The 144,179-nt window shown below is 41.5% G+C and overlaps 1 protein-coding gene, 1 long non-coding RNA gene and 1 pseudogene across 2 annotated transcripts; 2 read left to right on the top strand and 1 right to left on the bottom strand.

Moving 5' to 3' along the window:
- The window catches only part of LOC115202571 (mitogen-activated protein kinase kinase kinase 1-like), a 58,869-nt pseudogene extending 5,445 nt beyond the window's left edge, over positions 1-53,424 (bottom strand).
- Positions 53,425-62,311: 8,887 nt separating this feature from the next.
- Positions 62,312-143,733, top strand: LOC115203782 (interleukin-6 receptor subunit beta). The gene is made up of 16 exons (XM_029768766.1): positions 62,312-62,526; positions 72,439-72,513; positions 72,817-73,116; positions 87,574-87,715; positions 87,901-88,055; positions 88,149-88,303; positions 88,726-88,885; positions 89,104-89,186; positions 104,707-104,944; positions 125,227-125,427; positions 125,703-125,804; positions 127,144-127,287; positions 127,540-127,680; positions 128,486-128,582; positions 130,292-130,373; positions 142,276-143,733. Exons 1-16 carry the CDS (start codon positions 62,499-62,501, stop codon positions 142,912-142,914), a joined length of 2,742 nt encoding a protein of 913 aa, XP_029624626.1. The 5' UTR covers positions 62,312-62,498; the 3' UTR covers positions 142,915-143,733.
- Positions 89,193-93,097, top strand: LOC115203783 (uncharacterized). Its single transcript, XR_003880252.1, has 2 exons — positions 89,193-90,006; positions 92,281-93,097. It is a non-coding gene; the product is annotated as an uncharacterized LOC115203783 (long non-coding RNA).
- Positions 143,734-144,179: the final 446 nt, after the last annotated feature.

The following is a 144,179-nucleotide window of genomic DNA, read 5'->3' as shown; positions in this document are numbered from 1 at the left end:
TCGCATCCGCTACAAGTCCATAGTGCTTGCCTACGGAGCTGTGAGGGGAACGGCACCTCCGTACCTTCAGGCTCTGATCAGGCCCTACACCCAAACAAGGGCACTGCGTTCATCCACCTCTGGCCTGCTCGCCTCCCTACCTCTGAGGAAGCACAGCTCCCGCTCAGCCCAGTCAAAACTGTTCGCTGCTCTGGCACCCCAATGGTGGAACAAGCTCCCTCACGACGCCAGGACAGCGGAGTCAATCACCACCTTCCGGAGACACCTGAAACCCCACCTCTTTAAGGAATACCTGGGATAGGATAAAGTAATCCTTCTACCCCCCCCCCAAAAGATTTAGATGCACTATTGTAAAGTGGTTGTTCCACTGGATATCTTAAGGTGAATGCACCAATTTGTAAGTCACTCTGGATAAGAGCGTCTGCTAAATGACTTAAATGTAAATGTAAACTACACACAAGACAACAAAGACTCCTGTTTCTCCGGCCACAATGTGGGACGCTGCCAAAGCCACACTAAGAGGTCATATAATTGCATATGCTCCCTCTAATAAAAAAGCAATGGAAGCACACAGGTTAGATCTTGAGAGGGGAGCTGGAACGATGTGAAAAAGTACATAAACAATCCCCAGACAGAGCCTCCTGGAGTCAACTTAAAGCAGCCAAAGCCAAACTGAACTTGGACTATACTCGGGAGATAAAAAAATATGTTTTCTTTACTAAACAGAAATACCATGAGTATAGCAATAGGCCTAGTAAATTGCTTGCTTACCAATTTAAAAAAGAGCAGTCAGTGCGTACAATCATGGCCATCCGAACAGCAGATGACGAGGTCACATTTTATTTATTTATTTGTTTAACCTTTATTTAACCAGGAAAAGCCCATTGAGAACCAGAGTCTCTTTTTCAACGGAGACCTGGCCAAGAAGGCAGCAACAATCAATACATTACAGAATTAAATATACAACATGATCCAGCCTAAAAAAAGCATTTACACTCCTCCATAACAGTCTCCCATCAATATTTTAAATTAATTCAATGGCACTAACATCTAGATGAAGCATGGATTGTAGATTATTCTATGCATCTGGTGAGCAAGTAGAGAAGGCAGTCTTGCCTAATACTGTGAATGTCCTGGGGACTTTAAGTAGCAACCACCTAGCACACCAGGTATGGTAACTGCTGGTGGTGAAGGAGACCAGACTACAGAGGTGAAGAGGGAGTTTACCCAAAAGGCCTTTGTAGATGAACACATACAAATCTATCTTTCTGTGCATAAAAAATGAGGTCCAACCTACCATTTGGTACAATGTGCAATGGTGGGCGAGTGACTTGGCATTTGTAATAAAGCGCAAGGCTGCATGATAAACAGAGTCCAGTCTCTGTAAGACGGAGGAGGTTGCATGCATATACAACAAGTCACCATAATCAATTACAGAGAGAAAAGTGGCCTGAACAAGTTTCTTTCTAGCCATAAGCGGGAAGCAAGCCTTATTATGAAAAGAAAAACCCAATTTAAATTTAAGCTTTGTCACAAGATTATCCACATGAACTTTAAAGGACATCTTGTCATCCAACCAAATACCTAGGTATTTGTAGGATGACACTTTTTCAATGGATAAGCCACCAGATGTGACAATGCTAACGTTCTCTGGCAGAGTTCTAGCTCTGGTAAAGGTCATGAATTTAGTTTGTTGTACATTCAAGACCAGTTTGAGACCATAAAGGGAGGCCTGCAGTGACTGAAAAGCAGTCTGGAGCTCTTCAACAGCCGGAACCAGAGAAGGAGCACATGAGTATATAACTGCATCATCTGCATACAGATGTAGCTTTGCTGGTTGCATCCCATTTCTCAAATCGTTAATACAAATTGTGAACAACACAGGAGCTAAAATGGAACACTGGGGCACACCTATATTAATCTAAAGAAAGCTAGACTTGTGATTGTCAGTATATACGCATTGTGTTCTGTCAGAAATGTAGTTCCTAAACCAATTTACTGCCCCTTCACTGAGATAAATCCACAAACAGAGCAGCACAATGTTGCTTTTTATATCAAGTGCATTTCTGATGTCTTTTCCCACTGCCATAGCTGCAGTTGTGGTGCTGTGCCCCGATCTAAAGCCAGACTGAACCCCGCTCAGTATGTTCTTTTCATTGAAGAAGTTTTTTTAACTGTGAGTTCACTAGGGATTCATAGACCTTGGACAGGATAGGGAGTTAGAGAGAGGACGATAGTTATTAGCATCTGAGGGATCTCCACCCTTTAGCAGTGGGAGGATGTAAGCTGATTTCCAAATGCTGGGTATGGAATTGGTCAAGAGACTCAAGTTGAAATTGTGAGCCACAGGTTCAGTAATAATACCAGCTGCTATCTTTAAGAGGTAGGGGTCCAGGTTGTCTGGACCTGAAGACTTTTTAGTGTCTATTGCCTTTAGTGATTTATAGACCTCAGTATAAGAAACGGGATCAAAATGAAATGGTTCACATGAGGGCCTATATCATAGTTTACTGTAATAGAGCTTACATTAGAGGCCTGGGCCCCACCATTATCAAAATCTGAATCAGCAGATATGAAGTGCTTGTTAAAACCCCCTACAATATTGGCTTTATCCTTCACACATATGATCCAAATAAGATACATTTAACTTTTCATGATTTTTAGAGCAAACTATAGCACCCCTTCTGAAAAAACCTACACTCGATCCCTCCGATGTCAACAACTACAGACCAGTATCCCTTCTTTCTTTTCTCTCCAAAACTCTTGAACGTGCCGTCCTTGGCCAGCTCTCCTGCTATCTCTCTCAGAACGACCTTCTTGATCCTAATCAGTCAGGTTTCAAGACTGGGCATTCAACTGAGACTGCTCTTCTCTGTGTCACGGAGGCTCTCCGCACTGCTAAAGCTAACTCTCTCTCCTCTGCTCTCATCCTTCTAGACCTATCTGCTGCCTTTGATACTGTGAACCATCAGATCCTCCTCTCCACCCTCTCCGAGCTGGGCATCTCCGGCGCGGCCCACGCTTGGATTGCGTCCTACCTGACAGGTCGCTCCTACCAGGTGGCGTGGCGAGAAGCTGTCTCCGCACCACGTGCTCTCACCACTGGTGTCCCCCAGGGCTCTGTTCTAGGCCCTCTCCTATTCTCGCTATACACCAAGTCACTTGGCTCTGTCATATCCTCACACGGTCTCTCCTATCATTGCTATGCAGACGACACACAATTAATCTTCTCCTTTCCCCCTTCTGACAACCAGGTGGCGAATCGCATCTCTGCATGTCTGGCAGACATATCAGTGTGGATGACGGATCACCACCTCAAGCTGAACCTCGGCAAGACGGAGCTGCTCTTCCTCCCGGGGAAGGACTGCCCGTTCCATGATCTCGCCATCACGGTTGACAACTCCCTTGTGTCCTCCTCCCAGAGTGCTAAGAACCTTGGCGTGATCCTGGACAACACCCTGTCGTTCTCCACTAACATCAAGGCGGTGACCCGATCCTGTAGGTTCATGCTCTACAACATTCGCAGAGTACGACCCTGCCTCACACAGGAAGCGGCGCAGGTCCTAATCCAGGCACTTGTCATCTCCCGTCTGGATTACTGCAACTCGCTGTTGGCTGGGCTCCCTGCCTGTGCCATCAAACCCCTACAACTCATCCAGAACGCCGCAGCCCGTCTGGTGTTCAACCTTCCCAAGTTCTCTCACGTCACCCCGCTCCTCCGCTCTCTCCACTGGCTTCCAGTTGAAGCTCGCATCCGCTACAAGACCATGGTGCTTGCCTATGGAGCTGTGAGGGGAACGGCACCTCCGTACCTTCAGGCTCTGATCAGGCCCTACACCCAAACAAGGGCACTGCGTTCATCCACCTCTGGCCTGCTCGCCTCCCTACCTCTGAGGAAGCACAGTTCCCGCTCAGCCCAGTCAAAACTGTTCGCCGCTCTGGCACCCCAATGGTGGAACAATCTCCCTCACGATGCCAGGACAGCGGAGTCAATCACCACCTTCCGGAGACACCTGAAACCCCACCTCTTTAAGGAATACCTGGGATAGGATAAAGTAATCCTTCTAACCCCCCCCCCTTTAAAGGATTTAGATGCACTATTGTAAAGTGTTTGTTCTACTGGATATTATAGGTGAATGCACCAATTTGTAAGTCGCTCTGGATAAGAGCGTCTGCTAAATGACTTAAATGTAAATGTACTTCTGAGAGAAAACATACTGATGCAGAACTCCATTCCTTCCTAGAGGGAATCTTGCTACCAAAACTATCAGAGACCGACCAAGAAGATCTCAACTCCCCCTTCACTCCTGAGGAGGTCCTGGAGGCTATTATCTCCATGCCACCTAAAAAGTCACCAGGCCCAGATGGATTTCCCAGAGAGTTCTGCAAAGTTTTTTAGCACCAGTTTAGCCCTATTTTCATGCCAATGCTGGCTGATTTTTCCAAAAACCGAGCTCTCCCAGACTCAATGTAAACAACCCTCATTACAGTGTTGCTCAAAAAAGACAAGGACCCTCTATCCTGCTTGCCCTTCCGGCCCATAAGCTTGTTGGATTTTGACTGCAAAATAATTACCAAATTGCTCGCCAAAAGACTAAATACTCTTATTCCCAAAATAATAAAAGCGGACCAAACTGGATTTATTAGAGACAGGTACTCTTCTGATAACATTGCCATCTTTTTGATATTATTGATCAAGTAAACGCACAGAAGACCCCTGTCCTGCTGGCTTCACTGGATGCTGAGAAGGAGTTTGACAGGATGGAGTGGAGCTTTCTGTTCTCAGTCTTAGAAAAGTTCAATATGGGCCCAAACTTTATTAAATGGATTAAGTCCCTATACTCACATCCAAATGCCATGGTGACTATTAACGGACTGAACTCTGACAGATTCCCTTTCGGACATGGCACAAGACAAGGATGCTCGCTGTCCCCACTGCTCTATTTGTTGGGGGCGGAGCCTTTGGCAGAGTTGATAAGGAGCAAACCAAGTATTATGGGTGTTTCTGCAAGTGGCCTGCAGCACAAGATTTCGCTCTACGCGGGTGACGTCTTGCTCTACATATCCAACCCTGAGAAATCCCTCCCTTCCATTTTAGACACAATTTCTCAGTATGGCAAGTTGTCAGGATATAAGATACATTTTAACAAATCCACTGTTTGCCCTCTCAATCTTACACTCAACAGCTCTATGAAGAGTTCAATATACTGCTCCTGAAGACACTCTGTCCGTTCCAATGGAAGACACAGGGGTTTCAATACCTTGGGATCTTTGTAACCAGATCTGAATTGCCTTTTCAAGGAAAATGATCTCCCACTCCTGGATAAAATCAAGAACGATCTCCACTCTATCGAAACCTGAATCTAAAGGTGGTCTTGCCCTTCCCTCCATTCAATTGTACTACTGGTCTGCCCAAATCCACAACATGCTAACATGGATAACAAACAGACAAGACTCAATGTGGATTCAGAGAGAGGCCCAAATCCTGTGGTTCATTGCCCCTAAGCTCAATTATATTAATTAATAACTTTAGTGAAGTGGGTAACATAACCAAAACCTTTGTGATTTACAGCACCCTATAAGCATGGAGGGACTGTAAGAAATACCTTGGCATTTCCTCCCAAATATGTTCTCACTCGCCTATAGTATGCAACCCAGACTTGCCAAAAGCCCGGATTGATGCCAACTTTAATCTTTGGCATACTCTAGGGATCAGGATCTTTTCAGACCTGCTTCATCAGAAAACCACTGCTGAAATCCTTTCAAGAGCTCTGCAGTGAATTCAATGTGCCAAGATCAATTTTTTTTTTAAATCTTCAAATTAGACAGTCATTTCTTCATTTACGTTAAAGGGCAGGTTTAGAGCTCAGCTGAATGAAGTTGAGACCCTTCTTGCTACAGCACAATCCATCAAAATCTCCTATATCTATAGACTCCTTTCTGAGAAAGAGGGCTGCTACTTTACTCCTTTGAAAATAATCTGAGAAAAGGACCTTTGTCTGACTATCAGTGATGAGTTATGGGCGGATGTTTGCGACAGGGTATACTGCTCCTCTACAAATGTAAAAATGGAAGAATCTTATTACACATTTTTGTAAAGATTTTATTACACCCCAGTGAGACTCCATAGAATGAATACAGACATTTCAACCTGACTGTAAAATATGTATCTCTGAAAATGGAACCTACAGTGGGGGAAAAAAGTATTTGATCCCCTGCTGAATTTGTACGTTTGCCCACTTACAAAGAAATGATCAGTCTATAATTTTAATGGTAGGTTTATTTGAACAGTGAGAGAGAATAACAAAATACTCCAGAAAAACGCATGTCAAAAATGTTATAAAATGATTTGCATTTTTATGAGGGAAATAAGTATTTGACCCCTCTGCAAAACATGACTTAGTACTTGGTGGAAAAACCGTTGTTGGCAATCAGAGGTCAGACGTTTCTTGTAGTTGGCCACCAGGTTTGCACATATCTCAGGAGGGATTTTGTCCCACTCCTCTTTGCAGATCTTCTCCAAGTCATTAAGGTTTCGAGGCTGACGTTTGGCAACTCAAACCTTCAGCTCCCTCCACAGATTTTCTATGGGATTAAGGTCTGGAGACTGGCTAGGCCACTCCAGTACCTTAATGTGCTTCTTCTTGAGCCACTCCTTTGTTGCCTTGGCCGTGTGTTTTGGGTCATTGTCATGCTGGAATACCCATCCACGACCCATTTTCAATGCCCTGGCTGAGGGAAGGAGGTTCTCACCCAAGATTTGACGGTACATGGCCCCGTCCATCATCCCTTTGATACGGTGAAGTTGTCCTGTCCCCTTAGCAGAAAAACACCCCCAAAGCATAATGTTTCCACCTCCATGTTTGACGGTGGAGATGGTGTTCTTGGGGTCATAGGCAGCATTCCTCCTCCTCCAAACACGGCGAGTTGAGTTGATGCCAAAGAGCTCCATTTTGGTCTCATCTGACCAAAACATTTTCACCCAGTTGTCCTCTGAATCATTCAGATGTTCATTGGCAAACTTCAGACGGGCATGTATATGTATTCATGAGCAGGGGGACCTTGCGGGCGCTGCAGGATTTCAGTCCTTCACGGCGTAGTGTGTTACCAATTGTTTTCTTGGTGACTATGGTCCCAGCTGCCTTGATATCATTGACAAGATCCTGCCGTGTAGTTCTGGGCTGATTCCTCACCGTTCTCATGATCATTGCAACCCCACGAGGTGAGATCTTGCATGGAGCCCCAGGCCGAGGGATATTGACAGTTCTTTTGTGTTTCTTCCATTTGCGAATAATTGCACCAACTTTTGTCACCTTCTCACCAAGCTGCTTGGCGATGGTCTTGTAGCCCATTCCAGCCTTGTATAGGTCTACAATCTTGTCCCTGACATCCTTGGAGAGCTCTTTGGTCTTGGCCATGGTGGAGAGTTTGGAATCTGATTGATTGATTGCTTCTGTGGACAGGTGTCTTTTTTACAGGTAACAAGCTGCGGTTAGGAGCACTCCCTTTAAGAGTGTGCTCCTAATCTCAGCTCGTTACCTGTATTAAGGATACCTGGGAGCCAGAAATCTTTCTGATTGAGAGGGGGTCAAATACTTATTTCCCTCATTAAAATGCAAATCAATTCATAACATTTTTGACATACGTTTTTCTGGATATTTTTGTTGTTATTCTGTCTCTCACTGTTCAAATAAACCTACCATTAAAATTATAGACTGATCCTTTCTTTATCAGTGGGCAAACGTACAAAATCAGCAGCGGATCAAATACTTTTTCCCCCCACTGTACATGCATGTATTTTGGAGTTGTAGAAAGCTTACCAGATTTTGGCAATCTATACATACTGCTAAACAGAAAATATTAGATATACAGTTTGATATGACCCTGTGTGTCTATCTTCAATGTATGCATACTGCTGCACAGAACATACTAGATATACAGTTTGATATTAACCTGTCACGACTTCCACCGAAGGTGGCTCCTCTCCCTGTTCAGGTGGTGCTCGGCGGTCGTCGTCGCCGGCCTACTAGCTGCCACCTCTCCCATTTTCCTTTTCATTTAGTTCTGTCTGGTTTTACACACCTGTGTCTTGTTTTGTTTGATTTCGGTGGGTTTATATTTCCCCCAGCAGGTTAAGCTGTGTGCGGGATTATTTTTCTGTAGGCAACATGTAAGGGGTGCGTGCCTGCACCACGGGCGTTGTTTGTTGTTTGTACGGTATGTGTTTTACCGTGGACATTTTGCTTGTGGCATAACGGAGTTGAGATTTCTCCCCTGTATGTGTCGTTGTGTTTTTCGGATCTGCCAAAATAAACGGTGGATTTTCCTGGAACCCTTCTGCTCTCCTGCTCCTGATTCCACACACCCCCCTCCATCGAGAGGCTCTGTTACATAACCTGTGTGTCTATCTTCAATCTATACATACTGCTAAACAGAAAATATTAGATATACAATTTGATATGACCCTGTGTGTCTATCTTCAATCTATACATACTGCTACACAGAAAATATTACATACAGTTTGATATGACCCTGTGTGTCTATCTTCAATCTATACATACTGCTGCACAGAACATACTAGATATAGAGTTTGATATGACCCTGTGTGTCTATCTTCAATCTATTCATACTGCTGCACAGAACATACACAGGTTAATATCAATCTGTATATTTTGTATCTATCTTCAATCTATAATAACTGCTGTACAGAACATACTAGATATACAATTTGATATGACCCTGTGTGTCTATCTTCAATCTATACATACTGCTGCACAGAACATACTAGATATAGAGTTTGATATGACCCTGTGTGTCTATCTTCAATCTATTCATACTGCTGCACAGAACATACACAGGTTAATATCAATCTGTATATTTTGTATCTATCTTCAATCTATAATAACTGCTGTACAGAACATACTAGATATACAATTTGATATGACCCTGTGTGTCTATCTTCAATCTATACATACTGCTGTACAGAACATACTAGATATACAGTTTGATATTAACCTGTGTATCTATCTTCTTAATGCCCAGCGGGACTTTGTTCTTGATCCTGACAGAGAACATTTGTTTATGACTATCACATACTTTGCTAAGAAATGTATTCTCCTATTGTGGGCTTCTAATACTTCTCCTACATTTAAAATGTGGATTGACCAGATTGTTCACTTTCTTCCTCTTGAAAAGGTCACTTATGACCTCCGCAAGAGACATCCCAAGTTTGATAGACTCTGGTCTCCACTACTCAACTATATTTCACATTGGACAGAGTGAATGGGGTGATTAGGGAAATGTGTAAGGTGCTATAAAAACGAATGATGTGCTCGTCATCTCAGTTAGGCTGGAAATAGCTAATAGGATCACTGATAGTGCTGCTGCAAGTTTGCTTGTTTTGTTTTATATTTTATTATATTATTTATGTCTGCCACATCTGTGAATGTGGAATGTGTTTTGTTGGTTGATTGAAAAACAAGAAAACAATAAAACTTTGAATTGGAAATACTGAGCTATATTGTATGATCCACAAAGTAGGGAAATTATATTATTTTATACTAATATAATTGCTCAGAGAAAAATATTTAGTTTAACTAGTAATATTATTTTTTCTCAAAGAGCTAGGGATCAAAATTATTGATAACCCTGTTTTGAATACCTTTCAATAACTCACCTTGCGAGGAGAACAGCACTGAGGATTGGGATGGATCTTAGACCATTCCTCCATACAGAATCTTTCCAGATTCTTGATATCCTTTATCTGCGCTTATGGACTGCCCTCTTCAATTCAAACCACAGGTTTTCAATGGGGTTCAAGTCCAGAGGGAGACTGAAATATTGATTTTGTGGTCAATTAACCATTTCTTAATGGATTTTGATGTGTGCTTGGGTTTACTGTCTTGCTGGAAGATCCACTTGCAGAGTGTCAGCCTCCTTCCTGGCAGAGGCAACTAGGTTGTTGGGTAAAATGTCCTGGTACAGGGCAAAGTTCATGATGTTGTTGACCTTAACAAGGGCTCCAGGACCAGAAGAAGCAAAATAGCCCCATAACATCAAAGATCCACCACCCTGTTTTACAGAAGGTATGGGGTTCTTATCTGCTTTTGCATCTTTCTTTCGACCCAAAATCCACCACTGGTGTGCGTGGCCAAAGTGTTCTATTTTCATGTCATCTGATCATAGTACCGGTTCCAGTTTAAGTGTAACAGTAAAACGAGTTCTACACCAACATAACCTGAAAGGCCGCTCAGCAAGGAAGAAGCCACTGCTCCAAAACCGCCATAAAAATGCCAGACTATGGTTTGCAACTGCACATGGGGACAAAAATTGTAATTTTGGAGAAATGTCTTCTGGTCTGATTAAACAAAAATGTAACTGTTTGGCCATAATGACCATTATTATGTTTGGAGGAAAAAGGGTGAGGCTTGCAAGCCGAAGAACACCATCCCAATAGTGAAGCACGGGGGTGGCAGCATCATGTTGTTTGGGTGCGTTGCTGCAGGAGGGACTGGTGCACTTCACAAAATAGATGGCATCATGAGGTAGGAAAATTATGTGGATATCTTGAAGTAACATCTCAAGACATCAGTCAGGAAGTTAAAGCTTGGTTTGAAATGGGTCTTCCAAATGGAAAATGACCCCAAGCATACTTCCAAAGTTGTGGCAAAATGGCTTAAGGACAACAAAGTCAAGGTATTGGAGTGGCCATCACAAAGCCCTGATCTCAATCCTATAGAAAATTTGTGGGCAGAACTGAAAGAGCGTGTGCGCGCAAGGAGGCCTACAAACCTGACTCAGTTACACCAGCTCTGTCAGGAGGAATGGGCCAAAATTCACCCAACTTATTGTGGGAAGCTTGTGGAAGGCAACCCAAAATATTTGACCCAAGTTAAACAATTTGAAGGCAATGCTCCGAAATACTAATTGAGTGTATGAAACTTCTGACCCACTGGGAATGTGATGAAAGAAATAAAATCTGAAATAAATAATTCCCTCTACTATTACATTCTCTCGACATTTCACATTCTTAAAATAAAGTGGTGATCCTAATTGACCTAAGACAAGGGATTTTTACTAGGATTAAATGTCAGGAATTGTGAAAAACTGAGTTTAAATGTATTTGGCTAAGGTGTATGTAAACTTCCAACTTCAACTGTACATGATGAGATTATTATGGACAGCCAAGCATCGATCATCATGTCACCAGAATAAGATATTTATTGGAAAGGAGTGTGAAGCTCATTACCCTGTGAAGTTCATCATAATTTATTTAATCTGCAGACTAATAAACTGCATGCTTTCCAAAGTCATAGTGGGAGGACCAGACAATATCACTGTGTGGGTCGAATTTACTTCAATATGATGGTTGTTATATCAATATTTGTGCATAAAAGCGTTTTTATTTCTCGCATAAAAATATCCCACCTTTTCTAGCGTATTTTTTTGTGTCAATATGTGGAAAGTTTACTGTAAAAATTGCTGATCCCATCAAGCTTGTCATGACATGTTTTATCCGAAATGTACTTTAGGTTGGATGTACTTTAGGTTGGATGGAAACCTAGTTATTGAAAACCTGTGGGATACCTAGTCAGTGGTACAACTGAATGGATTCAACTGAAATGTGTCTTCCACATCTAACCCAACCCCTCTGAATCAGAGAGGTGCGGGGGGCTGCCATAATCGACATCTACGTCTTCGGCGGCAGGGAACAGTGGGTTAACTGCCTTGCTCAGTGGCAGAAAAACTGATTTTTACCTTGTCAGCTCAGGGATTCAATCCAGCAACCTTTCAGATACTGGCCCAATGCTCTAACCACTAGGCTACCTGCCGGGCAGTCCATCAGCGCAGATGAAGGATATCAAGGATCTGGAAAGATTCTGCATAGAGGAATGATCTAAAATCACTTACAATGTGTTCTCCAATCTCATAATATTCTGCCTGAAAATGGAATTATGTGGAATTACGTTTTTCGAAATGACCTTAACATTTATCTGTAAGGTCTCAGTCAAGCAGTACATTTTAAAACAAAGATTCAACCACAAAAATCAGGGAGGTATTCCAAAACCTCGCAAATAAGGGCACCTATCGGTAGATGGGTAAAAGGCAAAAAAGCAGACATTGAATATCTCTTTGAGCATGGTGAAGTTAATTATACTTTGGATGGTGTATCAATACACCCAGTCACTACAAAGATACAGGCGTCCTTCCTAACTAGGTTGCCGGAAAGAGGCCAATGGTGACTTTAAAACAGCTACAGAGTTAAATGGCTGTGATAGAAGAAAACTGAGGATGGATCAACAACATTGCAGTTACTCCACAATACTAACCTAATAGACAAAGTGAAAAGGAAGGAAACCTATACAGAATAAAAAATATTCCAAAACATGCATCCTGTTTGCAACAAGGCACTAAATTAATACTACAAAAAATGTGGCAAAGGAATTCACGTTTTGTCCTGAATACAAACTGTTATGTTTGGGGCAAATCCAATACAACACATTACTGAGTACCACACCCCATATTTTCAAGTATAGTTATGGGTATGCTTGTAACTCTTAAGGATTGGGTAGTTTTTCAGGATAAAAAATAAATGGAATGGAGCTAAGCACAGGTAAAATCCTAGAGTAAAACATGTCTGCTTTCCATCAGACACTGGGAGATTAATGAACTTTTCAGCAAGAGAATAACCTAAAACACAAGGCCAAATCTACACTGGAGTTGCTTAGCAAGAAGACAGTGAGTGTTCCTGAGTGGCCAAGTTGTTGTCTAGCAATGATAAACAACCAATTTGACAGAGATTGAATACTTTTTGTTTTTAGAATAGTGGGCAAATGTTGCCCAATACAGCTGTGGAAAGGTCTTAGAGACAGCTGTAATCGCTGCCAAAGGTGCTTCTATGAAGTATTGACTTAGGTGTCTGAATATAGAATATAATATATAGATTTTTCTGTATTTAATTTTCAATCAATTAGCAAACATTTTTAAAAACATGTTTTCACTTTGTCATTATGGGGTATTGGTGAGAAGAAGAAAAACATATTTAATAAATTTTGAATTCAGGCTGTAACACCAAAAAAATTTGGAACAATTCAAGGGGTATGAATGCTTTCTGAAGTCACTAGAGTACTGTATGTCTTTTACAACTATACGTGAGTCTTTACAGCTATATGTGTGCTTTTTCAGCTATATGTGTGTACATCAATCAATATAAAGTAATGTTGTGGTAGTATATCGTGTGAATTCTTTCAGTTCAAGCCTTACAAGCAGAGAGTGCCAACTCCATCTAGTTGGGGAAAACACTGATTGTGCAGTTTTTTGTGGGTCGCATATTCAATGATAATGCTAAAGACCAACAATAAAATGTCTAGGTATAGGATATTTCTGGTCCTGAAGACAAATTGATCACATATCTAAGTGACTGGACATGGTTTCCTTAAAATCCTAACTTTGTGGCTTTAATTATAATAATAATAATAATAATAATAATAATAATATATGCCCTTTAGCAGACACTTTTATTCAAAGAGACTTGTAGTCATGCGTGCACACATTTTTCACATTGGGTGGCCCCAGGAATCAAACCCACAATCCTGACATTTCAAGCGCCATGCTCTACTAACTGAGCAATACAGGACCACACTACTTGTATTGACGGTACCTTGAATATGAGGGCCAGATGGTTGGAGTGTTTTTCAGCGTTCCAGGGGGGCTTGGCACACGACATCTCGATGATGGCACAGCCCACACTCCACACATCACAGCTCCGGCCGTACTGCTGTCCACGTAGCACCTACAGAGTCAACCATACACTGAATGTATCAACATATGGACAAATACATTACGTTTATTGAATTTAAGCATTTAATGCACGCACCCACTAAACACGCACACTTAACTCTACTCCATTCATAGTCTTTAATGTGCAAATAGCGGCAGAATGGACCGAAATGGCAAGCCATTGTTTTACAGCACTTGACTGGGTGTTGTTGAGGAGTGGCATAGTTACACAACAGACTTATTTTTGGTGGATGGACACATAATGTCAAACCAAAGGATGTGACTCGGCCAACGAGTTAAATTTATCACGGAGCCTCCCATCATGTTTTGTTGGGTCTGTATTTAGTTGCCCTCTTTCTTCATTCTTTATCACGACTATGGCTTCAATTAATTCTGAGGCCAAATCTTGCTTTCTTATGTTTGGGGTAGGATATTTAAATGTCAATGGCTTCTGACAAATATTTTTTTCCGCGGCGAAACACAGCCGCCATTATGCAGGCCATTCAGAATCACGTGTCCGCTGGGGAACTGAACTAAAGTGGATTTAGATTTCTCAGTAACTCCCAAATTAAAGAAAATGATAATCCCTTTTGAGAGAGGGCCCCCACAATGGAGTCCGGACCTTTAATGCCTTGTTACTACTGTGGCTCCCAAAACCTTGTTAAATTAGGAGGGAGTTCAGCTGTGAAATCCCTATCACAGCACAGCAGCCTAGTTCATTATCAGCATCCTCAGGGACCTCTTCAAAAAAACAGCCCCCACAGAAGGCTACTGCTTTTGCCGCTGTTTCTTCTTTCTCTTTCAGATCCTCTCCACAAACAGGATACAGAGGATTGAGAGGTTTTGATCTTAGGGCATTCGTTTAAGTGGCAGAATTTTCTAGCTTTATGCTCACAAGCTTCATGCCAGCCATCACGTGTACACAGTGTGTGTGTGTGTTTGAAATGCTCTGAGGCTCTGGTTAAAAGTAGTGCACTATAAATGCCAGGAAGAGAGTGCTAATTCTGACACAGATTTAGTCTCTCTCTCTCATCCATGTTTACCTCGGGGGCCATGAAGGCGATGGTTCCCAGGAGTTGGCCTTGGAACTCCCCTGCTCCAGTGCCCTTAGAGGCCAGTCTGGCAGCAGCCCCGAAGTCGGCTATACGTAGCCTCTGACCTGTGCTGTCAATCAGCAGGTTGGCACCTGGGGGAGAGAGAGAGTGGAGTGGGTGAAGGGTAGTTATTGAAGAGATAGGATGTCCTGACCAGTTAAAATCCCAAGCTCTTATTATAGTAAGCCCCCACAGGCAAAAGCTAAAATGTGGAACACATAAATGAGTTTGTTTGTGTCCTGGGTCAAGCACATAGGGGCTTGCCATCCCCCCTCCTTCAGCTCTGTGACAGGCAGCACAATTTCAGCAGGGATTTCCTGTGTGCTGGTGGTTGGTTGTGTGTGTGTGTGTGTGTGTGTGTGTGTGTGTGTGTGTGTGTGTGTGCACTCACCTTTGATGTCTCTGTGGATGATCTGATTCTCATGGAGGTAGGCCAGGCCTCGGAGCAGCTGCTCCGTGTAGTTGATGATCACAGCCTCCTTGAAGGCCCCGTACTTGTTCAAGAGATGGGACACACTCCCACCTGGACACAAAAGAGAGAGGATAAACCATAGAGATAGAATTACTATAACCTAATCATTCTATTTCTAAGGGAGCAACAAGTGTGATTGTAATAGGAGGGAGGACAATGCTTCATGGTAGGAGGGATAGGGTCAAAAGTTACAATATCTACTATGACGTTAAACTTCTGGCATTTCTTAATTAGTTACATGAAGTTATTGCAGCTGATACATATTCATCCCGTAACTTGGTAGTTCACTCATTAGTAATACATTTTACATTACATTTTAGTAATTTAGCAGACGCTCTTATCCAGAGCGACTTACAGTAGTGAATGCATACATTTCATTAAAAAAAATTCCGTACTGGTCCCCCGTGGGAATACAAGTTCAATTAATACTATACATTTTGAAAAGTAAAAAAATAAATAATGAATGATCATGTCACAAAGATAAAAAGCAGGAAACAATAATCTATCAAATTAGATTTAAAAAAAATAGAAAATAGATTTTCTATAGGCTAAATCAAACTGGATTGATTTGAATTGAACAAAGGATGAAAGCGGGAAACATTTTTTCAAGGTTAGATCTGTCATCATCAAAGGCCCTTACCTGCCATCCACTCTACCATCAGGTTGTAGTTGCTCTTCTCGCAGGTGGCCCCCATCATGCGGATTATGTTGGGGTGGTTGAGGTGGGCCATCATCTGGATCTCCTCCCTCAGAGCCTCCACCACCTCCTCCTGCTCCGACGATGTGTTCCTCACATACGTCACCTAGATGGAGAGGACACACACACTCATGGTTATTAGGGGATGAAAGAGCTGGACATTCTCTTTACGGGCTACATCTCAGTTTGATGTCACTTGTTAAAATTGAATCAACTCTGAAATGGAATCCATAGGCCCCACCTAGAAACAACACCTAGCTACTAATCCTAGACAATCCTGCAAATCTGAAAGAATTGAATCGGTATAGAAAATATGGTAATAGGTCCCCCTTGCCCTCTGAACGGCTTGGATGAATTTTCACAATATTGCTTATACCTATCCATTTCTATCATATCAACAGGAGTACATAGGGGTTGTTTGGAATTCATCATAGGAGAATCAGCCCTAGGATAGGATCTCTGATTGCCTTGTATGTGTCTCCTCTTCTCACCTGTTTGACTGCCAGCAGGGTGCCAGTGCCCACGTCCTGGGCCTGGTAGCAGGAGGAGAAGGCCCCCAAGCCAATCTGCTGGCCCTTCAGCCACTCGTGGCCCTCCCTGTAGGGCTGCTTTGCTTTGGTAAGGCCAGGCAGAGTCTCTGGGGTCTGGGGAACCATAGAAGACATCATGTCAGTATGCCATCCCATACCAAGGCAGGATACAATGTTGTGGAACACTATGATAGATATTATGTAGAACAAATATGCATTTCTGACAGGAATCACGTCAGTTCTATTTATGACGTTTCTATCTGCAACGTTTCACGTCTGTCGACTGAACGTGGCCTAGGCCTATTGTCACAACTTGCAGACTTGTTTACGTGCTGCTGTGCGTTTTGTTGCCAATCTTATTTTGCTACCTGACTACTTCACGGTTTTTACTTTTTCATTACTGTATATTTTTAGTTTTTCCCTCACTCAACTTTATTCATTCAACTTTTTCACCCCGGAGGTTTTATCTGGACATGGTTCGTCAGGACTTCAAACAGCCGAAGCTAAGTAACATTAACATGATGCCTTCTAATTGCAGTCATTGTACTTATAATATACAGGAGAACGATCGCCTTACGGCGAGGATAGCTGTGCTGCAAGCCCAGCTTCAGACGCAATCGTTAGGCAAGGGCAATTTCAGTGTAGGAAAGGATGAAACAGCGTCTGTGCCACCAGTAAGTACAGATAGTAACGTTAGTATAAACCCCCTCGCACGGTCCCCGCAGCCGGACAACTTTCTCATGGCTTCTGGAGGGAAACGCTGTAGGAATGCTCAACCGGTGTCGCTTATTCAGCCGACAGAAACTTTCAACCGGTTCTCCCCATTAAGCGAGTCGGAGTCGGAGGCCGAGACTTCTCTGGTCTCTGCTCCTCCTGTTATGGGGTCTGAGACGCCGAAGCCTCCCACCATTAGCTCTGACAAATTGAAAACCCTAGTCATTGGCGACTCCATTACCCGCGGTATTAGACTTAAAACGAATCATCCAGCGATCATACACTGTTTACCAGGTGCAGGGCTACCGACGTTAAGGCTAATCTAAAGACGGTGCTGGCTAAAGCTAAAACTGGCGAGTGTAGAGAGTATAGAGATATTGTTATCCACGTCGGAACCAACGATGTTAGGATGAAACAGTCAGAGGTCACCAAGCGCAACATAGCTTCAGCGTGTAAATCAGCTAGAAAGATGTGTCGGCATCGATTAATTGTCTCTGGCCCCCTCCCAGTTAGGGGGAGTGATGAGCTCTACAGCAGAGTCTCACAACTCAATTGCTCGTTGAAAACTGTTTTCTGCCCCTCCCAAAAGATAGAATTTGTAGATAATTGGCCCTCTTTCTGGGACTCACCCACAAACAGGACCAAGCCTGGCTTGTTGAGGAGTGACGGACTCCATCCTAGCTGGAGGGGTGCTCTCATCTTATCTACGAACATAGACAGGGCTCTAACTCCTCTAGCTCCACAATGAAATAGGGTGCAGGCCAGGCAGCAGGCTGTTAGCCAGCCTGCCAGTTTAGTGGAGTCTGCCACTAGCACAGTCAGTGTAGTCAGCTCAGCTATCCCCATTGAGACCGTGTCTGTGCCTCGATCTAGGTTGGGCAAAATTAAAGATGGCGGTGTTCACCTCAGCAATCTCACTAGTATAAAGACCTCCTCCATCCCTGCCATTATTGAAAGAGATTGTGATACCTCACATCTCAAAATAGGGCTACTTAATGTTAGATCCCTCACTTCAAAGGAAGTTATAGTCAATGAACTAATCACTGATCATAAGCTTGATGTGATTGGCCTGACTGAAACATGGCTTAAGCCTGATGAATTTACTGTGTTAAATGAGGCCTCACTTCCTGGTTACACTAGTGACCATATCCCCCGCGCATCCCGCAAAGGCGGATCTGTTGCTAACATTTACGATAGCAAATTTAAATTTACCCCCCAAATAAACAACAACGACGTTTTCGTCTTTTGAGCTTCTAGTCAAGAAATCTATGCAGTCTACTCAATCACTTTTTATAGCTACTGTTTACAGGCCTCCTGGGCCATATGCAGCGTTCCTCACTGAGTTCCCTGAATTCCTATCGGACCTTGTAGTCATCGCAGATAATATTCAAATTTTTGGTGACTTTAATATTCACATGGAAAAGTCCACAGACCCACTCCAAAAGACTCAGTGGGTTTTGTCCAACATGTCTCTGTACCTACTCACTGCCACAGTCATACTCTGGACCTAGTTTTGTGCCAGGACCTAGGGAGACACTAAAGTGTTTTAGTACTATATCTGTTGACATAATGATGAAAATAATCATGGCCTCTAAACCTTCAAGCTGCATACTGGACCCTATTCCAACTAAACTACTGAAAGAGCTGCTTTTTGTGCTTGGCCCTCCTATGTTGAACATAATACACCTCTCTCTATCCACCGGATGTGTACCAAACTCACTAAAAGTGGCAGTAATAAAGCATCTCTTGAAAAAGCCAAATCTTGACCCAGAAATTATAAAAACTATAGGCCTATATCGAATCTTCCATTCCTCTCAAAAATTTTTGAAAAAGCTGTTGCGCTGAAGACAAACAATGTATACGAAATGCCTCAGTCTGGTTTTAGACCCCATCATAGCACTGAGACTGCACTTGTCAAGGTGGTAAATTACCTTTTAATGACGTCAGACCTAGGCTCTGCGTCTGTCCTCGTGCTCCTAGATCTTAGTGCTGCTTTTGATACCATCGATCACCACATTCTTTTGGAGAGATTTGAAACCCAAATTGGTCTACATGGACAAGTTCTGGCCTGGTTTAGGTCTTATCTGTCAGAAAGATATCAGATTGTCTCTGTGAATGGTTTGTCCTCTGACAAATCAACTGTAAATTTTGGTGTTCCTTAAGGTTCTGTTTTAGGACCACTATTGTTTTCACAATATATTTTACCTCTTGGGGATGTCATTCGAAAACATAATGTTAAATTTCACTGCTCTGTGGATGACACACAGCTGTACATTTCAATGAAACATGGTGAAGCCCCAAAATTGCCCTCGCTAGAAGCCTGTGTCTCAGACATAAGGAAGTGGATGGCTGCAAACTTTCTACTTCTAAACTCAGACAAAACAGAGATGCTTGTTCTAGGTCCCAAGAAACAAAGAGATCTTCTGTTGAATCTGACAATTAATATGGATGGTTGTACAGTCGTCTCAAATAAAACTGTGAAGGACCTCGGCGTTACTCTGGACCCTGATCTCTCTTTTGAAGAACATATCAAGACTGTTTCAAGGACAGCTTTTTTCCATCTACGCAACATTGCAAAAATCAGAAACTTTCTGTCCAAAAATGACGCAGAAAAATTAATCCATGCCTTTGTTACTTCTAGGTTGGATTACTGCAATGCTCTACTTTCCGGCTACCCGGATAAAGCACTAAATAAACTTCAGTTAGTGCTAAATACGGCTGCTAGAATCCTGACTAGAACCAAAAAATGTGATCATATTACTCCAGTGCTAGCCTCCCTACACTGGCTTCCTGTTAAGGCAAGGGCTGATTTCAAAGTTTTACTGCTAACCTACAAAGCATTACATGGGCTTGCTCCTACCTATCTTTCCGATTTGGTCCTGCCGTACATACCTACACATACGCTACGGTCACAAGACGCGGGCCTCCTAATTGTTCCTAGAATTTCTAAGCAAACAGCTGGAGGCAGGGCTTTCTCCTATAGAGCTCAATTTTTATGGAATAGTCTGCCTACCCATGTGAGAAACGCAGACTCAGTCTCAAGCTTTAAGTCTTTACTGAAGACACCTCTTCAGTAGGTCCTATGATTAAGTGTAGTCTGGCCCAGGGGTGTGAAGGTGAACGGAAAGGCTGGAGCAACGAACCGCCCTTGCTGTCTCTGCCTGGCCGGTTTCCCCTCTTTCCACTGGGATTCTCTGCCTCTACCCCTATTACGGGGCTGAGTCACTGGCTTGGAGATATCCCTCCAGTGGTGTGGAGGCTGTGCTTTGGTAAAGTGGGTGGGGTCATATCCTACCTGTTTGGCCCTGTCCGTGGGTTTCATCGGATGGGGCCACAGTGTCTCCTGACCCCTCCTGTCTCAGCCTCCAGTATTTATGCTGCAGTAGTTTGTGTGTCGGGGGGCTAGGGTCAGTCTGTCACATCTGGAGTATTTCTCTTGTCTTTTCCGGTGTCCTGTGTGAATTTAAATATGCTCTTTCTAATTCTCTCTTTCTCTTTCTTTCTTTCTTTCTTTCTTTCTTTCTCTCTCTCGGAGGACCTGAGCCCTAGGACCATGCCTCAGGACTACCTGGCTTGATGACTCCTTGCTGTCCCCAGTTCACCTGGCCGTGCTGCTGCTCCAGTTCCAACTGTTCTGCCTGCAGCTATGGAACCCTGACCTGTTCACCGGACGTGCTACCTGTCCCAGACCTGCTGTCCCAGACCTGCTGGAACCCTGACATGTTCACCGGACCTGCTACCTGTCCCAGACCTGCAGTTTTCAACTCTCTAAAGACAGCAGGAGCGGTAGAGATACTCTCAAAGATCGGCTATGAAAAAGCCAACTGACACTTACTCTTGTGTTACTGACTTGTTGCACCCTCGACAACTACTATGATTATTATTATTTGACCATGCTGGTCATTTATGAACATTTGAACATCTAGGCCATGTGCTGTTATAATCTCCACCCGGCACAGCCAGAAGAGGACTGGCCACCCCTCAAAGCCTGGTTCCTCTCTAGGTTTCTTCCTAGGTTTTGGCCTTTCTAGGGAGTTTTTCCTAGCCACCGTGCTTCTACACTTGCATTGCTTGCTGTTTGGGGTTTTAGGCTGGGTTTCTGTACAGCACTTTGAGATATCAGCTGATGTAAGAAGGGCTATATAAATATATTTGATTTGATATTGCCTATACACATACAATTAACTGCCAAAATAAAGAAACACCAACATAAACTGTCTTAATAGGACGTTGGGCCACCACAAGCCAGAACAGCTTCAATGCACCTCGACATAGATTCTACAAGTGTCTGGAACTCTATTGGAGGGATGCAACACCATTCTTCCACAAGAAATTCCATGATTTGGTGTTTTATTGATGGTGGTGGAAAACGTTGTCGGAGGCGCTGTTCCAGAATCTCCCATAAGTGTCCAATTAGGTTGAGATCTGGTGACTGAGATGGCCATTGTAAAAACAGCCAGCTTCAGTCAGCTATTTAGTGCTTTCTACATAGACAGTTCAGCCTCCTATTCACAAGACCCAAACTTCTTTAGTTCTTATTTGTCAAGGTCATGCCAGACAGCATTATGTTAGCCTATCAGCAGTTAGTATTCCTGGGACGTTCAGTATAGCACGAGCAGGGCAGATTTCAGAAAAGTGCTTCAGTCAGAAACTTACTTTCACCATACTGACAGCATTTCATGTTTTCCATCCTACTAGTCTTTCTCCTATGGTTAAAATACTTTTGCTGTCTGATATTTTATTGTGTGTGCATCTAAAAGTGCCTTAAGATGTTTATGTCTTGTTGTTTTCAGAGCTCAATATGAACTATTGTTATAACTGCCATTTGTATTGAGGGTGTTAGCTAGCTCGCGGTCTCGCTAGCGTTAGCTCTAGCATTAACAATTGAATTCAGAATGTATTAGGATTTAGCACGCTTATTAGCATTTAGCCATTTGTTAGCATTTCTCATGCATGGTGCTATGCTAGATTATTTGTGTATATCGCTCATGCTATATTTAAGCAATAAGGCATGCTGGGGTGGGTGTGGTATATGGCCAATATACCATGGCTAAGGGCTATTCTTAGGCAAGATGCAACACCTTTAGCTGTGGTATATTGGCCATATGGCACAAACCCCTGAGGTGCCTTATTGCTATTAAATACTGATTACCAATGCCAGTCAACATTCAGGGCTCGAACCACCCAGTTTATAATCTGGGTTATATTCGTAGACATTTCTACATTGCTGTACTTGCTATACAGTGCCTTGGGAAAGTATTCAGACACCTTGACTTTTTCCACCTTTTGTTACGTTGAAACCTTATTTTAAAACTGATGAGAAAAAAAATCCTCATCAATCTACACACAATACTGAATACTTACATTTATGTAAGTATTCAGACCCTTTACTCAGTACTTTGTTGAAGCATCTTTGGCAGCAATTACAGACTTGAGTCTTTTTGGGTATAACACTACAAGCTTGGCACACCTGTTTTGGGGGAGTTTCTCCCATTCTTCTCTGCAGATCCTCTCAAGCTCTGTCAGGTTGGATGGGGAGCGTAGCTGCACAGCTATTTTCAGGTCTCTCCTGAGATGCTCGATCGGGTTCAAGTCCTGGCTCTGGCTGGGCCACTCAAGGACATTGAGACTTGTCCCGAAGCCACTCCTGCGTTGTCTTGGCTGTGTGCTTAGGGTCGTTGTCTGGTTGGAAGGTGAACATTCCCACAGTGTGAGGATCTGAGCGCTCTGGAGCAAGTTTTCATCAAGGATATCTCTGTACTTTTCTCAGTTCATCTTTCCCTCAATCCTGACAAGTCTCCCAGTCCCTGCCGCTGAAAAACCTCTCAACAGCATGATGCTGCCACCACCATGCTTCACTGTAGGGATGGTGCCAGGTTTCCTCCAGACGTGAAGCTTGGCATTCAGGCCAAAGTGTTCAATCTTGGGTTCATCAGACCAGAGAATCTTGTTTCTCATGGTGTGAGTCTTTAGGTGCCTTTTGGCAAACTCCAAGTGGGCTGTCATGTGCTTTTTACTGAGGTGTGGCTTCCGTCTGGCCACTCTACCATAAAGACCTGATTGGTGGAGTGCTGCAGAGATGGTTGTCCTTTATTTTAGAATAAGGCTGTAACGTAACAAAATGTGGAAAAAGTCTAGGGGTCTGAATACATTCCAAATGCACTGTATAAAGTAAAATATTGTTGGTTGCATTGGGAATTTTGGGGGTGGTTGCCTATGGCTACAGCCCTGCATGCGCGCCTTAACGGTAGGGAACGAAGCGAGTTATATCAAAGGCACCGTATATTTGTTTATGTACAAGAGCTCTAGCTTATGGAGCCTGTTACTAGTTCATTTATGCAAGGCCTTATTACAATGTTATATGCTAGCTTGTACTTTCATGTCATGCATATCAGTGCTACAATTGAAGTTGATTTATTCTTTCTTTTCAGAACCACAATCATTGTCAGTCACAAGTCAGACTCAGAGTGGTCTTGGATGTGTGTTTGTGTGAGTGGATCATCATTAAACCTGCTTAAATTGGTCTCCTTGTTCTGGACGGACATTGCTGAAGGATTTGTATTTTGTATTTATTATGGATCCCCATTCCTGTGGTCCAGCAAAATTAAGGCAGTTACTCAGGCCCCATGTTTAAGCCTACTAGAAAGTGTGTGTCCTCAGGCCTGGAGGGAAGCTAAAGTCATTCCTCTACCCAATAATAGTAAAGCCCCCTTTACGGGCTCAAATAGCCGACCAATTAGTCTGTTACCAACCCTTAGTAAACTTCTGGAAAAAATTGTGTTTGACCAGATACAATGCTATTTCACAGTAAATAAATTGACAAGACCTTCAGCACGCATATAGGGAAAGACACTCAAAAAGCACAGCACTTACACAAATTAATGATGATTGGCTGAGAGAAATTGATGATGAAATGATTGTGGGGCTGTCTTGTTAGTCTTCAGTGAAGCTTTCGACTTTATGGATCATCATCGTCTGCCGCTGTAAAAACATATGTGTTATGGCTTTACACCCCCTGCTATAATGTGGATAAAGAGTTACTTATCTAACAGAACACAGAGGGTGATCTTTATTTATTTATTTAACCTTTATTTAACCAGGTAGGCAAGTTGAGAGCAAGTTCTCATTTACAATTGTGACCTGGCCAAGATAAAGCAAAGCAGTTCGACAACATACAAAAACACAGAGTTACACATGGAGTAAAACAACATACAATCAATGATACAGTAGAAAAAATAAGACTATATACAATGTGAGCAAATGATGTGAGATAAGCGAGGTAAAGGCAAAATGGAAGCCTCTCAAACATAATCCAGGTAGAAGCAGGAATTCCACAGGGTAGCTGTTTAGGCCCCTTGATTTTTTCAATCTTTACTAACAACATGCCACTGGTTTTGAGTAAAGCCAGGGTGTCTGTGTATGCGGATGACTCAACACTATACACGCCAGGTACTACAGCGAAATGACTGCAACACTTAAAGAGTTACAGTTAGTTTCAGAGTGGGTGGCAAGGAATAAGTTAGTTCTAAATATTACTAAAACTAAAAGCATTGTATTTGGGACAAATCATTCACTAAACCCTAAACCACAACTAAATCTCGTAATGAATAATGTGGAAATTGAGCAAGTTGAGGTGACTAAACTGCATGGAGTAAACCTGGATTGTAAACTGTCATGGTCAAAACATATTGATACAACAGTAGCTAAGATGGGGAGAAGTCTGTCCATAATAAAGCGCTGCTCTGCCTTCTTAACAACACTATTAACAAGGCAGGTCCTACAGGTCCTGGTTTTGTCACACCTGGACTACTGTTCAGTCGTGTGGTTAGGTGCCACAAAGAGTGACTTGGGAAAATTGCAGTTGGCTCAGAACAGGGCAGCATTGCTGGCCCTTAAAAGTATACAGAGAGCGCAATCTCTCATGGCTCAAAGTGGAAGAGAGATTGACTTCCTCATTACTTGTTTTTGTAAGAGGTGTTGACAAGCTGAAGGTACCGAGCTGTCTGTTTAAAATACTAGCACACAGCTCGGACAACCATGCATACCCCACAAGACATGCCACAAGAGGTCTCTTCACAGTCCCCAAGTCCAGAACAGACTATGGGAGGTGCACAGTACTACATAGAGCCATGACTACATGGAATTCTATTCCACATCAGGTAACCGATGCAAGCAGCAGAATCAGATTTAAAAAGCAGGTACAAATACACCTTATGGAACAGCTGGGACTGTGAAGTAACACAAACATAGGCACAGACACATGCATACATACACATGATAACATACGTACTATACACACACTTACACATGGATTTTGTGCTGTAGATATGTGGTAGTGGAGTATGGGCCAGAGGGCACACACTTAATGTGTTGTGAATTCTGTAATTAATGTATTGTAATGTTTTTAAAATTGTATAACTGCCTTAATTTTTCCAGACTCCAGGAAGAGTAGACGCTGCCTTGGCAGCATCTAATGGGGATCCATAATAAATACAAATATAAATCTGTTGTGAAGCCAGACTTATTTGCCATTTCTTTTGCCTCATCTCTCTCAACCATAACATTTTTCAATTTCTCATCAATCCACGGGGATTTAACAGTTTTTACAGTCATTTTCTTAATGAGTGTGTGCTTATTAGTAACTGTGATAAGCAATTTCATAAATGTGTCAAGTGCAGTGTCTGGTTGCTTCTCATTACACACCACAAATCAACAAATATTCTTTACATCATCAACATATGAATCACTACAAAACGTATTGTATGACATCCTATACACTATATTAGCCACAGCCTTCGGAACTTTGGTTTTCCTAGATATGGCAACTATATTGTGATCACTATATCCGATGGATTTGGACACTGCTTTGAAGCTAATTTCTGCAGCATTAGTAAAGATGTGAACAATGTTGATGATTTCATTCCTATGCTGTTTGTAACTACCCTGGTAGGTTGACTGAGAACCTGAACCAGGTTGCAGGCACTGGTTACAGTTTGAAGCTTTCGCTTGAATGGGCAGCCTGATGAAAGCCAGTCAATATTTAAATCCCTCAGAAAATATACCTCTCTGTTGATATCACATACATTATCAAGCATTTCACACATGTTATCCAAATACTGAGTTAGCACTTGGTGGTCTATAGCAGCTTCCCACCAGAATGAGCTTTAGGTGAGGCAGATGAACCTGTAGCCATATTACTTCAACATTATTTTAAACATGAAATCCTCTCTAATCTTTACAGGAATGTGGTTCTGAATATGAATGGCCACACCTACACCTTTTGTATTTCTTTCTTTTCTATAGATCTTATAACCATGTATTGCTACCAATGTGTCAAAGGTATTATCTACGTGAGTTTCAGAGATTGTCAGAATACAAATGTCATCTGTTACTAGCAAATTATTGATTTCATTTGACCTTGTTTCTTAAGCTACATATGTTAACATGGGTTATTTTTAGCACTTTTCTGAGATGCTTGATTGTTTTTATTGCTTTTCTGGTGTCGTGTCTTCGGCTATGCCGGATTAAGTGATATGACATGTTATTCTATAAAATCCTTTCTCTGTAATTAATATTACCTGATTGAGCTAATCATGTAAATTTAATTAACTAGAAAGTCGGGGCACCACAAAAGAGTGTTTATAGAGTTGTTATCTTCCAAATAAACTCTGAAAGACCTAGTAATATTTTACATCAATAGCAGTCAATATTAATCGTCACCTTATTTCAGTCTCATCTGAAAGTTGTACATTCTTGGTCATCTTCACGAACCCTGGCTAACAAGTTGAATCAGCAATACAAAATTGGGTTTAATTATTTATTTACTAAATACCTAACTAATCACACAGAATTACATATACACAGAATGCAAATGATGTCATACAGAAAACGACCCTGGTGGACGGAACCTGTATGATGGCTTGTTACACAAAGAGAGGGGGTTGGGCTTGAATGAAAGAGCGGAAAGACTGAGGAACAAAGGGAGAAGCTAAGCTTTCATAAATACAGTATCTTAGGCATTCTAAATTACCGGCCATTTGGAAACGGGAAATGCAATACATATTTACTCTGAGCTGCGCTTCGGTAGGTTGGTCGTAGATGCTGGTCGTGTTGGCCAACAGAGATCATGCTGTCCTCGGAAGAATGTCTCTGGTGGTAAATTGAATACGTTGTAGTATCTTCGTTGTGTGTTAGACTGGATACGTCGACCGTCCTTTCCTAGCCCACGTTTACAGCTGCTGTTGCTAACTCAAAGGCTAGGATGTCTCACTTCTTTAGTGAATAAGAGTTCAAAGTTCATACCATTCACAACCAAAGCTCACGCTGAGGTTGGCTTAGTTCTGTAGTTGACATGTTAGTCCTTTTTAACGTATGGACCGTCGTCCTTTCATCCTCGGAACAGAAAGTTATTCGCCCTTTTAACGCAGAGGCTGCAGGCCTCGTATACTCGGAACAGAAAGTTACATTTTCGTCACGGGCTTATATAGTGGAGGGAGAGAAGAGTGTGTTTCATAGTTTATAACCAATGTCTCTTCACAGGGGCGGGCCACTGATTGAACAGAGCTCTAACCTTATGAAAACCCAATTCTCTCATTTGGAAGCTAAAATTACATTTAATCTTTTCACAAATAGTTTCATTTAAATTGCATTGAAATTGCACAACAATTCCATGTGAATCTGATAACTATAATCTGTAGACTTTCCCAGATACAGTTTATGTCATCCTGTCATCCGTCATAATGTCTCAGATGACAACCGAACTGACATCATATTCATTAAGTACCAATGCATATTTACAACTGGTTCTATTACTGAAATATTGTTCCTTTCCCCCCACTTGTTTGATGTTCCCAGACTCTCTATGTTTAACAAAGGCTATTCAAGAGTCCTTCAGTAGTCAGAGAGAGAGGGAAGGGAGAAAGGTATTTATGGGGGGGGGGGTCATAAACCTTACCCACAGGCCAACATCATGACACTGGGAAGCTTAGCAGAGGTAGACATGCTCAGGTTATTTATGTTAGTGCAGGGTGAGATGCACACAGTGGACTTCCTGCTATGGCACACCACCTCAGTTCTAACAGTATAACTATGGTTCATAGGCACAGGTCGCAATTGTAAATGAGAACTTGTTCTCAACTTGCCTACCTGGTTAAATAAAGGTGAAAAAAACAAACATGATTACTGCATACAATCAGCAGAGGCATTCAGGGCAGGACAAGGGACATAAATTATGTTACTTACATTGTGTCTTCCAACGCCCCTGGGATAATGTACATTTGCTGAAGCATTATGACAACTCAGCAACACAATGGTAGGTATTGACTGAGCTGGGCTTGGGTCAATGATAAGTCATTGTCTCAATGCAGCCTTATAATGCTGTGAAAGGATCCAGGAACCTAAATAATTTGGGTGGATCCCATCCTCCTTATAATACAAGCTTTGTTTCCAATAGGTATCAACATTGTCAATAAATGTTCCAGAGCTGCAATAGTCTCGTAGCCAGTTATGGAGGGCTAAAATTCTTCTGAACCATTCCTTGCTATGATTTATGGAGGGCAGAGGGCCAGATATTATGGGACTTTTGCTGGTGTCAAGTTCTTTAAAATCAGTTCTTTAAAATCAATTTTCAGCTGTTCTGCGCTGCCCTTCATAATGTCATTGAATCCCTCATGAACATTGATAGACTCAATTTCCTGATGCTGGTTTAAAATGTTTGGGAGCAGCTTATTGATGTCCTGTACTCATGCTCCTGGATAGCACAACATTTTTGCTCCAGAGGACTGAGACATTTCTCACCATTGAACTGCCCAATACAACGGCCGGAGAAGGGAATTGAGAAATCCGCCCATTCCCACCCCTCACACAATTTCGTTGAGCCTTTCAAGGGCCCACAAGTAGCAGGATAACGTTTGACCGCTGCTCCTGGCGATATGTCCAAACCTCCCACAGCAGTGGTTACTACTGGCCTCGAAACCAGCACCTGAGTTTTCTATCTATTTTAATGGTCCTTCGATTTTGTAACCAACCACAATTTTAACTTTTTAGTGACAGGGGGCAGTATTCGGAAATTCAGATGAATGACGCGCTCAAATTAAACTGCCTGCTACTCGGGCCCAGAAGGTAGGATATGCATATTATTAGTAGATTTTGATAGAAAACACTCTGAAGTTTCTAAAACTGTTTGAATGATGTCTGTGAGTATAACAGAACTCATATGGCAGGCAAAAACCTGAGAAAAATCCAACCAGGAAGTGTGGAAATCTGAGGTTTGTAGTTTTTCAAGTGATTCCCTATCCAGTATACAGTGACTTAGGGTTCATTTTGCACTTCCTAAGGCTTCCACTAGATGTAAACAGTCTTCAGAATCTTGTTTCATGCTTCTACTGTTACTGGGGAGAGAATAAGAGCCCATTCAACCAGTGGACCAGCCTGAGATCAATGAGTTGTTTACTGCGCAGTCACGCAGGCGCACCCACGCAGGCGCACAGTTCCTTCTTTTTCCTCTGTAATGAATACACTATTGTCCGGTTGGAATATTATCGAATATTTATGATGAAAAAGACCCTAAGGATGGATTGTAAACATTGTTTGACATGTTTCTACGAATGGTAATGGAACTTTTTGACTTTTCATCTCGGGTTTTGCGTTCGCGCAATATGCCTTTGGAACAGTGATCTGAACGCGCGAACAAAACTGAGGTATTTGGACATAAATATGGAGTTTATCGAACAAAACGTACATTTCTTGTGGAAGTGGGAGTCCTGGGAGTGCATTCTGACAAAGATCAGCAAAGGTAAGTGAAGATTTATAATAGTCCTATTTCTGAGTTATGTTAACTCCAGAACTTGGCGGGTAACTGTATAGCTTGCTATGATGGTTGAGCTCTGTACTCAGAATATTGAACAATGTGCTTTCGCCGTAAAGCTATTTTGAAATCTGACACAGCGGTTGCACCCTCTTACATCTAGACGTTCCGCTAGAGGAACACCTGCTCCAATATCCAATGATGGGCGTGGCGCGAAATACAAAGTCCTCGAAAATCCGAAAACTTCCTTTTTTCAAACATATGACTATTTTACACCATTTTAAAGACAAGACTCTCCTTTATCTAACCACACTGTCCGATTTCAAAAAGGCTTTACAGCGAAAGCAAAACATTAGATTATGTCAGCAGAGTACCCAGCCAGAAATAATCAGACACCCATTTTTCAAGCTAGCATATAATGTCACAAAAAACAAAACCACAGCTAAATGCAGCACTAACCTTTGATGATCTTCATCAGATGACACTCCTAGGACATTATGTTATACAATACATGCATGTTTTGTTCAATCAAGTTCATATTTATATCAAAAACCAGCTTTTTACATTAGCATGTGACGTTCAGAACTAGCATACCCCCCGCAAACTTCCGGTGAATGTACTAAATTACTCACGATAAACGTTCACAAAAAACATAACAATTATTTTAAGAATTATAGATACAGAACTCCTTTATGCAATCGCTATGTCCGATTTTAAAATAGCTTTTCGGTGAAAGCACATTTTGCAATATTCTGAGTAGATAGCTCGCCATCACAGGCTAGCTATTTTGACACCCACCAAGTTTGGCCCTCACCAAAGTCAGATTTACTATAAGAAAAATTGGATTACCTTTGCTGTTCTTCGTCAGAATGCACTCCCAGGACTTCTACTTCAACAACAAATGTTGGTTTGGTTCCAAATAATCCATAGCTATATCCAAATAGCGGAGTTTTGTTGTGCGTTCAAGACACTATCCGAAGGGTTACGCGCCCGACACGTTTCGTGACAAAAAAAATCTAAATATTCCATTACCATACTTCAAAGCATGTCAACCGCTGTTTAAAATCAATTTTTATGCAATTTTTCTCGTAAAAAAGCGATAATATTCAGACCGGGAAACCGTTTTCGTTCAAAGACGAAAAAAGAAAAACACGGTGTCGGCTCGTGCACGCGCCTCAGTCTCATTGTTCTCAGATCGACCACTATCCAAATGCGCTACTGTTTTTCAGCCTGGGCCTGCAAAGGCATCATTCCCCATTTTGCCGCCTTCTGAGAGCCTATGGGAGCCGTAGGAAGTGTCACGTTACAGCAGAGATCCTCAGTTTTCAATAAAGAGAGTGTAGAAGGCCAAGGAATGGTCAGAGAGGGCACTTCCTTTAAGGAATCTTCTCAGGTTTTGGCCTGCCAAATGAGTTCTGTTATACTCACAGACACCATTCAAACAGTTTTAGAAACTGTGGCGTGTTTTCTATCCAAAGCTAATAATTATATGCATATTCTAGTTTCTGGGCAGGAGTAATAATCAGATTAAATCGGGTACGTTTTTTATCCGGCCGTGAAAATACTGCCCCCTATCCATAACAGGTTAAGGAGAAGTGTATCTTAGCTAGCGTCCCACATGTCCCAGAGAGGTTATTAATGGTCCTTTAATTTTGGAACCAACCAATATTTTTCAGTCATGACTTATGGTTTATATCGTTTTCATGCTAATCAAACTATTCAATGACCACTCATGCCCATTGTCATCCTATGGGGGCATAGCCATGGTAGCCAAAATAATGGCCTGCCCAGCATTTTTAAATATGACCGTAAGCATGATGGGATGGGCTAGGGGGCAGTATTTTCACGGCCGGATGAAAAACGTACCCAATTTAAACAGGTTACTCCTCTGTCCCAGAAACTTGAATATGCATATTATTTGTATAGAAAACACTGTAGTTTCTAAAACTGTTTGAATGGTGTCTGTGAGTATAACAGAACTCATATGGCAGGCAAAAACCTGAGAAAAAGTCAAGCAGGAAGTGGGAAGTCTGGTGCTTGTAGTCCTTTCAAGTGATTGCCTTGACTGTATACAGTGACTTAGGGTTCCTTTTGCACTTCCTAAAGCTTCCACTAGATGTCAGCAGTCTTTAGAACGGTGTTTGAAGATTCTATGGTGAATTTGAAGGGAATACCAGCTGTGGTAAACTGGTGTCCCATTATAAGGCATGGGCTCAAGTCACGCGCAATGACTTGGGAGCGAACTGAGTTCAAATTCACTCCTAAAGAGAACGGATTGGTCCGGTTGGAATTTTATTCAAGGAATATGATAAAAACAACCTAAAGATTGATTCTATACATCGTTTGACATGTTTCTACAAACTGTAGTATAACTTTTTTGACTTTTGTCTGGACTAAGTAAGCACGCGCGTAGTGGATTTTGATAGTGAACCTAACGCGCGAACAAAATTGATTATTTGGAACTTTATCGAACATTTATTGTGGCGCTGGGATTCCTGGGAGTGCCTTCTGATGAAGATAATCAAAGGTAAGTAAATATTTATAATGTAATTTCTTAGTTTTATTGACTCCAAGATGGCGGGTTTCTGTTTGCTAGTTGTTAGTGTCATCTGGGCTGTACTCAGATTATTGCAAATTGTGCTTTCGCCGTGAACCTTTTTTGAAATCTGACAAAGCGATTACATTTAGGAGAAGTGTATCTAGAATTCTGTGCATAACAGTTCTATATTGATCAATGTTTCCGATGAGAATTTAAGTACTATGTGTGCTCATTGTGCTGATTCATCGGGGGGTTTGGAGGGAAAACATTTCTCAACCTTACGTGCCAATGTAAAATGCTGTTTTTGGATATAAATATGAACATTATCGAGCAACACATACATGTATTGTGTAACATAATGTCCTAGGAGTGTCATCTGATGAAGATCATCAAAGGTTAATGCTTCATTTAGCTGTGTTTTGGGTTTTTGTGATGCATCTAGTTGCTTGGAAAATGGCTGTGTGGTGTTTCTTGTGAAGTTTATGTCCTAACATAATCTAATTTTATGCTTTCGCCGTAAAGCCTTTTTGAAATCGGACAATGTGGTTAGATTAACGGGAAGTTTATCTTTAAAATGGTGTAAAATAGTTGATTGTTTGAGAAAATAGAATTATGAGATTTTAGCTGTTTTAAATTTGGCGCTCTGATTTTCCACTGGCTGTTGTCAAAATCAATCCCGTTAACGGGATGAGAACGGGAAGGGGTCCCATAGAGGTTAATTGTTTAATTTACTCAGGAACCACACCTGTGTGAAAGCATCTGCTTTCAATATACTTTGTATCCCTCATTTACTCAAGCGTTTCCATTATTTTAGAAGTTACCTGTACATGCTACATGTTAGACTTTTTGGGCTTTTCTGGAGAGCTGGTTGGGGATACTATTTGTAAATCATGGTTTATTTAAGCAAAAAGGCCAATATAACACAGCTAAGGGCTGTTCTTAGCCGTGGTATACTGGCCATACACCACAACCCGAGGTGCCTTATTGCTATTATAAACTGGTTACCAACCTAAATAAAACAGTAAGCAAGTATTTTTGTGTCATACCCGTGGTATGTTGTCTGATATACACAAGGCGGAAATGCTGTTTCAACCAATCAGCATCCAGGACCCAAACTAAGCGGTTTATAATACGGTTTAGCAGTCAACAGGTTGATATGTATGATATAATTCAGATGAAGTCTATGAGCTTTGGTGTAACAATGTTCAATGTTCTCTACTTGTCTGCCAGTTATTATGTCTACTCGACCTTGTATTGTTAAGGTAAACATTTTATTGAGTCTAAACCTTTATTGGTTAATTTGCCAGACCTGGACTAAGAAGCAAGCTTAATGAAGATTCTCAGTTCAAAGTATTTTTTTGTCCAGTTTTACACTAAATCTGTGTCTGGGAAATTGGTCTTATGTAAGTTCCTGAGGGTGTTTTAATTAACTCACATCTGCCTGGACGATGATGCAGCCCTGGTCCTTGTCCACCTGTAGCTGGGGGATGACGGGCAGCGCATCCTGTGACTCCGACATGGCCATGACCACGGCCAGCGCCTCTTCCTCCTCCGCCTCCATCTTCTCCTTGCACTTCTGGTGCTGCATCACATCCTCACTGTACGTCCCCACAGCCCCCCCTCCCCCTGGCATGTCCCTGACTTGCTCTGGCGATAGCACGGCCACCTCCGACTGGAAGGTGATGGTGGTGGCATCGCCGGCTACCGATATTGAGGTTTCCAGGAGGTCTTCCATGGAGGAATTGAGCTCGGCTGAGGCGTTCAAGCCGCAGAACTTCTCCTCCACGGGGGTGAAGCAGCTGTCCTCGCTGGTGATAAGGGTGGTGGCTCCCCCCATGTGGCCCTCTGTGGAGAGGCCTTCGCCTCCGGAGGTGCTAGTAGAAAGGCTGGTTGACTCCCCCTGGAGTTCCAGCTTCAAGCTGCTCTTAGAGACTCTTGGTGTGGATGGGGTGCAGAGGACCTTGGGCAACTTGGGGGTGGTGGATCGGGAGGGCTTTGGTCTGTGGATCTGGCTGGAGGGGACGTGTCGCGCCTGGGTGAAGCAGGGGGAGGGGAGCTGCTTCTCAGGGTCCTTGCTGCTACAGGGCTTCTGCTGGTGGAACATGCGCTGGGCGCCAGGGGAGTAGGAGAAGGCAGAAGATGCCAGCTTGCTGGGGACGAAACTCTGGGGTCGGGGTTTGGGATTGCTGTCAGGGCGTGAGGGGAGGCTAGGGGCTTGGCTGGAAGAAGAGGAGTTCAGAAACTGGCTGAGGGGGCAGTTACGTGCCCGAACAGGAAGCTTTGGGTGCCCGACCTGGGCCCCACTGCACGCGGAAGCTGCCATATCGGGATGCCAGGTGCTAGTTGAAATGGCCGCTAACCTCTCAGTTATATCCTCAGGACTTGCTCCCACCTTGCCAAAGCAACCTCTCACTCCCTTTCCACTGGCTAGCTGAATCGTATGTGTTGGTGTGTTGCTCTCGGTCATGTTGGGCGAGTTCTGAAATGCAGAGGGCTCCAGGAAGGCGGCGCTGACCAGTTCATGTGCCTCACTGGTGCTGTAGTCCATGATCTCCAGGCCCAGGTTGATGGCGTCCAGGATGTCCATCTCCTCGGCGATGGCGAGCAAGCGGCGGCGCATGCGGGCGTAGTGCATGGAGCTGATGATGCTAAGCATGTCCAGGAGTTTGATGAAGACATGCGGCACGCGGGCCACCATGCGTGCGGCGCTCAGGAAAACGCGGCGAGACAGCTTACCCACCATGGAGTGGGAGTTGTCGGTGGACTGCAGCGTGAAGCTCAGCAAGGGAAGCAGCTTCTGATACCTGGAGAGAGGAGAAGGACAACTTAAAATGTTGTGTCTCAAATGACTCCCTATTCCCTAGAGAGTGTACAATATTTTGCAATAAATGCACTGTGTGAGATACAAATGTATGATTCAAGAAAGAAATCCAGAATGGAGAGCGGTTATGAGTCTATATATTCTTACTTGAAAAAAACGTTTAGCATTTCCATAATGCTACCAACATTACAAATAGCCCAAAATACTGAATAACAAACTACAAATCAGGACACCATTTCTAATAAAGTTTGAGGTGTTTATTAAAAGGCCCAGAGAATATATAATAGAACCTTAGGAGTCTGGCAATGAACATTTAGATTAATGGACCAGGTCAAGGCTATGTGTCAAAGGATACGCACTCCAGTCTAAAAGGTCTTGACCTTGTTTCGGTGGTCGAGGATATACCAGGCTATACCTACTCAGTGGCCTTGTGGTTAGAGTGTCCGCCCTGAGACTGGGAGTTCAATTCCCGGCCGAGTCATACCAAAGACTGTAAAAATGGGACCGGGGCGGCAGGTGGCGCTATTTTAACTCATATTAGGCTGTCAACCATGTCCAATCACCATCTCCATGTCCATGTTTCAAAAGCCAATCATGTATTGCTTCTCATTCTTTGGAAGAAGGACACAGCCTCACACCACTCCATATTTTGAACAATGGAGGCTATTGGATGACTCATTCAACCACTTGGGAAAAAAAGAGCAACGTCCAGACAGTGCACGATTGAGACAGAACTGTAGCTAGCTAGCTAGCCAACCTTCTCCAACTTTCTCTTGGACTATCAGATTAAAAACATGAATTATACTGCAATGCTGATATTAACCACAGCCAACTTGTTTTCCAACAATAGAATTTAAATAGTAACCGCTAACTTGTGGCTATCAATAGCTGCTACATAGCTTAGCTACCTGGCAAGCTAGCTAGCTAGCATGGTAACAGTATAGTACATTTACAGTAGCTCTCATTTTCATAGGTAAGAGAACTGTCCAAGTAAAATATAACGCAATCTGCTAACATTACCATGGTTAAGTTATTGCCCATTTTAGTAAATGCTATTCAACTAGCTAAGTTCATTAGCTATCTAGCTAAAGTTTTCTATCTATGTAAACAGCTTTGCTATCTATGTAAACAGGTCACACATATAATTTGGTAACGTTACAATAGCATTGACTTTCAATGGGGGGAGCTATTAACGTTTGTTTTGACTAGTTATTATGTGATTATGCCTGCTAAATTGGATAATCCCGTGCTGCTCAGTAGGTAGAGCATGGCATTTGCAATGCCAGGGTTGTGAGTTGATTCCCACAGGGAACCAGCATGAAAAAAAAGTATGAAAATGTATGCACTCACAATTGTAAGTCGCTCTGCTAAATTACATAAATGTAAATAATGCTTTGATATCTAGGTTGTAAACTTGTCAAGCCATAGCTACTGTAAAATGCCCTACAGTGCATTCAGAAAGTATTCAGACACCTTGACTTTTTTCACATTTTGTTACATTACAGCCTTATTCTAAAATGGATTCAATGTTTTTGTTCCCTCATCAATCTACACACAATACCCCATAATGACAAAGCAAAAACAGTTTTTTTGAAATTTGTGCAAATTTATTTAAAAAAAATACACTTACAATATCACATTTATGTAAGTATTCAGGCCCTTTACTCAATACTTTGTTGAAGCACCTTTGGCAGTGATTACAGCCTTGAGTCTTCTTACGTATGACACTACAAGCTTGGCACACCTGTTTTTGGGGAGTTTGTCCCATTCTTCTCTGCAGATCCTCTCAAGCTCTGTCAGGCTGGATGGGGAGCATCGCTGCACAGCTATTTTCAGGTATGTCCAGAGATGTTCGATCGGGTTCAAGTCCGGGCTCTGGCTGGGCCACTCAAGGACATTCAGAGACTTGTCCCGAAGCCACTACTGCGTTGTCTTGGCTGTGTGCTTAGGGTCGGTATCCTATTGGAAGGTGAACCTTCGTCCCAGTCTGTGATTCTGAGCGCTCTGGAGCAGGTTTTCATCAAGGATCTCTCTGGACTTTGCTCCGTTCATCTTTCCCTTGATCCTGACTAGTCTCCCAGTACCTGCCGATGAAAAACATCCCCACAACATGATGCTGTCTCCAACATGTTTCACCGTAGGGATGGTGCCAGGTTTCCTCCAGACGTAACGTTTGGCATTCAGGCCAAAGAGTTCAATCTTGCTTTCATCAGACCAGAGAATCTTGTTTCTCATGGTCTGAGAATCCTTTAGGTGCCTTTTTGGCAGACTCTAAGCTGGCTGTCATGTGCCTTTTACAGAGGAATGGCTTCCATCTGGGTACTCTACCACAAAGGCCTGATTGTTGGAGTGCTGCAGAGATGATTGTCCTTCTGGAAGGTTCTCCCATCTCCACAGAGGAACTCTGGAGCTCTGTCAGAGTGACCATTGGGTTCTTGGTCACCTCCCTGGCCAATCTCCCGATTGCTCAGTTTGGCCAGGCGGCCAGCTCTAGGAAGAGTCTTGGTGGTTCCAAACTTTTTCCCTTTAAGAATGATGGAGGCCACTGTGTTCTTGGGGACCTTCAATACTGCAGAATTTCTTTTGGTACCCTTCCCCAGATCTGTGCTTCCACACAATCCTATCTCGGAGCTCTACGGACAATTTCTTCGAACTCATTGCTTGGTTTTTGCTCTGACATGCACTGTCATTTGTGGGACCTTATATAGACAGGTGTGTGCCTTTGCAAATCATGTCCAATCAATAGAATGTACCACAGGTGGACTCCAATCAAGTTGTAGAAACATTTCAAGGATGATCAATGGAAACAGAATGCCCCTGAGCTATTTCTGTATTGTTTTTTATTTTTGCAAAAATTTCTAAAAACGTATTTTCTCTTTGTCATTATGGGGTATTGTGTGTAGATTGATGAGGATATGTTTTATTTAATCCATTTTTCAATAAGTCTGTAATGTAACAAAATGTGGAAAAAGTCAAGGGATATGAATACTTTCTGAATGCACTGTATATACTTACGTATTTGTTTATGAATTAAAATCAGTCAGTCCATGATATTGCCTAGTTGATATAGCCTGTTGACTAATTTGCCATGATGCTTGATTAGCCTACTTGCTTGAATACAGAAAATGTTCCAATAATACCATGGATTCTTATAGGCTTACTATTTTAGCCTAGTTTACATTAGGTTTGACATGTATTGCTAGTTGTTCTTGTGGTAGTCTGATACATTCATCCTGTTCATTTTAGATGTCCAAAAAGCCCCATAAGGGAGTGGATGTCTCGCTTGCGGACATTTGCCTCCACAGGGGATTGGTTTGCTGATGCGGGCAACAGGCCAGCTCCGAGGCAGGCATGACCTCTTTCAGAAGGCATATGGTAAATGGCAAAACATGCATTGGCCTATAACATTTGAACTGTGTGTTCATCCAGAAAACATGCTGTGTTACTAGAAATACCTGTCATTAAATGTAGGCCTTTACTACTAATGAACAGCAACTTTATTATAATATCTGGCCATCAAATTGTCATTGACACTGTGTATACTTTGTTACAAAATGCAAAGTCCCAAGCTGTGATCTTGTCAACCAACAAAAACAGGTTAAGGAAAGTTCCAGAGAGAGCTAGAGTTCATCACCCCTTGACTCCTGGTTTCGGGTGTGGGGGATGGGTAGTGGGGTGAGCTGCTTGAGAGTGCTGTGAGATGGTGAAGTCACCAGCAGGGGCCTTTCTGGTAACACTTTACTTGACACTTAGTGCCATCACACGTTATGACACATTCCTAACCATGTCATAATGTCATAACAGCTGACATTGAGGCGAAAGAAATGCACACCTGTTTAGGTGAGGTGCTGGCTAGCGGAGTAAAACACTTGAAAAAGAAAAGGAGAGCCGCACACTCTAGGAGCTCAGATGCAATAATTTAACTTCTATGGGAAACGTGGGACGTGAGCGTCCCACTCTATTCAACAGCCAGTGGAAGACCGTGGCGCAAAATACAAAACCTTAAAAATGCTATAACTTCAATTTCTCAAACATATGACTATTTTACACCATTCGAAAGATAAGACTCTCGTTAATCCAAGCACATTATCCGATTTCAAAAAGGCTTTACAGCGAAAGCAAAACATTAGATTATGTCAGGAGAGTACCCAGCCAGAAATAATCACACAGCCATTTTCAAAGCAAGCATATATGTCACAAAAACCCAAAACACAGCTAAATGCAGCACTAACCTTTGATGATCTTCATCAGATGACACTCCTAGGACATTATGTTATACAATACATGCATGTTTTGTTTAATCAAGTTCATATTTATATTAAAAAAAACAGCTTTTTACATTAGCATGTGATGTTCAGAACTAGCATACACACCGAAAACCTCCGGTGAATTTACTAAATTACTCAGCATAAACATTCACAAAATACAGAACAATTATTTTAAGAATTATAGATACAGATCTCCTTTATGCAATCGCGGTGTCAGATTTTAAAATAGCTATTCGGCAAAAGCACATTTGCAATATTCTGAGTACATAGCTCGGCCATCACGGCTTGCTATTCAGACACTCGCCAACGTCGAGGCTCAGTAATCTCAGAATGACTATTACAAAAATTGGATTACCTTTGCTGTTCTTCGTCAGAATGCACTCCCAGGACTTCTACTTCAAAAACAAATGTTGTTTTGGTCCCAAATAATCCATAGTAAAATTCAAATAGCTCCGTTTTGTTCGTGCGTTCAGGTCTCTATCCGAAGGGTGACGCGCGAGCGCATTTCGTGACAGAAAATGTCTAAATATTCCATTACCGTACTAAGAAGCATGTCAACCGCTGTTTAAAATCAATTTTTATGCTATTTTTCTCGTAAAATAGGGATAATATTCCAACCGGGCAACGTTGTATTCATTCAAAGGCTGAAAGAAAAAAATGGCCACATCTCAATGAACGCGCATCTCCTGCCTCTGAGCCACCAGGCTGACCACTCACAAACAGAGCTCCTGTACCTAGCCCAGAGACAGCAGACACCCCATTCCACTTTCTGGTGGCTTCAGAGTGCCAATGGAAGCCTTAGAAAATGTCACATTACAGCAGAGATGCTGTATTTTCGATAAAGATGCAACCGAAGGCCAACAAATTGTCAGACAGGGCACTTCCTGTATGGAATCTTCTCAGGTTTTGACCTGCCATATGAGTTATATTATATGCATATTCTAGTTTCTGGGCAGGAGTAGTAACCAGATTAAATCGGGTACGTTTTTATCCGGCTGTGAAAATACTGCCCCCTATCCCAAAGAAGTTTTAAGAATGTGAAATGTCAGAATAATAAAATTCTTTCATCACATTCCCAGTGGGTCAGAAGTTTACATACACTCAATAGTATTTGGTAGCATTGCCTTTAAATTGTTTCACTTGGGTCAAACGTTTCAGGTAGCCTTCCACAAGCTTCCCACAAAAAGTTGGGTCGATTTTGGCCCATTCCTCCTGACAGAACTGGTGTAACTGAGTCAGGTTTGTAGGCCTCTTTGCTCGCACCTACTTTTTCAGATCTGCCCACAAATTTTCTATAGGATTGAGGTCAGGGCTTTGTGATGGCCACTCCAATACCTTGACTTTGTTGTCCTTAAGACATTTTGCCACAACTTTGGAGGTATGCTTGGGGTCATTGTCCATTTGGATGACCCATTTGCGACCAAGCTTTAACTTCCTGACTGATGTCTTGAGGTGTTGCTTCAATATACCCACATAATTTTCCTACCTCATGATTCCATCTATTTTGTGAAGTGTACCAGTCCTTCCTGCAGCAAAGCACCCCCACAACAGATGCTGCCACCCCCGTGCTTCACGGTTGGGATGGTGTTCTTCGGTTTGCAAGCCCCTCCCCCCTTTATCCTCCTCACATAACGGTGGTATAATGATGGTCATTATGGCCAAACAGTTCTATTTTTGTTTCATCAGAACAGAGGATATTTCTCCAAAAAGTACGATCTTTGTCCCCATGTGTAGTTGCAAACCGTAGTCTGGCTTTTTTATGGCGGTTTAGAGCAGTTGCCTCTTCCTTGCTGAGCGGCCTTTCAGGTTATGTTGATATAGGACTTGTTTTACTGTGGATATAGATACTTTTGTACCTGTTTCCTCCAGCATCTTCACAAGTGTGCCTTTGCTGTTGCTCTGGGATTGATTTGCACTTTACGCACCAAAGTGCGTTCATCTCTAGGAAAAAGAACACATCTCCTTCCTGAGCGGTATGACGTTTGCGTGGTCCCATGTTGTTTATACTTGCTTACTATTGTTTGTACAGATGAACGTAGTACCTTCAGGCGTTTGGAAATTGCTCCCAAGGATGAACCAGACGTGTGGAGGTCTACAATTTATTTTCTGAGGTCTTGGCTGATTTCTTTTGATTTTCCCATAATTTCAAGCAAAGAGGCACTGAGTTTGAAGGTAGGCCTTGAAATACATCCACAGGTACACCTCCAATTGACTCAAATGATGTCAATTAGCCTATCAGAAGCTTCTAAAGCCATTACATCATTTTATGGAATTTTCCAAGCTGTTTAAAGGCACAGCCAACTTAGTGTATGTAAACTTCTGACCCACTGGAATTGTGATATAGTGAATTATAAGTGAAATAATCTGTCTGTAAACAATTGTTGGAAAAATTACTTGTATCATGCACAAAGTACATGTCCTAACCGACTTGCCAAAACTATAGTTGGTTAACAAGTAATTTGTGGAGTGGTTGAAAAACGAGTTTCAATGACTCCAACCTAAGTGTATGTAAACTTCCGACTTCAACTGTATGTATGGCAGAAAAACATAAAACTTATTTAAGATGTTTTGGTACTTAATTGGTCTAGCCTATACTCCAAAATTTGAGTAATCACTGTTGAGTGTGCACTGTATTATCGCATTTCGTTGCAAAAACATTGATGTCCCGAACAGATAACACTTGGTTTCCCAAACTAAGCACTGGGTAGCTGCAGGACCAAGGTTGGAGAGAGACCATGGCATAGAGTTTGGGAGAATATCACCTATCGAGCAGCGAGAGCATGCTCGTCAAACAGTGGTTGATGCATGGAGTGAAGTAAGTGTTCTTATATTTATTTCTCAGTTGCTCATATTATATATTAAGCATATGCTCCGCTATTAAACCGAAGTAACCTACATAACAGACCGGCGGGAAAGCCTGCAGCCTACATTCACTAGGCTATTTGAGTGCATACAGATGACATGTCTTTTTTCCCCTGTCACTGTTCCTGCCCATTTGATAATGGGCCATTGTAAATCAAAAATAATTAGTGAAGACAAGATCAAATTGAGAATAGTCTGATGCGTGAAAATATGATCAGTTGATGGGAAAGTAGCTGTGCAGCCTGAGACAAGGAACAGAGCAATCTGTTTTTGCTACTTTCTCAAATGATCAATAGTGTCACGACTTCCACTGAAGTCGGTCCCTCTCCTTGTTCGGGCGGTGTTTGGCGGTCGACATCACTGGTCTTCTAGCCATCGCCGCTCCACCTTTCATTTTCATTTGTTTTGTCTTGTTTTCCCGCACACCTGGTTCACATTCCCTCATAAGACTAAATGTATATTACCCTCTGTTCCCCCATGTCTGTGTGTGGAATTGTTCTTTGTGTAGGGTGTTACGCTACAGGCTGGCTTGCGCTAGGTTTGATTCAAATCTAGGTTTGTTTGTTTCGTTCATCCGGTTCATGTTACCGTGGTTGTGCTTTGTGCTGCCTCGCCTGTGTCTTTGGGCCAGGGTGTATATTAAAGTTCTCCTGTTATCACCCATCTCTGCTCTCCTGCGCCTGACTTCCCGGCAACCAGTCACTCACCCCATTACAAATAGCCTATAGTCACACCATGCAGCCCATATATGTTTTGATTTCCAAGATATTCTAAGGTTTCACAACTAAAGTTGCCAAATAACTCTAAATCTAGCATATAGGACTTGTTCAAATTTTCACTTATAGCAATATATAGCAACTTCATATGTGCGCAGGCAATCTGTAATGGGAAAAATATACTTTCTATTTTATTCAGCTAAGTTCAACTATATTCATTTTACTATAAAATCAGATAAAATACAATAATGGCATACGAACCATATCTTGTCATCTAAATGAACAAGCCTACAGCCTATGGCATGGAGCATAGCCAGATAACTTAGGTCTACAGTAGGCCAACACATATTCTCTTCTTTGGAAATACATTATTTTCATATCATAATGTTTCTTTAGATCTGACTAAAATAAATAATGGATTTGTTGTGATAGTGTATATTAAATTGATTTATTAGCCTTTTTTTAATGTAGATGTTCCAAAGGCACGCAACAGCGGCTTGTATGGCTAGAGGCCTGGAGATAGTAAACCTGTTTAAGTGAATTACTGTGAGACCAGCAGTCTTTTGCATGGCAATAACCGGCTGACAAAATGTCATGACCGCCACAGCCCTGTGTACAGACCCATGTTGCAAGGATTTATACACAATTCCTGGAAGATGAAAATGTCCCAGTTCTTCCATGGCCTGTATACTCACCAGACAGGTCACCCATTGAGCATGTTTGGGATGCTCTGGATCGACGTGTATAACAGCGTGACCCAGTTCCCGCCAATATCCAGCAACTTCACACAACCATTGAAGACGAGTGGGACAACATTCCACAGGCCAAAATCAACAGCCTGATCAACTCTATGCAAAGGAGATGTGTCACGCTGCACGGCGGTCACACCAGATACTGATTGGTTTTCTGATCCACGCCCCTACCTTTTTATTTAAGGTATCTGTGGCCAACAGATGCATATCTGTATTCCCAGTCATGTGAAATCCATAGATTCATGCATAATGAATATATTTAAATTGACTGTTTTCCTTTGATGAACTGTAACTCAGTAAAATCGTTGAAATTGTTGCATGTTGCGTTTGTTTTTGTTCAGTATATTTACAATTATATCTGGTAATATGCAGTCCACAAGAAACCGCAGCAGATAACTGATAATTTAAGATACTAATTGCATAAACAAGGTAATGGGAGTATAGTATAGCAATAAAGCAACCTCATTAGAACAACACTTCTATATGTTATGATAATCGTTCCATTAACTTAGGTGATTTTAAATTCACTAATGTGAAAAAGAACACTTTTGAAGACTAAAGTGGTTTTTTAGAAATTAAAATTCTGGCTGAGGTGGGATTCGAACTGTGGACCTTTGGGTCTACTCTTCCCCTTCCTCAAACACAGATAAAAATACATGTTCTTGTTTTTCAGCTATCATAATACATAATTAATGATAAAAAGTTATATTATGAAGAAGAACCCTACATTTTTCAATTGTCCTCCTTTTTTCCTAATTGCTCCAGGGTCGATGTTGATAATGACATACTGGCCGTGACCCCACTCTCTGAGGGTGTCTCAGGGGGAGTCGGGATATGCAACAAAAAAATCTCAAATTCACACATGTATACTTGTGCATGTGTGAAATAGAACAAATATAAGCACCCACCAAATTGTTTTTCCAAGGTCACCAACTCAAGGCTGTGAGCTCAAGGCTACATGACGGCAAGATGAAAACAAAATATCACTGGGCACAATGCTCATCCCTGTGGCGCACCTCCACCTCTCCCCCGGAGACTCGAGTCAGCAGGTACTGTAGGTGACCAACAAAGCTATACAAGGACATCAACTCATGGCTGTGCGCTCAAGGCTATATGATATGACATGACTATAAAATCACGGACCTCTCCCCCAGGGTCTGAGACTGGTGGCAGTCCCCTCCGGAAACTATGTGGGGGTAGAACTCAGCAGGGAACTCTAGCAGGAGCCTGTCAATCAGACAAAGGCGGCCCAGCAGGGCCTGACAGTTATTGGCCTCCGTCTGGGGCCCCAGGATGCAGTTCAGGACATAGTCCACCCCACCAATACCGATGGACCCTGGGAGAAAGGTAGAGACATTTACAATGAGTAGCCAGTTTAATCTTTTTTAAATTTGTAAACTGTTGTTAAGTCACATACAGTGCCTTGCAAAAGTATTCATCCTCTTGGCGTTTTTCCTATTTTGTTGCATTACAACCTGTAATTGAAATTGAGTTTTATTTGGATTTAATGTGAAATGGAATAAATTATTATTTAAAAAAATTCAAAAAAAGAAAAAAATGGAAAAGTGGTGCGTGTAAATGTATTCACCCCCTTTGCTATGAAGCCCCTAAATAAGATCTGGTGCAACCAATTACCTTCAAAAGTCACATAATTAGTTAAATAAAGTTCACCTGTGTGCAATCTAAGTGTCACATGATCTGTCACATGATCTCAGTATAAATACACCTGTTCTGAAAGGCCCCAGAGTCTGCAACACCACTAAGCAAGGGGCACCACCAAGCAAGCGGCATGAAAACCAAGGAGCTCTCCAAACAGGTCAGGGAAAAAGTTATGGAGAAGTACAGATCAGGGTTGGGTTATAAAAAAATATCTGAAAAAAATATCCCACAGAGCACCATTAAATCCAGTATTAAAAAATGGAAAGAATATGTCACCACAAACTTGCCAAGAGAGGGCCGCTGACCAAAACTCACGGACCAGGCAAGGTGGGCATTAATCAGAGAGGCAACAAAGAGACCAAAGATAACCCTGAAGGAGCTGCAAAGCTCCACAGCGGAGATTTGAGTATCTGTCCATAGGACCACTTTAAGCCGTACACTCCACACAGCTGGGCTTTATGGAAGAGGGGCCAGAAAAAAGCCATTGCTTAAAGAAAATAATAAGCAAACACGTTTGGTGTTCACCAAAAGGCATGTGGGAGACTACCTAGACATATGGAAGGTCCTCTGGTCAGATGAGACTAAAATTGAGCTATTTGGCCATCAAGGGAAATGATATTTCTGGCGCAAACCCAACACCACTCACCACCCCAAGAATACCATCCCCATAGTGGTGGCAGCATCATACTGTGGGGATGTTTTTCCATCGGCAGGGACTGGGAAACTGGTCAGAATTGAAGGAATGATGGATGGCGCTAAATACAGTGAAATTCTGAAACCTGTTTCAGTCTTCCAGAGATTTGAGATTGGGACGGAGGTTCACCTTGCAGCAGGACAATGACCCTAAGCATACTGCTAAAGCCACACTCAAATGGTTTAAGGGGATACATTTAAATGTCTTGGAATGGCCTAGCCAAAGCCCAGACCTCAATCCAATTGAGAATCTGTGGTATGACTTAAAGATTGCTGTACACCACCGGAACCCATCCAACTTGAAGGAGCTGAAGCAGTTTTCCCTTGAAGAATGGGCAAAAATCCCAGTGGCTAGATGTCCCAAGCTTGTAGAAACATACCCCAAGAGACTTGCAGCTGTAATTGGTGCAAAAGGTGACTCTCCAAAGTATTGACTTTGGGGGGGTGAATAGTTATTTACGCTCAAGTTTTCAGTTTTTTTGTGTTATTTCTTGTTTATTTCACTGTAAAAAATATTTTGCATCTTCAAAGTGGTAGGCATGTTGTGTAAATCAAATGATACAAACCCCCCAAAAATCAATTTTAATTCCAGGTTGTAAGGCCACAAAATAGGAAAAATGCCAAGGGGGTTGAATACTTTTGCAAGCCAATGTACATCAATTTAAGTGATATGGGGAGAGATAGTGCTATTTCCGTTGAGCTCCCAGTGGGGATAAATGGGATTTGTAGTTTTTACCTGCTTTGAGGATCTCTCTGCCCACGGCCAGCTCTCCCACCTGGGCTTTACACAGCTCCAGTAGTGTTGACACTGACAGCTGGCTGGTATGACTGGATATGACATAGAGAAACGACACTCAAAATGTATTTATGTCCATGCTAGACTGCTAATGCTTTTCATTAACTTTGAAATCATACTTTTTTTTACAGTTTGTAATCTATCGTGGACAGACTACGTGAACATATCTGACCAGCGAGATTGTAGTTCTGGGTTAACCAAGATTATACATTGTGCAATTGAGACATTGAAATGAGACATGGGGAATGTAATCTGTTAATTCATGTACTATCAACCTAATGAATACAGTATTATATCATAAGAAAAGGTGGTCATGTTTGAGTCAGTTCTTGAAGATGTATATCAGACAAATTCTAATCTGGACTTCAATGCCAGTTCCACTGCTGATTTTCATTCGTCCCCTCTAATCAAGGATTGATTTAGAGCTGGGACACCCGGTGGGTGCAATTAATTATAAGGTAGAACAGAAAAGAAGCAGTGCTCTGGACCTCCTGGCTCATATTTGAATACCCCTGATATACAGTACATCATACAGTATGATCAGTGTGGGGAGTTCTAACAAGTGCATGTCATATTTGATATTCCCCACCAAAGGGCACTAGCTACTAGCAGTTGCAGTGAACCACTGACAGGCTCGCATATCTATCCCACTACTTAGTTTGAGACGGACTTTACCTGTTGGCGTCGGCACATTTGACAAGGATAGTCTCCACCACGGGCCGGAGCAGCTGCTGCAGCCGTGAGCACTCAGACACCGAGTGGCAGGGCGTGTACACCAGCATGGCCCGCAAGGTTTTCTACAGGAAGGGGACAAGAGACCAGGGTTCACATTTACAACTCAAACATAAAGTACCAATATTGTTACTGTGTGTCCAGTGTGTGGAAAGTTAAAAAGGAGATATGGTGATGTGTAGTGAAAAGCATCACAAAATATTAGATGGGCTGGTCAAACTAATGGCTGAGAACTTACTATCAAGTATGAGTTGAGAGTTCTATATATCAAGCGAAAAAAGTATAGGCCTAAAAAGTTAAAGTTGTTAGAAAACACGAGAGAGAGAGAAAACAAATCTCTGGGCATTTAGTAGAGTCAATGAGAAATACAAGACCTCTTGGAGCTCCCTAACATAACACTGTGGTTCGATGGTGGGAGGAATTGCACTTTTGACCCCACCAAGTTACAACTCTGTCTATTCCTGTGACAATATGGCTGTCTGGGCCTGACCTCAAGGCCATTAGAGAGGCCTCTGTGGCCTTGGCAGGAGGTGGAGAATTGGTGGTGCTCCGCCTCAGCCTGACTCCCAGAGAGAGAGAAGAGGCGTGGGAACTGGTGACTGATAGAGCGTTGCACTGGAACGCTGCCCAGAGACAGATTCAAAGTTCTTTCTCACTCTCCGTCTGCCAGGCAGGCAAGGTTACTCCTTCCTCCCCCTCATGCTTCCCTCCCTCTAACTACTTTGTCCCACTCGCTCTTTCATGCTCACACACACAATGCACACTATCTCTCCCTCTCAACCCCCATTACTCCATGCTCCCCGGTCTACTCCACTCCCTCTCAACCCCCATTACTCCATGCTCCCCAGTCTACTCCACTCCCTCTCAACCCCCATTACTCCATGCTCCCCAGTCTACTCCACTCCCTCTCAACCCCCATTACTCCATGCTCCCCAGTCTACTCCACTCTTAGCAGACAGATCATATCAATAAACAAGTGTTTACTTCCAATAGGGAGGGCCACATCACGTGGTATGAAAAGGTAAGAAAATAAGAGCCCAACTTCTCTAAGTTCTTGAAATGGTGGCTCTGGTGTTTTCACTTGTTACAAGGTCCCATGTAGTTCACACGTAGCTAACGACTTTGCCCCGTGATGCGAGTGCACTCTTCAACCTCAAACAAAATAGATCCTTTTCAAAGCGACAATTTAAGTCGATCTGGCCCACTCCAAATCTGGTGGTGCCCGTGGTATTCTTTGTCCACCCGCCGTCACCACCATCCTCTTCTTGGTCTTGATAGAAGAATAGAGTAAACACCAAAGTCTGTCTGCTACTAAACACCCAGGAAAACCCCCAAGAGGACAGAACTTTTTTTGTTTTCCATAACTGCTGCTCTGCTGAAGCAAAGTGCTGCGTGGAAATGTCGATTGTCCAGAGGGCCTGCATTTTTTGAAACACGCACCAAGGACTAGGTTCCCGTGTGTCTAGGTAGGTAGAGCATAGCGCTTGCAACGCCAGGTTGTGGGCTCGATTCCCACAAGGGATCAGTAAAAAAAAGTAAGTGGTAAGAGTGTCTCCTAAATGACAAATACATTTTTTTAAAATAAACTATTATTCAAAGAGACCAAGTAAATAAATAGCGAGAAAGACCTTTTTTTCTCGCTCAGTCTGTCCCTGGAGAATCCTTGCTGGTTTGACTCTGTTGAGACTTCCTGGATGTTCAGTGGACTTTAGAGCTAACCAGACTACCTTGTTGTTGAAGTGAACTTCAGCACAATTCAAGAGATAACTTTCATCAATATTGGGTGGGAGGGAGAAGGGCCAAAGGGTGAACGCAGAGATCGGGTAGAGCTAATCAACTAATCAAGTGAAGATATATTTTATATATGGGCCTTTCACTTATCAGGAACACGTATGAATATCAAAAGGCCCAGTCCAGAAACAACCACTAGATGGATCTACAACCATATTTCTTAGACATATCCAATTCTTTCCTTTGATCAAATTCCAGAAGTTAGTTTGATTTTCTATCATTTAATACATGGGGTCCCAACCCCAAGATTAGCTGTCATCATGGCATCCTAATAAAGATCAACTTTTGGGAATCGCTGGGCTAGGGCCTAAGACTTTAAGGGGTCCAAAATGCTTTCCCTGACAGCTGGAGTATGGTACAGTTATAGAATTACACAGTAAAACTTGATTCTTAATTTCATAGGATCTGTGGGGTTACAGTAATATTAAAGAGTCTCACCAGTGCGGCCACGTAGACCTTGTAGACAGGGTCGGCACACACCATGGAGAGGACATTGCAGCATGACTCCAACACCTGACACCTCTGTACAGCCCGCCCCGGCCCCCGGGCAGGAGTGCTCACCATTGGCCAGGAGGAGCGCGCTGCTGACGTCGTGCAACAGCCGCCGCAGGGCCATCTCCCGGATGTTCCAGTTCCTGGAGAACAGGCAGCCCACCAACTCCATGCCAAACACCTGGAGAAGAGGACACACTCAAAATTATAACTACGAACGGAATATGGCACTGATCTGATACAGACATCAACTACATGTAAACCCTCTTGGTATGCAAAGGGATGAAGGCAGTTGGTTTGGTTTGCCTAGTGCAATGGAACACAATCCCAAAATGGAATGGAATAGTCCCAAAATGCAAGCTCAAAAAGGTAAATAAAGTATTTGAAAGTATTGTACATATGTGTTTGATCCAGGTCTGGTCCACATTATTAGACCCCACATCTATTTTTCCACCCCTCTCACCTTGATCCAGCGTTTGGCCAGTTCTTTGTAGGTCTGGGGGACCTGCTGGACCCCGAATTGGGGCAGGGTGAAGTCCCCATCCTGGGACGGTGACCAGCCTCTGGAGTCCCCCACGCTGTGGGACGATGATGACGCCTGGGGATGACCCACCGCTGCCGCGTTCTCAATGGAGACAGAGGAGGGGTCATGGCTGCCGAGAAAGATGCCAAAGTCAGCCAGTGAGGATTTAGCAACTTTTGGGGGACTTTTTAAAATGGTTGCAATAGAGTCAAGATTTGAATTGTAAATTTGAGTATTAGCATTTTCATGTTTTGAGCAACTGATATTACAAATAGCATTGGTCAAGAATATGCTGATACAGGCTTGGTCAGGGATATAGTTTTCCAAACAGGATGAAATGGGGGGAATTTAGTCAAAGGAGAGGGCGGTAAAATTCCCTTTTCTGAAGACAGCAGTCATCAAACTGGTGAAAAAATCCTAATCTCTTCTTTCGAAACTCTGTCCTACCTGTTGGATTGGCACAAGGGTCATGTGACATTGCAGATCATTATCATAATTGCGGTTCAACATTTTTCAGCAAAAAACAACTGGTTACAGTTTCAGTGCACTGAGGAAGCGGAGGGGGTAACACAGACCCTTTCTGATTGTATTCATGTCTTGAGGGGGAAAAACAACAAGAAATGGGCTTCTATCATTTCGTCCCAGGCAGACGCACAAAACAAGTTCTGGTGCCTGGCTGTCTAGCTCATCTAACCAAGCCGTGGAGAGGATCCAGCTCACAACAAACCTACGAGCACACACACAAACGCAGACGCGCACACTCGCTCATAAACGCACATAAACACACACACACACACAGAGAGCTAAGGCACCAGCATAGGCCCTGGGTAAGCCCTGCTGAGCATTATTCCTTAACCTGTGGTACTTAAAGTTCAAAGATATTCTTGAGGCTAGTGTATTTAGCATACATGTATGTACTTATGGTAGGGCATGAGCTCATTCAGTGGTATGCAATATTATATATTTCTTGTTAACAAACTATAGCTTTGGCAAGTCCATTAGGACAAATACTTTGTGCATGACACAAGTAATCTTTCCAACAATTGTTTACAGACAGATTATTTCACTTATAATTCACTGTATCACAATTCCAGTGGGTCAGAAGTTTACATTCACTAAATTGACTGTGCCTTTAAACAGCTTGGAAAATTCCATAAAATGATATCATGGCTTTAGAAGCTTCTGATAGGCTAATTGACATAATTTGAGTCAATTGGAGGTGCACCTGTGGATGTATTTCAAGGCCTACCTTCAAACTCAGTGCCTCTTTGGGAAAATCAAATGAATTAGTCAAGACCTCAGAAACAAAAATGTAGACCTCCACAAGTCTGATTCATCCTTGGGAGCAATTTCCAACCACCTGAAGGTACCATGTACCTGTACAAACAATAGTACGCAAGTATTGTATTCGGCGCTCGTGACAAATAAACTTTGATTTGATTTGTGTCTTTCATCCCTTGGCTGTAAGGATTGAGAGCTAAGAGGTCTCTAATAGTGGTGTGGAGGGTCTAATTTGGGGCCTGATTCCTGAATTCCTACCCTGGGCTCAGTTGTTGGCTTTTATTAAGAGTTACTGGATGGTCGCCGTTTTGGAAGCTCCGACACAACTTTGCTATTTTGCTATAATTTTTACTGTACTGTTGAACACCATAGTACCCTCTAAGCTCATCATTAAGCTCGGGGGCCTGGGTCTGAACCCCACCTTGTGTAACTGGGTCCTGGACTTCCTGACGGGCCAGCCCACTGGTTAAATAAAAAAATGCAAAAATAAGCATAGAGAAACAACAGTCCATCAAGACATGAAGGTCAGTCAATCCGAAAAATTTCAGGAAATTTTAACGTTTCTTCAAGTGCAGTCGCAAAAACAGTGAAGAGTATGATGAAACTGGCTCTCATGAGGACCGCCACAGGAAAGGAAGACCCAGAGTTACATCTCCTGCAGAGGATAAGTTCATTAGAGTCACCAGCCTCAGAAAGTGCACCCCAAATAAATGCTTCACAGAGTTCAAGTAACAGACACATCTCATCATCAACTGTTCAGAGGAGACTGCGTGAATCAGGACTTCATTTTTATGAATGTATTTATTTATTTCACTTTTATTTAACCAGGTAGGCCAGTTGAGAACAAGTTCTCATTTACAACTGCAACCTGGCCAAGATAAAGCAAAGCAGTGCGACAAAACAACAACACAGAGTTACACATAAACAAACGTACAATCAATAACACAAAAGAAAAGAAAAATAGAAAAACCTATGTACAGTGTGTTCAAATGTAGAAGAGTAGGGAGGTAGGCAATAAATAGGCCATAGAGGCAAAAATAATTACAATTTAGCAATAATACTGGAGTGATAGATGTGCAGATGATGATGTGCAAGTAGAGATACTGGGGTGCAAAAGAGCAAGAGGGTAAGTAATAAAATGGAGATTAGGTAGTTGGGTGTGCTATTTACAGATTGGCTGTGTACAGGTATTTACCTGCATTTACACAGGCAACCCAATTCTGATGTTTTTTTCACTAATTGGACTTCTGACCAGATCTTTTCTGATTGATCAAGACCAATTAGTGGAAATATCAGCATTGGGCTGCCTATGTAAACACAGCCTTTGTATCTAAAAGCTTGTAAATACATGTACATTACATAACTATGTATTGTAGATAACATAAGAGACTCACATTTGAGCCGCCATGCAGCGATTATGCATTAGTTCTGTTTTTTGTTTCCCATGTAGGATACCACAGTGCCACCACCTGGCACATATTCTGACATGTGACATCCAAAAATAGTCTGCAATGAGGAAGTGTCTGATTGGACAGATCAGTAGGCCTACACAATATTCTAATGTGTGGTCAGAGTTATTTAAGTCAGCTTGGTCAATTCACTACATTACTGTGACTGCAATTATTCATACCAGTAATCACATTTCCATCCACGGTTTAAGTAAGTAAAGTCATACCGTCAAAAAATAAATCACGACAGCGGTGATGGAAATGGGAAGCTTCGGTACAATTTTATAAAAATGACGACAGATCATGTATTAGTTTGTGGCGGGATCTTTTTGTGTCAATAAAATTCATTATGCAAGAAATGGTGGTGAAATGCTTTATTAGCAAATATTGATATAATAGCCATCATATCGAAGTAAACTTGGAGTCACGCGATGATATGGTGTGTGGTCCTCCCCCTACGACACAGGAAACTATGCAGTTAATTAGACTACAGAAGAAAAACGTTTTTAAATGATTAACTTCACAGGGTGGTGAAAGTGCCCGGTGATGATCTTGATGCTTTCCCAGACATTTACCAAGAAAGACTCTTTGGAAAGTATTCTTACCCATTGTCTTATTCCACATTTTGTTGTGTTACAGTCTGAATTCAAAAATGGATTAAATAAATAAAAAACCTTACCCATTATGACAAAGTGAAAACATGTTGTTTTTTTTTTTAAATTGTGGCAATTGTTCTATTAATGAAATACAGAAAGATGTAATTTACATAAGTATTCATACACCGGAGTCAAAACTTTGTAGAAGCATCTTTGGCAGCGATTACAGCTGTGAGACTTTCTGGGTAAGCATAAGAGCTTTCCACACATGGATGGTGCAACATTTGCCCATTATTCTTTTCAAAACGCTTCAAGCTCAAATTGTTTGTCGATCATTGCTAGACAACCATTTTCAGGTCTTGCCAAGTAGATTTAAGTAAAAACTAACTTGGCCACTTAGGAACATTCACTATCTTCTTGGTAAGCAACTCCAGTGTAGATTTGGCCTTGTGTTTTAGGTTACTGTTCTGCTGAAAGGTGAATTAATCTCAGAGTGTCTGGTGGAAAGCAGACTGAAGCATGTTTTCCTCTAGGATTTACCTGTCCTTAGCACAATTCTGTTTCCTTTTTATCCTGAAAAACTCCCCAGTCCTTAATGATTACAAGCTTAACTGAAACCTGATGCAGCCACCTCTATGCTTGAAAATATGGAGAGTGGTACTCAATAATGGGTTGTATTGGATTTGCCCCAAACATAACACTTTGTATTCAGGACACAAAGTTAATGGCTTTGCCACATTTTTTACAGTATTACTTTAGTGCCTTGTTGTAAACAGGATACATGTTTGGAATATTTGTTTTCTGTACAGGCTTCCTTTTCATCCTGTCATTTAGGTTGGTATTGTGGAGTAACTACAATGTTGTTGATCCATCCTAATTTCTCTCTTATCACAGCCATTAAACTCTAACTGTTTTAAAGTCACCATTTGCCTCATGGTGAAATCCCTGAGCGGTTTCCTTCCTCTCCAACAACGGAGTTAGGAATGACGCCTGTATCATTGTACTGATTGGGTATATTGATACACCATCCAAAGTGTAATTAATAACTTCACCATGTTCAAAGGGATATTCAATGTCTGCTTTTTTTGGTTTTACCCATCTACCAATAGGTGTCCTTCTTTGCGAGGCATCGGACAACCTCCCTGATTGTTGTAGTTGAATCTGCATTTGAAATTCACTGCTCGACTGAGGGACATTACAGATAGTTGTACTGTATGTGTGGGGTACCGAGATAAATTAGTCATTTAAAAATCTGTAATGAGTGAGTCCATGCAACTTATTATTTTGCATATTAAGCACTTTTTTTAGTCCTGAAATGATTTAGGCTTGCCATAACAAAAGGAATGAATACTTTGACTCAAGACTTTTCATTTGTAATTAATGTATAAAAAAAATGTCTAAAAAAAAATTATTCCCCTGGATGTGGATGAAAAGTAAAAAATGGCAGCACAACGTTTTTAATGAAACTGCACTCCCCCAGTCTACACTGAGAAAGGACATCAGATTATGCTCTCCGAATTCATACAGTCCCATTTTTACCACATTCTTGCCGTTATAAGCTTTTGATACACGGAGTCTACAAAACATTAGTAACACCTGCTCTCTCCATGACAGACTGACCAGGTGAATCCAAGTGAACGCTATGATCCCTTATTGATGTCACCTGTTAAATACACTTCAAATCAGTGGTGATGATGGGGTGGGGGTATGAAGAAGGATTTTTAAGCCTTGAGACAATTCAGACATGGATTGTTTGTGTGTGTGCCATTCAGAGGGTGAATGGACAAGACAAAAGATTTAAGTGCCTTTGAACGGGGTATGGTAGTAGGTGCTAGGCATACCGGTTTGAGTATGTCAAGAACTGCAACGCTGTTGGGTTTTTCACACAACAGTTTCCCGTGTGCATCAAGAATTGTCCACCACCCAAAGGACATCCAGCCAACTTGACACAACTGTGGGAAGCATTTGAGTCAACATGGGCCAGCATTCCTGTGGAACACTTTCGACACACAAATTGTAGAGTCCATGCCATGAGGAATTGAGGCTGTTCTGAGGGCAAAAGGGGTGCAACTCAATATTAGGAAGGTGTTCCTAATCTTTCCCATGCACATTGATATTGCTTCAAATGTTTTTGTGGAAATGGAGTTGGTGGAATTGCCCTTTAATTGATGGCAACTTGCGCAGATTCCAATAATAATATTTTAGTATTATACATTTCATACTAAACCGTAGGCAGAACTTTACCGCAATCATGACTAGGTCGGTTGGCGGAAATAAAAGTAGAGGCTTTGTCGCCGGCAATGCCTTTCATATAAAGAAATGTCAGCAAAAAGGTTTCACAGGAGTATAAGTGTTATTCATTTAGAAAACTGGTATGCAAATGCATTGACTTATCATGAATAACTGCACTAATCATGGTAAAATGATCTACTGTATATAAGATCTGTTCATCCTCCAGGATCCCTCTTTATCAATGGAGGCTCCTCAGAGGAGGAAGGGGAGGACCATCCTCCAAGGTGAATTTCATAATGTAAAACACTTAAAAAGTTATCCCTTTTAGATGAAACTATACTAATTATAATCACGTCACCAAACACCTGATTAAAACACACTATTTTGCAAAGGTGGTCTACAGTAGCCTCAACAGCACTCTGTAGAGTAGCACCATGGTGTAGCCGGAGGAAAGCTAGCTTCCGTTCTCCTCTGGGTACATTGACCTTCAATACAAAACTTAGGAGGCTCATGGTTCTCACCCCCTTCCATAGAATTATGACAACTTCTGGAGGACGTCCTCCAGCCTATCAGAGCTCTTGTAGCATGAACTGACATGTTGCCCACCCAATCAAAGGATCAGAGAATGAATCTAGTACTGAAAGCATATGCTACAGCTAACTAGCACTGCAGTGTATAAAATGTGGTGAGTAGTTGACTCAAGACAACAGTTGTACAGTTTTGAACAAATTAATTTCTTCCAAAATAAAGGTGATTCAAGAGTGCCATTCTTTTCACTTTTAGTTTCACTTATTTAGCTAGCAAATGCAGCTAGCAAGTTCAGCCTACTGAAACACCCCAATCAAACAGAGGGATGCTATGTTAGCTAGCTGGCTATGACTATCCAACAACACTGGAACTCTTCCAAGTCAAGGTAAGCTTCTGGTATTACTCATTTATTGCCACCGGGGCCCCCCGTGTAACTGCTTAATGACTGTACATTAACGTTACTGCATGAATGAAGTGGATTTACTAACACATTAGTTCTATTAGCTATGCTGACTATGACGTTACTTTAGCTAATATGGTGACAATGATGTAGGCTGTGTGTAGCGGTTTAGCTTGGAACGTAATTTCTTCACCTGGTCACATACAGCTGATGTGTTGTGCATTTAAGTCCACAAGCGAAGGGAAGAGAAGTAATACAACGTGGCTGTTATGAGAGAACTCTGTTTACGCGGGATCAGGGGTGTATTCATTCTACTGATTCCATTTAAATAACTTTCCTAAATGGAAGCAAACAGAACAAAAACTGGGATAAACATACCTGAATTTGCCCAATAGAAACTTGATTGCAACTGTTGGACTAATGATTAGACCCTATATCAGCTAGATGCAGGCAAGAGTGTACAAGGTGACATTGAATGTCACTGTCTGTCACCTCAAATTTGTCTCTCTACAAATGTGTGCACCTACATTGTAAACTTTAATTCAGAGCCTAGGTTGTAGCAACCTCATGATGGGTATAGGGAAAATTTGAGTATCATGTAGTAGCCTAAACCTATCGCTGTTACATTGAACTGGGTGAATGGAATATAAATGAGAGTCATCCAATATGCTGTAATAGAAAAAAAATATTCGGCACTGACTGCCACTGCTCTTCATTGGGTGGCAGCAGCGGGGAAGGAGGACTGTGTCCAGGCCTTACTGCAGCTAGGGGTGGAGCCTGGACCTAGAGCTATCAATGAGAACATACCTCTCACATATGCAATGTACTGTGGCACACAGCCAGCAGCAATCTCAGCTGACAACAGGTTGGTTAACACCTCATTTTGTGTGTGTGTAGTTACTATTAATTTAAAGTGGGGAAAAGAAAATGCTTGCCATCCGCCTTAAATCACAGAGTTGTGAATAAGACTACATGGCCGCATTGATTAATTCTCCACAGATCTGACTCAGTCAGACAGCTGCTTTCCCAGGGGAGTGACCAATCCCAGAAGGAGGGCAAGTTCTGCATGCTCAACCAGATCTTCTCCTGCAAGAGGAAGAAAGAGCACCACGCTGCCGGCCACAGAGAGCTGGGCCGAGGCGGACACCTGAGGGAGGAGACTGCCTGGCGGACTCCTCCTCGGCCAAGGAGCCGAAGGCCCAAAAGTCAGAACTTTTTTTAGGTGGAAACGGGGCAGAAAATCAATCCATTCGTAATCTGGACAGCCTCACATATGGATGCAAAGTCTTCCACCCATCACTCTGGGCACATCTTTGTTGGTCAGCTCCCAGAGTGCCGATCAGCAGAGTCAAGCCAGAGGGCCACTTTGTCCACCGCTCTCAGAAAAGCAGGAGCGAGCATGACTTGTTTGACAGTAGGCAGAAGGGACAATCGTTTGTCAGTCAGTCATTTCTGTACAGCACTTTGTGACATCAGCTGATGTGAGAAGGGCTTTATAAATACATTTGATTGATTGATCATGCCTAGAAGATCACGTCCAATCAGTCTATTTTGGCCCACAAATGCTGGATTTCACCCCCTTCAGAAAGGCTATTATACAATGGATGTCCTCTGCCCACACCAAGCCTCATACATACAGAAGAATGAACAAGGTAGGATGAGTTGAGTCATTTCACATCTTAAACATATAAACTTGTGGGGCATTCACATGATGTATCAAGTGAGTCATCTAACAGTCCTTTCACCAGAGCTAAGCACCAGGTAGCGAAAAAGCCACATCCTGCTAAGATAACATACTGTAGATAGCTACACTTGCCTTCACAATTCATACCTTGAGTCCGCTTCAATTCAAAACCAGTAGGCCTAAAACATTTTGCAAGGGAGTGCTGCAAGAGAAAATGTGTGAACTTCTATGCAGTTTAGTTAAGATAACGAGGGAACATAACATCCAATTTTTCAGTTTAAAATGTATGCCTAACAAAAACAACTCTATTGACAAGGATTACCTCAAAAAATGGCCACAGAAAATGTTACAATACTAAGAAACAGTGCAGATGTAAAGTATCGTAACAGAATGGCAGTAAAATCTTCCTCACTTTATGTGACCAAGTTTTTCAAAAAGTTAAATATCTAGTCTGAATTGAGGCCTCCCGAGTGGTGCAGCGGTCTAAGGCACTGCATCGCAGTGTTGAGGTGTCACTACAGCCTGGAGTTCATCTCAGGCTGTTTCACAGCCAGCCGTGACCGCGAGTCCCATAGGGCGGTGCACAATTGGCCCAGCATCGTCCTGGTTAGGGGAGGGTTTTGCCGGGGGCTTTCCTTGGCTGATTGCGCTCTAGCGACTCCTTATGGTGGGCCGGGCGCCTGCAAGTTGACGTCAGTTGAACAGTGTTTCCTCCGCCACACTGGTGAGGCTGGCTTCCGGGTTAAGCGAGCAGGTGTTAAGAAGCAGCGCAGCTTGGCTGGTCATGCTAAAGCTTAAGAGGGTGTGAACGATGCTGAATGGGTGTAGACAAAGAAGAGCTCTTCACTAGATACCAAAACAAGGCCATTTTCTCAAAAGTGAGTTAACAAGTTTATCGACTTTCAAAGCAGAATTACTTTCCCATTGTTCCTCAAAATGCAGTGTATGATATACCTTTGTAGCTCTGAGTTTCTACTTTTATCCAATGTAAAAAACACGATTTCAAATTTTGCTACAAGCCCAAATCGAGGTGGTGAGTCACATATGTGGTATAATGGACCTGATTGGGACTCGGCTGGGTTAGCTAGCAACAGGCTATTTTTGGTGGAATCTTGTCAGGTCTTAATGACATTTTGCAAATATAAGAGTAAAGCAAATATAAAAATTGGCTCTGAGTGTAAAAAAAAGAAAAAGATTATGCCTCAGTGCATATTGGACACAAAATGTACACTACATGACCAAAAGTATGTGGACACATGCTTGTTGATCATCTCATTCCAAAATAGGCATTAATATGGAGTTGGTCCCCCCTTTGCTGCTATAACAGCCTCCACTCTTCTGGGAAGGCTTTCCACTAGATGTTGGACCATTGCTGCAGGGACTTGTTTCCATTCAGCCACAAAAGCAATGAGGTCGGGCACTGATGTTGGGCGATTAGGCCTGGCTTGCAATCGGCGTTCAATGGGGTGGAGGTCAGGGATCTGTGCAGGCCAGTAAAGTTCTTCCACACCAATCTCGACAAACCATTTATGGACCTCGGTTTGTGCACAGGGGCATTGTCATGCTGAAATACAAAAGGTCCTTCCTCAAAAGTTGGAAGCACAGAATCATCTAGAATGTCATTTTATGCTTTAGCATTAAGATTTCCCTTCACTGGAAATAAGGGGCCTAGCCCAAACCATGAAAAACTGCTGTTCCTCCTCCACCACACTGTACTGTTGGCACTATCATTGGGGCAGGTAGCGTTCTCCTGGCATCCGCAAAACCCAGAATTGTCCGGTGGGCTACCAGATGGTGAAGCATTATTCATCACTCTTGAGAACGCTTTTCCACTCCTCCAGAGTTCAATGGCGGTGAGTTTTATACCACTCCAGCTGACGCTTAGCATTGTGCATGGTGATCTTAGGCTTGTATGCGTCTGTTCGGCCATTGAAACCCATTTCATGAAGCTCCCGACTAACAGTTATTGTGCTGATGTTGCTTCCAGAGGCAGTTTGGAACTCAGTAGTGAGTGTTGCAACCGAGGACAGATGATTTTTACGCGCTTCAGCGGTCCCATTCTGTGAGCTTGTGTGGCCTACCACTTCACGGCTGAGCTGTTGTCGCTCCTAAATGTTTTCACTTCACAATAACAGCACTTACAGTTGACCATGGCAGCTCTAGCAGGGAAGAAATTTAACGAACTGACTTGTTGGAAAGGTGTCATCCTATGACGGTGCCACGTTGAAAGTCACTGAGCTCTTCAGTAAGGCCATTCTACTGCCAGTGTTTGTCTATGGAGATTGCGTGGCTGTGTGCTCAATTTTATACACCGGTCAGTAACGGGTGTGGCTGAAATAGCTGAATTCACTCAGTTGAAGGGGTGTCCACATACTTTTGTATACATTAGCTGTTAGACAAAATCCAGGCTGAAGTGACACCTCAACATGAGTAAACTCAAAAAGAAACTCTGTATGCCACAGTAAATTGCTCCAGACTTTGCAAACATTTGCTAATAAACAGAATCCCATTTGTACACATGTATACTGTACTTGGTGGTGGAAACTCTACAATTCAACGCATGCACTGTTTGATTTTCATGCACTTTTGAAATTGAGACTCATGTGACTGTTTTGCAAAAATGAATAAAATATGAAATTTGTATTATTTTTGGCTGCGTTCTGATATTTTTCAGTTGTGTCAGGGAGAGGAAACTGAAGCTTGTCTATGCTTGATCAACTTAATTATCCTGAACATTATAAACATTTATGATTCAACATTATTACTATTCTAACTGAGAGCATTTGTTTTGTACAATTAAAACCAAGCATGTTCATTGTGGTAGTGTGACATTGGTGTCCGGTGTGATATACTTACTAGAATTGGGTAACTGTCCTTACCTGAGACCTGAAGGCTTGTGTTAGCTCCCCCAAGCAAGCTCATACCCAAAGGCTTTAACTCAGTGGGCTGCTACAGTCTCGTGGTTGGAGGCCCGACTACACAATCACATTTAGTCACGTGAGTCATCACCTCAACATGCAGGGCATTTGTTCACACATGAAGGAGAGACAGGGTAGCACTGTCCTGCCATTAACCCACTTAATTTATACCATTTTCCATAGCTTACTCTGTTTTTGGTTCGGATATTTATTAAATAAAGCATCAAACAGTGCTTGTTGTTGAGCTTGTAGCGTCAGGTACAAATTGATTCAGCCGCAGACAAAGCAGTTAAACCAAGCTCCGTCATGGCCTGGCACATATTGGAGCATTTCGGGCAAGTGGGTGCAGATTTACTGGAAAACAGTAAAGCGAAACAATCTAGCTTCTTGATTGGTTAGTAGTAGTGTGACAGACGATTCTCCTGGCAAATCAAAAAAGCAGCAATTCTACGCAGATCTCTAAACAACTCGTTGACAAACTAGACAGATACTTAGATCAATCGTTATGTTTGTAGATAATTTATATCTGTATTATTTGCACTTCAAGGCGAAGTATTGAAACTCGTGGTTATGCAATATACTGGAATTGGGAAAGGGAAGACAGACCCAGACGTGTAATCTAAGTGATGTGAAATCTATATATCTTTACGCAGCTAACGTTAACTAGCTAGTATACATGATCCCAACAAGTAAAGACATGAAAGGTGAGTGTTTTTTTTGTTGTCATAGCATGTCGGGCCCTGTTACGGACGTATTTTCGTGGTTTTGTTGAATATAGTCGAATAGGGGTTCTGCAAATACGACATTCCCGTGTTGTTTGTGTTTCCCGGAATTAGAAATTGATCCATCGATTTTTATTTTTTTTCTCAAAAAATGTCCGTGCTAGCTACAGTAGCTAGCTATTTAAAAGTATCACGTAATATTCTTATTGTATAGCTCTTTATCACTCTCATGGAGGTAACGTTATATAGCAAGTGTCAGACAGCGAGATAAGATTGTCTTTCTTTTGAAGTAGCTAGTCATTTTGTTGGTTTTATTGGGATTCTCAATACTATATGGCAATAGCTGGCGCCAACAGCTAGTTTTAGGCTGGACACATGACATTTATTCTTATAAATACAAGTTCATTGCTTCAGCCATGGAGCCCAGTTAAATAATATTACCTTCGGTCCAAGCTGCTTGCCGTAGTTTTTAAATAATCGCGAAATAACAGGCCTTATTTTAGGGTTGTGCCAACTCCTACTAGTTATATTGATTACGGTGGCACGAACTCACTTTCCGATAGTTACATTTCCAGGTATGTTGCCAATGAGACCAGCCCAGGTTAAATGTATAGGCTTTCCTCGGGTAACTTGTTATTAACAAGGTTACGGCTACTTGTGTGGGTACACGCATTATTGGCGATGGCTGGGGTATGGCTATCAGACGTTAAACATTTTCTGTTCATGGTTAACCAGATTTTTCTTCAGAAAAAGGTGTAAAACCTAAACAAAACGCATGTTCCTGTCCTCTTTTTCAAGATGTGGCAGATTTAAAAATCCAGAATACATTTTTTAATCAAGAAATAACCATTTTTTACGATTTGTTGTTTGTAATTACTGCGGGGTAATTTAATATGCGTCAATCTAAATTCGTAGGGATCGAATTGAGCGAATACTGCGCAGATTCACTGAGTTGCAAACGAAATGGATGGGTCTAGCTCATTGATTTGTGGATCTGACACAGTTGTTACCACAGATTATGAGCCTAGCAAGTGTCGCGAATGAGGTATGTAGTACACACAAGGCCACAGGAGAGCTATAAACCATACTATTTTTTTTGCCATAATTAAAAACCCTAAACCTAACAGTCAATCAAATTGATTTATAAAGCCCTTTTTACATCAGCAGATGTCACAAAGTGCTATACAGAAACTTTAACCCTACTATAACCTATTATCCTTAACCCTAACTCTAATTCTAGGGTAGGGTAGCCTAGAATACTTTTAGAAACAATTTTAGTAATAATATTATCATAGTAAATACCATATAGTACTAAATGGCATTTTAATTATTTTGTTAATCAAAACCTGTCTAAGCATTTTGCTGTTTTTTTGTTGTTAGTTATTTTATTATTGCAAGGCAGAAGACTTCATAAACAAACCACATTTTATGTTTTATTTTTCAAATGTAGTTTGAACTGGGTGACGTGGTAACCTCTGTGGAAGTCCAGGAATTGGTGTGGGGCAGGTTTGAGACTGATCTAAAGAATTAACAACAAAAATACACTATTTCTCAGCTGCCTCACCAATGTCTTTGTGTGAGATAATGACTTGCTAAATATTTCCCATAGACTGCAGCATAAGACCACGAAGAATCAGTTATAGGTTACAAGCAACACTATAATTCATGAAATAGCATGTAACCAAAGACTCTGTCTCATATTTTTCTAAAATGGTCACTCATTACTTTACAGTTAGCTATATATCGTGTATTAGGCCTGTGTTGCTTTTGGGAGAGCAAGAAAATAGTGACCATCGCAGGTATTGAACCCCGGCCAAATATTCAGTAGCTAATGCGCTAACCTCAACCCTAGTACACATAAATTGTTTTTATATATAATCATCTTAATATCTCATATTGAGAGTAAACAGCCTCGGAATAGAGAAGACAAGTGCATCTTTAAGCCTGCCAATAAATTACATCATGCAACCCTCGCGAGAAGGGAGTGCTCGCTGACGCCACAAGCTTTTTGCCGGGGCTTGTTGAGTTGGCTACTTGTGCGAGAAGGCAGAGCGGGTTGATGCTGGTTGATTAATTTTTGATGAAGTATATGAGCATAAAAACAGTTAGAAATAAACATGAATCATCATTATATTTCTTCACAGTAATCTGGGACAGAAAAAAGCGCGCAGGGGAGTGGTGAATTCAGGGAGAGAACTGATCTTCTGAAATGTAATTTGTGGTCTTATGCTGCCGTCTATTGGAATTATTTAGCAACTGCAGTAGTACTGAATAAAGTGTATATCCTTACTAAAGTAGTAATTACTCAGAATTATAAAATGTTCTAGTTAATTTGATCACTTACAACCATAAAATAACAATTCATAGCATAACAAACAATGAAACTGACATAAACCAAAAACACCTACATTTAGTTAATTATAAAAATATATTTATTTATTTAGATGGGTGACATCTGCCAAAGTAACACCCCCGTAACATATAAACACAGACACTGAAAATGAGCTTAAAAAAAAATCTGGTATCTTTCAATAGAGCCTTTGCTTTGCTGAGCAGTTTGTTTTCAGGAGTGTTCTGCCTGCCATGTCATCAGAGGAGTAGATCTGTGAATTAATGAAAAGTTAATAAGTTATTGCCACGCTTTCACAGAGAGGCCTAGTTTATGTTTACATTTTAGTCATTTAACAGACTTTCTTAGCTAGCTACTGTTTGTTCATAACTAGCAAGCTATCTATGCATAGTGTTTGTGTTTTATCTACAACTAACTTAGCTGTCTAGTAGAAGCTTTATCATTGGTTCCATTTCCTATAGTCCCTAGTGAGAGTAGTCAGTGAGGCCCTCATAAAACTAAACAGTTAAGTTACTACTTATTGGAAAAGTACTGAATACAAAAGAAAATGTGAACCCATGTGCCAGTGATATGGGTGCATGCCTCACCAATGAATTACACAACACAAATAGGCTACACAGCTGTTGTTGTTGTACAGTAGTTAGTGATGCACCGATATTACATTTTTGGCCGATACCGATATTTTCCTTGCCAAAAAACCTGATTCCCGATTTAGTTTTAATTTAAAAAAAATGTAAGCGTTATATTACAGTTAAATAGTTAACACACACATATATGGACACAGCAGTGTCACTACAGCTCCTGGTTCGAATCCAGGCTATATCACATCTGGCCGTGATTGGGAGTCCCATAGGGCGGCGCACAATTAGCCCAGCGTCGTCCGGGTTTGGCCGGTGTAGGCCGTCATTGTAAATAATAATTTGTTCTTAACTGACTTGCCTAGTTAAAGGTTACACACACACACCACACTGACCAAAAAGTTATTTTGTTGGCATTTACATATGTCCCCATTACCAGTAAAACATAATCAAAACCTATTTCTTTCACTTACTTGCTGTGCTGTTTCATTTGTTCAGTTGTTTCATTCTCAACCAGGATTTCAAAAAAGACGTGTCAAATAAGCTTGTTGACCATTCAGGACCTGAATATGACTGCACGTCACATAATAATTTAACGTGTTCATACATTTTCTACGTAGTTATTACACGTTGATTACACTATCACACGTATTTCATATGTCAGAACGATTCATCGATATGTATGCTATAATGCTGGTAAAGTTGTCTCGTCCACCTACAGTGCTGGTCATTAAAAAAAAAGATAGCTCATGGATGCAAACAATGTTCTTCCCCAAAAACATATCAAAACGACTTCTGTTTCAGTAGCTTTAGTTAGCTAGCTAACTATATAGCAAGGTGTCATGTAAAATAACCCTCATTTATAAGACAGTTCTTATTTGATTAATTGTGGTCGGACCCATCTATGTGAAGCTAGCCACAATAATAATTAGCCACAATAGTATCAAATCAAATCAAATGTATTTTTATAGCCCTTCTTACATCAGCTGATATCACAAAGTGCTGTACAGAAACCCAGCCTAAAACCCCAAACAGCAAGCAATGCAGGTGTAGAAGCACGGTGGCTAGGAAAAACTCCCTAGAAAGGCCAAAACCTAGGAAGAAACCTAGAGAGGAACCAGGCTATGAGGGGTGGCCAGTCCTCTTCTGGCTGTGCCGGGTGGAGATTATAACAGCACATGGCCTAGATGTTCAAATGTTCATAAATGACCAGCATTGTCAAATAATAATAATCATAGTAGTTGTCGAGGGTGCAACAAGTCAGTAACACAAGAGTAAGTGTCAGTTGGCTTTTTCATAGCCGATCTTTGAGAGTATCTCTACCGCTCCTGCTGTCTCTAGAGAGTTGAAAACAGCAGGTCTGCGACAGGTAGCACGTCCGGTGAATAGGTCAGGGTTCCAGCAGGTCTGGGACAACAGATCTGGGACAGGTAGCACGTCCGGTGAACAGGTCAGGGTTCCAAAGCTGCAGGCAGAACAGTTGGAACTGGAGCAGCAGCACGGCCAGGTGAACTGGGGACAGCAAGGTGTCATCAAGCCAGGTAGTCCTGAGGCATGGTCCTAGGGTTCAGGTCCTCCGAGAGAGAGAAGGAAAGAAAGAGAAAGGGAGAATTAGAGAGAGCATATTTAAATTCACACAGGACACCGGAAAAGACAAGAGAAATACTCCAGATGTGACAGACTGACCCTAGCCCCCCGACACAAACTACTGCAGCATAAATACTGGAGGCTGAGACAGGAGGGGTCAGGAGACACTGTGGCCCCATCCGATGAAACCCCCGGACAGGGCCAAACAGGTAGGATATAACCCCACCCACTTTGCCAAAGCACAGCCTCCACACCACTGGAGGGATATCTCCAACCACCACATTCCATCCCGGGACAAGGCAGAGTATAGCCCACAAAGATCTCCGCCACGGCACAGCCCAAGGGGGGGCGCCAACCCAGACAGGAAGACCAATAGTAGACTTTGCGGTTAGCCTTCAAAATAAAACGAAGTCATTGATAGTGATGCAAATGAATACAAATAGTAGAATTATGCCATAATTGAATAGATCATGCTAAACGAGGTTGGATTATTATATAAAATCAACATAAGACAATCATTTGTTAATTTGACAAAAATTTGTTGAAATCACACTGGTTGTATTATACTTTAGAATTGCATTGGGGGCATACTTATTTCACTGTACAGCCTTAACTATTGATTGTGGATCAATGACATGGGGTATCAGTCTACTCAGTGACACCCAGAGAACATTAGCCTAGTAGCTCTTATTGTGAGACTCTGAAACAACTGTGAATTGAGCCACATTTATTGTCAACCTATGTGTATTGAACACTTTCCCTAGGAAAACAAAACTGTGGATGATTTGGAGTCTGATAACTTTGAGGAGGAAGTTGGGAAAATATGTATATTGGGTATTGAGTAGACTGATACCCCATTTCATTAATCCCCAATCCTTAGGTAAAACTGTACAGTGCAATATGAGTGTCAAAACACACAATAGGCTGACTGGGGAGGTGATTTCACACAGTCACAGTCTTGCGATAAGAGCTACAATGCTAATATTTGTGTAAACTCTTCACAGTTGTGTTCTGTGGGTAGACTGATACCCCATTTCGTTGCTTCACATTCCAACCTTGTTTAACATTATCTAGTCTAAATATGGCATGATTCCACTAATTTTAACCTTCTGCATCACTTTTAAATAGGTACTTTTTATTTTGAAGGCAAACCGCAAATTCCATTATTGTGCCTAATCCTTATTGTGGCTAGCTTCACAACACATTACACGGTCCGGTCGAGCACCACTAGCCAGTTGAAGCTAGCTTACTGCTTATAGCGTTAGTTTTGGGCAACAGCTGCCTAGCTTTTTATTTTCATGAACTGAAGTTAAATTTCAATAGGCGAACAACAAGTGGCTACCTAGTTAATTACTCACAAGGATTGCTAAGAATAATGAAAATGACTGCAGTTTCTACTAGTCATTGTTTTCAGGCTGGTTGTATTGGTGCTAGCTAGGTACAAAGCTAAAGCTAGCTACCCCAGAAGTTGCGGTGGAACAAATAATGCTTTTTTACTAACGCGGTATTACAAACACATCATTTGTGGCTGGTGTTTGCTTGTTTGCAGGCTTTTTTGTACAGATTTGATAGTGCTACTGATAGTAGTGGTGGCGCTTGGCTTGCATGTGCAAATTCAGAACACACAACATTCTATATTAGAACTGTTATTTGACGTGTCAATTTAAAAGCTTATTTAACGCGTCAAATGGTGTTATTGTCAATTAGTGTTATTTGACGTGTATCTTTTTTTATACGCAAAGACCCAAACGGCGTTCCATAGTATGTCGTGAAGCTAAAAGCAGTGACGCTACTACTGTGTAACTCCGGTAGGGCAACATCTGAAAAATAGCGCACTTGGTAGTGTGTAGCGGTGCTCGACCTGTTGCGAAAGCCAACATCACCCACGACAGAGAACGGTTGATTGTCAAGGGCAATGAATCCCATTATCTTGACATTAATGGATTTCACCTTTGAGTTGTGTACCTATATACCTACGTTATATAGGCATGCACGTTAGCTTTGACACTGGTTTTCCACATCGGCGTTAAAATAGACATTGGGCCGATAACCGATGCTGGCATTTTTAGCTATTATCGGCCGATTCCGATATATCGTGCATCCCAAACTGTAGCAGCTATGGTGTTATGACAGTGTTCCTCCAAAGCTTTATTTATTGTAGTTTGAAAATAAGTTGCATAATAATATTCTGTAGTGATATGACTAGCTTTGCTGACACATAGCTACAAAAAAGTCCTACATGCAAGAGGCCAGTCCTTGAGGAAATGAGTTGTTCACAAACTTTTGTAGCTACCGTCAGTCAGCAATTAAGTGTTGGGGAAGCTGCTCTGAAAGCTACCAATTACTTCACACTAGAAGAAGTTAAGCTACACCTAAAGCTACTCTTAAGAAAAATATAGTTTACTTAAAGCTGCAATATGCAACATTTTGGGCGACCTGAACAAATTCACATAGAAATGTGTGTTATAGATCTGTCATTCTCATTGAAAGCAAGCCTAAGAAGCGGTATATCTGTTCTATGTGCGCTATTTCTAAACTTCCGGTTCTTAAGTTTTGTTTTTGCGTCTTTTGGTTTTGTACACCAGCTTCAAACAGCTGAAAATGCAATGTTTTGGGTTATTGAAAGTATATTTCAGTGGTTTAGACACCTGAGGGAGGAGACTGCCTGGCGGACTCCTCCTCGGCCAAGGAGCCGAAGGCCCCAAAGTCAGAATTAACAACCAGGAAATGGGGAAGCGATTTTGGCATGGTGCATCTTTTAACCTCTATGGGCTAGGTGGGACTCAACAGCCAGTGTAATCCCGTGGCGCGATATTCAAATACCTTAGAAATGCTATTACTTCAATTTCTCAAACATATGACTATTTTACACCATTTTAAAGACAAGACTCTCGTTAATCTAACCACACTGTCCGATTTCAAAAAGGCTTTACAACGAAAGCAAAACATTAGATTATGTCAGCAGAGTACCCAGCCAGAAATAATCAGACACCCATTTTTCAAGCTAGCATATAATGTCACATATTCCCAAACCACAGCTAAATGCAGCACTAACCTTTGATGATCTTCATCAGATGACAATCCTAGGACATTATGTTATACAATACATGCATGTTTTGTTCAATCAAGTTCATATTTATATAAAAAAACAGCTTTTTACATTAGCATGTGACTAGCATTCCCACCGAACACTTCCGGTGAATTTACTAAATTACTCACGATAAACGTTCACAAAAAACAGAAGAATTATTTTAAGAATTATAGATACAGAACTCCTTTATGCACTCGCTATGTCCGATTTTAAAATAGCTTTTCGGTGAAAGCACATTTTGCAATATTCTGAGTAGATAGCCCGGCCATCACAGGCTAGCTATTTTGACACCCACCAAGTGTGGTACTCACCAAACTCCGATTTACTATTAGAAAAGTTTGATTACCTTTGCTGTCTTCATCAGAATGCACTCCCAGGACTTCTACTTCAATAACAAATGTTGGTTTGGTTCCAAATAATCCATAGTTATATCCAAATAGCGGCGTTTTGTTCGTGCGTTCAAGACACTATCCGATGGGTAAAGAAGGGTGCCCGACGCGTTTCGTGACAAAAAAATTCTAAATATTCCATTACTGTACTTCGAAGCATGTCAACCGCTGTTTAAAATAAATTTTTATGCTATTTTTCTCATAAAAAAGCCATAATATTCCTACCGGGAAACCCTGTTTTAGTTCAAAGACAGAGAAAATAAAAACATGGGGTCGCCTCGTGCACGCGCCTCAGTCTCATTGTACTCTGATTGACCACTTACTAAATGCGCTAATGTTTTTCAGCCATGGCCTGCAAAGCCACCATTCATCGTTCTGGCGCCTTCTGAGAGCCTATGGGAGCGTTAGAAAATGTCACGTCATGCCAGAGATCCCCTGTTTTGGTTAGAAATGATCAAGAAGGCCATGAAATGGTCAGAGAGAGCGCTTCCTGTTTGGAATCTTCTCAGGTTTTGGCCTGCCAAATGAGTTCTGTTATACTCACAGACACCATTCAAACAGTTTTAGAAACTTTAGGGTGTTTTCTATCAAAATCAAACAAGTATATGCATATTCTAGTTACTGGGCAGGAGTAGTACCCAGATTAAATCGGGTACGTTTTTTTATCCGGCTATACAAATACTGCCCCCTATCCCCAACAGGTTAAAGTAGATCACTACATCCAACCTACTTTGTGATACATTTTGGTGTCTAAATCTGAAATGTCATAGACCACTGTCACGTCCTGACCAGCAGAGGGAGTATTGTATTAGTATTTTGGTCAGGACGTGGCAGAAGGGTTTGTGTTGTATGGTTTTTCTAGTATGTCTGTTTCTTTGTTGGTCTGTGTGGCTCCCGATCAGGAACAGCTGGTTATCGTTGTTCCTGATTGGGAGTCATATATTAGGAGTGTGTTTTTCACTTGGGGTTTGTGGGTTGTTGATTTTGCACTGCTAGTATTTGTTATAGCCTGCAAAACTGTTCCTGTCGGTCGTTGTTTCTTGTTTTTTCTTGGTGTTCACATTTAATAAATATAATGATGAGCACGCAACCCACTGCGTATTGGTCCACTTTTTCCGACAGCGATTTCTCTCTATCTTCAGACGAGGAGTGTTACAACCACAAATTGAAAGACTGATCACTCTGGAGTCAATGTTAACAGAATGTGTAATTTAGTCTATTAAACCCCAAAACTATGTTTCAAGTCAGAATTCGGCAGGTCTGATGCCTACTTCACTCACACAGTACTTTTTTTTACAAAAACAGAAAATATATTTCCAGTACTTAGCTACACCGTTACCTGGCAAAAAGGTAATTACCTACTGAAAACACTGCAAATATTATTTAGTTTAAAGGGATACTGAGGGATTTTGGCAATGAGTCCCTTTATTTCCCCAGAGTCAGATGAACTCGTGGATAAAATGTTTGTCTATGCGTGCGGTTTCAAGGAATTTGCTAATTAGCGCTAGCGCAATTGCTAACTAGCATTAACGAAATGACTGAAAGTCTATGGGTATATGCTAGCAGATACCCGTAGACTTCAAGTCATTATGCTAACCCTGGTTAGCATTGGCCCGTGAAACTACCTCTAACTTTCTGCATACTGGACAGAGAGACATAAAAATGGTATCCACATGTTAATCTGACTGAGGAAGTAGATAAAAAGCCTCAGACAAAATCTCAAAGTATCTCTTTAACTACCACCATGCTACTGCAAAACGTAGTTAACTACATGTAGTTCCACTAGTAATTTAACTGTTCCCCAACACTAGCAATTAATTGGGGGGGGGGGGGGGAATGGTTTGCGATAAAATGTAGGCTAGGATTGGCGAGTCTGTGAATTTCTAAATCTTCCCTCAGGCATCATGGACAAGTCATCATACCGTTTGCTGCAGCTTCTGTCCTTGGCATGGCTGGCCTGTAGGCCCACCTGTAGTAAGTGTACCACTACATTTCAATAACAATTTTTGTCATTAAGTGCTACTTAGCAGGCACTCTTTTCCACAGCGACATACAGTCTGATATGTTTTGATTTAACCTCTCTGCTGCACATAAACCCTAGAATGAGCCGTCTTCTTCCTTTAAGTTGCTGTGGTTTAATGACAGTGAGCTTTGTACTGACCCTAGTGATATGTTTCCAAATAACCATGAAAACAACCACATATGGCCTTTTCTCTCTGTGTAAAATTCACCATGCATTTCCTAGTAGCATTGACTTGATGCATGGGTTTTCTCTAGGTTCTATCACCACCTATGGAACAATAATCCCACAATCTCCATTGGTGGAAATTGGGAAGGAATTCACCGCCACATGTGTGCTCGACAAAGCTGCTAAAGCCACAGCGGAGGACATCTACTGGAAGTTAAAAAACATCACAGTGCCCAAAGAGCAGTACACCAAGATAAATGACTCGGCTGTTAGCGTGACCATCACCATCACCAATGAAACGGCCAACTGGTTACTTTGTGAGAAGAAAGGGTCTCCCTTATCCTTAAACCTAAATCAAGTAATCCATGGGATTCTATTGACCAAAGGGTGTAAGTATGCATCCAATGATTTCACATCAATCAATATAAGGTTATTTCATATCAAAATAGAACAACATTTCCATGCAAGTATTTTCCTCTATCTCTATTTCAATTTCATTTCTGAGTAATTCATTTGGATACAAGTGCAAAAATTTCATACAGAAATAAAGTGAAAATGTATCCAAAGGACATGCCTTTGTACTGATATTCAAGAAAATGTAATGTGCACATTTCTAGTTTTTATTTTCACGTGCACTAGTACAGTGAAATGCCTTGCTTGCTCTTTCCCAACAATGCAGTAGTACTATTAAAAAGTAAAGTAGAACAAAAGACACGAGTAATAGAAATAAGAACAATAAAGTAAGGAAGCTATATAAAGGGTCAGTGCCAATACCATATTTACTAGGGGTGTGCCGACATGACCATACTCGTATTCGTTATCGTATCTGTAAATTGACAGTTGACAATCGGATCACATGATACTCGTGATCGGGAAAAAAACTGAAGTGTTTTAATATTCCTAAGTATATGTTCGTAAAATACCTCCCTGGGGCCAAGCTTCCTGCCATCCAAATCAAATGTATTTATATAGCTCTTCTTACATCAGCTGATATATCAAAGTGCTGTACAGATTCCCAGCCTAAAACCCCAAACAGCAAGCAATGCAGGTGTAAAAGCACAGTGGCTAGGAAAAACTCTCTAGGTTTTGGCCTTTCTAGGGAGGCACCAGGCTATGAGGGGTGGCCAGTCCTCTTCTGGCTGTGCCGGGTGGAGATTATAACAGAACATGGCCAAGATGTTCAAATGTTCATAAATGACCAGCATGGTCAAATAATAGTAATCACAGTGAACAGGTCAGGGTTCCATAGCCGCAGGCAGAACAGTTGAAACTGGAGCAGCAGCACGGCTAGGTGGACTGGGGACAACAAGGAGTCATCATGCCAGGTAGTCCTGAGGCATAGTCCTAGGGCTCAGGTCCTCCAAGAGAGAGAAAGACAGAAGGAGAGAAAGAGAGAATTATAGAGAGCATACCGTAATTTCCGGACTATAAGCCGCAACTTTTTTCCCACACTTTGAACCTTGCGGCTTAAACAATGACGCGGCTAATATATGGATTTTTCCCTCTTTCAATTTTTTTGGGGGAAATACTTTAAAAAAAAATCCTTCACTAAAACTGGCTGCATGCGAAGAGCAACTTATGGTCAAGTCTGCCAGTGGGTCCTGATAGCGTGGAGCATTGTCAAAAAATCCACTATCATCAACGGGTTTTGAAAGGCTGGACTGCTGCGTGTTGAAGAGGGCTCAGTGGGGGATTTGCCTCCGGATGAAAGTGACGAGAGCGGCAATGAAAACGATCCAATATCGGATGAAGCAATTCTGAGGCTATTCAACTCCAACACCGAAGGAGATGACTTCAGTGGTTTCAGTGCACAGGAGGAGGAAGATAGTGACCAATGACTTTCTTGGTAGGCTAGTGTTTACTGCTAATTTTAAATTTTTTGTTACAAGCCGTGTTTCGTTAAAGCGTATTTATAGGGTGACCATACGTCCTCTTTTTCCAGGACATGTCCTCTTTTTGGACCTAAAAAAATGCGTCTGGACGGGATTTCTAAATCGGCCAAAATGTCCGGGCTTCGGCTTTTGCTTTCTACAGTCCCTTTTATTGTGTGCGTTTTTGGGGTTTTGCATTGCTTTGACCTTTCTCTTTAGGTCCCGCCTTCTCACACGACACCATTGGTGGGTCATGTAGGCCTACGCAAACATTGGTCAAACTGCATCTTTATCATTACCCTCACCATGGCAACAGCCAAGAGACAGAGCAGCAGCTTGCTTGTCAACAGTGGCACATGGCTCCAGAACAGTGTAAAAATGCCCAAACGCAAATGTAAATTCACAGACGATTTACAGAGAAAATTCCCGTGTTTTCATCTTGGTTGGGATCCGTGTGAAGCAGAATGCATGACCTGCAAAGCTGGCACGTCCGTGTCAGTGTCAAATAAAGGTGCTAGCGACCTAGAAGCCCACATAAGCTCCGCACAACACAAAATTGCAGCTAAAGGAGAGAGTTCCTCAGGTAAATTAACTGACTATTTTGTGAGAGCAGGTAAAACAGAAGATGCTGTTACTGCTGCGGAGGGAGTTTTTGCATTCCACAACACGAAGCATCACAATAGCTACAGATCAATGGACTGCACGTCTGCCTTGTTAAAAAAGACTTTCCCTGATTCCGAGACTGTGCGAAAATTTTCAAGCGCTCGTACTAAGACCGAAGCAATTGTTAACGCTGTGATAGCACCACATTCTGTCGACATAGCTCAGAAAGCACTAGAAGACATACCTTACTGTGGTGTTTCTACTGATGGGAGCAATCACGGTGCTGTGAAAATATTCCCTCTGCTTATTCAGTATTTTGATTGGAAGAATGGTGGCGTGCAAAGTAAATTAGTCGAAGTTAAAAACTCCAAATGAGACAGGTGACCATATGTCCTCTTTTTCCCAGACATGTCCTCTTTTTTTGAAAACTAAAATATGGTCACCCTACTATTTATTTTTGTTACAAGCCGTGTTTCGTTAAAACCTGTGTAAAGTTCATTTGTTTCAATGTACCGGTAGGCACCTGCGGCTTATAGACATGTGCGGCTTATTTATGTTCAAAATAATATATATTTTTTTTAATTCAGTGGGTGCGGCTTATATTCAGGTGCGCTTAATAGTCCGGAAATTACGGTACTTAAATTCACACAGGACACCGGATAAGACAGGAGAAATACTCCAGATATAACAGACTGACCCTTGCCCCTCGACACAAACTACTGCAGCATAAATACTGGAGGCTGAGACAAGTGGGGTCGGGAGACACTGTGGCCCCATCCGACGATACCCCCGGACAGGGCCAAACAGGCAGGATCTAACCCCACCCACTTTGCAAAAGCACAGCCCCCACACCAGTAGAGGGATATCTTTAACCACCAACTTACCATCCTGAGACGAGGCCGAGTATAGCGCACAAAGATCTCCGCCACGGTACAACCCAAAGGGGGGGCGCCAACCAAGACAGGAAGACTACGTCAGTGACTCAACCCACTCAAGTGACGCACCCCTCCTAGGGACGGCATGGAAGAGCACCAGTAAGCCAGTGACTCAGCCCCTGTAATAGGATTAGAGGCAGAGAATCCCAGTGGAGAGAGGGGAACCGGCCAGGCAGAGACAGAAAGGGTGGTTCGTTGCTCCAGTGCCTTTCTAAATATGCAGGTTTAAAAATATATACTTCTGTGTATTGAATTTAACCTGTTATGGCTAGGGAGCAGTATTTTCACGGCCGGATAAAAAACGTACCCGATTTAATCTGGTTATTACTCCTGCCCAGAAACTAGAATATGCATATAATTATTGGCTTTGGATAGAAAACACCCTAAAGTTTCTAAAACTGTTTGAATGGTGTCTGTGAGTATAACAGGCAGGCAAAAACCTGAGATTCCAAACAGGAAGTACCCTCTCTGACCATTCCTTGAGCTTCTTGGCTCTGTTTAAAGAAAATTTAGGATCTTTGCTGTAACGTGACACTTCCTACGGCTCGCATAGGCTCTCAGAACCCGGGAAAAAGCTGAATGATGTAATTCCAGCCGCTGGCTGAAAAACTTTTGCGCGTTTGGATGGTGGTCGATCAGAGGGCCATCAGACTGAGGCTCGTGCAGGACGGGATCCCATGCTATTACTTTCTCTCTCTTTGAACGTAAACACGCTTTCCCGGTCGGAATATTATCGCTTTTTTACGAGAAAAATGGCCTAAAAATTGATTTTAAACAGCGGTTGACATGCTTCGAAGTACGGTAATGGAATATTTAGATTTTTTTTGGCACGAAACGCGTCGGGTGCGTAACCCTTATTTACCCTTTCGGATAGTGTCTTGAACGCACGAACAAAACGCCGCTGTTTGGATATAACTATGGATTATTTGGGACCAAACCAACATTTGTTATTGAAGTAGAAGTCCTGGGAGTGCATTCTGACGAAGAACAGCAAAGGTAATAACATTTTTCTTATAGTAAATCTGACTTTGGTGAGTGCTAAACTTGGTGGGTGTCTAAATAGCTAGCCGTGATGGCTGGGCTATCTACTGAGAATATTGCAAAATGTGCTTTCACCGAAAAGCTATTTTAAAATCGGACATAGCGAGTGCATAGAGGAGTTCTGTATCTATAATTCTTAAAATAATTATGTTTTTTGTGAACGTTTATCGTGAGTAATTTAGTAAATTCACCGGAAGTTTGCGGGGGTATGCTAGTTCTGAACGTCACATGCAAATGTGAAAAGCTGGTTTTTGATATAAATATGAACTTGATTGAACAAAACATGCATGTATTGTATAACATAATGTCCTAGGGGTGTCATCTGATGAAGATCATCAAAGGTTAGTGCTGCATTTAGCTGTGGTTTGGATTTATGTCATTATATGCTAGCTTGAAAAATGGGTGTCTGATTATTTCTGGCTGGGTACTCTGCTGACATAATCTAATGTTTTGCTTTCGTTGTAAAGCCTTTTTGAATTCGGACAGTGTGGTTAGATAAAGGAGAGTCTTGTCTTTAAAATGGTGTAAAATAGTCATATGTTTGAAAAATTGAAGTTTTTGTATTTTTGAGGAATTTGTCATTCGCGCCACGCCCATCATTGGCTATTGGAGCAGGTGTTCCGCTAGCGGAACGTCTAGATGTAAGTTAAGAAAGGCATTGATGTTTATGGTTAGGTACAGTCGTGCAACGATTGTGCTTTTTTTCGCAAATGCGCTTTTGTTAAATCATCCTCCGTTTGGCTGTCGGCTGTCTTTGTTAGGAAGAAATAGTATTCACAGTTAGCAACAAGCCAGGCAGCCCAAACTGCTGCATATACCCTGACTCTGTTGCAAGAGAAGTGACACATTTTCCCTAGTTAAAAGAAATTCATGTTAGCAGGCAATATTAACTAAATATGTAGGTTTAAAAAATATATACTTGTGTATTGATTTTAAGGAAGGCATTGATGTTTATGGTTGGAGCAACGTGTACCTAAGCGATTCTATGCAATGCAGGACAGGCTAGATAAACTAGTATTATCATCAACCATGTGTAGTTAACTAGTGATTATGATTGATTGATTGTTTTTTATAAGATAAGTTTAATGCTAGCTAGCAACTTACCTTGGCTTCTTACTGCATTCGCGTAACAGGCAGGCTCGGGGAGTGCAATGTAAAGCAAGCAGGTGGTTAGAGCGTTGGACTAGTTAACCGTAAGGTTGCAAGATTGAATCCCATAGCTGACAAGGTAAAAATCTGTCATTCTGCCCCTGAACAAGGCAGTTAACCCACCGTTCCTAGGCCATCATTGAAAATAAGAATGTGTTCTTAACTGACTTGCCTAGTTAAATAAAGGTGTAAAAATAAATAAATTGGCCAAATCGGCGCCCAAAAATACAGATTTTCGATTGTAATGAAAATTTGAAATCGGCCCTAATTAATCGGCCATTCCGATTAATCGGTCGACCTCTAGTATGTACGGCAGGACCAAATCGGAAAGATGGTTAGGAGCAAGCCCTTGTAATGCTTTGTAGGTTAGCAGTAAAACCTTGAAATTAGCCCTTGCCTTAACAGGAAGCCAGTGTAGGGAGGCTAGCACTGGAGTAATATGATCATTTTTTTTGGTTCTTGTCAGGATTCTAGCAGCTGTATTTAGTACTAACTGAAGTTTATTTAGTGCTTTATGCAGGTAGCCGGAAAGTAGAGCATTGCAGTAGTCTAACCTAGAAGTTACAAAAGCATGGATACATTTTTCAGCATCATTTTTAGGCAGAACATTTCTGATTTTTTAAATGTTACATAAAGGGAAAATAGCTGTCCTTGAAACAGTCTTGATATGTTCGTCAAAAGAGAGATCAGGGTCCAGAGTAACGCCGATGTCCTTCACTGTTTTATTTGACATGACTGTACAAACATCAAGATTCATTGTCAGATTCAACAGAAAATCTCATTGTTTCTTGGGACCTAGAACAAGCATCTCTGTTTTGTCTGAGTTTAGAAGTAGAAAGTTTGCAGCCATCCACTTCCTTATACACTGCTCAAAAAAATAAAGGGAACACTTAAACAACACAATGTAACTCCAAGTCAATCACACTTCTGTGAAATCAAACTTTCCACTTAGGAAGCAACACTGATTGACAATAAATTTCACATGCTGTTGTGCCAATGGAATAGACAACAGGTGGAAATTATAGGCAATTAGCAAGACACCCCCAATAAAGGAGTGGTTCTGCAGGTGGGGACCACAGACCACTTCTCAGTTCCTATGCTTCCTGGCTGATGTTTTGGTCACTTTTCAATGCTGGCAGTGCTTTCACTCTAGTGTGAGTCTACAACCCACACAAGTGGCTCAGGTAGTGCAGCTCATCCAGGATGGGACATCAGTGCGAGCTGTGGCAAGAAGGTTTGCTGTGTCTGTCAGCGTAGTGTCCAGAGCATGGAGGCGCTACCAGGAGACAGGCCAGTACATCAGGAGACGTGGAGGAGGCCGTAGGAGGGCAACAACCCAGCAGCAGAACCGCTACCTCTGCCTTTGTGCAAGGAGGAGCAGGAGAAGCACTGCCAGAGCCCTGCAAAATGACCTCCAGCAGGCCACAAATGTGCATCTGTCTGCTCAAACGGTCAGAAACAGACTCCATGAGGGTGGTATGAGGGCTCGACGTCCACAGGTGGGGGTTGTGCTTACAGCCCAACACCGGTGCCCTGTGCTCTTCACAGATGAAAGCAGGTTCACACTGAGCACGTGCCAGACATGACAGAGTCTGGAGACGCCGTGGAGAACGTTCTGCTGCCTGCAACATCCTCCAGCATGACCGGTTTGGCGGTGGGTCAGTCATGGTGTGGGGTGGCATTTCTTTGGGGGGCCGCACAGCCCTCCTTGTGCTCGCCAGAGGTAGCCTGACTGCCATTAGGTACCGAGATGAGATCCTCAGACCCCTTGTGAGACCATATGCTGGTGCGGTTGGCCCTGGGTTCCTCCTAATGCAAGACAATGCTAGACCTCATGTGGCTGGAGTGTGTCAGCAGTTCCTGCAAGAGGAAGGCATTGATGCTATGGAATGGTCCGCCCGTTCCCCAGACCTGAATCCAATTGAGCACATCTGGGACATCATGTCTCGCTCCATCCACCAACGCCACGTTGCACCACAGACTGTCCAGGAGTTGGCGGATGCTTTAGTCCAGGTCTGGGAGGAGATCCCTCAGGAGACCATCCGCCACCTCATCAGGAGCATGCCCAGGCGTTGTAGGGAGGTCATACAGGCACGTGGAGGCCACACACACTACTGAGCCTCATTTTGACTTGTTTTAATGACATTACATCAAAGTTGGATCAGCCTGTAGTGTGGTTTTCCACTTTAATTTTGAGTGTGACTCCAAATCCAGACCTCCATGGGTTGATAAATTGGATTTCCATTGATTATTTTTGTGTGATTTTGTTGTCAGCACATTCAACTATGTAAAGAAAAAAGTATTTAATAAGATTACTTCTTTCATTCAGATCTAGGATGTGTTGTTTAAATGTTCCCTTTATTTTTTTGAGCAGTATACATTTACATTTTAGTCATTGTCATTTTTTTTTTGTACTGGCCCCCCGTGGGAATCGAACCCACAACCCTCGCGTTGCACACACCATGCTGGCGTTGCAAACACCATGCTCTACCAACTGAGCCACAGGGAAGACTTATGTCTGAAACACAGGCGAGGGCAATTTTGGGGCTTTATCATGTTTCATTGAAATGTACAGCTGTGTGTCATCCGCATAGCAGTGAAAGTTAATATTATGTTTTCGAATGACATCCCCAAGAGGTAAAATATATAGTGAAGACAATAGTGGTCCTTCACGGAACCTTGAGGAAAACCGAAATGTACAGTTGATTTGTCAGAGGACAAACCATTCAGAGAGAAACTGATATCTTTCCAACAGATAAGATCTAAACCAGGCCAGAACTTGTCCGTGTAGACCAATTTGGGTTTCCAATCTCTCCAAAAGAATTTGGTGATCGATGGTATCAAAAGCAGCACTAAGGTCTAGGAGCACGAGGACAGATGCAGAGCCTTGGTCTGACACCATTAAAAGGTAATTTACCACCTTCACAAGTGCAGTATCAGTGCTATGATGGGGTCTAAAACCAGACTGAAGCATTTTGTATACATTATTTGTCTTCAGGAAGGTAGTGAGTTGCTGCGCAACAGCTTTTTCTAAAATCCAGGACCTCTATACCAGGCGGTGTCAGAGGAAGACCCTAAAAATGGTCAAAGACTCCAGCCACCCTAGTCATAGACTGTTCTCTCTCCTACCGCACGGCATGCGTTACCGTAGCGCCAAGTCTAGGTCCAAAAGGCTTCTCAGCAGCTTCTACCCCCAAGCCAGAAGACTCCTGAACAGCTAATCAAATGGCTACCCAGACTATTTGCATTGCCCCCCCGTACGCTGCTGTTACTCTCTTTATTATCTATGCATAGTCACTTTAACTCTACCTACATGTACATATTACCTCGACTAACCAGGTCCCTGCCGCACATTGACTCTGTACTGGTACCCCCTGTATATAGCCTCGCTGTTGTTATTTTGCTGCTGCACTTTAATTATTTGTTACTTTGATTTTTTACTTAATAACATGTATTTTTCTAAAAGCTGCATTGTTGGTTAAAGGCTTGTAAGTAATCATTTCACTGTAAGGTTTGCACAGTGCATGTGACAAATAAAATTTGATTTGATTTGCATGTTTTCACTACAAAAAAGCTACAGGGGCAGCCAAGTTTGTCGTCACTCAGTCAGAATGCGCATTAGCATTTCATATTTTTCCCCTACCCTTGCCTCACTTGTTAAATATTATGCACGTTGACAGCTTGATAGCAAACGTCCTGGCCATGTGATTTATCATAGTAGCAGTCAGCAGCAATCTAAATGATCGGACTGAAAACATGCGAGGAAATGGAATCATGAAGCGAGTGGATGGAGAAATAAAGTTTCAGCCTATCCAATCAGAGCAGCAGGATCAACGCACAGCTTGCCTTTGTCTTTACAGACAGGAAAGCTAGCCAGTTGAGTTAGTTAGACCATGTAGCACCTCCCTTGACTGACTGACATGAGAAGGTTGCGAAAATATATATTTTTCCTGATCACAGATAATTACAAAAAATACTCTGTTCAAAATCATATCCATTAAGTTGCCCATATACTGATTTTGGCAGACTACTTGGCACACCACTAATATTTACAATGTGCAGGGATACTGGAGTGGTAGGATTAGATATGTATAAGTGTAGATGACTAGGAATCAGGACATATGATAGACAGAGTAGTAGCAGTGTATATGATGATTGTGTGTAGAGTCAGTATGAATATGTGTGTTTGTGTGCAGTAGGCTTGGGTGGTATACTGTATCCCGTGGTTTTTTGAAATACCCTCAGTATGATTTTCCAATTTTGTCTGTCATTTACAAAAAATAAATACATTTGAATATTAGTACTTTTTAAATAAATACCTGCAGTCAACTTGTGCACTAGGTAATAGATAAAGCAGATTGCATTTATAATTTTGCCTGTTAGATTATTTTTCATTATGAAGCTTACCAGTACTAGTTTCCCAAAACAGCTGTTTTAACCAGTCGTGTGTTTGTTTACAAAGAAGCATAACAAGCAAAATGGGAGCTTCTTGTGGTGAGTCACTCCTGCAGCGCAACTTAAGAGAGGTGATAAAGTTACACTTTTTGCCAGCTGTATATCTTATAACTATTAAGTTAACGCTTTTTATTTAACCAGGTAAGTTGACTGAGAACTCATTCTCAATAACAGAAACGACCTGGGGAATAGTTAAAGGAGGGGGCATGAATGAGCCAATTGGAAGCTGAGGATTATTAGGTGACCATGATGGTTTGAGGGCCAGATTGGGAATTTAGCCAGGACACCAGGGTTAACACCCCTACTCTTACGATAAGTGCAATGGGATCTTTAGTGACTACAGAGAGTCAGGACACCCATTTAACGTCCCATCCGAAAGACGGCACCCTGCACAGGGCAATGGCCAAAATCACTGCCCTGGGATCTCTTTTTAAATTTTTTGATCAGAGGAAAGAGTGCTTCCTACTGACCTTCCAAGACCACTTCCAGCAGCATCTGTTTTCCCATCCATGGACCCATCCTGCTTAGCTTCAGTGGCAAGCCAGAAGTGGGATGCAGGGTGGTATGCTGCTGGTTCTAAGATGTGACAAATAAATTCTCTCCAGCTGGGTTTTTACTAACATGCTGATTTAACAAGCGCATTCGCGAAAAAAGCACTGTCGTTGCACCAATGTGTACCTAACCATAAACATCAACGCCTTTCTTAAAATCAATACACAAGTATATATTTTTAAACCTGCATATTGAGTTAATATTGCCTGCTAACATGAATTTCTTTTAACTAGGGGAATTGTGTCACTTCTCTTGCGTTCTGTGTAACAGAGTCAGGGTATATGCAGCAGTTTGGGCTGTCTGGCTGGTTGCGAACTGTGTGAAGACTATTTCTTCCTAACAAAGAGAGCCAACTTTGCTTAACGGGGGATGATTTAACAAAAGCGCATTTGAAAAAAGCACAATCGTTGCACGAATGTACCTAACCATAAACATCAATGCCTTCCTTAAAATCAATACACAGAAGTATATTTTTTTAAACCTGCATATTTAGTTAAAAGAAATTCATGTTAGCATGCAATATTAAACTAGGGAAATTGTGTCACTTCTCTTGCGTTCATTGCACGCAGAGTCAGGGTATATGCAACAGTTTGGGCCGCCTGGCTCCTTGTGAACTAATTTGCCAGAATTTTACGTAATTATGACAACATTGAAGGTTGTGCAATGTAACAGCAATATATATAGACTTATGGATGCCACCCGTTAGATAAAATACGGAACGGTTCCATATTTCACTGAAAGAATAAACGTTTTGTTTTCGAAATGATAGTTTCCGGATTTGACCATATTAATGACCTAAGGCTCGTATTTCTGTGTGTTATTATATTATTATTATTAAGTCTATGATTTGATAGCGCAGTCTGACTGAGCGGTGGTAGGCAGCAGCATTCATTCAAACAGCACTTTACTGCGTTTTGCCAGCAGCTCTTCGCAATGCTTTTTTTTATTGCGCTGTTTATGACTTCAAACCTATCAACTCCCGAGATTAGGCTGGCAATAATAAAGTACCTATTAGAACATCCAATAGTCAAAGGTATATGAAATACAAATGGTATAGAGAGAAATAGTTCTATAATAACTACAACCTAAAACTTCTTACCTGGGAATATTGAAGACTCATGTTAAAAGGAACCACCAGCTTTCATATGTTCTCATGTTCTGAACAAGGAACTTAAACGTTAGCCTTTTTGTATTCCAAGAAATTGTACCTATTTCTCAAAAACGTAAGCGATTTAGGCAACAAAAATAATAAACATACACTACAAAAGTATGTGGACATTTAAACTGAGTGGATTCAACTATTTCAGCTGAATTGGAACGCCAACTACGAGCCAGGCCTATTCGCCCATCATCAGTGCACGACCTCACTAATGCTGTTGTGGCTGAATGGAAGCAAGTCCCTGCAGCAATGTTCCAACGTTTAGTGAAAACCCTTCACAGAAGAGTGGAGGCTCTTATAGCAGCAAAGGGGGTACGAACTCCATATTAATACCCATGATTTTGGAATGAGATGTTCGGCGAGCAGGTGTCCACATGTGTGTGCACACAGTACCAGTCAAAAGTTTGGACACACCTACTCATTCAAGGGTTTTTCTTCATTTTTACTATTTTCTACATTGTAGAATAATAGTGAAGACTTCAAAACTATGAAATAACACACAGGGAATCATGTAGTAAGTAAAAAAGTGTTGAATAAAATATATTTCAGATTCTTCAAAGTAGCCACCCTTTGCCTTGACATCTTTGCACACTCTTGACATTCTCTCAACCAGCTTCATGAGGTAGTCACCTGGAATGCATTTAAATGAACAGGTGTGCCTTGTTAAGTTAATTTGTGGAATTTCTTTTCTTAATGCGTTTGAGCCAATCCGTTGTGTTGTGACAAGGTAGGGGTGGTATACAGAAGATAGCCCTATTATGGTCAGAACACTTTTTTGGTTACCACATGATTCCATATGTGTTATTTCACTATTATTCTACAATGAAAACCCTTGAATGAGTAGGTGTGTCCAAACCTTTGACTGGTACTGTATATTATTTAGTATATGTTCTGTAAATACGAAATTAAATCATTGATAGGCTAATTTTGTCACTTGTGAATGATGCCCAGCATAAGGCCAGAAACGATGCATACCTTTTTTTTTGTGACTTTTTCAAATCATAGTCGCCTAGCCCATAGGCCTACCTGTTTTGATGAGGGTTATTTAGCAACTAAAGTGGCCAAATACATTTCTTAACATGAAGCACATTAATCTGCTTTCCAATGGGTGTAGAGCGTAACTGGCATTCATACGCAGCCTGTGAGTTTCAAGTTTGGGGAAGATAATTTTCACCATTAAAAAACACATTTTATAATAAAAGCATTACATGCATAATCGCATTTGCAGTCACTTTTGATATGTGTTTTCCTGCTAATGGAACATTCGCGCTTATAGGCTACTGCCGTGTGCGCATTGCTGCGCTTATAATGTGAAGAAATAAACTATTAGGCTATCAACATTTTAAGCTAAATGTTCTGTTGCATCAGCCTCATTGCTTAAGACAGGTGTTTTGATGCTAGTGGTTGTATTAATTTGGGATCTATTTTAGGAATATTACTTGGCACAGAATAGAATAGGTCAACTTTTATACTATGGGGGATAGTAGATTAACATAGGCTAGTGCTTTTGCTGTTCGTTAGGCCTACTCATCTTGTTGGCTGACAAATTAAATGTGGACAGTTCTTCCAGTATCTTCAATATGCACCTCGGAATTGGATAAGGACAGTTGTGTCCCCGGTGTGTCTATCTTCACTTGTAGCCTGTGAGAAAGACCCGATCACATGACGGATAGCCATGTGAGTGAGAGGTGCTTCGGAGCATACAGGGAGAAGGGAATAATAATTATTACATCCAGCCTAAGGGCACAATGGCCACTGACCGCAAAAGGCCTGGATTTTTGAAGGGGGCAGTATGGCCACACAAAGGGGATACCGCCGGAAAATTCAAGGCATTATCAAGTGTTTGTCAAAAACTAACTGGAGCTCATGCCTTTCATGCAACTTTTTTCAAATCATTAGTTTCATCATGCAGCCTTAGACTATATTAAAAATGAAAACATAGAGCCCAACATATGTATCACATAATTATAAATTAAGCATATAGGAGTACTTGTTTCTTTAAACACTCAACACAGAATAGCTGCATGTGCGCACTCCTTCAAATCGTTAATAGAAAATATCCTTTGTATTTTATTCAGCTATGTTCAATTGTATTTTTCATACTGTTAAATGGTATAAAATAATGCCACGGAATTCTAAGCAAATCTTGTCTGCTAAATTAACTAGTGTAGCCCACAGCCATATGGCATAGCCAGATCAGGACCTTACATAAGGACAACTCAGAGTATGCTATTCAGTTCTTCTGAAATAGACTACATTTTCTTCATATCATGGTTCTTTAGACCTGTCTAAAATAAATAATGGATTTATTGTGAAGGTGTAGGCTATATTACATGGATTTATTAGACTTAAAATATAGATGTTCCAAAGGTCTGCATCAGTGGCTTGTGTGCTATGTGTGAAAGCCAGGAGATGCTAAATGTGTTTGTTAATTAATGATCAATTACCGTGAGACCGGCAGTTATTTGCTTGACTATCACCAGCTGACAATATTGTGAGCTACCTATTGCACCCTCTACAACCACTGTGATTATTATTTGACCCTGCTGGTTATCTATGAACATTTCAACATCTTGAAGAACAATCTGTACTTAATGGCCATGCACTCTTATAATCTCCACCCGGCACAGCCAGAAGAGGACCGGCCCGGTTTCTTCCTAGGTTCCTGCCTTTCAATGGAGTTTTTCCTAGCCACTGTGCTTCTACATCTGCATTGCTTGCTGTTTGTGGTTTTAGGATCAGTTTCTGTATAGCACTTTGACATCTGCTGATGTAAAAAGGGCTTTATAAATACATTTGATTTGATGCTCTGGTACCACTTGCCATGTGGAAGCAGAGAGAACAGTCTGTGGCTGGAGTCTTTAACAATTTTCCGGTCTTTCATGTTCACACTGAATGACCCTAAAGCTTTCTCACTGTCAGGTTTGGGTTCAATTCAGTTTTCAATTGAGGAAGTGAATTTCAATTGACTTCCTGAATCGAAATGAATTTTGACCCCATCCTGTTCAGTGCAGTAGGTACATAGCCATTGGTATGTTTCTCTGACATGAAATAATTGCAGCTGTTTGGTTTATTGGTCAGATCCCCCTGAGAAGCCTGTGAACCTGTCCTGCATGGCTGTCCAGTCTGGCCGAAAGATGTCCTCCTGCGTGACGTGCACATGGCAGCCTGGGACAAGAGACGAGAGGCTGAAAACCACTTATACCTTGTTTAGCAGTCTAATGTGAGTGTCATACATAAGGTTAGATACATGGTGGATACCAACATTATTTTTCAAATCGGTGAATGGAAAACCTGGCTTCAGTTCTGAGAACCCCTAAATATCATGGTTCTTAGATAATGTATGTGATTTGTTAATTACTGATTTCTGATCATTTAACAATGTAGATCATTGTTGTGTTTATTCAGTGTCTCAAATAAGAGCAGCAAAGCTAACAGAAGTAGTGGATACATCGACTTCGGCACCTTTCCAAGCTTCATGGAACTTGCTATGTGGGTAGAAGTTGAAAACAAGTTGGGGAAGGTTCGATCTGACATTCTGGATATTTATGCTGCTGATTTGGGTAGGTGGAGTGAAATGTATTTTCTGATTGCCCTTGAGGTTACAATGATTATCATCTTCCCCATATAGTTTAATGGTTTGTCTTGTTTTGCAGTGAAAACGAATCCCCCGTCAGATGTCAATATTATTTCTGAGAATAATTTTTCCAGGACTCTCTTAGTGAGTTGGAAGCACCCTATCCATGTAACCTATGTAACGCTGAAATACAACATCAGGTTCTGCACTGTGGGCTCTGGAGACTGGACTGAGGTAAATAGCCACAATCACAATACATGTTAAAAGGATATTCTTTAGACCTCAGAAGTAGACTAATGTTGATATGTCCCATGCCATTTGTTGTAACCTCAATCCCAAAATGAAAGGATAAGCATCATATAATTTCCTGGTAAAGGGATATAGTATGATCTACACAACCGATGGCATTGGGTGTATATGGCATGGGCTTGATGTTAGACTTGTTATAAGGTGTGTAAACATCTGGCAAACGTTAGAGTGAAATCTCTCTTTAATGTTAAAAGCCATCTATCCTATCCTTATTCTGATAGGTGTTATCAACAGTGAATCAAACATTCTACTTGTATTGTTGGTGTTGCAAATGAACTGTAATATGGCACATTGTTGCCCTCTTGACTCCATTTGTCAATATATCCATTTAATTGACTCTCTTTTAGGTACCCCCAAATGACACTGAAAGCTACAAGGAGTCTTTCCGTCTTCAGTACCTCAAGCCGGACACAGAGTATGTAGTGCAGGTGCGATGCATTCATCATAGGGGCTATGGCTATTGGAGTGACTGGAGCGCTAACTCTACCACCAGGATCCCAGAGGACAGTGAGTAGCCATGACAACAAACATATATCATTCTATTATGTTTCATTTAGCATTGTGGCCAACCATGTTAAGCTGTAGAACTCATATGTGAAGTCAGTGTATGAGTGATTTAGTTCAACAATAGTGAGTGTGATCCAGGTAGGTAGTCTATGGACTGCTCAGTTTGTCATATCTCAGATGGCTGAGTTGTATCGATTTTGGCTCTGTTCTTTGCCTAGAGCCTACAACTAAGCCAGACCTATGGAGAGTCGTCATTCCCAGCCAAGTCAAAAGTGAGCGGAGAGTGCAAGTGATGTGTAAGGTAATGAAGGCCATACTGAAAATAGAGTGCCACAGTGATGTCATCATAATACCCATAAAACCTAGTGATCAAACACGGAAATGGTTGCAATATTTTTTTTTCTCGCCATAATTGTTTTCCCATAGGGAATTTTTCAAATACTTCAAAGAAGGTCAGTGTTTTGTGTAGGGTTACATTTTTATAACCATGTAAATCTCGGACAAGGTGACTTACAGGCTTTGATTTTCGATTTTAGTTTTGAGGTTGGTTCTGTTTAGGTGTTGACGAACACTGATTGGAATCATCCTCGTTGGGCAGGACGTGTTGCACTGGTCGCCTCGTTAGTCAGTCATTAGTTTCATCTGTGCTGGCACAGGTGATATTTAAAGAGTGACTGCCCTGAAAAAACAACTAATCCCTTTGAAAACGGCCTATGTGGTATCGATATGAGTCAAAAATGTATTGTGATGTCAAAATTGACTACAAAGTGTAAATAGGATAATTTGTCATAACGCCAGTCTCATCTAAAACAGTTTGGAACCTGAGTACGTCAGAACGAGTACATTTAAAGTTGGGTTTGGAATACAATTGTCAACAATTCATGCCCCTTTTTGTGAAGCTCCACGTGCAAATTGCTCCTCAGCCCACTTCGCTTCCCTCCATTGTTTCATCGCCCCCAACGTGTTCAAAGGCTCACGGACGTTTTGAGACAGATTGACCATGGCTCCGGTTCGACAATGCATGCTTCCAGCAGGATGCACAGCCAATTATGGTTTCCATGCTCTGCCTAATACCCTACCATGCAGAATAGGTGGTTGGATTTCGTTGGACCACAGTGATGGTGAGTATACCGGTAGCTAGACCATAGACTGCTGGTTATATATCTGGTTATGTACATTTTGATAGTCATTATCACCGCTAGCAGAGCTACAGTTGAAGTCAAAAGTTTACTTACACCTTAGCCAACTATATTTAAACTCAGTTTTTCACAATTCCTGACATTTAATCCCAGTAAAAATGAACCCTGTCTTAGGTCAGTTAGGATCACCACTTTATTTTAAGAATGTGAAATGTCAGAATAATAGTAGAGAGTGATTTATTTCAGCTTTTATTCCTTTCATCACATTCCCAGTGGGTCAGAAGTTTACATACACTCAATTAGTATTTGGTAGCATTGCCTTTAAATTGTTTAACTTGGGTCAAATGTTTCCGGTAGACTTCCACAAGCTTCCCACAATAAGTTGGGTGAATTTTGGCCCATTCGTCCTGACAGAGCTGGTGTAATTGAGTCAGGTTTTTAGGCCTCCTTGCATGCACACGCTTGTCAGTTCTGCAATTTTCCTGCCTCATGATGCCATCTATGTTGGGAAGTACACCAGTCCCTCCTACAGCAAAGCACCCCCAAAACACCACCCCTGTGCTTCACGATTGGGATGGTGTTCTTCAGGCTTGCAAGCCTCTCCCTTTTTCCTCCAAACATAACGATGGTCATTATGGCCAAACAGTTTTATTTTTGTTTCATCAGACCAGAGGACATTTCTCCAAAAAGTACGATCTTTGTCCCCATGTGCAGTTGCAACCCATAGTCTGGCTTTTTTATGGCGGTTTTGAAGCAGTGGCTTCTTTTTTGCTGAACAGCTTTTCAGGTTATGTTGATAAAGGACTTGTTTTACTGTGGATATAGATACTTGTACCTGTTTCAGCCAGCATCTTCACAATGTCCTTTGATGTTGTTCTGGGATTGATTTGCACTTTTCGCACCAAAGTTCGTTCATCTCTAGGAGACAGAATGCATCTCCTTCCTGAGCGTTATGATGGCTGTGTGGTTCCATGGTGTTTATACTTGCGTACTCTTGTTTGTACAGAAGAACGTGGTACCTTCAGGCGTTTGGAAATTGCTTCCAAGGGTGAACCAGACTTGTGAAAGTCTACAAATGTTTTTCTGAGGTTTTGGCTGATTTCTTTTGATTTCCCCATGATGTCAAGCAAAGAGGCACTGAGTTTGAAGGTAGGCCTTGATATACATCCACAGGTACACCTTCAATTGACTCAAATGATGTCAATTAGCCTATCAGAAGCTTCTAAAGCCGCCATTTTCTGGAATTTTCCAAGCTGTTTAAAGGTACAGTCAACTTAGTGTATGTAAACTTCTGACCCACTGGAATTGTGAAACTAATCTGTCTGTAAACAATTGTTGGAAAAATGACTTGTGTCATGCACAAAGTAGTGTCTTAACCGACTTGCCAAAACTATAGTTTGTTAACAATAAATTTGTGGAGTGGTTGATAAACAAGTTTTAACGAGCTAAGTGTATGTAAACTTCCGACTTCAACTGTATTTGGCTTGGAAACATGATAAAATAATTTGGCTTGGAAACATGATAAAATGTTCAAAAGAAGGCAAATAATTAGTAGGAGAACCCTTCGTCATGATTGATGTTGCCAGATTGACTTTAGATGCAGTGTAACTTTAGCCAGCTTAGATTGAGGGGTCCACCGTATTTTAGCTAGCTAACATTAACATTGCTAGCTATTTTGACAAACTTTGCTAGTAACAGTAATGGTAACATGATGACATATGGCAGAGTTGTTTCCTGCTTACTGTTTGCCTACTTTAGCAATGTCATCGTATTTCCATGCCATTAGAAGTTAGTGTAAATTAGACTGAACTGTCACATGAGCCTCCAAGGTGCAACCCATGTCTAGGGCACAAATAAATATTGGATGCATCTGTGGTGGTACTAGCTAATTCATGTCTGACTACAACTGTGTACTAACTAGCAGCAACAAACCCAAACAAACCCAGGGCCATGGCAAAACATGTCATAGTGTAACTGCATCACTGGACTGAATCTATTCCAATCTGGAGCCAGTCAGTCTACATCTGTAAAGCATAAAATTAGCTAGTGACCTGAGTTACTGCCCTATTGACAACGACGGGTTATGTGAAAAGTTGTATTCAAAAATATCCGGCTTGATAAACAATTAGTCTAATTCCCCAGCCAAGCAAATACAACTAGTATTTTGGTTGTGAAGTGCATTAGCAAAACGCTTTATCCTTTCTTTAGAAGAAAATGTAATATACCACTTGGCTGTCTTATATCACCCTGTCACAGGCCCTCCCAGTTGACACCACCTCATAAGATTGTCTGCTGCAGTTGTTCAAGAGATGTCCAGTTTGCAAACATGCAGCGTAGAGATACCAGCATGGGGACCGTCATCAAAATCCAATCAAATTTTATTTGTCACATGCGCCGAATACAACAGGTGTAGACCTCACCGTGAAATGCTTACTTACAAGCTCTCACTGTGTGCATTCCTATGAATGGAACAGTCCTCCACATGTTGGCAAGTATCCGGCCAGCAACCTTCACCTGTCAGCGGCAACCGCTTTCACAGGCTCATCATTTGTACAAATACAGAAGGTAACCCACTTCATTACTTTGATGACCCAATTGTGAAACATAATTTGTAAACTGGCCTTTGTTTGTTTTTTCCTACTTTTTAGATGTGAAATAGAACTGTAAACTCAGTGTTCAGGTTGGTTCCACCAGGGTTATCAATCACCATTGATAATGTGGTGTGTGTGTGTCTGACCAGTATCTTTGAGGGGCCAGGAGCTGATCTACGCTGCTATCCCCATCAATGGGGCTCTGGCAAAGACCTAATTTCTTGCCTTCTCACCAACGGTTGTCAATGGTGAGAACAGAATTTGGTAGGTTTAGGCTGGCCTGTTAACTTCAACATAGTATCATTTATGTCAGATATCACCTATTCTAACTACCATTGGCAATAGAACAGTGACTGTATGTGTGTTCAAAGATACCTGTATGGAGCAAGACTTGCAAGATGATGGGATGGAGTCCGGCGGGCTTGATGCTGTCCGAAATGGAGAGACCTTGCCCTCAGCAATAAAATTATACATTTTTTTTTATTGTCTTTTGATATTATTGATTCCAATGGTACTATCAATGGACCTGTGTTTTCTTCAAACATATCAGGGAACTCCTTTCTTAGGCTACATGGTGTCCTGTACACCATATAGGAAGGTTTGACGACTGACATGTTTGGCAAGGTAGCCCCAGCCCCACCAGACGAAATGCTGATGGGTAAAGTATCTGTATTGGCGATGAATGACAATTGAACAATTGGATGAAAGACAAGTGTAATATTTGCACATTGTTATATTGGCAGAACACAATTTTAACAGTTATGTGAAAGATGGTTTATTCTGTGGAACTGTTACACTTGAAAGTTATCAAAACACTGTGTTTAGAATATCTACTTAAGTTCAGCAATTGCATTCTTATTACTCTGTATGAGTAGGGCCAACCTCCTGCATCTCACATCTGCCTGTAGTTATTGAACTCAGCCAGTTGGACCCATGAGGCGTACTGTCATGCACTCCACATTTACTGCCACCTGACTGCACATGTCCTTAACCTGTAATACATTACATAGATGGAAGGGACTTCATCCCCCACTGGAGGGTAGAAGACATAACCTCATCCAGAGAGTTAGACAGCCACATCCTTAGATTTGGGCAAATAAGACCACAGAAATGCCATTCTGGTTAGACAGCTGAAGTTGTACTCCAGACACAACTGATTTTGATTAGTTAGGTAAAGTGTAGGCATAGTCTTTATAAGCACAATATATTTACAGCAGAACATGTTTTGTATTTGTAACATGAACATGTCCATTTATAAATTTTTTAGGTGATGTATTTACTCTCAAGCTGGGTGACGTTTGTGCAATGTCCACATGTAGCCCACACCTGTAGGCATATTAGTTCTGGGATTTTGCCTCCCAGGAAAGATAAACAGCGGACATAAGGACAGACGAGACAAAACTAGCCAGTTTTAGAATTGTTGTAGGACAGCTGAGCTGATTTTAAACTAGCAGTAGTTGATATTGTTTCCACAGTAACATGTATTTATATTTTGGTATTTGGTATTTTTTTAGGATCCCCATTAGTAGCTGCTCTTCCTGGGGTCCACATGAAACATGACATAATACAGAACATTAATAGACATACAGTTGCAGTCGGAAGTTTACATACGCTTAGGTTGGACTCTTTGGACTCGTTTTTCAACCACTCCACAAATTTCTTGTTAAACTATAGTTTTGGCAAGTCAGTTGTGTCATGCACAAAGTAGATGTCCTAAGTAATTTTTCCAACAATTGTTTACAGACAGATTATTTCACTTATAATTCACTGTATCACAATTCCAGTGGGTCAGAAGTTTACATACACTTCACAAAATGGATGGCATCATGAGAGAGGAAAATTATGTGGATATATTGAAGCCACATCTTAAGACATCAGGAAGTTACACCTTGGACGCAGATGGGTCTTCCAAATGGACAATGACCCCAAACATACTTCCAAAGTTGAGGCAAAATGGCTTAAGGACAACAAAGTCAAGGTATTGGAGTGGCACAAAGCCCTGACCTCAATCCTATTGAACATTTATGGGCAGAACTGAAAAGGCATGTGCGAGCAAGGAGGCCTATAAACCTGACTCAGTTACAGCAGCTCTGTCAGGAGGAATGGGCCAAAATTCACCCAACTTATTGTGGGAAGCTTGTGGAAGGCTACCGGAAACATTTGACCCAAGTTAAACAATTTAAAGGCAATGCTACCAAATACTAATTGAGTGTATGTAAACTTCTGACCCTGGTGATGTAATGAAAGGAATAAAAGCTGAAATAAATCATTCTCTCTACTATTATTCTGACATTTCACATTCTTAATGTAATCACATTGTCCGATTTCAAAAAGGCTTTACCGCGAAAGCATAAAGTTAGATTATGTTAGGACAGGTACAACACAAGAAAAACCACACAGCCATTTTCCAAGCAGGAGAGGGGTCACAAATACCAGAAATTCAGCTAAAATTAAGCACTAACCTTTGACGATCTTCATCAGATGACACTCCTACGACTCAATGTTAGACAATACATGTATGTTTTGTTCGATAAAGTTCATATTTATATCCAAAACCAGAATTTTACATTGGCGCGTGATGTTCAGAAAATATTTTGCCTTTGATACTGCCGGTGAATCAGCACAACAATTTACAAAAACACTCATCCTAAACGTTGATAAAATATTAAACTGTTATTCAAAATTATTGATAACCACCTTTTATGCAACCGCTGTGACAGATTTCAAAAAAGCTTCACGTGGAAAGCACACTTTGCAATAATCTGAGTACGGCGCTCAGAAACATACACCAGGCAATACAGATACCCGCCATTTTGGAGTCATCTAAAATCATAAATAGCATTATAAATATTCACTTACCTTTGATGATCTTCATCAGAAGGCACTTCCAGGAATCCCAGGTCCACAATAAATGTTGTTTTGTTTGATAAAGTCCATAATTTATGTCCAAATACCTCCTTGTTGTTTGCGCATTCAGTAAGCTACTCCAAATGTAGGCAGCGCGCCCAAAATTTCACGACGAAAAGTAAAAAGAAAAGTTATACTTACGTTCGTTGAAACATGTCAAACGTTGTATAGCATCAATCTTTAGGGCGTTTTTAACATAAAACTTCAATAATATTCCAACCGGACGATTCCAATGTCTTGAAAAACGTTTTGGAACACAGATACCTCGTCACGTGAATGCACGCCACAAAACACGTCATTTTCTGAGTCACCAACTTCCCGGCCTTCTTGTTCGCTCTCTGTTCAATGCAAAAGCCTGAAACTAGGTTCTAAAGACTGTTGACATCTAGTGGAAGCCTTAGGAAGTGCAAAATGAACCCTAAGTCACTGTGTGTTAGATAGGCAATGACTTGAAAAGACTACAAGAACCAGATTTCCCACTTCCTGGTTGGATTTTTCTCAGGTTTTTGCCTGCCATATGAGTTCTGTTATACTCACAGATATCATTCAAACAGTTTTAGAAACTTCAGAGTGTTTTCTATCCAAATCTACTAATAATATGCATATTCTAGTTCCTGGGCCCGAGTAGTAGGCCATTTAATTTGGGTACGTTTTTCATCCGGCCTTGAAAATACTGCCCCCCTACCCAAGAGAGGTTAAGGATCAGCGTGGCAGATGTGTTGTTATCTACCCTTACCACCTGGGGGTGGCCCGTCAGGAAGTCCAGGATCTTGTTGCAGAGGGAGGTGTTTAGTCCCAGGGTCCTTAGCTTATTGATGAGCTTTGAAGGCACTATGGTGTTGAACGCTGAGCTGTAGTCAATGAATAGCATTCTCATGTAGGTGTTCCTTTTGTCCAGGTGGGAAAGAGCAGTGTAGAGTGCAATAGAGATTGCATTATCTGTGGATCTGTTGGGGCGGGTCTAGGGAGTGGTTCTAGGGTTTCTGGGATAATGGTGTTGTTGTGAGCCATGACCAGCCTTTCAAAGCCCTTCATGGCTACAGATGTGAGTGCTACGGGCCGGTAGTCATTTAGGCAGGTTACCCGGTTGCTCTCATGCATGCTTCAGTGTTGCTTGCCTCAAAGCGAGCATAGAAGTCATTTAGCTCGTTTTGTAGGCTCGTGTGTCTGGGCAGTTTGCATCTGTGCTTCCCTTTGTATTTGTCGTCCATAATACTTTGTTAGCCCTGCCACATCCGTCGAGTGTCGGAGCCGGTGTAGTACGATTCAATCTTAGTCCTGAATTGACGCTTTGTCTGTTTTGATGGTTTGTCGGAGGGCATAATGGGATTTCTTATAAGCATCCGGGTTAGTGTACCACTCCTTGAAAGCGGTAGCTCTAGCCTTTAACTGGATGCGGATGTTGCCAGTAATCCATGGCTTCCGGTTGGGGTACGTACAGTACTGTGGGGACGACTTCATCGATGCACTTATTGATGAAGCCAGTGACTGATGTGGTGTACTCGTCAATGGAAATATCACTGAAGTTGGAGACTTATACTCCCTCACTAACTTTAAGTGTCAGCTGTCAGAACAGCTTACCGATCACTGCAGCTGTACACAGCTCATCTGTGATTAGCCCATCCAACCATCTACCTACCTCATCCCCATATTTTGTTTTTGTTTTTCTGCACTTTTGCACACCAGTATTTCTACTTGCACATCCTCATCTGCACATATCACTCCAGTGTAAATTCCTAAATTGTAATTACTCCACCACTATTGACCTATTTGTTGCCTTACCTCCTTACTTCATTTGCACACGCTATACAGATTTTTCTATTGTGTTATTGACTGTACGTTTGTTTATCCCATGTGTAACTCTGTGTTGTTTTTGTCGCACTGCTTTGCTTTATCTTGGCCAGGTCGCAGTTGTAAATGAGAACTTGTTCTCTACTGGCCTACCTGGTTAAATAAAGGTGAAATAAATAAATAAAAAATGCCATCGGAAGAATCCCATAACATATTCTAGTCTGTGCTAGCAAAGCAGTCCTGTTGCTTAGCATCTGCGTCATCTGACCACTAACGCTTTGAGCGAGTCACTTGTACTTCCTGCTTTAGATTTAGCTTGTAAGCAGGAATCAGGACAATAGAGTTATGGTCAGATTTGCCAAATGGAGGGCGACAGAGCTTTGTACGTGTCTGTGTGTGGAGTAAAGGTGGTCTAGAGCACATGTATGTTGATAGAATACATTTTATTTAACTAGGCAAGTCAGTTAAGAACAGATTATTATATTTTACAATGACGGCCTACCCGTCATCAAATTAGGTGAAACGGATTTAAGTTTCCCTGCGTTAAAGTCCCCAGCCACTAGGAGCGCTACCTCTGGATTAGCATTTTCTTGTTTGCTTATGGATTTATACAGCTCATTGATTGCGGTCTTAGTGACAGCATCGGTTTGTGGTGGTAAATAGACAGCTAATATAGATAGATGAACTCCCTTGGTAGATAGTGTGCTCTACAGTTTATCATGAGATACTCTACCGCAGGCTAGGAAAACCTTGAGACTTCCTTAATACTTGATTTTGTGCACCAGCTGTTATTTACAAATAGATACAGACCGCCACCCCTTGTCTTACCGGAGGTAGCTGTTCTGTCTTGCTGATGCATGGAAAACCCAGCCAGCTGTATCTTATCCATGTCGTCGTTCAGCCAGGACTCAGTGAAACAAGATAACAGTTTTTAATGTCCCGTTGGTAGGATAGTCTTGATCGGAGCTCATCCATTGTATTATCCAATGATTGCACGTTGGCTAATAGGACTGATGGTAGAGGCAGATTACCCACTCGCGTCGAATCCTTACAAGGCACCCCAACCTACGTCCCTGATATCTCGGTCTCTTCTTCATGCGAATGACGGGCCCTTGTCGGGTGTCTGAGGTAAATCCTTCACGTCCGACGAGTTAAAGAAAAAAATCTTCGTCCATTACGCTGTAAGTAATCGCTGTCCTGATATCCAGAAGCTATTTTTGGTCATATGAGATGGTGGCAGAAAACATTGTGTACAAATAAGTTACAAATAACGAGAAAAAACAAACAACAGCACAATTGGTTAGTCTCAGAAATGGCTAATATACACTACTGGTCAATTTTTAGAACATCTATTCATACAAGGTTTTGTATTATTATTATTTTTTACTATTTTCTACATTGTAGAATAATAGTGAAGACATCAAAACTATTAAATAATACATATGGAATCATGTAGCAACCAAATAAAGTGTTTGCGGAGGCCAGGTCATCCGATGCAGCACTCCATCACTCTCCTTGGTAAAATAGCCCTTACACAGCCTGGAGGTGTGTTGGGTCATTGTCCTGTTGAAAAAGAAATTATAGTTCCACTAAGCTCAAACCAGATGGGATGGCATATCGCTGCAGAATGCTGTGGTAGCCATGCTGGTTAAGTGTGCCTTGAATTCAAAATAAATCAGACTGTGTCACCGGGCAAAGCACCCCCACACCATAACACCACCTCCATGCTTTACGGTGGGAAATACACACCCGGAGATAATCCGTTCACCTACTCTGCGTCTCATAAAGACACTACGGTTGGAACCAAAAATCTCAAATTTGTACTCATCAAACCAAAGGACAGATTTCCACAGTCTAATGTCCATTGCTTGTTTTTCTTGGCCCAAGCAAGTCTCTTCTTCTTATTGGTGTCTTTTTGGTAGTGTTTTATTTGCAGCAGTTCGACCATGAAGGCCTGATTCACAGTCTCCTATGAACAGTCGATGTTGATGTGTCTGTCACTTGAACTCTGAAGCATTTATTTGGGCTGCAATTTCTGACACTGGTAACTCTAATGAACTTATCCTCTGCAGCAGAGGTAACTCTGGGTCTTCCATTCCTTTGGCGGTTCTCATGAGAGCCAGTTTCATCATAGTGCTTAAAGGTTTTTGGGACTGCACTTGAAGAAACTTTCAAAGTTCTTGAAATTCTCCGGATTGACTGACCTTCATGTCTTAAAGTAATGATGGACTGTTGTTTCTCTTTGCTCATTTGAGCTGTTTTTGTCATAATATGGACTTGGTCTTTTATCAAATAGGGCTATCTTCTGTATACCACCCTACTTTGTCACAACACAACTGATTGGCTCAAATGCATTAAGAAGGAAAGAAATTCCACAAATTAACTTTTAACAAGGCACACCTTTTAATTGAAATGCATTCCAGGTGACTACTTCATTAAGCTGGTAGAGAGAATGCCAAGAGTGTGCAAAGCTGTCATCAAGCCAAAGGGTGGCTACTTTGAAGAATCTCAAATATAAATAATATATTTTGATTTGTTTAACACTATATGTTTTGGTGTCTTCGCTGTTATTCTACAGTGTATAAAATAGTCAAAATAAAGAAAAACACTTTGAGTAGGTGTGTTCTAACTTTTGACTGGTACTGTATATCTCACAATAATATTTTACATGTCACTGGGAGCACAACATTGAATCCACATCGGAAGTATCTATACAGTTTATAGGAAATGGTGAGTTTTGACCCAAAATGTATATTGTTTTCCCCACCTTCCTCTTATAGCCATTTAGGCGGCAAGATTCCTCTTTCATACAAAATAGTGTGCAAAGTAATGCACTATGTAAGGAATAGTGTGCCATTTGGGATGCAGAAGTTTGTTTTCACTGCCTCTTTTTGTTAAGGAAATGAGACAAGGCGAATGGGAGAGTGATAATTGTAGTTCTGAAAGCACGTTATGCTCTTTTTAAGAGCCTGCCGATGCTTTCAAAGCTAAATTATATCACTGCAATCTAAAAGCAGAGTTTGGGAGATTGTCTCTGACAGATTAGAATTGCATCCCCGGGATACAGGTATGTAATCAAAATGCAAAGCCTTAGCTCTCCGGAGAAGTTTGCAATCAAATCATGTTGTTGTGTGTGTCCACTGTTCAAAGCAAATTTAACAACAGTCACATCATCGTCCATCGTAAAGCTCAATATACTTACAACATTACTGACACAATTTTTGTTGTTTTGGCTCTATACTCCAGCACTCCACAACCGTTGTTGACAGGTGTATAACATCAAGTACACAGCCATGCAATCTCCATAGACAAACACTGACAGTAGAATGGCCTTACTGAAGAGCTCAGTGACTTTCAATATGGCACCGTCATAGGATTACACCTTTCCAACAAGTTAGTTGAATTTCTGCCCTGCTAGAGCTGAAACTGTATGTGCTGTTATTGTGTAGTGGAAACATCTATGACCAAAGTGGTAGGCCACACAAGCTCACAGAACGGGACCACTGATTATTGAATCGGCTGTCCTCGGTTGCAACACTAGCCGGTTGAAACACTAGTTTCCAAGCCTAAGGTCACCATGTTCACCATGTCTAGTGTCGGCTGGAGTGGTGTAAAGCGCACCACCATTGGACTCTGAAGCAGTGGAAATGCATTCTCTGGAGTGATGAATCACACTTCTGATGGATGAATCTGATGGATGAATCTGGGTTTTGCAGATGCCAGGGGAACACTACCTGCCCGAATGCATAGTGCCATCTGTAAAGTCTGGTGGAGGAGGAATAATGGTCTGGGGCTGTTTTTCATGGTTCGGCCTAGGCCCCTTAGTTCCAGTGAACGCTACAGCATATAATTACTTTTTATTTAACTAGGCAAGTCAGTTCAGTTCAAGTCAGTTATTTTCAATGACGGCCTAGGAGCAGTAGGTTAACTGCCTTGTTCAGGGGCAGAACGACAGATTTTTATCTTGTCAGCTCAGAGATTCGATCTTGCAACCTTTCGGTTACTATTCCAATGCTCTAACCACTAGGCTACCTGCTGCCCCATGATTCTAGACTATTCTGTGCTTCCAACTTTGTGGCAACAGTTAGGGGAAGGCCCTTTCATGTTTCAGCATGACAATGCCCCCATGCACAAAGCGAGGTCCATACAGGAATGCTTTGTCAAATATAAAATAAATAACACTTTTTTGTTTACTACAGGATTGCATATGTGTTATTTCATAGTTTTGACGTCTTCACTATTATTCTACAATGTAGGAAATAGTAAAAATAAATAAAAGCCCTTGAATGAGTATGTGTACTAAAACTTTTGACCGGTAGTGTATGAATGTTAGCTGATGTTAGCAAGTTACTGATTTCATGAACCTTACTTCTAAGGCTACATATAATAATATGGGCTATTTTTCAGCCCTTTACTGCGTAGATTATCAGAGATAGACATAGTATGGAAAAGAGCAAACAAAGCTAGATAAATAAATATACATTTAGCAGTCACATGACGTGACGAAACATTAAAACTAAGTTACAAGCTACTTTCGTAGCAAAGTGTCTTATGAACCACATTCCAGACACTGGCTCTTGCTATCTTGCCATACATTTATATCAGCTAGATATGATAGGCAGCTGCAGCTATCACCAAGCTATGCTAGCTATTTGCTGTCATCTTGGCTAAACACAAGATCAGTGCAGGCTTTAGCCTCCACTTGGGAACTGAATTAGCTGACCGTCTTGAGATGGCGAGTCAGTCAGGAGGGGAGAAATCCTCAACTTAATGTCATTCCCTCCATAGCAATGCTATCTTTGCTTAACTTGCTGCACTTGTTTGTTGTGATTGAATGCAGGGCCCAATAACCGAACAGGCACGTGTCCCGGGGCCCCCATCCTGGAGGTCGGGGGGACCCCCAGATAGCATATAATAGCAAAATGTGTAGAATTGCAGGAAATTCGCTTTAAAATGGCAAAATCCTATTTCAGCCTCATTGCAAAATGTGTAAAATAGTAGGAAATTAGCTTTAAAACTGCAAAATGTTCCCTCAGACTCATAGCAAAATGTGAACAAAAGCATGAGATGAGCTATAAAACAGCAGATTTTTTTTTCTTTCTCTACCCCATGGCAAAAAGTGTAGTATTGCAGGAAATGAGCTTATTTTACCAGATCCCCTTCTCCTTCAGCCAGTAGAGGTCTAATATTTAATCAGTAACAATGTCTGCCAACTATATGAATGAGGTAAAATCTACTTCAATTCATGGTGTCAGAATGTACTGATGTATTAAAGCAATTCAGAAGTAACTTGTTGACATGTTCTGTTTGCAGATTCAAAGCCAGAAACTCAATGCAGAATGTATCCATAACCATTAATAAGCATATTTATTTGACAAGAATGCACCTAGTCACCCATCAATCACGTCAAACACATTTTATTTTTTTTAAGAATTCAAAATAGTAAATAATGCCTACATTTGCCTTTTATACATAACACCTGCCTTGAAGTAAAGATTAAATTATTTATTAATCAATGCCACAAACCTGGGACATTGAAAAGCAACCATAATTACATTGTGAGAGTGCACAGATTTTTCTGCTTTTCCATTATACAAATTGGACCAGCACAAATGACACAATGTAAACAGCATATTGTGATTTTTGGTGGGTGAGTTACAAACGAGTGATTCCTCACAAAACCCATACATAAAATGACTGTTTTTCACAAAATGTAATCCATAGAAGAAGTGTCCTTTTGGAGAAAGGATTGTTGACGTATACTGAACAAAAAGCCCTAATATATGGATTTCACATGACTGGGAATAAAGATATGTATATGTTGGTCACAGATACCATAAAAAAAACGTAGCTTTGTGGATCAGAAAACCAGTCAGCATTTGGTATGACCACCATTTGCCTCATGCATCATATAGAGTTGATCAGGCTGTTGATTGTGGAATGTTGTCCCACTCCTCTTCAAAGGCTGTGCGAAGTTGCTGGAGATTGGTTTGGAACTGGAACATGCTGTTGTACACGTCGATCTAGAGCATCCCCAAACATGCTCAATGAGTGACATGTCTGGTGAGTATGCAGGCCATGGAAGAAATGGGACATTTTCAGCTACCAGGATTCATGTACAGGACTTGCATTATTATGCTGAAACATGAGGTGATGGTGGCGGATGAATGGCACGACAATGGGCCTCAGTATCTCATGGTATCTCTGTGCATTCAAATTGCTATCAATAAAATGGAATTGTGTTTGTTGTCCGTAGCTTATGCCTGCCCATACCATAACCCCACCGCCATCATGGGGCACTCTGTTCACAACGTTGACATCAGCAAACCGCTTGCCCACACAGCGCCATACACGTGGTCTGCAGTTGTAAGTCTTTCTCTAAAACGTTGGAGGCGGCTCATGGTAGAGAAATGAACATTCAATTATCTTGCAACAGCTCTTGTGGACATTCCTGCAGTCAGCATGCCAATTGCATTCTCACTCAACTTGAGACATCTGTGGCATTGTGTTGGGATACAATTGCACATTTTAGAGTGGCCTTGTATTGTCCCCAGCACAAGGTGCACCAGTGTAATAATCATGCTGTTTAATCAGCTTTTTGATATGCCACACTTGTCAGGTGGATAGATTGTCTTGATAAAGGAGATATGCTCACTTGCTTTTGTGCACAAAATTTGAGAGAAATAACCCTTTTTTTCAGCTCAATGAACATGGGACCAACATTTTACATGTTGCCTTCTTATATTTTTGTTCAGTGTGTATTTGACATTTGTGTCTAGAAGTTGCCATAAAATATGACATTTTGGCCTTACACAGCACTCTTTTAAGACTCCATTGTGTTTCATCTGTAGGTGCTGCAAAGCAAACATTGGTGTCATATGAAGCTTTGTCGCTTGCTCTGTAATATGAGTAGTATTTTGGTTTCAACTTTTTTACATTTAATTTATGAATATAAAAAATAAACATGAATATTGAATAATATGTGTAAAACCAGCAGAGATCCCACTCTGGAACTTTGATATGCCCATTAAGTGTATTATGTTCAACAATGTATTGAAAGATTTGGCAAATCAAAAATGGATTTTTTTTAGGCCATATACAGGTGAATATATTCATAAAAGTCACCATGTCCGAGAGAGATTTACATGGTTCTCAAAACGTGATGCTAGGTTAACCCTATATGAAATACCTTATTTGAAAAGTTTATAAAATCCCAAATGTGAAAGTGTATGGTGAAAACATTGGAACCATTTCCGTGTTTGACTGCTAAGTTTTATGGGTATTACTGTATGACTCACACTGTGGTATTCTATACTACTGATTTATTATCAGCTCTATCTATGGCTTGAATAATAACAGGTGATTGATTGTTGCCTTCTTTTCCCTACTACAGGATCCAGTGGAGTCCAATGGAAGGATACGGGGCTACAGCATCAAGATCCAAGATGGAAACTGGATGACGGTGGCGGTCAATGACTCTGACCTGGATTCTAGGTCGCAAGAGAGGAAAATTATCCCCCTTTACCAGATTCCCTGGTCTGACAAGAGAAGAGGCCTCATTGAATTGAAGGCCTGGAATTCTGTTGGCGAGTCTCCCCAAGCATCTTTGGGCATCCCAAAATTGACACAAGGTATGTTGACCTTGTCAGCTATACACTATGGCGTTACACTCATACTTCCTTCTCAATCTTACCAATGATAATGAACAATGTTGGGTAATAATATACTGAACAAAAATATAAGTGCAACAATTTCAAAGATTACAGTTACAGTTCATATAATGAAATCAGTCAATTGAAATAAATGTATTAGGCCATAATCTGTATTTCATATGACTGGGAATACAGATATGCATCTGTTGGTATGGGCATGGATCAAAAAAACAGTCAGTATCTGGTATGACCACCATTTGCCTCATGCAGCGCAATACATCTCCTTCGCATAGATTTGATCAGGCTCTTGATTGTGGACTGTGGAATGTTGTCTTATTACTGTGCGATGTTGCTGGATATTGGTGGGAACTGGAACACGCTGTCGTACACGTCGATCCAGAGCATCCCAAACATGTTCAATGAGTGACATGTCTGTTGAGTATGCAGAACGTGGAAGAATTGGGACATTTTTAGCTTCCAGGAATTGTGTACAGATCCTAGCAACATTCGGGCCGTGCATTATTTATTTTTATTTCACCTTTATTTAACCAGGTAGGCCAGTTGAGAACAAGTTCTCATTTACAACTGCGACCTGGCCAAGATAGAGCAAAGCAGTGCGACACAAACACAGTTACACATGGGATAAACAAACATACAGTCAATAACACAATAGAAATGGGAGATAAGGCAATATATAGGCCATAGTGGCGAAATAATTACAATTCAGCAATTAAACACTGGAGTGGTAGATGTGCAGAAGATGAATGTGCAAGTAGAGATACTGGGGTGCAAAGGAGCAAAAAAATAAATAACAGTATGTGGATGAGGTAGTTGGGTGGGCTATTTACAAATGGGGATGAGGTAGTTAGGTGGGTTATTTATAGATGGGCTATGTACAGGTGCAATGATCGGTAAGCTGCTCTGACAGTTGATGCTTAAAGTTAGTGAGGGAGATCTAAGTCTCCAGCTTCAGTGATTTTTGCAATTCGTTCCAGTCATTGGCAGCAGAGAACTGGAAGGAAAGGTGACCAAAGTAGGAATTGGCTTTGGGGGTGACCAGTGAAACATACCTGCTGGAGCGCGTGCTACGGGTGAGTGCTACTATGGTAACCAGTGAGCTGAGATAAGGCGGTGCTTTACCTAGCAAAGACTTAATAGATGACCTGGAGCCAGTGGGTTTGGCAACAAATATGAAACGAGGGCCAGCCAACGAGAGCAGACAGGTCGCAGTGGTGGGTAGTATATGGGGCTTTGGTGACAAAACGGATGGCACTGTGATAGACTACATCCAATTTGCTGAGTAGAGTGTTGGAGGCTATTTTGTAAATGACATCACCGAAGTCAAGGATCGGTAGGATAGTCAGTTTTACGAGGGTATGTTTGGCAGCATGAGTGAAGGATGCTTTGTTGCGAAATAGGAAGCCGATTCTAGATTTAATGCTGAAACATTTGAACATCTTGGCCATGTTCTGTTATAATCTCCACCCGGCACAGCCAGAAGAGGACTGGCCACCCCTCATATCCTGGTTCCTCTCTAGGTTTCTTCCTAGGTTTTGGCCTTTCTAGGGAGTTTTTCCTAGCCACCGTGCTTCTACACCTGCATTGCTTGCTGTTTGGGGTTTTAGGCTGGGTTTCTGTACAGCACTTTGAGATATCAGCTGATGTAAAAAAGGCTATATAAATACATTTGATTTGACTTGATTTGAAACATGAGGTGATGGCGGCGGATGAATGGCACGACAATGGGCCTCAGGATCTCGTCACGTTATCTCTGTAAGCTTTTTGTGTATATGGAACATTTCTTGGATCTTTTATTTCAGCTCATGAAACATGGGATCAACACTTTACATGTTGCGTTTATGTTTGTTCAGTGTATATTGTCGCTATCTTATGGAAACCTAATATCTCCAAAAAGGCAATTATTCAGGAAGAGAGAAAGTTATTTCAACATTGATGGACACAGCATCACAAAAGTTCATAACGACTGCATTCTGGGTTAGATATTCACACCTCACTAAACTGTTTACTACAACAAAAAATTATTAGGAGTTACGAGTTTGGTGCACATTATATGTGGAGAACCCATCGCCATTTTTGCTTTAATTCTCCAAGATTGTTTTATCATGAGAATAATTTATAGACTGTTCTGATGAACTGTACTTTACAATGGTTGCAATTGTAGCCAAAGGCAACCACCCCCAAAATTCCCAGTCCAACCAACAATATTTTACTTTATACAGTGCATTCGGAAAGTATTCAGACCCCTCAACTATCTACACATTTTGTTACATTACAGCCTTCTTCTAAAATTTATTAAATTGTTTTTTCCCCCTCATTAAACGACACAATTCCTCATAATGACTAAGCAAATGTATAAAAAAAAATAAACTATCACTTTTACATAAGTATTCAGACCCTTTACTCAGTACTTTGCTGAAGCACTTTTGGCTGTGATTACTGTCTGAGGTCCTAAGCACTCTGGAGCAGTTTTTCATCAAGGATCTCTGTACTTTGCTCCGTTCATCATTCCCTAGATCCTGACTAGTCTCCCAGTCTCTGCCGCTGAAAAACATCCCCAAAGCATGATGCTACCACCACCATGCTTCACCGTAGGGATGGTGCCAGGTTTCCTCCAGACATGATGCTTGGCATTCAGGCCAAAGAGTTCAATCTTGGTTTCATCAGACCAGAGAATCTGGTTTCTCATGGTCTGAGAGTCTTTAGGTGCCTTTTGGCAAACTCCATGCGGTCTGTCATGTACCTTTTACAGAGGAGTGGCTTCCGTCTGGCCACTCTACCATAACGGTGGAGTGCTGCAGAGATGGGAGAACCTTCCAGAAGGACAACCATCTCCACAGAGGAACTCTGGAGCTCTGTCAGAGTGACCTTCGGGTTCTTGGTCACCTCCCTGACCAAGGCCCTTCTCCCACAATTGCTCAGTTTGGCCGGGCGGCCAGCTCTAGGAAGAGTCTTGGTGGTTCCAAACTTCTTCCATTTTAAGAATGATGGAGGCCACTGTGTTCTTGGGGACCTTCAATGCTGCAGATTTTTTTGGTACCCTTCCCCAGATTTGTGCCTCGACACAATCCTGTCTTGGAGCTGAGTACTTATGTAAATATTTATATATACATTTTTTTTATACATTTTGCTAAAATTTCTAAAAACCTGTTCTTGCTTTGTCATGTTAGGGTATTGTATGTAGATTAGCTGAGGATTCTTTTTGTATTTAATCAATTTTAGAATAAAGCTGTAACATAACAAATGTGGTTAAAGTCAAAGGGTATGATTACTTTCTGAAGGCACTGTAAACTCCATAAATAAAGTTGTGTGGTCATCTGTTATGAGTGTATAGAAGGTAAATGCTTGATCTGAATTAAAACCAGCCTGTCTGCTTACTTTACCCTTGCCTGACGACTCACCCTGAATTTAATTTCGCTGCTCTATCAATCGTTGCATACATTCAGTATGAATCTGCCATCCAGAAGCTGTTTTTTGTAACTTCAAAATGAGGGGTGTTATACAAAACAAAATAATCTGCATTTGGATCGTCTTTAACCATAGTATCACATTTATAAAGTCATATATGGGCCAGCTCTGGCTCAACCCATCGTTTTCTGGGACCAATCAGAGTGATCAGCTTTCTAGAAATTGTAGGGGAGGGAGGCAAATCCAGAGAAGAAACAAGATTAATTAAATCTATTGACTGATCTTTGTGTGTACAAAAGCAGAATGAAACCACTATCTTTGAAAACTGGACCATCCATTTCTTCTTGACGTAAAAGCTAGAGGATCAATAACTCTGATCAATGGTTGAAGTGTCTCTATCAGGCTACACATCGTGATAAGCCGATAAACCCCATTATGTTATACAGCCCATTCACCTTCAGCTGACTTGCAGATGTCCTCCAGCACAGGTAGACCAATGACGACTGACATCAAACAGTCCATAGGCTGTACAGTTTCAATTACGTTCTAATTCAAAGTTGACTATCTATAAATGTGCTCAATTTCATAAGCAGGTAAATGATACTCTTGAGTCATTGGAATCATTTCAATGACTCATCATTTCACAATTTCAATAGCATTAATGAAAAATGTATTTCACTATCAAGAACATCAGTGGAGGCTCTGGCCCCCCCGTACAAAAAACAAAAAAATGCATGAAATGAAATGTATGCGTTCACTACTGTAAGTCGCTCTGGATAAGAGCGTCTGCTAAGTGACTAAAATGTAAAAATGTAAAATGTAGATGAGGAAGGGGAGGACCATCCTCAGTGAATTTCATGAAAATAATGAAACATTAAAAAGTTAACCTTTTTTGATAAAACTATACTAAATATATTCACGTCACCAAATAATTGATTAAAACGCTAGTTTCTGTCCTCCTCTGGGTACATTGACTTCAATACAAAACCTACGAGGCTTGTGGTTCTCACCCCCTTCCATAGACATACACAGTAATTATGATAACTTCTGGAGGACGTCCTCCTTGCATGTTGTCCATTTGATCAAAGGATCAGAGAATTAATATAGTACTGAAAGCATAAACTACAGCTAGCTAGCACTGCAGTGCATAAAATGTGGTGAGTAGTTGACTATATATAAACTCACCAAAAAAAGAAACGTCCTCTCACTGTCAACTGCGTTTATTTTCAGCAAACTTAACATGTAAATATTTGTATGAACATAACAAGATTCAACAACTTAGACATAAACTGAACAAGTGAGACATAAACTGAACAACTTCCACAGACATGTGGGGGGGGGGGGGGGGGTCAAAATCAAAAGTAAGTCAAAATCTGGTATGGCCACCATCTGCATTAAGTACTGTGCTGGCGTTGTTACACATGGTCTGCCACTGCGAGGACGATCAGCTGTCCGTCCTGTCTCCCTGTAGCGCTGACTTAGGCGTCTCACAGTACGGACATTGCAATTTATTGCCCTGGCCACATCTGCAGTCCTCATGCCTAAGGCACTTTCACGCAGATGAGCAGGGACCCTGGGCATCTTTATTTTTGTGTTTTTCAGAGTCAGTAGAAAGGCCTTTTTAGTGTCCTACGTTTTCATAACTGTGACCTTAATTGCCTACCGTCTGTAAGATGTTAGTGTCTTAACGACTGTTCCACAGGTGCATGTTCATGAATTGTTGATGGTTCATTGAACAAGCATGGGAAACAGTGTTTAAACCCTTTACAATAAAGATCTGTGAAGTTATTTGGGTTTTTACAAAAGAAAGACAGGGTCCTGAAAAAGGGATGTTTCTATTTTACTGAGTTTATATATAATGATATTGTTATACCAGTCATTCATTAATTACCATTATTACCTCATCAGTCTAATTCTGAACGTCGTTGACTTCAAATCTGCATGAACCCTAGTCTCCATGATGAATCAGCCATACACAAATTGGCTTAATTATTTATTTACTAACTACACTGCGTGCACAATTATTAGGCAAGTGAGTATTCTGATCTTATCATTGATTCTATTCACATTTTCGAACTCCAAACCATATAAACTTGAATGCTTATTGGATTTAATCATTTTCAGGTGATATGTATTTGTGTAATGAGGGAGGGAGGGTGTGGCGAAAGTGAATAACACCTTATATCAAGGTGTGCATAATTATTAGGCAGCCTCATTACCTCAGGTAAAATGGGGAAAAAAACTAATTTAACTGACACTGAAAAGCCAAAAATGTAAAATGCCTTTCAGACGGATGCGACACTCTTTAAATAACTAATCTATTGAGGTGTGACCACCGGACATTCAAACGTTTTGTTGCGAATAGTCAACTGGGGCGCAAAAAACGCATGGGGAAGAAAAGGCGCAAATTAACTGCAAAAGACTTGAGAAGAATTAAACGTCAAACTACCAGGAACCCATTATCCTCCAGTGCCACCGTATTCCAGAACTGCAACCTACCTGGAGTGTTCAGAAGTACAAGGTGTCAAGTGCTCAGAGACATGGCCAAGGTCAAGAAGACTGAAACAAGACCACCACTGAATAAGATTCACAAGTTGAAGCATCAAGATCGGGCAAAGAAATACCTGAAGACAGATTTTTCAAAGGTTTTATGGACAGATGAAATTAAAGTGACTCTTGATGGACCAAATGGATGGGCCCGTAGCTGCATCAGTAATGGACACAGGGCACCACTTTGAGTCAGGTGCCAGCAAGGTGAAGGAGGGGTACTGGTATGGGCTGCTATCATTGAGGATGAGGTAGCTGGACTTTTCGGGTTGAAGATGGACTGAAACTCAACTCTCAAACCTACTGACAGTTTCTGGAAGGTTCTTTCGTCAAATAGTGGTACAGTCCTCAGCATTCTAGAAGGCCATGATCTTTATGCAGGACAATGCTCCATCACATGCATCCAAGTACTCCACTGCTTGGCTCGCCAGCAAGGGCCTCAAAGATGCCTGAATAATGACTTGGCCCCCTTCCTCACCTGACTTAAATCCTATTGAGAACTTGTGGACCCTTCTCAAACGTGAGATTTACAGTGATGGAAGACAATAAACCTTTTTGAACAGCATTTGGGAGGCTGTGGTTGCTGCTTCAGCGAAAATTGATCGTGAACAGATCAAGAAACCAACAGACTCCATGGATGGAAGGCTCATGGCAGTTATTGAAAATAAGGGTGGCTATATTGGTCACCGAATATTTTTTTGAAAGGCCAAAAATGTTATATAATTGTCATTTTGTGTTACTTATCTGTTACACTTACTCTAAAAATTGAGAATAAACAAGTGAGTTGAGAGAAATTATTTTTGTAATTTAGTTGCCTAATAATTCTGCACACTAATAGTTGCCTAATAATTGTGCACACTTATATATTTCCCTGAGAAAGACACAACTCACTTTTCATTTGTTAAACATTCAGGTTTGAGGTTCAATAACATTTTGGATTGACTGAGAGCATTGTGTTTGTTCAACAATAAAATTAATCCCGAGGAATACAATTTGCCTAATAATTGTGCACGCAGTGTAAATAATCACACAGAATTACATAAACACACACACACACAGGATAGATTATACATTGGTTACTAACATGATGCAATGAAAATTCCCTAGCCAGAATGAGTCTGACGCCATCAGATTATTTTCATGTCAATGCCTGGAGGTCAGTAAGAATTGATGTCGACCTCAAACCATATGCAAAGGGGGCCTGTGGTAGTTTTACTACACGTCAATGTGTCTTACACCATTGTAGTGGTGATAGGTATGAAGGAGTCATAGCTATGTTATCCATGGAGGAGCTAACCTCACGACAGAAGTACTCTATAAGCACTGAACTAGCACTGAGTCATACGCGGTATGATGATGGTTCATGACTTTTAATAACTTTCATCCTGAATGGAGGGTTCTATTTATTCGCGGCATGTGTGTTAACCATCAGAAGAGTGTTCTGGAGATTCCCTTACACGTGTTGCAATCTGAGTGCAATCTGAGTGACTACTCCATCGCTGTTATCAATAGCAATTTGACTTGTGAGATCTTTAACCTTCTTACTGATTTTGGCTGGTCTGACTGTGCCGGCACTGGTACTGGTACTCAAGGGGGCCAGTTATCTTACCGATTTTTATTCTGAAATGTTATCCTACCAGAACCCATGATTAAAGCGTTTTACTAGTTGCATTGTAGTTGAAACAACACATGGCAAGGAATGGTTATTGTTGCCATTTGTTTTGGAGGAAGAAAGTGTTCTAGATGTGTTCTAACTCTGTTCTCATGGGTAAGTTTACAACTAGCTTTGTTTTCTGCTCTGGCGGCCTCGGCCTCGTTAAGGCTCGTCATGGGTCTGGGTAGTCCCCCCCCCCCTTTGTATCTCGGGACACCCCCCCACCAGGGGTTAGTGTTGGTATCTGAGGCACAAACGAAAGATCGGACTGGCTGTAGATTGGCTGTAACCTTTCAACCAAATCTCCTGGTGTGTTTGTGCTTCAAAATGCTCAGGGGCTGTCGAGGCCTGTCAGTCACCACAGCATCCCCATGTGGCAACCGTTTCAGTACCTGCGAACTGAGACAAGGATTTCTGTCTGTGATATCGCCCAGTGTTTCACCAGTGGGAGTCATTGGTTCAGTTGCGGGACTGACACCATTAGTGTCATTGTAAGGGCTGATAGTCCCCCACAAAGCAGAAAGTGTATTATTAGAAGCAGAGTACACTCTGCACGTTGACGCTTTTATTCCCGAGATGGCTGCAGTGTTTGCGGAAGTGTCCTAAGAGCCATAGAAGTTCATCTCAACTATAGTATTGCATGACTCCTAGGAGGAGTGAAGTGCTTGTTACACCCTCGACAACTACTATGATTATTATTATTTGACCATGCTGGTCATTTATGAACATTTTAACATCTTGACCATGTTCTGTTATAATATACACCCGGCACAGCCAGAAGAGGACTGGCCACCCCTCATAGCCTGGTTCCTCTCTAGGTTTCTTCCTAGGTTTTTGGCCTTTCTAGGGAGTTTTTCCTAGGGAGTTTTTCCTAGCCACCGTGCTTCTTTCACATGCATTGCTTGCTGTTTGGGGTTTTAGGCTGGGTTTCTGTACAGCACTTTGAGATTTCAGCTGATATACGAAGGGCTATATAAATTTGATTTGATTTGAAGTGGCTCATTCACAGAGACTGCTGGCTCGAAATCATGAAAATAATGGTCAATCAGGTTTGCTGATGGAATGTGTCGAGATATCGTAATATCTCCTTGGATCGGATTCTGCACCAAGAGGTTTCAAAACGTATTTTTCTCAAGGGGTGCTTTCGACAGATACCCCTCGTGGAGGACTGCGTTGTAGCTACCATTAGGGGAAGACAGTGTGGTCAGTGGAGAAGGCACTGTGGCCTGTGACCATCTGTGGTTGGTTTTCCAATTCATCAGTGGGAGGAAACGATCCGTCAAGTCTGCATGCAGTTGCAAGGGTTCAGATTTGAAGCTGGTAACATACACAGGGTGAACAAGCGATACGTCCTGGAAGTGTAGTTTCAACATGAGTATCAATGTGAGAGGCGAGGTAGTCTGAGTAAAACCTTGAAGTGTAGTTACGCATCGGTCCTTTTTTAACCAACGTTTAGTTGGCATCAAAGCTCTTTTGAGATCATTGAACAATGTTTGGGAGATGAGCGATATTGTCTAGGCCGAATCAATTAGTGCGTCACAGGTTAAGTGGTCCTCCAGAACTGTTTCCAGGTATGGCCGTTTGAGTTGTGTTTAGTGGACTTATTCCCAACAAAGTGGAGTGGTTGTTCGCAACTACGAGATGTGTCATTTGTGTTCATGGTGAAAGCAGATCGACTAATCGGGGTTTGAGTAGAATTGATTTTTGCAAAGCTTTTGACCTTTTTCTTTGCAACCTTTGTGTCAGAGTCTACAGACAAATCAGGTGGGCTTGTTTCTTGATCAAGCGTGCCCTGGATAGGGCCTCGAGTGAGAGCGGGAGAAATTAGATGTTTAACGTCCTTGCCAAGGGTGTAAATTCCTGCGGACCTGTTGTCGGGCGATTCCACGTCTAGTACTAGTGACTTATCTTTTTCCCTTTTATCAAATTTTTCTCGCTTTAGTTCTCCACATAGTAGAAGGTCTAGAGAACATTGGTGTACATTTTGACCATCCTTGACGCACTTTACTTTTATTTCGACCGTGGTGGCTATTGGTATTGTGGTAGAATTTAGACACGTGAGTGTCGCACTTTCTACTTTTGGCCTCATACTTATCTGTCATGGTTTGCAGGTAGGTCTTGAGTACGGAGCGAGAGATTCAGTGATGAGATTTCCTCCGCTTGTTTAGAAGTCAATATTTCCATCTTCATCACCTGATTTTCCTCATCATTCATTTGGTCAGCGACTTCAATGAGTTCTGCTGATTTGTCATCCAACTTAGTCATTGTGTTCATTAACTGATCATCTTTGGTCTGCAGCATTTGGACGAGAACATTATTGCTTTGAGCAACGTTTATCAAAACTGCATGTTATCAAATTGTGCGCTCCTGTTTGTAGATAACTTGACAGATTTATCTAGTTTGGAGTGGACTACATTATATTTAGTTTTGGCTAAATTGAGTTGTTCCTTTAGAAGACAATTTTGTTCAAGAGTTTGTGCTTGTTCATTGTCATAAGTTTTTGCAATTACATTTAAATGTTCAGTTTTCAAACGCAGTTCCTCAGCTAGCAGAATGTTTTCATTTCCTGCTTTTGTCATTAATTGCTCAGTTCTCTCCACCTGTCCCTTCATATCAGCCATTTCTTGCACATGCCTCTGCTGAGCACTACGGTACTGGACTGATGCCAATCTCTGATGGCGATACATCAGGGCTAAAGTGGAGAGAACCTTTACAATGCCTGCGTCTGATGGTTGATTTTGGAGAGTGTTTTTCACAATTTATTTTGTTTTTACGCTAATGGCATAGTTAGGGTTTGTATCACTGCTGAGGTCAGTGATCAATCCTTTTATGGGTGAGGGTTCACTAATTAGCGGGGGACTGGGAACCAACCTCTCTGATAGCTTGCACATTCAAACTTCTTAGGGCTAGGGGGAAGTATTGAGAATTTTGAAAAAAATATGTGCCCATTTTTAACTGCCTCCTACACCAACTCAGAAGCTAGAATATGCATATTATTGTTCAGGTTTGGATAGAAAACACTCTGAATTTTCTAAAACTGTTTGAATGGTGTCTGTAAGTATAACAGAACTCATATGGCAGTCAAAACCCTGAGACAAATTCTGACAGGAAGTGGATACCTGATGTGTTGAATTACCTTTAAGCCTATGCCATTGAAACACACAGGGGCTTATTAATCGTTGAGCACTTCCTATGGCTTCCACTAGATGTCACCAGTCTTTACAAAGTGTTTTGAGTCTTATACTGTGAGATCTGACCGAACAAGAGCCTTGGAACGGTGGTGGCCGATTAGACTCTGGCGCGCGAGTTCATGTTGGGTACTCTCGTTCCAATACGTTTTAAAAGAGAATGCAATCGTCCGCCTTGAATATTATTCATGTTCTGGTTAAAAAAGGCACTAATGATTTATGCTATACAACGTTTGACATGTTTGAACGAACGTAAATATTTATTTTCCCCCTCGTTCATGAAGAGAAGTCCGGCGGGCATAGATCATGTGCTAACAACACGGAGCTTTTTGGACATAAATTATGAGCTTTTTCGAACAAAACTACATTTGTTATGGACCTGGGATTCCTGGAAGTGACATCTGATGAAGAGAATCAAAGGTAATGGATTATTTACATAGTATTTTCGATTTTAGATCTCTCCAACATGGCGGTTAGTCTGTATCGCAAAGCGTATTTTTCTGGGCGCAGTGCTCAGATTATTGCAAAGTGTGATTTCCCAGTAAGGTTATTTTTAAAGCTGGCAATCCGGTTGCGTTCAAGAGATGTAAATCTATAATTCTTTGAATGACAATATAATATTTTACCAATGTTTTCGAATAGTAATTATTTAATTTGTTGTGCTGATTGACTGGCGGTTATTGGAGGGAAACGATTTCCTCAACATCAACGCCATAGTAAAACGCTGTTTTTGGATATAAATATGAACTTGATAGAACAAAAAATGCATGTAATGTCTAACATAATGTCCTAGGAGTGTCATCTGATGGAGATTGTCAAAGGTTAGTGCATAATTTTAGCTGGTTTTCTGCTTTTGGTGACGCCTGTCTTTGAATTGACCTAAACATTACACACAGCTATTGTCAATGTACTCTCCTAACATAATCTAACTTTATGCTTTCGCCGTAAAGCCTTTTTGAAATCGGACAACGTGGTTAGATTAAGGAGATGTTTATCTTTCAAAGGGTGTAAGATAGTTGTATGTTTGAGAAATTTGAATTATGACATTTAATTGTTTTCAAATTTGGCGCTCTTGATATTTCACCTGTTGTTGATAGGGTGTACCAGGGGTGGGACGCTTGCGTCCCACATAGCCCCTAGAGGTTAAAAAGTGTTGAGCTGCAAAAACTATTTTTATTTATTTAAAACGACAATTAACCATCAATACTGGATGGGTAATGTGGGAGTTGGACCTGAATGAATTTGCAAATGCATTTTTTTATTTCATTTAATCAATGTTAATGATTAATCATACCTGTATAGGCTATTTGGGAATTCAACTTTAACCTGAAAGCAATGCTGTATCTAGGTTCATGTGGAAAAGGTTAAATAGTCTCATTTGTAGAAACCAATCAATTTGGATACACAAATGTGAGACAATGTTGGGGCTCAATTAAAATATTATTATTATTATATATTTGTTTTGTTCTTTACCACCAGGGGTCACTTATCCTTGAGGGCTGAAACCACATGGGATTCTCGCGAAGGCGGGACTTCCGTCAATACTGGATCAGTGACATGGGAGTTGGACTCAATGAGCTCACAAAAGCAAATTTAATTGATTAATCAATGTTAATTATATATCAAACCTTTATATGCTATTTGGGAGTTAAACTTTAAATAACCTGAAAGCGTAGCTGTATCAAGGTTAATGTGGAAAAGTCCCCTGCTGATTTTGTACGTTTGCCCACTGACAAAGAAATGATCAGTCTATAATTTTGATATAATACAGATAACAAACTGAGATTAGGAGCACTCCCTTTAAGAGTGTGCTCCTAATCTCAGCTCATTACCTGTATAAAAGACACCTGGTAGCCAGAAATCTTTCTGATTGAGAGGGGGTCAAATACTTTCCCTCATTAAAATGCAAATCATTTTATAACATTTTTGACATGCGTTTTTCTGGATTTTTTTTGTTATTCTGTCTCTCATTGTTCAAATAAACCTACCATTAAAATTATAGACTGATCATTTCTTTATCAGTGGGCAAACGTACAAAATCAGCAGGGGATAAAATACTTTTTTCCCTCACTGTAAGTTAGATATTATTCAAAAGGTCCTCTTGAAAAAGGTTTAGAATGCAATCGATCTACCCTATTGGATTGCATGAGACAACAATGTTCAACAATTTGAGAGTGGCTGGATATCATAACTGTGACCCCTTGTTACAAATTGAGCATGCGTTTGCTGTCACGTGGAATTAATTAGTCCAAAGGAGGTGGAACTTCCGTTTCCCCCCGGCACAGGCGTGTCGCCCTGTGAACAAAGGAAAACATGTCTGCTTTCTCTTTGTTAGCTTAGCGTCTCGTGCAAAGCTAATCCTACTTTTTACTGGTATTCCCACTTCCGAGCAACATAGGATCCCCTTAAACAAGGGAACGGTTTTACTAATGTAATACCCCAATTTAGAAACCAAGTATAGAGTTTATTTGTTAGAATTCATTGAGTTATTGTTATTTTGTTAAGAAACACTTAGTAGAGACTGAAGCTACCATCTCATTGTGGAGGTATTTGACAGCTCGAGGTTAGCCTAGCATCGTGCGAGACCTGGAGAAAATTGCTTGTGGAAGATTAACGAGTTCATGTTTCCATGAGATATCTGTTGCTGCTAAGGAGTACTGTCTCTATTGATAGCTGTGCTTGCTGTAATTTCTACGAGTAGTGAGTAACCACAACAGTGGAGTTCTTTGGGACTTTGTGTGTCGTCATTTTATTTGGAGCTCCAATGCTCGCCAACGAGTTTAAGCAAGCTTGCAAGTAATTTGGACATGGGTTGTGAAAAATCATTGGGGTTTATTATTTGTATTTATTTTGATGTGGTACATTGAAAATGTGATAATATACATCTTGAACCTAATGTCTGTTGCATTGGTGGAGTCATTTACTGTTTCAGTTTCATGTAATGCATGGGAAAGCATATCCTTATATAATAACAAAAATCTATAATCATTCTATCTGAAGGTAATCCCCTAGTTGTCATCACCCTAGCGAGTTTACAATAGGGATTCTTATTGGAGATGTCCTTCTCACCTAATATCCCATGCTGTTTAGATATTCTAAGTAAGGTAATATCGTGAGAATCAAATACGAGCCTGGTGAGAGCCTGGCAATATTTTACCGGAACGCGCTTAAAACAATGAAGTACACCGCGCTGCTGAAAATGCGACGGATGGAGAGATAATTAACCGCTTCCGTTAAGCTATACACTACCGGTCAAAAGTTTTAGAACACCTACTCATTCAGGGATTTTCTTTATTTTCACTATTTTATAATTTGTAGAATAATAGTGAAGATATCAAAACTATGAATTAACACATGCAATCATGTAGTAACGAAAAAAGTGTTAACACTTTTTTGGTTACTACATGTTTCCATATGTTATTTCATAGTTTTGATATTTTCACTATTATTCTACAAATACAGATTTTTCTTTTAAAGAAAAACCCTTGAATGAGTAGGTGTTCTAGAAATTTTAACTGGTAGTGTATATCTACTAAAATTTCAATCGGCTGGCCCTATGTCCTGCTCAACAAATTAATACTGACCGAGTCTACACTCTCCTTGAACACGAGAGACAGAAATAGTACGTTTGGCCCAACGCCCTATTTCACAAATTTCGATAATTGGCTGGATTGTGTACTAGCACTAGAAATGTAATCACTAACCCTAGAAATTGAATAACGAACCCTACACCGACTATGTCAGAATAACAAACTGCTTTTCAGTTTCATATTGGCTGAATGCAACATGAAGGCCTCATTCTATCTTAGATTCCTCGCATGGGGCATCAATATGTTGTGACGTTGGTACCATTAAATGCGATGACAATTATTTTATCAAATCAATTAACTATGTTTAATTATTACAATGATTAAATTGCTCATGTAACAATTAAATGAGCAACAACACAACGGAAAAATGTGTTTCCCGACTCATTCTGAAGGTTGACTTTAAATCTGCATCAGCCCTAGTCTCCATGATGAATCAGTGATACACAAATTGGCTTAATTATTTATTTACTAACTTTAATAATCACACAGAATTACATAAACACACACACAGGAGAGATTATACATTGGTTACTAACATGACGCAATGAAAGGTCCCTAGTGGACTAAACCGATATGACGGCTTGTTACACAACGAAATGGGGGGGAAAGAGAAGAGAAGAAGAAGAGACAAAGGAATTAAATTATCGTACATACAGTTGAATAATACGCTCAGCGTAAATATGGATATTTAGCACCCTAATAACAACCGCTCATTTGGATTTAGAAATGCAGCACATATTTACGCTTGTATGTCTTTGTCGTCTCGCTCTGTTGAAAATGCCCGTTAAGTCTGTGGAATCAGTCGACTGAAAGTGGGTTGTCCACCAGAGGTCACCAAGTCCTTTGTAGTCGTAGCTTCTTGGTCTCGGACTGTCTGTTAGAACGTATCTTCCAGAGGTGTACCACACGGTGTTCAGCTGGCCTTATCCTTCACTCTGTGTAGAATAGATACCCTAAAGATACTTATAGTGGTGAGAGGAAATTGTTCTTTGTCTCTCGTCTTCGGTCGAGTTCCCTAGGCTAACAGTGCATAATCAGCTGCAGACTGACTGTTCCTGTGTAGTCTTCTTCTTCGAGAGAGAGAGTTTCAGAAGGTCTCCACGTTTTCTGGTTTGGTGGAGATTTTCTTCTTCTCTGTTGAAAGTGTCTAACCATTTCGTACCTTTCAACTCACGTTGACGGTCACACTGTTCTAATGTAAAGTCTAACCATTTTACACGTCCGGCTTACTGTCCTTATACTGGTTTGTAGAGATTTCAACCATTTCAACATGTGGATGGTCCTCATGTTCTCTGCTCTAATGTACATTTCGTTAGCGGCCTTTTTATGCCCTCGCCTTGGAGGGTGCTTCTATCACGTTTCCACAATGTCTGTGCTCACGTGGATGTGGTTACTGAGTGGGTAAAACTTTACATGAAAAACAATTCCCTCATTTAGAACGCTAAAATCACTGTTCATCTTCTCACAAATAGTTTCATATTTAATCATATAAGTTCCTCAACATTTCTATGTAAAACTGGGATGCATACATTTGTAGAGTTGCAGTTATTTAGTTATACCGTCCTTATTGACATCACAAACAACAACTTATTTGAAGTGATTTTTGTTTCGAGCTCCAACAACCGTTTTCCACATTATTTGTGTTAGGAATATTGCGTCATTATCCACTTTTGGATGTTGCCGTTTTGGTGGGAGGAATCTCCTTGTAACAAAAGGGTTCTTTCCCCTCAATCCTGCAGAGCCTAAAGGGATTTCTGCAAGGTATTTAAGACCATCATAAAACTGTCCAACTCCATCCCTCTCCTCCTCTTAGGTAGAGAGAGGGCGCTGTAGAGCTGACCTACTGTAATCTGATCCTTCGGATCCTCACAGGAGAGTCAGGACACCCATCATGAGGTTGCTACAACCTAGCCTATGAATGAAAGTTTACAACATCGGTGCAAACAGGTCGAGAGAGAAATTTGAGGTGACAGACACATGGACTGACAGTGACATTACTGCCTTGCACAATCTTGCCTGCATCTAGCTGATCTAGGGTGTAATCATTAGTCCAACATTTGCAAACAAGAGTTTCTATTGGACGAGTCCAGGTATAATTTATCCCCATTCTGTTTGCTTCTGTTTAAGAAATGTTTTACAACAGAATTGGCAGAATGAATACACCCCTGATCACATGTAAACACAGTTCACTTTCATAGCAGCCACATTGTATTCCTTCTCGCATCTATGCGCTCTCCTCCTCTAACATTTTTCCTTTCCTTGTGGACTTCAATGCACAACACATCAGCTAAACGTGACCAGGCGAAAAAACCTTTCCAAGCCAAACCATATCATAACCGCTACACACAACCTGCATTGTTGTCTCCATATTTGCTAAAGTAATATCATAGTCAACATAGCTAACAGAACTAATGCGTTAGTAAACCCACTACAATCATGCAGTAACATTGGTATACAGTCAGTAAGCAGTTCAATAAGCAGTTTAGCAGTTACACTGGCTGGCCTCGGTGGCAATAAATTAGTAAAACCAAAAGCTTACATTGATTTGGAAGAGTTCCAGTGTTGTATTGGATATTCATAGTCAGCTAGCTAACATAGTATCCCTCTGTTTGAGTAGGCTATACTAGCTAGCTACATTTGCTAGCTAAGTAAGTCTTGCTTCTCCTTCATTTTGGAAGAAATGAATTTGTTCAAAACTGTTCAACTGTTGACTTTCTCTCTCTTTGAGTCAACTATTCACCACATTTTATACACTGCTCTGCTAGCTAGCTGTAGCTTATGCTTTCAGTGCAAGATTAATTCTGATCACTTCATTAGGTGGACAACATGTCAGTTCACGCTGCAAGAGCTCTGATAGGTTGAGCTCTTTTGCAAAAGCTCTGTTGAAAAAGTGTTTTAAACGGAACGAAACAGGGATAAACATACACACATTTTTCCAATAGAAACAGTTGTTAGAAACTGTTGGACTAATGATTACACCCTAGATCAGCTAGATGCATGCAAGAGTGTGCAAGTTGGTATTGCATGTGTCACTGTCTGTCACCTTGATTACTCAATTTTCTCTCGATCTGTGCACTTATGTTGTAAACTTTCATTCATAGGCTAGGTTGATGTAGCAACCTCAAGATGGGTATCATGGAGTAGCATAAACCTGTCAATGTTATATGAACTGTAACTCAGTAAAATTCTTGCATGTTGCGTTTATATCTTTGTTTAGTATATTACAGCATATTGGATGACTGTCATTCATATTCCATTCACCCAGCTCAACGTTAGGAAGGGCATAGACCCACCCACTTGGGAGCCAGGCCCAGCCAATCAGAATTTAGTTTTTCCCCCAAAAGGGCTCTATTACACAGACGAATACTCCAGATGTTAAAAAGGTTTATTGCAAGGGGGCCTGACATTTTCCAAATGCGATTATTCTTTGGAAGAACTGTATAAAAAAGCTACCCACACATATCAATAAAGCACTTTTCTTAAAATGAAATGTTGATAAAAGTAATTAGGAAGAAGTGGAGGGCACTCAACCAATGTGAACCAAGGTGCAACCAAAACATTTGATAATCATTGAAAAGGAAAAGGCACAATGCTCGCTCACCATTTTTTAAATGTTTTTTAAACAACTATTAAAAGCTTCTTACAAGTAATTAGGTCATTTCAAAGTCATCTGAAAACTAAGCATCTCAATAAATAATACAAGCATAATGCCAAATTCCAGTCTGAACGATGTTTTGAATTCATTTCCCTCAGCCATTAGGTGCAGATTTATTTGTCACACACCTTTCTAACGAGTCCTTGTGAGCATCAGAAAGGAAAACAGAAAGCATGCATGTGTTCCTGAGAGTTGTAGCTTTCAGGAATGCACAGTGCTTAATTTGTAAATTGGGAGGTGTCGCAAAAAAAGTTAACCCGAGGGGGGGTGACCTGGAGGGCTCTGAGGTACCAAAACGCATAAGAAAAAACACCTTTATGATAAAGCATTGCATGCTGGTCTGGTCTGCTGTGTCTGCTTCACAAGCATTCCCAGAAATCTTGCAATGTTGTGCTTCTGGGTTTAGAAATGGTGATATTATATTTATCTTGTGCCATCTAGCTAGCTTGGTTTAGCTCTGTTCATATACACTGCTCAAAAAAATAAAGGGAACACTTAAACAACACAATGTAACTCCAAGTCAATCACACTTCTGTGAAATCAAACTGTCCACTTAGGAAGCAACACTGATTGACAATACATTTCACATGCTGTTGTGCAAATGGAATAGACAACAGGTGGAAATTATAGGCAATTAGCAAGACACCCCCAATAAAGGAGTGGTTCTGCAGGTAGGGACCACAGACCACTTCTCAGTTCCTATGCTTCCTGGCTGATGTTTTGGTCACTTTTGAATGCTGGCGGTGCTTTCACTCTAGTGGTAGCATGAGACGGAGTCTACAACCCACACAAGTGGCTCAGGTAGTGCAGCTCATCCAGGATGGCACATCAATGTGAGCTGTGGCAAGAAGGTTTGCTGTGTCTGTCAGCGTAGTGTCCAGAGCATGGAGGTGCTACCAGGAGACAGGCCAGTACATCAGGAGACGTGGAGGAGGTCGTAGGAGGGCAACAACCCAGCAGCATGACCGCTACCTCCGCCTTTGTGCAAGGAGGAGCAGGAGGAGCACTGCCAGAGCCCTGCAGAATGACCTCCAGCAGGCCACAAATGTGCATGTGTTTGCTCAAACGGTCAGAAACAGACTCCATGAGGGTGGTATGAGGGCCCGACGTCCACAGATGGGGGTTGTGCTTACAGCCCAACACCGTGCAGGACGTTTGGCATTTGCCAGAGAACACCAAGATTGGCAAATTCGCCACTGGAGCCCTGTGCACTTCACAGATGAAAGCAGGTTCACACTGAGCACGTGACAGACGTGACAGAGTCTGGAGACGCCGTGGAGAACGTTCTGCTGCCTGCAACATCCTCCAGCATGACCGGTTTGGCGGTGGGTCAGTCATGCTGTGGGGTGGCATTTCTTTGGGGGGCCGCACAGCCCTCCATGTGCTCGCCAGAGGTAGCCTGACTGCCATTAGGTACCGAGATGAGATCCTCAGACTCCTTGTGAGACCATATGCTGGTGCGGTTGGCCCTGGGTTCCTCCTAATGCAAGACAATGCTAGACCTCATGTGGCTGGAGTGTGTCAGCAGTTCCTGCAAGAGAAAGGCATTGATGCTATGGACTGGCCAGCCCGTTCCCCAGACCTGAATCCAATTGAGCACATCTGGGACATCATGTCTCGCTCCATCCACCAACGCCACGTTGCACCACAGACTGTCCAGGAGTTGGTGGATGCTTTAGTCCAGGTCTGGGAGGAGATCCCTCAGGAGACCATCCGCCACCTCATCAGGAGCATGCCCAGGCGTTGTAGGGAGGTCATACAGGCACGTGGAGGCCGCACACACTACTGAGTTTAATTTTGACTTGTTTTAAGGACATTACATCAAAGTTGGATCAGCCTGTAGTGTGGTTTTCCACTTTAATTTTGAGTGTGACTCCAAATCCAGACCTCCATGGGTTGATAAATTGGATTTCCATTGATTATTTTTGTGTGATTTTGTTGTCAGCACATTCAACTATGTAAAGAAAAAAGTATTTAATACGATTATTTCTTTCATTCAAATCTAGGATGTGTTGTTTAAGTGTTCCCTTTATTTTTTTGATCAGTATATTTATACGAATGTGTGTCAGGAGAGGCTACAGTATATTGATGTAAATGGTTCACTGATGTCATGTCTTCTGCATTCTTAAAGCGTTGTAGTTTGGCATTGAGATGCTCATATCATGGTGTCACATTGTATTTGTGTATGCTGTATATTTCAGAGCCCCCTTCGGTGGAATCGCTTAGCTGGTTTACCCAGCAGGGGGGGCTGTGGGTGAAATGGCAGCCCCCCAATGTGACGGCCACTGGGGAGCCCTACAGGTCCGAGGTGACGGAGTACATACTGGAGTGGGTGTCTGTCAGCGATGGCGCTATGGACTGGCAGAGAGAACGTAGGCACACTAGGACGGCAGCCATTAAAGGTAAGAAAGAGACACACGCTATGTTTTTACTGAGTATTGTCTTGTAGTTTGGCTATAAACTCTTTGGTTGTCTTTCTGCTGGTTTTGATGTCTTATGTTGACTAGGGATGAGTTCGATTAAAATACAATGTAAGTGACACCCATCAACTGATTTGATTCTGGAAAAACTTGTGTGGAACTCATCCCTAATGTTGACTGTATTGGTAAACGGGTCACAGGGATCAAATAAATCCAAACATTATTGTACTGTCTTATGTCTAATTTTCCCAATCAAGGTAACCTTCAGAAGTTCAATCGCTACAATATATCTGTGTATCCCATGTACTCTGGGTGGACTGGGAAGCCATTGACCATAGCAGCCTTTCTGGAACAAGGAGGTAAGAAATAGTACTTGTCACTGAACTACTGTAAAGTATACACAGTATTTTCTGTGTAATATACCTATGGTGGCGGTTTCCCGGACACAGCTTAAGACTATTCCTGGACCAAAATTTTTTTATTTTACCTTTATTTAACCAGGTAGGCTAGTTGAGAACAAGTTCTTATTTACAACTGAGACCTGACCAAGATAAAGCAAAGCAGTGCGACACAAACAACCACACAGAGTTACACATGGAATAAACAAACATACAGTCAATAACACAATAGAAAACAAGTCGATGTACAGTGTGTGCAAATGATGTAAGATAATGGAGGTAAGGCAATAAAATAGGCCATAGTGGCGAGGTAATTACGATATAGCAATTAAACACTGAAGTGATAGATGTTCAGAAGATGAATGTGCAAGTAGAGATACTGGTGTCACATCCTGACCCTTGTAAGATGTCATTTTCTATAGTAGAGTGGTCAGGGCGTGACGGGGTGTTTTTTGTTGGTTTTCGTGTTTTCTGTTTCTATGTTGTTTTTCTAGGTTTCTATGTTGGGGTTGTTGGGATGATCTCCAATTAGAGGCAGCCGGTTCTCGTTGTCTCTAATTGGAAATCATATTTATGTAGGGGGTTTTGCCATTTGGTTTTGTGGGTTGTTCATTTCGAGTAGTGTGTTTTCTCTCTGCGTCACGGTTTGTTGTTTTTGTTATTTCAAGTATTTGGTGTATTGCATTTAGTTTCACGGTTTAATAAAGATGTGGAACTACAAACACGCTGTGCCTTGGTCTGATCCTCTAAACAGCCGTGACAACTGGGGTGCAAAATAAAAATAAATACATACAGTAGGGGGATGAGGTAGTTGGATGGGCTATTTACAGATGGGCTATGTACAGGTGCAATGATCAGCTGCTCTGACAGCTGGTGCTTGAAGTTAGTGAGGGAGATCTAAGTCTCCACCTTCAGTGATTTTTGCAGTTCGCTCCAGTAATTCGCAGCAGAGAACTGGAAGGAAAGGCGGCCAAATGAGGAATTGGCTTTGGGGGTGACCAGTGAAATATACCTGCTGGAGCGCGTGCTGCGGGTGGGTGCTGCTATGATGACCAGTGAACTGAGATAAGGCGGGGCTTTACCTAGCAGAGACTTGTAGATGACCTGGAGCCAGTGGGTTTGGCGACGAGTATGAAGCGAGGGCCAGCCAACGAGAGTTTACAGGTCGCAGTGGTGGGTAGTATATGGGGCTTTGGTGACAAAACGGATGGCACTGTGATAGACTGCATCCAATTTGTTGAGTAGACTGTTGAAGGCTATTTTGTAAATATTTTTTCACCACCTGTTCTGGTTGATGCAGCTCCGCTGGAGGGTCCCTCTGTGAAAGTGAGGCGGACAGGGAAAAACGAAGCTGAGCTGGAGTGGATGGAGATTCCACTGGACAAACAGCGAGGGTTCATCACCAACTACACCATCTTCTTCATCACAGGGGGCAAGGAACACTGTAAGGAACCACACCTTGTAGACATTACTACACAATCATACCTCTTTATGAATGTGTTTCTTTGGCTATAGTTGGACCTTTACTGGTATTTGAAAATACCAGTAAGTATATGCAAGTACTGGTATTTGAAAGTGAAGTACTTATAAGTACTGATATTTGTAAGTACACTATATGTGTTTTTTTTGTCCAACCTAAACATTTACAGCTGCAATAAAAATAAAATAATTGTACAAATGTCTTTGTTTTTTTCAGCAATAGTTGTCTCTACCGACACCTACTCTTACACTGTGAAGCGCATGGCCAGCAACAGCAAGTATGTGGTGCGGGTCATGGCATCCACAGTACAAGGCTCTACAAACAGCTCAGACCTGTCATTCAATACTCTGATGTATGGTGAGTGAAGCATTGTTAACTGGACACTTCATGATATAAGGTATACAGTATGTATACAGAGTGTATATGGTGCATTCTGAAAGTATTCAGACCCCTTGACTTTTTCCACATTTTGTTACATTAGACTTATTCTAAATTTGATTACAATTATGTTTTTCCCTCATCAATCTAATATACCCCATAATGACAAATCAAAAACTGAAATTTGTGCAAGTTTATTACAAATAAAAACCTATCACATTTACATAAGTATTCAGACCCTTTACCCTTTACTCAGTACTTTATTGAAGAGGCGGCAGGTAGCCTAGTGGTTGCAAGATTGCTTACTACATGATTCCATATGTGTTATTTCATAGTGTTGATGTCTTCACTATTATTCTACAATGTAGACATTTTATTTAAAATAAAGAAAAGCCTTTGAATGAGTAGGTGTGTCAACTTGACTGGTACTGTATATACAGTATGTTCCATCCTAAAACTTTTCAATATATTTCCATATATTTTGTATTCCAGTAATATCTTTTCATATTTTGTAGTGTGTCCCAGTAAAGCTTTTTCAAAGTAGCAGTCCTGAACACCCAATGCTCCAAATACATTTCGTAGTCGCTACTTCAACCTATTCATTGTGCCCTTTTGTCATTTCTCCTTTTTGTTGTAGTCTATTTTAGTTGTACTGTTACTGTATCTCCATCCTGTGTTTGTCCACAGTTTCTAGAAGGACATTTTTTCTGACCAACACGGTTGATTTTAAGGCATGTTGCTAGCTTCCCAATGTCCATTCTAGTTCTATGTGTCTATCCCTCAGCTCCCGGGCAGATAGAAGCCATTGTGGTGTCTGTGTGCATCAGCTTCCTGTTTTTCGTAGTGCTGACCATGCTCTGCTGCATTTACAAAATGGACTCGTAAGTCTCAACTACACTCTTGGATTGTATGAAGTAGAATGTCTCTACATTTTAGATTTGGATGTTTACAATGGCTGAAGTGTGATGTTCAATTGTAAGAGCATTTACTCAGATTTGAGTAACACAAAGTAATTGTTATTAAATCCAGACTTTTTCTCAGTTTTTTACTCTTTCCACGATGAGTCAAAAACGCATTTAATATTCTTGCACAATTGCACTTTTGACTATAGTTACTCAGCAAAACAATGTTTATCGAAGAACATTAAAAATAAACTCTAGCAGATTAGTTCAAACATGCTCTCTCGCTGATGCGTTACTGCTGGGGAGTATGCTTCCTATCACACATCAGCTGGTCTCTGTCTAAACAAGGAAAAAGTAACGTTAGTACTAGTAGCTATTTTGAGACGGAAAAATAGTTAAGTTAAACTTCTTGTAAGGTTCGCAATAATGGCCCCACTCAGTTTACCAAGGAAAAACATAGGAATGTGTATGTAGAGACTCTTATCCCTAGCGCCCTTGTCAATTGGACAACAGCCATCACTATTGTTAATACAAGGTAAGGCTAGTGTATGACACTAAAGACTCGTTGCAAATGGCACCCTATTTCCTTTATAGTGCACTACTTTTGACCAGGGCCCATAGGGAATAAGGTGCCATTTGGGATGCATCCTATACCGTGGTGTCCGAAATTGACACCCTTGATAAAGATTAGCGAAGATGACAATATTAAGTAAATAATTTACCTAAATACTGAGCTATATTGTATGCTCAAATCATTTGGGAAATTATATTATTTTATACTAATACAATTGCTCAGAGAAATATATTTTGTGTACCCGTAGGTTGAAAATGTCAGATTTGTGCACTGATAAGAGCCTAAATTGGAACGCACTGGCTGTACAGTAACATGCTATAAATGTCAGAGGTCAGGTTGACTGGCAGCTGTTCTGAACTTGAGTACCGCATGCAACAAGAAGTTACCCCCATCCCTCCCACTGATTGGGAAACTTTTGCATATGTTTTGTTGTCTGAGTGAGGGAAATTCTTTAAATTAAGAGGACTTTGTGTATTTTGAAAGATGAGACATTGAGGATTATAATAAATACCACTTTGATGTCATGCAAGCAAGCCAAACACCCATCCAAATGTGAACTTCACATTTCCATATCATAAAACTCATGTCATATACAGTGTCAACGTTTATGATCACTATGTTTGATGTACAGGTACAAGTATGGCTGGGAATTGCCAGGAATCTCGCGTTACAATATTATCTCGATACTTAGGTGCCGATACAATATGTATTGCGATTCAATACTGTGATTTTACTTTGATTCCAATGGGCCAAACATACTTTTGTATATATAGTGTATGTGGGCACCTCTTCAAATTTGTGGATTTGGCTATTTAAGCCATTCCCATTGCTGACAGGTGTATACAATCGAGCACACAGCCATGCAATCTCCATACACAAACATTGGCAGTAGAAGGGCCTAACTGAAGAGTTTTTTTTAATTAATTTTTTTAACTATTACTTGGTAAACAAAATATTTATCTCGGAACAATTGTGTTAGTTTAAAAACTACTTTACCAAAATTTGACGACACAATATAGCTCAGTATTTGAATTATTTATTGTATACAGTCATTTCTGCTCATCTTTATCAAGGATGTCAATAATTTCGAAACCCACTGTTGTTTTCTATGTAGGATAAAGAAGAAGATCTGGCCACCGGTTCCAGATCCCTCCAACAGCACTATCGCTAAATGGTCTCCTGATTTCACATCCAAAGTAAGTTTAAGTGCCTCCTGTGCTAGTCAAAGAGGATGTTTACGTAAGTTAACCTGTTTGGTATAGGGGGCAGTATTGAGAATTTTGGAAAAAATATGTTCCCATTTTTAACGGCCTCCTACACCAACTCAGAAGCTAGAATATGCATATTATTGTTCAGGTTTGGATAGAAAACACTCTGAATTTTCTAAAACTGTTTGAATGGTGTCTGTGAGTATAACAGAACTCCTATGGCAGGCAAAAACCTGACAAGGCTTCAAGCAGGAAGTACCCTGTCTGACAAGGAGTCGTGCGTCTTACCTCTTTTTATTGAAAAGTAAGGATCTTAGCTGTAACGTGACAATTCCCAGGGCTCCAATAGGCTCTCAGAGCCCGCGAAATAACTGAAGGTTTACGAGGGAACCTCAGGTTGAAATATATTATCGCCTTTTGTAAGTGGATGCTCGGAGGACCTTTCAATGATGCGCGTGCATGAGTCGCTTCTGAGGAGAAATTTTATTCGGCTGTTTAGGCTCAATGCATACTCCCGGTCGGAATATTAACACTTCTCTATGACATAAATGGCATAAAAATTGGTTTTAAACAGCGGTTGACATGCTTCGAAGTACGGTAATGGAATATTTAGACATTTTTGACACGCCAATGCGCCATGCGCGACACCGCGAAAAAGCATTCTAGAACTCACGAACAAAACGTCGCTGTTGGAACATAACGATGGATTATTTGGGACCAAACCAACATTTGTTATTGAAGTAGAAGTCCTGGCAGTGTATTCTGATGAAGAACAAGCAAGGTAAGAACATCTTTCTTATAGGAAATGTGATTTTGGTGGATGCTGACCTGGGTGGGTATCTAAATAGCTAGCCCTGTAATGCCGGGCTATGTACTTAGATTATTGCAAAATGTGCTTCATCCGAAAAGCTATTTTAAAATCGGACATATCGAGTGCATAGAGGGGTAATGTATCTATAATTCTTAAAATAATTGTTATGCTTTTTGTGAACGTTTATCGTGAGTAATTTAGCAAACTGTTAGTAAATTCACCGGAAGTTTGCGGTGGTTATGCTTTTTCTGAACGTCACATGCTAATGTAAAAAGCTGGTTTTTGATATAAATATGAACTTGATTGAACAGACATGCATGTATTGTATAACACAATGTCCTAGGTGTGTCATCTGATGAAGATTATAAAAGGTTAGTGCTGCATTTAGCTGTGGTTTGGGTTTATGTGACATGATATGCTAGCTTGAAAAATGGCTGTGTGATTATTTCTGGCTGGGTACTCTGCTAACATAATCTAATGTTTTGCTTTTGTTGTAAAGCCTTTTTGAAATCGGACAGTGGGGTTAGATTAACGAGATTCTTGTCTTTAAATAGCTGTGAAATAGTCATATGTTTGAGAAATTGAAGTTATAGCATTTCTAACGATTCAAAAATCGCGCCACTGGATTTCAGTGGCTGTTACGTAGGTGGGACGAGTTCGTCCCACATGTACTAGAGAGGATAAGATGGTACTTTATTTAAAAACTTTATAGTACAACTCACCGGCTGAGCCACTTGTCAATTAAGTTTATCTGTGTTGCTGAACTCTCAAAACATTTATTGCTCCTATCTGCTCTCCACTGATCGTAACATCCACATGGGTCGTTCCACCACAAAAACGAGATTGACACCCACCATCTCAGATTGTTCTAAAATCGTTTCAGTTGTTAGAAACAGAAGATTATTTTGTTGAAATATAATTTGATCTCTGAGAAATTAAGCTAATTGATTGCATCCAAATTGGCCATTTATATTTATAGAATTCATATGATATTCAATACATATAGTACCTATCATCTAATTTGGACCAAGTTTTTTTCTAGCTATGAGTAAGACAAGTAGTATGGAGCTGCGCCTCGGAGTATTGTTTATTCATCCTATCCTTCATCCAAACTTGCAATGCCTCTCATTCATAATGCAATCTTTTATAAGTGTGTATGACAGAGTCATCAGTTGGACTCATGGCATTTCTCCATTTGTCTACTTTGCCTGTAAAATATTAATTAAAGTAATTTGCAATGTCATGTTGTTTTGTAAAAAACATACCCTTTGATTCAAGAAAGGAGGCAAACATGTTTGAATACCTACCCATTATAACGTTCAAAGTTCTCCATTGTTTTTTTCCATCACCCTTGACTTCATATATTTTGTGCTGATAATATCCTTTCTTTATACCTTGGTCTCAAGATTTCTTAAATGTACAATAACTTTGCTTATCAGACAGAGTGCCAGATCTATCCGCTTCCTTTTTGGCATCATTACGTTGAACCATTACATTTCTCAGCTCATCATCAATCCATGGGGCACTGTTTGACCTCACAGTGCGTTTTCTTAATGGGGCATGCTTATCAACAATACTCATAAATAATTTCACAAACACACTCAGTGCCATTTCAGGATCATCCTAACTACACACTTCCAGCCATTCCACATTCTAAACCTCATCCACAAATGAGTCCTGATTGAACCCCTTGTAGGACCTTTGGTATATTACTGTGCCATTCAGCCACAAGAGCATTAGTGAGGTCGAGCACTGATTAGCGATTAGGCCTGGCTCGCAGTCGGCGTTCCAATTCATCCCAAAGGTGTTCGATGGGGTTGAGGTCAGGTCCAAGCTTTACACTACTCCAGCCGACTCTTGGCATTGCGCATGGTGATTTCAGGCTTGTGTGCGGCTGCATGGAAACACATTTCATGAAGCTCCCGACGAGGAGCTTCCAGAGGCAGTTTGGAACTTGGAAATGAGTGTTGCTGATTTTTACGCTCTTCGTACTTTCCACTTCACAATAACAGCACTTACAGTTGACTGGGGCAGCCCTAGCAGGACAGAAATTTGATGAACTGACTTATTGGAAAGGTGGCATCCTATGATGGTGCCACGTTGAAAGTTACTGAGCTCTTCAGTGAAGCCATTCTACTGCCCATGTTTGTCTATGGAGATTGCACGGCTGGGCGTGGCTGAATTATCCGAATCCACTAATTTGAAGGGATGTCCACATACTTTTGTGTGTATATATTTATATATATTTATATATATATATTTATATATATATATATATATATATATATATTTATATATATATATATATATAATGTACCTTATCCAACATTTCACAAATTACATCAAGCTATTTCACATCAGCTTTAGACCTGTAGCAGCAGCCAACTAGTATAGGTTTCAAATGTGATAAATGCACCTGTACCCATAGCACCTCTAATCCATTCAACATTAAGTCCTTACGTTGTTTTGCTGGAATATGACTCTGGGCGTAAACTGTGACTCCACCTCCACATCTATTCCTGTCCCTTCTGAACAAATGATATCCCTATATTTAGATCTCAGCATCCTCAAAAGAAGAGTCCAAGTTAGTCTCTGATATTGCTAATACATTAATCTTATGACTGCATTAGACAGCATATTTCATGAATCTTTATTCCTTAAAGTGCATATATTCAAATTGGCAATCAACAGACATTTCTTTGGTACGTTTAGAGTAGGGATCATCAACTAGATGCAGCCACAGACCAATTATTTCTTCAGCGTATGGTCAGGGGGCTGGAACATAATTTGTAGACTGCAAGTTGACCGCAAGAAGTCCAAACAGATCCTGACTAAAACATAATAAGCTTGCTTACACTTGTATACGATCACATATATCTCTCCATTATGTGATTACTTGGAGCTGGAGCTTATTTGCTGGTGTTTTTACGTTATGTCCAACAATTCACCCGCGTGCCCGCTGGCTGCCAGTTGGGGATCCCTGGTTTAGAATATTTGATTGTCCAAGCATGAATCAGCAGTTGGAATCTGAGAGATACTCTCTGTGTGTGTTCGCATGTGCATGCGTGCGTGCGTATTTGGGGGTGGGTCAGAACCTGGCAATATCAAGATGTAGGATGGGACATAAACCTAACAATTTCAATGACTAATTTGTATGAACAGGGGGAAAAACATCACCAAATTCACAGAGAATACATTATATAGGATGAGAGTACTCCGAGCCGCTGCTCCATTCTACTTGTCTTACTCATTGTTAAAAAAACGTTTGGTCCAAATCGGATGTGAGGTACTATATTCAATATTATATGAATTACAATGGACAATTTGGTTGCAATCAATTAGCTTAATTTCTCAGAGATCAAATTATATTTCAACAAAAATAATAATTTAGGAATGCTAATGTTATCTTTTACTAACTGCAGAAACAATTTTAGAACAATCTGAGATGGTGGGTGTCATGGTTTGCTGAAATGACATGGAATGACCCACATGAGTCATTGTGATAGTGTTACCAGCAGGTGTGGTTTACCTAGATGACAAGTGATAGGACCAAAAGGTAAAAGAAAATATCTAATTTGACAGTTCACACAATTTGGGGAGCTATAGAGTAACTTTACAGTTTTATGCATTTAGGGTTAGGAGTAGGTCCTGATCCATTTTACACAAAATGTTCTTCCCTCACCACTAGGAGGATCTATAACCCTCCTCACTACTATGCATCAGGGTTGGGCTCAATTCCAATTCAGTTCAAGAGGAGAATAATAAATTATATTCATGAGTGGCAAAGTCTTTGAAAATAATAGGTTGATTTTCAGTTCAGGAATTGCATTTCACCCATGCATTCCTATTCGATAAATGCGGTAAAGAGATCAATCGAACTTGACCAAAACAATGGAATTGCCATGGAAACGTGTGGGGGGAAAGGGCCGTGGGGTAAAGATCCTGAGTCTCCTCAAGTGCCCCCCAGAAAGATCTGCCTACATTTAGACTATATTGTTTATTTTACAGCTTGTCGAGGTAAAAATTGGAGTATAATGCTTGTATGGATGTCAATCCAAACACATGTTCATCGTTACCAATTAACCGCATTATGGTTAAAAACGACTTTGACTAACACCACCGATTTTCTGTATGCTAGCTATGCTTACCAGTTTATACGAACGGGAGTTAGTATTTAGTAGTCACTTTTTCTGAACCTGAAACGGGACAACATCTACATGTTATGCAGCGAAAACAGTCAAGTATATCCAAATCGGACTGTCAGACCATGAAACGTTCTGAAAATCAGTATTCTCACTAAAGCGTCTGTAGCATCCGAACTGTGGGCTACAAACTAATATGATTTTGGCAGCTTCGTTAAATAGTACCCGCAAAACACCAGTCTCAACGTCAACAGTGAAGAGGCCACTCTGGGATGCTGGCCTTCTAGGCAACGTTGCAAAGAAAAAGCCATATCTCAGACTGGCCAATAAAAAGAAAAGATTAAGATGGGCAAAAGAACACAGACACTGGAGAGAGGAACTCTGCTTAGAAGACAGCATCCCGGAGTCGCCTCTTCACTGTTGACGTTGAGACTGGTGTTTTGCGGGTACTATTTAATGAAGCTGCCAGTTGAGGACTTGTGAGACGTCTGTTTCTCAAACTAGACACTCTAATGTACATGTCCTCTTGCTCAATTGTGCACCGGGGCCTCCCATTCCTCTTTCAATTCTGCTTAGAGACAGTTTGCGCTATTCTGTGAAGGGAGTAGTACACAGCGTTGTACGATATCTTCAGTTTGTTGGCAATTTCTCGCATGGAACAGCCTTCATTTCTCAGAACAAGAATAGACTGACGAGTTTCAGAAGAAAGGTCTTTGTTTCTGGCATTTTGAGCCTGTAATCGAACCCACAAATGCTGATGCTCAACTAGTCCAAAGAAGGCCAGTTTTTTTTATTGCAGTTTTCAGCTGTGCTAACATAATTGCAAAAGGGTTTTCTAATGATCAATTAGCATTTTAAAAGGATCAACTTGGATTAGCTAACACAACGTGCCATTGGAAAACAGGAGTGATGGTTGCTGATAATGGGCCTCTCTACGCCTATGTAGATATTCCATTACAAATCTGCCGTTTCCAGCTACAATAGTCATTTACAATATTTAACAATGTCTACACTTTATTTCTGATAAATTTGATGTTTTTTAATGGACACATTTTTTTTGCTTTTCTTTCAAAAACAAGGACATTTCTAAGTGACCCCAAACTTTTCAACGGTAGTGGGTATATATACACTGCTCAAAAAAATAAAGGGAACACTTAAACAACACATCCTAGATCTGAATGAAAGAAATAATCTTATTAAATACTTTTTTCTTTACATAGTTGAATGTGCTGACAACAAAATCACACAAAAATAATCAATGGAAATCCAATTTATCAACCCATGGAGGTCTGGATTTGGAATCACACTCAAAATTAAAGTGGAAAACCACACTACAGGGTGATCCAACTTTGATGTAATGTCCTTAAAACAAGTCAAAATGAGGCTCAGTAGTGTGTGTGGCCTCCACGTGCCTGTATGACCTCCCTACAATGCCTGGCCATGCTCCTCATGAGGTGGCGGATGGTCTCCTGAGGGATCTCCTCCCAGACCTGGACTAAAGCATCCGCCAACTCCTGGACAGTCTGTGGTGCAACGTGGCGTTGGTGGATAGAGCGAGACATGATGTCCCAGATGTGCTCAATTGGATTCAGGTCTGGGGAACGGGCGGGCCAGTCCATAGCATCAAGGCCTTCCTCTTGCAGGAACTGCTGACACACTCCAGCCACATGAGGTCTACATTTTACATTTACATTTTAGTCATTTAGCAGACGCTCTTATCCAGAGCGACTTACAGTAGTGAATGCATACATTTCATACATTTAATTGTTTTACTTTTTATTGTACTGGCCCCCCGTGGGAATCGAATCCACAACCCTGGTGTTGAACACACCATGCTGGCGTTGAAAACACCATGCTCTACCAACTGAGCCACAGGGAAGGTCTAGCATTGTCTTGCATTAGGAGAAACCCAGGGCCAACCGCACCAGCATATGGTCTCACAAGGGGTCTGAGGTTCTCATCTTGATACCTAATGGCAGTCAGGCTACCTCTGGCGAGCACATGGAGGGCTGTGCGGCACCCCAAAGAAATGCCACCCCACACCATGACTGACCCACCGCCAAACCGGTCATGCTGGAGGATGTTGCAGGCAGCAGAACGTTCTCCATGGCGTCTCCAGACTCTGTCACGTCTGTCACGTGCTCAATGTGAACCTGCTTTCATCTGTGAAGAGCACAGGGCACCAGTGGCGAATTTGCCAATCTTGGTGTTCTCTGGCAAATGCCAAACGTCCTGCACGGTGTTGGGCTGTAAGCACAACCCCCACCTGTGGACGTCGGGCCCTCATACCACCCTCATGGAGTCTGTTTCTGACCGTTTGAGCAGACACATGCACATGTGTGGCCTGCTGGAGGTCATTTTGCAGGGCTCTGGCAGTGCTCCTCCTTGCACAAAGGCGGAGGTAGCAGTCCTGCTGCTGGGTTGTTGCCCTCCTACGGCCTCCTCCACGTCTCCTGATGTACTGGCCTGTCTCCTGGTAGCGCATCCATGCTCTGGACACTACGCTGACAGACACAGAAAACCTTCTTGCCACAGCTCGCATTGATGTGCCATCCTGGATGAGCTGCACTACCTGAGCCACTTGTGTGGGTTGTAGACTCCGTCTCATGCTACCACTAGAGTGAAAGCACCGCCAGCATTCAAAAGTGACCAAAACATCAGCCAGGAAGCATAGGAACTGAGAAGTGGTCTGTGGTCTCCACCTGCAGAACCACTCCTTTATTGGAGGTGTCTTGCTTATTGCCTATAATTTCCACCTGTTGTCTATTCCATTTGCACAACAGCATGTGAAATTTATTGTCAGTGTTGCTTCCTAAGTGGACAGTTTGATTTCACAGAAGTGTGATTGACTTGGAGTTACATTGTGTTGTTTGAGTGTTCCCTTTATTTTTTTGAGCAGTATATTTCCTGAGCTTTCTTATAACTCCTAAATATAACACCAGTATATTCAACTTCTCAAATGCATTCAGTTTTCGAATTCAGTTCTCTAAATTCAGATTAGAGAAACCAGAGACAACGTCCTGGTACTTTGCCAGCCAGGAAAGGTAGAAGAGAAAAGATAGAATCAAATGCTCACTGTGGTAAACAGAAAGGTCCACTCATGGTTTTGGCATGATAAGCTTGGATCATCTGGTCACTCAATGTAGAGGGGATGAAGATGCGGTAATGGGTGCTGTGTGTTCCATCTCCTCTTGGAGTTTTTCGATACACTTTATCCTGAATTATGCTGAACTTCTCATTGAAGCGACTCTTCGAGTCTTCAGACAGACTCTTGTGAATCACCATGATGGCGGCATCATTCTGCTGTGCTCTCCACATACTCATCATCCAGACACTTAGCGGTAGTGTAAGTGCTGCACAATGGAAGACAAACATTGACAGTCTCTGTAATCCGAGAAAAGGCATCTGGTACAACATTCAGCTTTCCTTTGCAATACTCAATGATGAAGTCAAACCTCTGAAGTCTGATAGACCAGTGAATAAGATGGCTGTTGGTCTTACCTGATGCCAGAACCCACTGCAGAGCAGCGTGGTGTGTGACAACTGTGAAGACCTTCGCCTCCAAGTAGTAGCTCCATTTCTCCAAAGCCTAGACCACAGCGACACACTCCCTTTGTCGTTGAATAATCCCTCTCGGCTGAATTAAGGGTGTGACTTGCATAGGCAAGAACTTATTCTGTTACAGGTCCTGTTTGATGAGCCAAGACTGCTCCAAATCCTGTTTACTTCATCCGTGTACACGATGAAGTGAGCATTCAGGTTAGGATGTCCAAGCACTGGAGGAGTGTTTGAGTGCTTTAAATGTGCTTTGGCATGCAGGGGTCCATTGGAATTTCAGCCCCTTCTTACAGTGGTTGAGTGGTTCAGCAACCTTTGAAAAGTCAGGCACTAACCTGTGGTACCATCCAGCCATACCCAGGAAGTGCTGAACAGCCTTGAGGGATGTGGGAATTGGGAACTCCTGCACTGCTGAAACCTTGGCTGAATCTGCATGGATACCTTCAGCATTAACCACATGACCAAGGAACCTGAGTTCTGGCTGCAGGGTCAAACCTGCAGCCTTTAGTCTGTCGAAGATGGACTGTATGTTTTGCAGATGATCAGAGGCAGAGTAGATTATGATGTCATCCAGATACACAAGACCATTTCTTCCACTCAGATCTCCCAGGACAGTCTCCATCAGCCTTTGGAAGGTTGCTGGAGCGTTCTTCAAACCAAAAGGCATGACTTTAAAGGAGTGCAAACCAGCAGGGCTGACAAAGGCAGTCTTGTCCTGACTGGCGGGACCCATTGCCACCTGCCAATAGCCGCTGTTCAGATCCAGATTACTGAAGATGGATGCTCCTGCCAGAGAGTCTCTGAGCAGTTTGTTGTTGGTTTTCCTCCATTTGACGGGGGAGGTGAGCAACCTCAGCTGCACATCTTTCTGATCAGCCTCCACACTTTCACTGATTTCCCCTGCATTGTCAAACTATGGTTGGTGTGTGTCCATTGTTGTTCCATTTGTCCAGTGAGCACAGAGACACCTCTCCAATCTGTCTGGGTAACAGGAAGAGGTTGAGGGGAGGGTAATGGCGGAGAAGTTATAGCTGAGCCTGAAGCCTGAGGATAAGTCCTTCCACAATGAAAGAATCCCGGTCATCATTTCCATTTGGTGTGTCCACATTGACACAGTATGGGGTTCCAACAAAAGACATGATTCAGCTTTGTGTGGGTGGTGTCATGGGTGCTTTTCTCTTCAAGCCCCTGTTCGGGCTCCAATTTTATAGCGGTATTGTTAGAGGGGGTAAAGAGAGAGATTTTGTCGGGCGCCAGGCAGGTATTAACCCTGTTGAAAGGAGAAGAGTAGGATAGATGGAGTACCACTACCAGACACACACACATCAGCAGAAGAGACTGCCTAGAGTGTAGCCTGTTGGTCAGATAGCCAGTGGAGAGAAAAGATAAGACACACCATATAAAAACACACATCACAGCACAGTAACCCCACCAATAATACCTCATACAATAATAATGGCAGAGCAATTTAACGGCAACTTCATGGAAACAATTGACAAGAAAGAACCCAGTCATCAACATTAGAGGATTTCCAGTATAGTGTATTACCTATATAGTGAGGGGGTATGAATGGGTGTGTGTGGGCCTGATGGTTTGTTTTTCAAAGCTTGGCAACAATGTTGCTACTACTAGGCCTCCTGAGTAGTGCAGTGGTCTAATGCACTGCATTGCAGTGCTAGCTGTGCCACTGGAGATCCTGGGTTCATGTTCAGGCACTGTCGCAGCCGGCCGCGACTGGGAGACCCATGGGGCGGTGCACAATTTGCCCAGCGTTGTCCGGGTTAGGGGAGGGTTTGGCCGGCAGGGATGTCCTTGTCCCATCGCGTACCTGCGACTCCTGTGGCGGGCCGGGCACAGTGCACGCTGACAGGTGCACGGTGTTTCCTCTGACACAATGGTGCTGCTGGCTTCCGGGTTAAGTGGGCATTGTGTCAAGAAGCAGTGCGGCTTGGTTGTTGTTGTGTTTCTGAGGGCGCACGGCTCTCGACCTTCGCCTCTCCCGAGTCCGTACGGGAGTTGCAGTGACGAGACAAGACTGTAACTACCAATTGGATACCACGAAATTTGGAGAAAAAGGTAAAAGTAAAAAATAAATAAATGTTGCTTTTACTACATGTGAACAGTGATGGGAGCGGTCTAAGTATGAGGTCAAAGAGGGGTGAAATGTAACCGAGGTGGTTTGATGAATCAGGCTCTTTTGAGGAGTAACCTTGCTGGAGACGTGAAGACTTGTGTTAGCTTCCAGAATTGATCCCTTTGGGCTTTAGCTAAGTGGGCTAACACAGTCTTGTGACATGCAGGAGACCTAGTTCGAAAGAGCAAGATTAAATCGGGAGTGGAACGTATATCCTTAGGTCTATGACAGGGCTAATCAACTGTATTCTTATGGTGGCCAATTTCTTGAATGGGGTCATAATAGTTTATAGCCAAAACGGTTCAAACACTAGAGCCAAATTCATAGGAAGAAAATAAATTCTACATGCCACATTTGCATGCCACGTTTACCACAGTGAGCATTTAATTGTATCCGGTTCTTCTCTACTTTTCCTGGCTGGCAAAGTCCCAGCATGTTGTCTCTGGTTTTGAATCTGAATTTGAAAACTGAATCGGAATGCTTTAGAGAAATTCAATATATGAAACTTTGATCCTCTTGAAATTATAGTTTGTAAGCTTGATACACAGACAATGAATGTAATATCTACCATATTGAAACTGAATATATTAATACTGGATTTGAATATTCAATTAAATTGAGAAATATTTTAAAACTGATTGCAATATTCACTTAATTCAGTTTCAAATCATGAAATACAAGTTCAGTGTGTTAATTCAACGATTCAATTTGTGCAAGTATTACATTCAAATTCAATATCCTAATATGCTATTTCTACGTTTTGTTTTTGTCTTACTTTCTGTTTTCTACACCAGTTGAAAATACAATATTTTTGGTTAAAGAAAATATATTTCACAGCGGTTTAGATGGTACAATGATTCTCTAAACTATACTTGCTTATTTTTTCACAGAAACTGAAATTAGATGAACTATTAGAATTTTAGCAACCAGGAAATGGTGGAGCAATATCTGTATAGTGCATCTTTAAGGAAACACTGTGGGCCTGTTACAATACATAAATCATGACGGATTTGACGAATATCCACTTTGGTTCACCTTCAACAATTGTGATCTAACAATCTGGTCAATGGAAAGTCTGTGCTCTTTTGACTGCTTTACCGCATCTATAGGCACATGTTGCTAAATGCAGATGTGTCCATTTCAGTCATTTTACCATTTCACTCTTTTTTCAGCGTATTGTAACATAGATGTGAAATGCACTTTAAAGAGAACTTGACTTGACTTAATCCTCCCTTTTTGTTCCAGGCTGACACTCCTAAGGAGAGCGCGCTGGGTGACGTGAGTATTGTAGAGGTGGACGTGTTCGACAGGAAGTCTCTGTGTGAGGAGGATAAGGCAGGCCTGCCGCTCAAGAAGGACAAGTACCTGTCGGAGGAGCATAGCAGCGGCATCGGCGGCTCCTCCTGCCTGTCGTCACCTCACCAGAGCGTCTCAGACAGCGACGAGGGCGGCGACGAGGGCCAAACTACAGCCAGCACCGTCCAGTACTCATCGGTGGTGGCATCCTGCGGCTACAAGGGCCAGACCCCCTGCCCTCTCCCCCTGTCCGGCTCCTCCCAGACGCCCAGCTTCGCTCGCTCCGAGTCCACCCAACCCCTGCTGGACAGCGAGGAGCACCCGGAGGGCCCCGAGTCACACCAGCGCTACCTGCGGAACCCCTACTTCGGGCGCTTGCCTGCGGGGAACGATGGCGACAGCGGAGACCTGGAGGACTTGAACCAGATGGAGATGAAGAAGCAGGGGTTGGCTTTGCGCCGGTTCTGCCCCCTGGAGGAGGACTTTCAGCAGACCACACCCACAGAGGAGGGTCAGTCACCTGACGGACAGCCAGGCCCTGACCCTAGCTACATGCCTCAGCTCAGTGGCTACAGGCCTCAGTGTTAGGAGGATGTATGGTGACTCTTCCTCTGTGCCTTTGTTAATTTCACTTTTGTTTCAAGCTTTTATATTATGAATTATGTCAGCCTATTATTTTTGCACTTTCCCAAATGGCAATCATGAACTTCATGTGGTCATCGTGACTTGCCTTGTTAAATCTATTTTAAGTGGATGATATAATTTGCCTTTGTCAAGGTTTTATTGTTTTAACATCCTAAAAAGCAAATAGATGCCTACGTGCAGACCCGTTCATTTTCAGTTAATTACTGACCTAGGTAGTTGGCGTCACCCATTGACCTCCGAAGAAAAGTCCATAGCCTAGATGTGGACCCCTATTCTCTACAAGCCGGCCAAGTTTAACTTTGAATGGACAGTGTGATGACGCATCATTCCAAGAAAGAGGACTTGAAGGAAGCAGAAAGGTGATGCTAGCCAATACAACAGGACCCTCTTGAAATGCAGTACCTTCAGAAAGTATTGATACCCCTTGACTTATTCCACATTTTGTTACATCCTAAATTCTAAATGGATTTAATATAAAAGTTCTCACCAATCTACACACAATACCCATAACAACAAAGTGAAAACATGTTTTTTGAAATTTTTGCAAATTTATTGAAAAGGAAAAACATGATTTACATAAGAATTCACACCCCTGACTCAATACACGTTAGAATCATCTTTGACAGCAATTACAGCTGTGAGTCTATCTGGGTAAGTCTCCAAGAGCTATGCGCAGCTGGATTGTACAAGTTAGTTGTTCATCATTGCTCAACAACCATTTTCAAGTCTTGCCATAGATTTTCAAGCTAATTTAAATCAAAACTGTAACTAGGCTACACAGGAACATTCAATGTCATCTTGGTAAGCAACTCCAGTATATTTTTGGACTTTTGTTTTAGGTTATTGTCCTGCTGAAAGCTGTATTTGTGTCCCAGTGTCTGTTGGAAAGCATACTGAACCAGGTTTTCCTCTAGGATTTTGCCTGTGCTTAGGTCTATTCCATTTATTATTATTTTTTTCCCAAAAAACTCCCTAGTCCTTGCTGATGACAAGCATACCCATAACATGATGCAGGCACCACCATGCTTGAAAATATGAAGTGTGGTACTTAGTGATGTGTTGGATTTGCCCCAAACATAACTCTTTGTATTCAGGACGTAAATTACATTTCTTTGACACATATTTTACAGTTTTACTTTAGTGCCTTATCGCAAACAGGATACATGTTTTGAAATATTTGTATTCTGTACAGGCTTCCTTCTTTTCAC

This window comes from Salmo trutta, chromosome 12, assembly GCF_901001165.1.
Source record: "Salmo trutta chromosome 12, fSalTru1.1, whole genome shotgun sequence".
NCBI classification, from domain to species: domain Eukaryota; kingdom Metazoa; phylum Chordata; class Actinopteri; order Salmoniformes; family Salmonidae; genus Salmo; species Salmo trutta.
This window is presented reverse-complemented; position numbering and strand designations above follow the sequence as displayed.

Coding starts and splice junctions, on each gene's coding strand:
- LOC115203782 (XM_029768766.1), top strand. CDS start 62,499: ATGATCCCAACAAGTAAAGACATGAAAG. Junction 87,716..87,900: donor ACCTTGTTTAGCAGTCTAAT/GTGAGTGTCATA, acceptor GTGTTTATTCAG/TGTCTCAAATAAGAGCAGCA. Junction 127,681..128,485: donor ATTCAATACTCTGATGTATG/GTGAGTGAAGCA, acceptor TCTATCCCTCAG/CTCCCGGGCAGATAGAAGCC.